At 49.7% G+C, this 113381-nt stretch overlaps 4 protein-coding genes across 7 annotated transcripts; 1 reads left to right on the top strand and 3 right to left on the bottom strand.

The window, feature by feature from the left end:
- The first annotated feature begins 7105 nt into the window (after positions 1 to 7105).
- On the top strand, positions 7106 to 38644 carry Cdk5rap1 (CDK5RAP1 mitochondrial tRNA methylthiotransferase). 4 transcript variants are annotated; one of them, XM_026383261.1, is made up of 15 exons: positions 7111 to 7184; positions 8721 to 8869; positions 10908 to 11231; positions 11949 to 12052; positions 12832 to 12866; positions 14219 to 14319; positions 16927 to 17137; positions 18506 to 18626; positions 22737 to 22967; positions 24739 to 24836; positions 26101 to 26156; positions 27206 to 27336; positions 30034 to 30183; positions 33460 to 33600; positions 38372 to 38644. In XM_026383261.1, the coding sequence occupies exons 3-15, from the start codon at positions 10928 to 10930 to the stop codon at positions 38450 to 38452; spliced, it is 1764 nt and encodes a 587-aa protein (XP_026239046.1). In that variant the 5' UTR covers positions 7111 to 7184; positions 8721 to 8869; positions 10908 to 10927; the 3' UTR covers positions 38453 to 38644. The 4 variants fall into 4 exon arrangements, with proteins under 4 accessions (XP_026239049.1, XP_026239045.1, XP_026239046.1 ...); XM_026383264.2 differs by lacking the exon at positions 8721 to 8869 and having other exon boundaries at positions 7106 to 7159; XM_026383260.1 differs by lacking the exon at positions 8721 to 8869 and having other exon boundaries at positions 7107 to 7184.
- Positions 38645 to 43122: 4478 nt separating this feature from the next.
- LOC113178992 (vomeromodulin-like) lies at positions 43123 to 58730 on the bottom strand. The gene is made up of 14 exons (XM_077800175.1): positions 58457 to 58730; positions 55636 to 56122; positions 55005 to 55106; positions 54072 to 54227; positions 52852 to 52942; positions 52462 to 52519; positions 51667 to 51737; positions 50221 to 50371; positions 49318 to 49436; positions 48976 to 49043; positions 47872 to 47902; positions 46243 to 46303; positions 45490 to 45569; positions 43123 to 43302 (listed from the first exon to the last, which is right to left on the bottom strand). Exons 1-14 carry the CDS (start codon positions 58728 to 58730, stop codon positions 43123 to 43125), a joined length of 1929 nt encoding a protein of 642 aa, XP_077656301.1.
- Positions 58731 to 72259: 13529 nt separating this feature from the next.
- On the bottom strand, positions 72260 to 88828 carry LOC113179002 (uncharacterized). The gene is made up of 15 exons (XM_026383353.2): positions 88720 to 88828; positions 87257 to 87473; positions 85385 to 85489; positions 84444 to 84575; positions 83643 to 83727; positions 83489 to 83552; positions 83034 to 83119; positions 82446 to 82628; positions 80752 to 80805; positions 79814 to 79963; positions 78919 to 78986; positions 78683 to 78728; positions 76854 to 76914; positions 73073 to 73152; positions 72260 to 72289 (listed from the first exon to the last, which is right to left on the bottom strand). The coding sequence occupies exons 1-15, from the start codon at positions 88826 to 88828 to the stop codon at positions 72260 to 72262; spliced, it is 1470 nt and encodes a 489-aa protein (XP_026239138.2).
- A 5071-nt stretch (positions 88829 to 93899) lies between these two features.
- On the bottom strand, positions 93900 to 113014 carry Bpifb1 (BPI fold containing family B member 1). The gene is made up of 15 exons (XM_026383268.2): positions 112900 to 113014; positions 110926 to 111061; positions 110118 to 110225; positions 109490 to 109639; positions 109117 to 109198; positions 105484 to 105547; positions 103828 to 103913; positions 102296 to 102475; positions 101438 to 101491; positions 101101 to 101259; positions 98806 to 98873; positions 98029 to 98074; positions 96991 to 97054; positions 96026 to 96102; positions 93900 to 94015 (listed from the first exon to the last, which is right to left on the bottom strand). The coding sequence occupies exons 1-15, from the start codon at positions 113012 to 113014 to the stop codon at positions 93962 to 93964; spliced, it is 1443 nt and encodes a 480-aa protein (XP_026239053.1). The 3' UTR covers positions 93900 to 93961.
- Positions 113015 to 113381: the final 367 nt, after the last annotated feature.

The raw sequence follows: 113381 nt of genomic DNA, 5'->3' as shown, positions 1-113381 counted from the left end.
CGCCCATGTTGGTGTTGAAGGCAATCCTGCATCAATCTCCTAAGTAGCTGGGACTGTTGCGTTTCCAGTGACTTAAACACTCAGGGGTCACTCCAGGGGAACTGGGCCGCATGAAATAACCACACAAGAGACAGAAATACCTTTTTCTTTGGGGAGTACTGTGATGGCTCCTCTGACCTTAGGATCCACAGAGAGAGAGAGAGAGAGAGAGAGAGAGAGAGAGAGAGAGAGCGCTTGCACGCGCCAGCACGTACTGACCCTTTTTATTGAGTAGAAGCCATTCAAATAAGGCAAGGGGTCAGGTTTCAGGGGACTGAGTCTAGCTTCATGATGTCTGCTGCCAGCAGGTTGACTGACATCTAGGAAGTCCACACCCAAAGGCAGAGTAAGAGAAGGGGACACACAAGGGGTGTTTCCATGGAACATTCTATCCTAAATAGGGCAAGAGGGTAATATTACAAAGGAACAGGTGAGCATAGCTCCACCCAGGGGAATGTGGGAAGGCACGCCCATGCGCGAAGACACAGTCTCTTGACCCTAACATCTGAGTTACCTAGGCAACCAGATCACAGAGTGCCAGAGGATGACACACCAATCAGAAGAGGAGACAAACGCGGTCACATGCTAGTCAGCCTCCCACATGGGACAATGCCCATGTCACGATGCCTAGCTAGATCCACTTCTTTTTTTTTTTGGTACCAGGCATTCAACTCAGGGGCACTCAACCACTGAGCCCCATCCCCAGCCCTATTTTGAATTTTATTTAGAGACAGGGTCTCACTGAGTTGCTTGGTGCCTCGCTTTTGCTGAGACTGGCTCTGAACTCGTGATCCTCCTTCCTCAGCCTCCAGAGCCGCTGGGATTACAGGTGTGTGCCACAGTGCCCAGCCCCCATTCCCTTTTTATTTTTTATTTTGAAACAAGGTCTTGTTAAGTTGCTGAAACTGGCCTCAAACTTGTAATCCTCCTTGCCTCATCCTTCTGAGTCACTGGGATTACAGCTGTGAACCACCACACTGGCTTAACATTTCTTTTTTTATACCTGTTTTGAAAACTCAGGATGTATTTTACACCTCAGCACATCTCTATTAAGATGCCAAATTTCGATTGAAATACTGGATTTGTGTTTACACTTTTAAAAAATATATGTATATATACTTCTGTATGTATATTTATATATGTATTCTAATGAATAGAATACATATATATACACACATATATATTTTTAGTTGTAGTTGGATACAATACCTTTATTTTATTTATTTATTTTTCTGTGGTGCTAAGGATTGAACCCAGGGCCTCACATGCGCTAGGTGATCGCTCTACCTCTGAGCCACAACCCCAGCCCTTGTATTTAGATTTTATAACTTTTACATTTGAAAAACATAGATCCACATACTATGTTATTCTAAATATTCTAAAATCTTCCATAATTGCATTGTGTGTCAGATTTTAAATGAAAATAAAATCCAGTCTCTCATTCACACTAGCTGCATATCAAGTGCTCTGTAGCCACACATGGTTCTTGCTTTGGGCTTAGTGGGTCTAATTGAGCCTCCACAGGAGGCAATGGGCACATGCAGCTACTAACAAGTCAGACCCAGAGCTGGTTCCAGAAGCCAGGTAATAGAAAATGGGGGGATGCAGGTAAACAGAGCCATTCCGACCTTGCTTACCCATCCATCCATTTACTCATTCATCTGTCAACCCGCTGTTCATCTGAGAAGCGTCTTGTTTTCTGCTCTGAACTTGTCCCCAGGGCCAGGAGATGATGTAGCCATGAGTGAGGCAGACAAACAGATCCCCATCCTCAGAGAAAGAAATTCATTAGCAGTTTCCATAATCAAATGGCGTGATTCCAATTGGGCAGAGACATGGGGGTAGCAGGGAGGCCAGTGGGATCTGACCTGAGCAGGGGGGTAGGGAAGGTTTCTCTCAGGAGGAGACACTGACATGGATGTCCACCAGAAGGAGCATGCTCTAATCAGCGCTGTCTCAGCGGCTACAGCAACTAGCATCTATATTCACGCTCTGGGCTGCATGGTGATGAATTTGACTAGTATAAGCTAGGCTGGGCGGGGTGGTTTTGCTCCAGATTGTAGCCTGAGTTTGTGTTCCTTCTAGAGCCCAGGATGAGGGGGCTTCAGCTCCCAGAGCATGCTCTTCCCATGGCAAGTCACTGGAATACAAAGAAAGGTAAACCACACAAGGCATATTCATGGCTGCAGCCTGACATCAGTGGGAAAGGAAATGCACTCCACCCACAGGGGGTGCAGAACGGTGGGAATAATCGCTCAGCATTATTAGGACATTCACAGGCCAGTAGGAGTCGGGGGAAGGTGGGAGGGCATCTCAGGCAAAGCATTCAGGAGAAAGGTCCTGAGGGAGGATGGAACTGGGCTCCCCAATCTGGAGAGTTTGTCACTTTCACTGCCTAAGATACACACCAGTCCAGAGGTCCAATGGCCACAGCCCCCAGATGCTCTCTGACTGGGCTCCCTGCTCCCTCTCCCTCCCTCACTGCTGTGTATTCTCCACACAGCAGCCACCACCTGGGCAAAGACCCTGGAGTCAGCAGGGACTGGATGGCCGTGGTGACCCATGGAAGCAGCGCCTCAGTGGGAAGCTGGCCCGTCTAAGGCTGGATCAGTCACGAGTGGGGAGAGCAGGGCTTCAGGATCAGACTGGCCTGTGGGTAGATCCCAGCACAGTGACCTTAAGGAGCTTCATAGTTAGAGTAGTTGGGTTCATCTCTATAAACTCACGCATGCGTGGAATTCACTTTCTGTTCCTGATCCTCCCACCTTATAGGTTTGCCTGCCTTCCTGCCTTCCTCCCTCCCTCCCTCCCTTCTGTACGTACTGGGGAATGAACCCAGGAGCACTCAACTACTGAGCCACATCCTCAGCCCTTTTTATTTTAAGGCAGGGTCTTGCTAAATTGCTTAGGGCCTCACTAAATTGTGGAGGCTGGTGTTGAACTCTCAGTCCTCCTGTCTCAGCCTCCCCAGCCGCTGGGATTACAGGTGTGTGCCACTTGACCACTGAGCCCAGCCCTATTTTATATTTCATTTAGAGACAAGGTCTCACTGAGCCGCTTAGCACTTCGCTTTTGCTGAGGCTGGCTTTGAATTTGCCATCTTCCTGTCTCAGCCTCCTGAGCTGCTGGGATTACAGGCATGCACCCCCATGCCCAGCTTTTATAGGGTTTTTAATGAGGAGTGAAGAGTTCGGGTATAGCAAGGGTTTTCAGGGTCCTCAGTGCTCAGCTGGTTCAGGGTTCCAGAGAATTTTTGCATCTTATCGCCAGAGGGAATACCTCCATCATCCTCCATCATCGGTCCCTCCACATGGCAAAATAGAGGAATTAGCATACCCAGCAGTGTCCTTCACCCCATGACTATAGTGTATAACTATCCTGACTCCCTCTGCCTTTGGGTGGAATAATTCTGTGGTTTATGAATATATTGGGGGTTCTCCAGAAAAACAGAACTAACAGATTATATCCATATGTCTGTATCTGTTTGGGCTTTATAACAAAAATACCATAAATTACTGGGAGTGTCTACACTCCCAGTTACTTATAAACAACAAAAACTTATTTCTCATAGTCCTGGAGGCTGCAAAGTCCAAAATCATGGGGCCAGCAGATTTACTGTCTAGAGAAGACCCACTTTCTGATTCCTACACATCATCTTCTCACTGTCCTCATATGCAGAAGGGGTGAGGGGTCTTCTGGGGTCCCTTTTATAAGGACACAACTCCTGTTCCTGAGGGCTCTACCTTTACAACCTAATCACCTTCCAAAGACCTCATTTCCTAACACTATTCCCTTGGGGGTTAGAATTTCAATATCTGAATGGAGGGTACACAGACATTGTGACCATAGCAATATCTGTAATTGCTACAGTATATACCTACAATGATATTTATTATGAGGAATTGGCTCACGTGGTTATGGCAGCTATGTCCTACAAATTGCCTCCTGAAATCTGAACAACAAGGGAAAGTGGTAGCATAAATTTCAGTTCTGAGAACCAAGAATGCTAATGGTGTGAGTACTAGTCCTAGGGCAGGAGAAGATGGATGCTCAGTTCAAGCAGCAAGGCAGAGAAAGAATTCAGCCTTTGTCCGCCTTTTTATTCTCTGTGGGCCCTCCAATGTCCACCCATCCACACTGGACAGGGCCATCTGCTTTACTCAGTCCACCAATTCAAATACTATTCTCTTCCTCCAGAAATACCTTCAAGAACACAGTCAGAAATAATGTTTCACTAGATATCTGGGCATCCCATGGCCCAGTCAAGATGATACATAAAGTTAACTATCACAATATTCTACATTACTTCCTAGAGTTCCCAGCAGAATTAAGACCCAGATGCCCACAGGAAACTTGCTTGATACTCCTATTTATTAGCTGTCTGTCATTCCTTATCTCATTCCCTGACTACCCTACCATCATGTCCTGAGATCATCTCCAAAGCCAAGTACCTGCACTCAAATGCTTATCTCTGGGTTGGCATCTGGGGAACGCATAGTAAGATAGAAAGCAAAACAAGCATTTGTTAAACCCCTCAACAAGTCAGGCCCTGGGTAGATGGTGGGAACATAGAGGCAAACAAGACCTAGCTTGTCCCTGCTCTCAGGAAGTTGAGAGTTGGGGAATGGGCGATGGCAGGTAAACAAATAATGCCGTAATTTTTGATAGTGACAAATATTGTGAAGAAAATTATCTGATAAGTGATGGGAATTGTTTTAAGACCTCTCTGAAGATCTGATATTTAATCTGAGTTCTTTAGGATGAAAACCAGGCCAGCCATGGAACAATTTGAGGGAAGAGCATTCCAGAAAGATAATGGTTAAGTACAAAGGCACTGAGATAAAAATGTGCTAGGGATATTGGAGGAGCAAAATTAAATTATGTAGTTGAAGTATACTTAACTAAAGAGAATGTTGTAGGAAAATGAGTAGTAAAAAGTAGAGGGTAGCCAGGTGCACGCCTCTAATCCCAGGGGCAACTTAGTGAGACCCTACCTCAAAATAAAAAATGAATAAATAAATAAAAAGGGCTGAGGATGCAGCTCAGTGGTTAAGCGCCCATGGGTTCAATTCCTGATATCAAGAAAAATAAAAAGTAAGTGGGTTGGTAAAGTAAAACTATAAGTAAGCAGGAGTCAGATCATGCAGGTCTTAGGATGCAGTGGGAAATCAGGATTTTCTTTATTTTTTCTTCGTCTTTTTTTTTTTTTTTGTTGTTGTTGTTGTTATTGTTTGGCTCTTTTGGGGATTGAACCCTTATACATGCTAGGGAAAGTCTGGGTTTTATTGCAATGGCAAAGGGAAGCTGATGGGAATTTTCAGCAAAGGGGTGATAGGAATCTGATTTAATTAAACAAAAAGGTAAACTCTTAGGCTCTGTAGGAGACAATGTCAAGGGCAAATTGAGACTAGTCAGCAGTGGATTGTGATGGTTTCCAGTGAGATGATGGTGGCCTGGGCTTAGAATTACAGAAGTGGAGGAAGGAAAATGGACGGATGGAGGTATCACAGTCAGAGCTGACCTGCTGATGGACTGACTATGGAGATTAAAGGACAGGAAACAAAAATGACTCTTTGGTTCCTAGTGCAACTGGAAGGGTGGTTGATTCCCTGAGATGGGACAGATTGGCAAAACAAGAATGTGTATGTGAAAATGAAGAGTTCTGTATTAGGTTAGAGATGATCATTAGACACCCCAGGGGATGTTCCAAATAGGCAGCTGGGTTACTGGTCTGGAACTTCAGGGAGGTCCTGGCTCAGAGATGCATCAAGAAGTCATTGATCTACACAGCGTCACTGTCCAATGCAAATGGAATGAGAGCTATGTATTTGATTTAAAATTTTCTAGTAGTCACATTAAAAAAGTAAAAAGCAGACTGTTTACCTAGCATGTACAAGACCCTGAGTTTGATACCCTACACTGAAAAGAACTTGAAATAATAAATCATGTTTATCACAGCAATACTCACAATAGCTAAATTATGGAATCAGTCTAGATGCTCAGCAGTGAAAAAATGGATAAAGAAAAATGTAGTACATATACACAGTGGAATATTATTCAGCCATAAAGAAGGATGAAGTTATGTCACTTGCAGGAAAATGGATGGAACTAGAGCTTATCATGTTAAGCAAAATAAGCCAGGTTTAGAAAGAAAAATATCACATGTTTTCTCTCATATTTGGAATCTGGGGAGGGAGAATAACATGAAAATAAAAGGGAGATGTTAGGGAAAGGGAAAAGGGTTGGAGGGAAAGAATGAGAAACAGGAAGGCTGGATACAATCAAAGCACCTTATATGTATTATGTGAAATTGTCACAATGAAATTCCATTATTCTCCAGGGCTGGGGTTGTGGCTCAGTGATAGTGCACTTGCCTAGCATGTGTGAGGCACTGGGTTCAATTCTCAGCTCCGCACATAAATATTTGACAACTAAAAAAAATAAAATAAAAATAAAAAACGAAAAAAAACTATGGTTTTTAACAAATGTTTCTTCTATCCCTCATGAAAGAAGGTGGGGGCTGTGAATATTTCAGTTACTGAAGTCTTAACTCCATAAATTAATAAATTCCATTATTCTGTACAAATAATATGCGCTAATTATAACAAAAAGAAAAAAACAGATGAAATTAATAAATAATATATTTATTTTAACCAATGTATCCCAACTATTAATTCAACACATAATCAATATAAAAATTGTCGATAGCGTATTTTAGGTTTTCTCATCTAAAAAAAGGTGTATCTACTACATTTTGAGATTTTCTTTTTGGTGGTTCTAGATACGAGTCCAGGACCTCGCTTACACCAGGTAAGCATTCTACCTCTGAGCTACACTTCACCCCTAGTTAAAGGTGCATTTAATACGATTCACCACCCTTCAAGAGCTCAATTGCCTCCTACTGGCTAGCGAGTGCCACGCCGCTCCGCGCAGCCCTTGAATTTTTCCGAAGCCAGGAGCTTGGGTCCACGCGGACTACATAGAAGAAGCACTTCCGTTGGGAAGTCTCGGCGGAACGGAAGTCGTGCGCATACACGCGCAGCGGCGGACAGCTGAGTGGAGGACCGCACCGCCTAGCGGAGCTTCCGCTGAAGGACTCTAGATCCGGCGGCTAGTGGAGGTGAGCGGCGGTCTGCGAGGGCTCGGTGAGTCACCTGCCCCTTGGCCGACCCCTGGAAATGCAGGTGGCTTATGGGGAAGTTGTCACAGTGGCTGAGGCGCGGGGCCTGGAGTCTGGGGTTCGTGCCCACCCCCGCTGCGTACTCCCGTGTGACCTTGGGCAAGTCACCCCACTTCTTCTGAGCACTAGCTTCGTCACCTGTGAAATGGGGATGATGAAATGAGCCTCACAGAGTTGCTGTGAGTTCTGTGCAGTAATCCTTGAAAGATGCTTTGCTGCATACTTAACACGTTGTAACCATCTAATCAAAATGTGGGCATGTTATAGGCTGTTGTAGCAGACTTACAAAATTCATCTGAGACCCCCGATAGACGCCTGCATCGCTCTGCAAAGCATTATACCTGTATCATCGCAATTGATTCTCACAACAGACTTAACAGAGATAGGTTCTGTTATTCTCATTTCACGCGAAAATGGAGATTCCCAGAGTTTAAGATACGTGCCCAAGGTTATCTGGTTAGGCAACATTTGGGTCCAATTCTGACTCTAATATCCGTACTTTTTTTTAATATTTATTTTTTAGTTCTAGGTAGACACAATATCTTTATTTTATTTTGATGTGTGCTGAGAATCGAACCCAGTGCCTCACGCATGCTAAGCCAGTGCGCTACCACTTGAGCCACATCCCCAGCCCTATCCATACTTTTAACCACAATGCTCTTATATCCCTCACAAAAGAAGGTGGGGGCTGTGAATATTTCAGTTACTGAAGTCTTAACTCCATGCCAAGTTGGGTTTTTAATATCTTCCTTAATTCTCATAACACCCCTGGAGGGTAGGTATAACATTTATCTTTCATTTATGGATGTGTAATTGGCAGCCCAGAAGGAGGCATTTGACTTGCCAAAGAGACAGAAATGGATGATTTTTTTTTTTTGGCGGGGGAGGCGGGTTCCTAAGAATTGAACCCAGGAGTGCTCAACCTCTGAGCCACATCCCTAGCCCTTTTTTATAAATTATTTAGAGACAGGGTCTTGATGAGTTGCTGAGATTGGTTTTGAACTTGAGATGCCTCCTGAGCCTCTAGGATTACTGGCATGTGTCACGGCACCTGGTTAGAAATGGGTGATTTTTAAAGTTCACACTAAAAGTGCTGATAGTAGATACTGCAGGTGATGAAGTTGGAAAGGTAACAGTGCATTATACACGTGTAGCACTTGCCACAAGCCATTTCCTAAAATTGCTTAAGTGTTCTAGAACTGGGAGATGCTGAGGGCATAGGAACAATGAGATTTGGGGCTGGGGTTGTGGCTCAGTGGTAGAGTGCTTGCCTAGCACGTGTGAGGCCCTGGGTTCGATCCTCAGCACCACATAAAAATAAATAAACAAAATAAAGGTGTTGTATACAACTAAAAAATAAATATTAAAAAAAAAAAAGAAAAAATGAGATTTGTTTATTGCTTTCAGCAAGCTCCCAGCTTACTAGAGATGGCAGAGTGTAAATTGTATTTGACAGAAAAGTGTGAATGTTATGTGTGTGTTTATTTGTTTGTTTTTGCAGCACTGGAAATTGAACCCAGGGCCTCACGCAAGTATTGTCCCACCGAGCTACACTCCCACCCATGTGAATGAGTCTCGTGATGGAGAGTTAGAAGAGAACTTTGGGAACTCAGAAGAGGATCCCAGCCTAAATTGGGGATGGTGGCCAGGGTAGGCTTTAGGAGGAAGCAGGGATCTGAAGTGATACAGAAGTTGGCCAGAGGGAAGATAGGCTAGCTAGAGAGGACAGCAAGTTTTAAAATTGAGAAGCTAGTGGCAATCAATACAGAGGTGCATAATAAATGCAGAAGTGAGGCAGTCAGGCCATAAATATTGGGTTCATTGAGAATGTGTGGTGTGGCCTGAGGGTATATCCCAGGGGTATAATACATGCTCAGCATGTGCAAGGCCTTGGTTTTGACACACTTTCACTCAAAAGTAGTGGAAAGTATATTTTCATCTCCTGTACTTTAGTCACTTAAGTCTTTTTCTGAGAGGCAACTATTGTTTCTTAGGCATGCTAGCAATATTATATATACCTAAAGATACATATGCCTCAATATTTCCTGCCACTCCCCAGATTTAAGTATAGCATACTATAGGTAGTACTGAGCACTTTTCGTCCTTGTTTTTCTTGTGTAAAGATTCAGGCTCATTTTCGTTTTTTCTTTTTTAGTTGTCAATGGACATTTATTTATTTATTTATTTATTTATGGTGCTGAGAATCGAACCCAGAGCCTCACTCATGCTGGGCAAGTGCTCTGCCACTGAGCCACAACCCCAGCCTTCAGCCTCATTTTCTAACAGTTGTATCTTATTCTGTTGTATGGATGTAGCAGGACTTATATAATTAGTTCCCCTATTGATGACATTCCCATATTTTCCATTCCTTTGCCATTAGAATCACTGCTGCACTGAATATCATTTTACAAATGTCCTCTTGAACTTGTATATCTGTAGGATAAATGTCTAGGAATGGAAGTTATTAGGCAAAGAGTTCATGCATTTGTAATTTTGATGGAAAGTAGCAAATTGTCCTTTATGAAAGTTGTGCTGTTTTCCACATGAGAGGGTCTGGGTAGGATGCTTTTGAAAGTAGCAGTTTGAGACTCTTGGAACATGAAAGGAGTCACACAGTAGATGCTGTCCTTTTGAAGGAACTCAAAGGAAGATGCCCTCAGACAGTGAGTGGTTTTTAGCAGGAAGCAGTATAGCAAGGTGGCTCTGGGCATGGGCTTTCGTTGAGTCCTGGCTCTCCTGGCTGGAGGAGCTTAGGTTAAGTTCCTTAAGCCTCTTGTCTCTTTCATCATTTCTGAATGTCAATAATAATGGTGCGTTTTGCCTTTTTTCTGGCACTCCTCTCTGGGTTCTTGGGCATGTTACCTTAGTTTTTTCACCTGTAAAACATGATGATGATGATGATGATGATGATGATGGTATTGTTGTTATTATTATTATTACACTGGGGATGGAACCTAGGGGCACTTTAACACCCCCAGCCTTTTTTTCTGTTTTTTCTGTCTTTTTCTGGGGATTGAACTCAAGGGCACTTAACCGCTGAGCCACATCCCCAGCCCTTTTTTATGTTTTATTTAGAGACAGGGTCTCACTAAGTTGCTTAGGGCCTTGCTAAGTTGCTGAGGCTGGCTTTTAACTTGTAATCTTCTTGTTTTGACTTCCCAAATTGCTGGGATAATAGGCATGCACCACTGTGCTGGCTTATTGTAATTATAATAATAATTATTATTATTTTGGTACTGGGGATTAAACTCAGGGGCACTTGGCCACTGAGCCACATCCCCAGCCATATTTTATATTTTATTTAGAGAGAGGGTCTCCCTAAATTGCTTAATGTCTCGCCGATGCTGAGGCTGGCTTTGAACTCATGATCCTCCTGTCTCAGCTTTCCAAGCAGCTGGGATTACATGTGTACACCACTGTGCCCGGCTTATAATTAGTTTTTAAGAAATGGTATTGCCATATTGGCCAGATTGGCCTTGAGTTCCTGGGCTCAAGTGATCCTCCTTCCTCAGCCTTAAAGTAGTTGGGTCTGTAGACATGTACTACTGTGCTCAGCTTGAAATAATATTATTAACCTCTTCATAGGCTTTTGCGAAGGATAAATGAATCAATATACACATGCTCAGAGCAGTATCTGTACATCAATAAATACATCAATAAATAAATAGTGTGTCTCATTCTTTTGCAGACTTTGGGCTGTTCAGCGCCATGCATCCTTTACAATGCATTCTTCGAGTACAGAGGTCTCTAAGGTGGGAACCGTTGACCTCTGTGTCCTGGCTCTTGTTCAAGACCTGTAAGGCACACAGCACTCTCCCCAGCACTGCATGCCCCAGTCCAGGCCAGCAGGAGGATAGAGTTCACAAGGATTTCAGCTCTAGGTTGGCCACTGGACCGACTTTTCAGCATTTTTTAAGAGCTTCAGCTCCTCAAGAGAAACCATCCTCCCCAGAAGCAGAGGACCCACCCCCCTATCTCACAGTGGATGAACTTCTAGGAAGGCAGAGAAAAGGTTGGTTTTACTTTTCTTTCTCTTTTTTATTTGTGTTTCTTCAGACTGGAGATTGAACTGAGGGGCCCTATACCACTGAGCCATATCCCTAGCCTCTTTTTTTTTCCCCCCCCCTGCAGTGCTGAGGATTGAACCCAGGGCCTTGTATATGCTAGGCAAGCACTCTACCAACTGAGCTATGTTCCCAGCCCCCATCCCTTTTTATATTTTATTTTGAGTCAGTGTCTTGCTAAAGTGCCCAGACAGGCCTGTAACTTGCAATCCTCCTGCCTCAGCCTCTGGAGTGGCTGGGATTACCTGTATACACTGGTGCGCTTGGCTCATTTTGTGTTTTGTTTTGTTTTGTTTTCCCTGTGGCCACCACATTGCTTCCAGGGGCTGGAGAGCCTCTTCATTTCTGGGATGAGTGTAATGTGTGGATTTAAACTTATTTTGCTCTCAGGCTGATAAACCGATCACTGGTCCTTCCTTTTCTGTTTTTATAACCATATTTCCTTATATTTTAAATGACATGGCTTGTAACTGGTGTATGTATATAACATGGCATTTCTTTTGTTAGGAAACGCTGCAATTAATTTGGGGTACATCTGGCAATCGATGGTATTTTAGGATAGAGGCAGTAGGGGACTTAGTGGGTAATCGGTTGCCTCAGGTGTTCCTAAGGCTCTTGACGCCTTTTGAGACATGTGACCCATTGTCATGTTCTTCTCATTGCAGTCTACCTTGAGACCTATGGCTGCCAGATGAATGTGAATGATACAGAGATAGCCTGGTCCATCTTACAGAAGAGTGGCTACCTGCGGACCAGTAACCTCCAGGAGGTACATGCATTTCCTGCTTTCTTGTGTTTTCTGGTCCTGGGGGAGACTGCGTTTATTGCTAATTCTTAAGTGCAGCCTGCTGGGAGAATCTTTTGTGTGGGGTGTACCATGGGACTGAGATGTACTTTTGTTCCAGCTTTTTTTTCCCTCCGTACTGGGGATTAAACTCAGCCACATTCCCAGTCTTTTTTGTATTTTATTTTGAGACAGGGTCTTGCCAAGTTGCTTAGGACCTTGTCAAGTTGCTGAGTCTGGCTTTGAAGTCATGATCCTCTTGCCTCAGCCTCCCCAGCCACTGGGATTACAGGCTTCTTCTTCTTCTTTTTTTTTTTTTTTTTTTTTTTTTAATATTTTTTAGTTGTTGGCAGACCTTTATTATTTACTTATTTGTTTATATGCGGTGCTGAGAATCGAACCCAGGGCCTCACACATGTCAGGCAAGTATTCTACCACTGACCCCAACCCCAACCCCTACAGGCTATTTTTGAGACTCTTATGATGACACTTAACTTTAGGCAAGGACTTAAGTTAACAACTTGCTGTGGGGAGGGGAGGCGGAGAGTTAGTACTTAGTGGGTACAGTTTTAGTTGTGGAGGATGAGGTAGTCCTACAGGTAGACGGTGGTGATGGTTGCATGACAGTGTGAACATTCTTAGTGCTGCAGAACATCATCGTGTTTGAAATGATAAAAGTTTGTGTATTTTTTACTAGGGTGCTGATTCTACAAAGCCAATTTCAAAGATCACAATTTTCCTTTTTCCCCTTGTTTTCTGTTCAGGCTGATGTGATTCTTCTTGTCACTTGTTCTATCAGGTATGAATTTTCTTCCCCAAGTAGGTGAATGTATCTTATGTAATTGTGCCAGAGCTAACAGCATGCAGTGGACTTACCAGTGGAGGCGAGCCCATGGCTGCATGTTAGCTGACTTGCAGTTTTCCTGCAGTGGAACTGGTCTTGAGGCAGCCGACTGCCATAATGCTGAGCACATGCTGTATGTCAGGTTCCCCGTGAACACTGTACATGTGTTAACAAGTTTAATTTTCATAACTGCGATATAAGGTTAGCCCTCTTATCAAACCTATTTTATAGGTGCAGAAACCCCAAAGTGTGTTGAGTCACCCAACCTTTCCTGAGGTCTTCCTTGTTATTAATGGCATATGTGTATAATATAACTGCCTGAGTGAGGGTGTTGTCAGTGGCTGGGGGAGAAAGAATTCTTCACAGAGATGCTTCCTGGCATCCATTAGGCGTGTCCGGGAAGCCCTTGGATGTAGGAAGCCGTTTCCGTGTATAGGCATGTTAGTGTTTCCTTAGCTGGCTGAGCCATCGACTGTGATTCATCATTTTTATTCTGAGGGTCTTTGCTGTATGGCACACAGTGAGGAGCTTTAGGAGATTCAGAAATGAACCCTTTGGGGCTGGGGATATAGCTCAGTCAAAGAGTGGCCCTGGGTTCAATCACCAGTAAGGAAAAAAAAAAGAAAAGAAGCCTTCTGTGGAGCCTAGCTTTAAGGAGCTTATTCTCATATTGGAACTAGTACAGATGTACAGATCACTCTGACATTCCATAGAAAATACTAGGTAAAGACTGAAACAACAAAAACAAATTGCTACAAACAGAGAAAACCGTAAAGTGGAAAGTGAGTTGAAGGGAGGAAAAACTCTTTTGCAGAGGTGGGGAAGGCTTTGAAAAGTAGATTGTTTTCTTTTTTTTTGGGAGGGGAGTACTGGAGATTGAACTCAGGGTACTCAACCACTGAGCTACATCCCCAGCCCTATTTTGTATTTTATTTAGAGACAGGTTCTCATTGAGTTGCTTAGTGCCTTGCCGTTGCTGAGGCTGGCTTTGAACTTGCGGTCCTCCTGCCTCAGCCTCCTTCTGGGATTACAGACATGCACCACTGTGCTTGGCAAAAGTAGACTGTTTTTCAATTTGGCTTATAGTCTTGTCAGGATTTGGGGATGTGTAGGATAGGTGTTATTCTAGGAAAAGTGGATTATAGCAAGCAGTGCTTCTTCAGTTGACCCAGCTAACTTTTCTGAGTATAAAGGTAGATATCATTTAAAAGGTTGAAGGTGGTTTTATTTCCTTTACATTGTTCTACTCTCCTAGATTTCTCTATAGATTATTTTTGGTTCAGTTTTGCCTCTCTTGATCTCTGTAGGGAGAAGGCTGAACAGACCATCTGGAACCGTTTACATCAGCTTAAAGCTTTGAAGACAAAACGATCCCGCTCCCGGGTGCCTCTGAGGATTGGGATTCTAGGTATCCGGTAATTTGCAGATTTTGTCCTTTTTGAGACTTGGATTCCAAAGGGGCTTATATGCTAGAGTTTCCTTTAGAGGCTCGTATCCCAGGGCATGAAGAAACCTTATATGCCCTATGCAATTCTTATTCTTAACATCAAAGGCTACAAGATTAAATGAGATAAAGCCCATAAAAGGGCTTTCCATAGTTCCTGGAAGTATAGGTGCTCAGAAAGTGGTATATCTTTCCTCCAGTCTGATGTAGCTCATGGTGGCATGGGATTATGGATGGGGTAGTGTTTGGAATTTGAAGGAGCAGCATAAAGTTTCAATGTAGGCACCTTTTGTCTGGACCCCTAACACATGCCTGAGTGAAGAGCCAGGCCTGCTTTGATTAGTGTGATAGCCACTAGCCGCAGTTATAAGAAAAAAGTTCACCTCAGTTGCTTTAGCCACATTTCCAACTGCTCAGTGGACACACAAGACAACAGTTACCAGGTTGGACAGCACATTCAATCATTTCCATTCAGCACATTCTATCACTTATTAGAATGTTCTGTTAGACAGTTTTGTCCTAAATGGCTGAGAAGCATATTTTAAAAAAATGCTCCCAGCCAGGCATCGTGGTACACATGCCTGTAATCCCAGCAACTTAGGAGGCTGTGGTAGGAGGATTGTGAGTTCAAAGCCAGCCTCAGCAACTTAGCAAGGCCCTAAGCACCTCAGTGAGACCCTATCTCTAAATAAAATACAAAAATAGGGCTGGGGATGTGGCTCAGTGGTTGAATGCCCCTGAGTACCAATCCTCTGTACCAAAAAAAAAAAAAAAAAACAAAACTCCTCTCCTTATTCTTTCTGTCCCAGAATTTAGTTAACATACTTAACATTATGGATTCTAGTCTGTGTCATTGTGGAATAAATTAATCCCTCATGATGAATCAACACACATTTAGAGTAAATCTGGTTATACTGATGAATGTAGTAAGAGATGCTGGAAGATGAGTTAGTGGAAATGTTTTTTTTTTTTTTTTTTTTTATAATATCTGTTTCTTTTAATTGTACACAATACCTTTATTTTATTTATTTATATTTATGTGGTGCTGAGGATCGAACCCAGGGCCTCGCACGAGCTAGGAGAGTTCTCTACTGCTGAGCCACAACCCCAGCCCAGTGGAAATGTTTTGTTTCACTTCACTTCCTTTGTTAGAGAAGCTCCTGAGCATATATCTATTAGGAATCTCAGAAATTTCAAGAATAATTATTTCTTTTAAATAGTAATGGTGGCAGAATATAAACAAAGTTGCCATTTTAAAATGTATGTTCTACAGTTGGACATGACACATGTCTGTAATCCCAGTGACTCAGGAGGCTGAAACAGGAGCATTGTAAGTTCCGGGCTAGCTTAGGCAACCAGTGAGACTCTGTCTCAAAATAAAAAGTAAAAAGGAAGCACTGGGGGTGTAGTTCAGTGGTAAAGTGCCCCTTGGTTTAATCCCCAGGACCTCCCCTGCCACACCCACACCCCCACATACACAAAAGAAAAAAAAGCATGTTCTATGGTGTTAGTTGGCTTTGTGTTACTGTGACCAAAATGCCTGACAAGAACAACTTTCCTTTCACCATCTATGCTATTCCCCTTCTCCCTCTCTTTCCCTCCCACCCCTATTCCCTGTCTAGAGGTAATCTTCCTCCCTTGCTCTCCCTCCCAACCCCATTTTGAGTCACTCCCTTATATCAGAGAAGACATTTGGCATTTGTTTTTTGGGGATTGGCTAACTTCACTTAGCATAATCTTCTCTAATGCCATCCATTTCCCTGTAAATGCCATGATCTTATCCTTTTTTATTGCTGAGTAATATTCCATTGTGTATAAATACCACATTTTTTTAATCCATTCATCCACTGAAGGCATCTAGGTTGGCTCCACAGTTATTTTACTCCTCACACATCAGATAGAGCTCTAATCTCTAGGGTATATAAAGAGCTCAACAAGACAAGCACCCAAAAAACAAATAATCCAATCAATATATGGGTCAAGGACCTGAACAGACACTTCTCAGAAGAGGAAATACAATCAATCAACAAATATACGAAAAAATTCTCATCATCTCTAGCAATCAGAGAAATGCAAATTAAAACTAAGATACCACTTCACTTCAGTAAGAATGACAGCTATTATGAAGACAAACAACAAGTGCTGGCGAGGATGCGGTACACTCATACACTGCTGGTGGGACTGCAAATTGGTGCAGCCAATTTGGAAAGCAGTATGGAGATTCCTTGGAAAACTGGGAATGGAACCACCATTTGACCCAGCTATTCCTCTTCTCGGACTATATCCAAAGGATTTAAAAAACTGCATATTACAGGGACACAGCCACATCAATGTTTATAGCAGCACAATTCACAAGAGCTAAACTGGGGAGCCAACCTAGATTTCCTTGGTTTTCTTATGTAGGAAGATGCAGGTTCCAGTGCTGCGATTCAAATTTGAAGGATGCAACTAAACTCTTTGAGAATTTTCTGTGCTATGGTCTGTGATTAAAGCTAGGGATGATGGATACTGAGAAGAAGGCATGAAAGCAGATGAGTTTGCAGGTAGATGCGTGTTTCTTTTCCCCGCCAGGCTGCATGGCTGAGAGACTGAAGGAGGAGATCCTCAACAGGGAGAAAATGGTGGATCTCTTGGCTGGTCCGGATGCCTATCGAGACCTTCCCCGACTGCTGGCTGTCGCGGAGTCAGGGCAACAAGCTGCCAATGTGCTGCTGTCTTTGGAGGAGACCTATGCTGATGTCATGCCAGTCCAGACAAGCCCCAGTGCCACCTCTGCCTTCGTGTGAGTTATTGCCCAGGACTTGGGAGATGAGACTCTTTTCCTTTTCACTTTTAAAATAACACATAACTTTCATTATGTTAAAAAAGTATATATATATATGTATATACATGTATACACACACATATATATGTATGTGGAATGGTACAAAACACAAAAAATGACATTGTAAGAGTACTTCACACCCATCATCCCTAGTCTCTAAACTACTTATTCTTTTGTGGTTCAGGGACTTGTGCATGCACGTGCTTAGCCACTGAGCTACATTCCTAGCCCTCTTAATTTTATTTTGCTTAGTTTGCCAGACTGGCCTTGACCTTGCAGTCTTTCTGCTTCAGCCTCTGAGATAGCTGAGATTGCAAGTGTGCACTACCTCCCCTCGCTGAATATTTCTTAAAGTGGCATTAAATTTTCTATGACAGGTTTTATAAATTTTTGCAAATTTTATTGGAATAGGCCCATTTATTTACATATTGCCTATGCTGCTTTCATCACTGCAGTAAGAGTTGTGTAGTTGTGACGCAGAGGAAGGCCTGTTTACCATCTTTTTTTTACAGAACAAGTTTGCTAACCTCTGTTCATTTTAATGGTATCTCATTCTGTTGTTGAAATAAATGTTCAGTAAACACAATAGCTAATATTTATTAAATAGTTCTTCAGTGAACATTTTTGATTCATATCTGTAATTCCTTAACATAAATTAAAAATTTTATACAGAGAATGCAAATTAAAGAGAGTGATTTAATTTGGGTATCTAGCAGTTGGATCAGGATTCTGTGAGAAATTCAGGGTCTTCTCTCTCTTCTCTCTGCGCATGCACACACACTGACCACTCTTTATGACACTTATATTTTTTTGATCTAGATATAAAAAGTTCAAATAGTGTGCCCATAAAAATAGAAGCTGGTAATGGTACACGCCTATATTCCTAGCCAGTTGGAAGGCTGAGGCAGGAGGAGTTTGAAGTCAGCCTTGGCAACTTTTTGAGACCTTGTTTTAAAATAAAAAATGAAAAGAACTGGGACTGTAGTTTAGTGGAGAGCGTACCTGGGTTCATTCCACAGAACTGTGACAAAACAAGTCAAGACAGAAGTTCATGTGTGGTGAGTCTGTAAGCAAATCCCTTCACCACCGAGCTGCCTCAGGCTAACCACTGTCTTCCATTTACAGTTTGGTTTGTGTTGTGTGACTAGACACTAGTTTTTAAAAGCTAAAAAATGTCTGCTTTAGTTCTTTATAGATCTCAGATTGTCCCAGTGTGACTGTGCAAGCTAGAGGATTCAGAGCCAAAAAGTAATCCCATGGGAACTCTTGGGGTCATGCCAAGACACCCTGCTCTGTTAACTAAGATCTGGTAACTTTCTTCCCCAGGTCAATAATGCGGGGCTGTGACAACATGTGCAGCTATTGCATTGTTCCGTTCACACGTGGTAGGGAAAGGAGTCGTCCTGTGGCCTCCATTCTGGAGGAGGTGAGGAAGCTTTCTGAGCAGGTGAGTGCTCCAGGCTCTCTTTCTATGATTGTGTCTTGGGAGGATGAGGACAACCTATTCTAATTTTATAGCCTCTGCTGTCTGTATGTTGTGCAAGTGTAGGACCATACCTGGCCAGAAATACTTGGGTGTATATCTTTGGTTCATCACCCACAAATTATAGGCTTTTTGCTTAGGAGGTAGCACAGTGCAATGGCTAGAGCATGAATTTAAAATCAGGTGACCAAATGTGAATTCTCTCTGTACTATTCTCTAGCCTGGTACCTAGGTATGTCATTTGACCATCTTCTTTGAAACACAGTTTCCCCATCTATGAAAAGAAGATAATACCTTCCTTGTAGAGTCATAAAAAAGATTGAGGAAAAGTTTTGATTTTTTTTTTAATATTTATTTTTTAGTTTTAGGTGGACACAATATCTTTATTTTACATTTATGTGGTGCTGAGGATCGAACCCAGTGCCTCGTGCATGCTAGGCAAGCACTCTACCACTGTGTCACAACCCCAGCTCCAAGATTGAGGAAAAGTTTTAAATTCCCTGGCATATAGTAGGTTTTGGGGGAATGACACATTAGTCTTTCCTTTTTAGGGGAATCTCCCACTTCTGTAGTTCATCTTATCACTGAGTCAGCTTCCTAGATCAGGGACAGAGAACAGATGAGGGGAGTGAGTCAGATTAAGGCCAGAGGAAAGAGATCTGCTTCCCTGCCTCTTTAGAGGAGTTGGTCCCTCAGCCTTTCAGCAGGTCTTTGCCTAGGCAAAGAGGACAGTAAGTGGCACTATGGTTCTTCTCTTCCGGTGGGCTCTCCCTATTTCCTTCCTTGTTTGACTTGGGACCTGTGGGAGCAGGCAGGTTAGCCTCTGCCAGTTCTAAGTCAGTTACTTGCCTCGTGATCACATTCTGGCTCTGTTCTCGAGTCTTTGCCCTCTTGTGCCCATTCCCAGATAATCCTGTCCTGGATTTGGTCTTTCTTGCTAAGTTGCTGAGGCTGGCTTTGAACTTGTCTTTTTCCTGCCTCAGCCTCCTGAACCCCTGGGATTATAGGTGTGCACCACCACACCTAGCTCATTTAGATTTTTATACTACAGTTGCAAAGAGAATAGAATATTGTGTATTTAACAGAATGTTTGTTATTTTTTCAAACAATGATTATTTATTGATTGATTGAAGTCCTCTGAGCTATATCCAGCCCTTTTAAAATTTTGAGACAGTCTCCTAAGTACTGAGACTATTGAGATCATCCTGCCTCAGCCTCCTAATCACTGGGATTATAGGCCTATGTCCCTTTCCTTTTAAGTATGTGCCTAGGCTGGCCTCAAAGTTGAGATCCTTCTGTCTCATATTCCTGAGTAGCTCCTGAGGTGCATCAGCTGGTTTAAAGCAGCTTTTTAAATGTCTTCTTTAATTTTTTTAAGTTTGATTTAAAAGATATGGGGGCTGGTAGTATAGCTCAGTTGGTAGAGTGCCTGAATTAGGTAGTAATATCGTATGAATATATCTGATTTTGACAATTCTCTTGTGATTATATAGGACAATATCCTTGTTTTTAATTTTATACTCAGAAGTATTTAAAATGGAAAAAATTTAAATACACAGAAAAGAGAGACTAGTATAAGGATCCCTCTCTCTGAGCTTACAGTCATCTATTTTTTTTTTTTTTTTAGTTGTTGATTGACCTTTATTTATTTACTTATATGTGGTACTGAGGATCAAACCCAGTGCCTCACACATGCTAGGCAATCGCTTTACCACTGAGCCACAACCCCAGCCCCAGTCATCTAAATTTAACAATGATTACATTGTGCCACATTTGTTTCATATATATATATTTTTGTTATTGATAAAATATTTCAAAATGGAGCCGGGCATTTCACTTGTAAGTAATTATGCATCTCTAAAAATTAGGATAATTTCAATATCATCAGTTCTAGCAAGACTAATAAAAATTGCTAACTACTGTCTCATCTTGGTCAATCCAAATTTATATTTCCCCATTTGTCCCATAAATATTTCTGCATATGTGTACGTGTGTATGTGTGTTTTTAGGTGCTGGGGATAAACCCATTAGTTTTTGTCTTTTTAATATGTGTGCATTTTATCTATCTATCTATTTATTAAAGTTATAGATGGACACAATACCTTTTATTTATTTATTTATTTCATGTAATACTGAGGATTGAACCCAGTGCCTCATACTTAAGAGGCAAACACTCTGCCACTGAGCCACAATCCCAGCCCTTTACCTACTTTTTTCCTACAATAAACTTTTTATTTTAAAATAACTTTACATTTACACAGAAGTTGCAAAGATAGTATAGAGAATTTCCTCTAATGTTAACAACTTAAAGAGATTTGGTACTTCAGTCAAAACTAAGAGACTAATGTTAGCACATTATATTAACAAACTTCAGACTTTATTTCGATTTTGCCATTTTTCCCACTAATTGTCTTTTTTCTTTCCAGGATCCAATCCAGGATCCTCGTTGCATTTAGTATATCCTTTTTTTTATATTATCAGTTTGTCACACTTTTTAAAAAATAGTCTTTGTGGAGACTGGAATCATGTCAGCTAAATGCACTGTTCTGGATTGAGTTTCTGATCAGAAGGGAAAAAAATTCTAAAGGATGTTATTTGGACAATTGAAAAAGTTTGATTTAAAAGATATGGGGGCTAGCAGTATAGCTCAGTTGGTAGAGTGCCTGAATTAGGTAGTAATATCGTATGAATATATCTGATTTTGACAATTCTCTTATGATTATATAGGACAATATCCTTGTTTTTAGTTTTATACTCAGAAGTATTTAGGAGTAAAAGTAGGATGTCTGCAGCATATTCTCAGAAGGCTTAAAGTGTGTGTGTTTGTGAATGGGAATGATACATAAATGGACACAACATTAGTTGATGAATATGGGCAAAGGTTATTTGAGAGTTATTTTATAATTGCAGTTTATGTTTGAAATTATGTCAAAGTTACAAAAATATTTCTGTAGCTACCTTTTTTATGACTTAAAAAAATTTTTTTTATTAGTTATTGATGGATCTTTATTCATTATTTGTTTATATGTGGTGTTGAGAATCGAATCCAGTGCCTCCCACATGCTAGGCAAGCACTCTACCACTGAGCAACAACCCCAGCCCCTTTTTATGACATTTTTCATACAAATTTTTGACACACAAATTGAAGACTAGTGTAATAAACGTGATTGTTCAAATTTGTTTTATCCATCTACTTCCTTCCATTTTTTTTTTCTGAAACGTTTTGAAACTAAGATTTTGGCATTAGCCTGCTTAACACTACATCTTCAGTATGTATCTTCTAAGAATATTTTCCTCTTCATAGCCATAATTCCATCATAATATGTTAAAAAAGATATTATCTAATATGCAGTCCATATTCAAAAGTGTGTTTTTGAGATAAGATTTTACTATGTTGCTGAGGCTAACCTCCAGCTGTTGGGCTCAAGCAATCCTCTTGTCTTGCTTTGGCCTCCTGTATAGCAGGGACTACAGGCAGGTGTCACCAGGCCTGACTTGGTTATTAGTAGTCAGGTATAAAACCTGGAGATTTAGATTATGTATTTTTGGTGAGTATACTTAATAGACTCATGTTATATGACATTCAGTTATCAAAATATGTCATAAATTAGCAATTGTTTTTGAACGTTGAGTTTGTTTCTGGTTTCTTTTGTTACTATTCTAAATAATGTTTTGAAGTTTAATTTTTATTTAAGTTTGTTTAGTTTTTTGGGGGTGGGGGATTGAACCCAGGCCTTAGCACATGCTAGGCAATGCACTACTACTGAGCTACTCCCCTCTTTTTAAACTTTGAGACAGGGTCTTTAAGTTGCCCAGGCGTGCTTCAGACTTGCTACCCTCCTGCCTCAGCCTCTTGAGTAGCTGGGATTATAGGAGTGCACCATCACACCTGGGTTCCTTAGAATTTTATTCTGCAGGTCAGTTCTTTAGATAAGACTCTGAAGCATGAAATTATTGAGTTAAAGATAGAACACATTTATAGTTGTCTCTTGATAGGTACAGCTAATTTTGATTAAGGCATAAAGCTACTCAGAAATTTTTAACTTCCTTCCAACATAGTTTTCCTTTTTTTAGGGGCTAAAAGAAGTGACTCTTCTTGGTCAGAATGTTAATAGTTTTCGGGACAATTCTGAGATCCAGTTCAACAGTGCAGTGTCTACCAACCTCAGCCGAGGCTTCACCACCAACTATAAAACCAAACAAGGGGGGCTTCGTTTTTCTCACCTTCTGGATCAGGTTTCCAGAGTAGATCCTGAAATGAGGATCCGTTTCACTTCTCCCCACCCCAAGGATTTTCCTGATGAGGTGAGTGTTATCAGTCAGTCGTGGGAAATTATGTCAATATCCTGAAGCATTCCAGAAGGCTGGACTCACTAGGGATGTTAGCAGAGACCTTGAGTCCTGCTTGGGGGACCTTGTGGTGTATCAGTATGTCACCCTCTGGATCTAATGCCTCTTTGGAAAAGTTTAATATCCAATAAAGTTGAGATGGAGATAGGACTGATATTGAAGAGGAGGTAAAGACCCCCTGTGGGATAGTGAGGGCTGAGCAGTGTTTTATCACAAGGTGGGCAGCTGCATGGCAGTGGTGGTGGCGGCGGTAACATTAGCATGGGGAAGATAGGAAGTGGGTAATGTGATGTGGTGGCAGATAGCCCAGGCTTTTGCTTTAGACAGACCTGGGTTCAAATCCCTGCTCTTCCACTGCTTTACCAGTAGAATTGTAAAGATACATTTTAACTCCTCAACCTCCTCTATAAAGTGGGGATAATAGTTACTTCTTACTTTGAGTGAGTTGTGACAAGATAAAAACTTCAGATTTAGCAGGGTGCTAGGCATTGCAATAGGTAGCCCACATGTAAAACCTTTCTTCTGATGTTTTTGGTTTTGGTGAAACATCTGTCTTTTGGCCCTACTCCTGCCTTTTCCCTCCTGCATTGTCTTCTTATTGAATTATTTAAGTTCTTAATGTGTGTTGTTGTTGGTGGTGGTTGTTTGTTTTTTAGTACCAGAGATTGAAACTAGGACCTTGCATATGCTAGACAAACATTCTACCTCTGAGCTACATTCCCACCCTTTTTATTCATTTTGAGATAGGTTCTAAGTTGTAGAGGCTGACTTTGAACTTGTGATCCCCTTTCCTCAGCTTCCTGATTATAGGTGTGTGCCACTGTGTTGGCCTTCATGTATTTTTTTTTTTTTTCAAGTACTAGGGATTGAACTGGGGAGCTTTGTCCCTGAGCTACATCCCAGCCCCTTTTTATTTTGAGATGAGGTCTTACTAAATTGCTGAGGTTGGCCTCAAACATGTGATTCTCCTGTCTTGGCCTCCTGCATTGCTGGAATTACATATTTGTGCTGTCACACCCAGCTTCATGAATTTTTTAAAAAATTTTAATATTTTTTAGTTTTCGGCGGACACATCTTTGTTTGTATGTGGTGCTGAGCATCGAACTGGGGCTGCACGCATGCCAGGCGAGCGCGCTACCGCTTGAGCCACATCCCCAGCCCATGTATTTTTTGATACAGATCCCTGGTCAACATGTTTTTCAGATATTTTCTTCTAGTTTTAATTCAATAGTTGATGACTATGCCTCAAAGATATAGATTTAGGTTTATTTAGGAAAATAAATACAAATTTAAGGGAAAATGGGGGAGGGGCGGAAATGGGGCAGGCTGTTGTGGGTAAAGTAAGGAATATGCGTTTTGTGCAGGCCATCTCCAGAGGGAGAAACAGTCTTGTGGTGTTTCTTGAGGTGGTTAATTAGTTTGTGAGGTAGATGGAAAAAATTGCTATTTATTCCTTCCTGGCTGCTGACCCTTGTATCAGTCCTACCTGATAAACTCCCTGGCTTGAATCTCATCTCTCCTTGCTTTCTTCTTCCCACTCTTCGAAATATCTGGGGGAGAGAGAAGATGGCTTGAGTAAAAGTTAGGAGTTTGGGTAATTTGGGTTTAATTTAATCAACCTTTTAATTACTTGAAAACAAACCCTGGAGGAGAAACAAAGTGGTATTATTTTCTGCAAGGTGCTGTGGTGGGATTTGGGGGCTCACAGTGTGTTCTGTTTAATCAGGTTCTGCAGCTGATTCACGAAAGAGGCAACATCTGTAAGCAGATCCACCTGCCTGCCCAGAGTGGAAGCAGTCGTGTGCTGGATGCCATGCGGAGGGGGTCAGACTTACTTGGGCAGGGGACATCCTGTACCTTTCCACTTTTCTTTAATGACCAAACAATATTAACACCTATCACTAGGTGGTGTTAGGAATCTAGCATGGTTTATGGCACATAGTAGGTACTCATAAAATCATTGTGTGAGTAGTGCCTGTGGACATTGGGACTTGATGTTCTTTATAAGCAGAATAAGAATTTAATCATTCATTTCATTTGTTTAGCATTTTTAAAAAAAATTTTATTAGTTTTTGATGGACCTTTATTTATTTATTTTTATATGTGGTGCTGAGGATCGAACCCAGTGCCTCACACTTGCTAGGCAAGTGCTCTACCACTGAGCCACAACCCCAGCCCTAGCATATTTTTTATTGAGCACCTACCATATGATATACTGAGTGATCGTTTTGTTTTTTCAGTACTGGGGATTGAACCCAGGGCTTGTAATCCTAGGCAAGTGCTCTACATCCCAAACTGGTTAATTTTAAGATAGGGTCTTGCTAATAAGTTGTCCAGGCTGACCTCAAACTAATGATCCTTCTCCTGCAGCCTCTTGGGTACCTGGAATTATAGGTGTGCACTGCCACATCTGATTGACTTTGAGGCTTTGGTCCTTTAACTTTTGAGAATAATGAAGTCTTTTAGGTCTTGAAATTTAAATGTAGCTCTGTTCACTTACTTTGGGAATAATAAGTATCACGGAGATAAGATTGCGGGGTGAATGGAACCCAAGGCTAATTGCATAGAGCCAGTACCTTGCCTTGATTTCCATAGTGGCAGAGAGCTTTAGAAATCCTCTTAAATATTTAGTGTGTCTTGATTTGTTAAGTAAAAAGCCTATTTAAAATAAAAATTCATAGTCTAAATTAAATCACGTTTGATCAAAAGGGCTCTTTAACCTACTACTACTGTGCCATGCTTTGTGAATGAGAAGTGATTTATAGTATTATCTTTAAAAATTTTTTTTAGTTGTAGATGGACACAATATCTACCTACCTATCTTTCTTCCTTTTCTTTTTTTTTTTTTTTCGTCACTGAGGGTCGAACCTAGTGCCTCATATGTGCAAGGCAAGTGCTCTACCACTGAGTTACAGCTCAGCCCTACTGTTATCTTTTTATAACATTAATTTAAAAAAGATTGGTGGGCTGGGGGTGTAGCTCAGTGGTAGAGCATTTGCCTAGAGTGCAAGGCCCTGGATTTAGTCCTCAGCTATGGAAAACAAAAAGATTGGTTCATCTAGGTCTTTCTTTTTGTTCTTTATTACAGATATTCAAGAGAAGCTTATGTGGAGTTAGTTCACCATATCAGAGAATCTATCCCAGGTATGTTTAAAAAACTGAGCATATTAGTCTGTTGTAGTTCATAGCCATCTTAGTCAGATATAGGCCACACCAATCCCTGTGACGCCATGTTATACTTTTCTTGCTCCTCTTCATTTTACCCCCTTCCCTCTTTTTGTGCATCTTTCTATTTTTTGATTTCTTGGTCCTTCTAGCAATATTCAGAGGTCTAGAATCAGCTTGTGGTCTCAAGGCTAAAGAGATTATTTTTCCTTAGTGATGTTGGGATCGAACCCAAGGTCTTATGCATGCTAGGCGTGCACTCTACCACTGAGCTACATTCTTAGGCCTGAGAGAGATTTCTGTAGTCTTTGTGTTTGTTTCCGAATATGTGGAAAAGATCTTTACCCTTCTTTCTTTTTCTTTTTTTTTTTAATACTGTTGAATGAACTAGGGATTCTCTACCACTGAGCTATATCTCCAGGTCTTTTTTTAAAATTTTTTAAATTTTTTATTTTGACATAGGGTCTCACAAAGTTGCTTAGGGCCTTGATAAGTTGCTGAGGCTGGCCTTTAACTTGCAATCCTCCTGCCTCAGCTTCCCAAGTCATTGGGATTCCAGGTGTGTGCCACTGCTCACACTGCACTGTTGCTACTGTTTAAAATTAACATGTGTTAAACTAAATTTAAAAGGATATGTTTTGACCCATAAATAGGTACAATTATCATATGTTTATTTAAAAAAAATAGAAGAATATTTTTGTATGAGGTGCTTCAAAATTTTCACTCATAAAAGCAGGACCAATTTGAAAATGTATACTCCTAGTGTGTTTCCTGTCATTTGAACTTAAACTACCTTTTCTAGTGCCGGGAGATGCAGGCTGAGAAGGTAGCTCTGGCATTGATCATGGTGGAGAAGCAGGTCCATCCTCCTTGCTCTGATGGTGTTTCTGTTTTACTTTGGTGTGGCCTGAGTATCCCAGAACGCCTTACACTTACCCTCCTCTCTCTCTAATCCATAATGTCAAAGGCTCCTCTTGAAGGTAAGCAGCATCATCCTCTTGCCCTTTTTCCATTGTTGTGTATCACAGGTGTGAGCCTCAGCAGCGATTTCATTGCTGGCTTTTGCGGGGAGACAGAGGAAGACCACCTGCAGACAGTGTCTTTGCTTCGGGAAGTTCAGTACAACATGGGTTTCCTCTTTGCCTACAGCATGAGACAGGTGAGCCCTAGGATGGGGAAGAGCTGACCAGCTTGGGGCTGTTTATAGACACCTGGGCCGAGAAGAGGGGCAGGAAGGCAGTCCTTGCAAAACCACAGGATCTTACTCTTCTTTTTTATTTTTCAAGTTACCTCTTGTCTACTCTTTGACACAATTCAGCAATTTGAGATGAAAAAAGATTACTGTGCCAATGTTCCTGTTTATTAAATATTTTAAATGATATTTAGGTTGTTTAACATTTTAATTTGGAAGGAAAGAGACTTATTCTGATAAGAAATCTAAAAGATTTCTCAACATAAACTTCTTTTCTGGTCTATGAATGTTTATTTTACAGAACCCTCTTGTCATCTTACCAGCCACCCTTAACTATTTTTAATTGCTATTTTTCTTGGGGTTTCCCCTGTAACATAAATTCCCAGGAAAATAAAGCAGATTAGAAAGGAAAGGAAGAATAATTCCAAGAAAGATAATTCTGGTCTGCCATTTTCTTGGTGGTGGGAATTGATTTGCATGGGTCACTCATCATCCCCCAGTCACCTTAAACCAGCATGCCTGGAGCTCAGGAAAGCTGACTGACAAAGGAACCTCAAGCTCATTAATTTGTTTTAAATCCCACTGCCTAATGTTCTGTAGGCAGTGTAAGTGGGCCAGTGTATTTTCATGTCTTTTGCAGAATTACTTCAAAGAGACAAAGCTTCAGAGGAGCTTTTAGATTCTGTTTTGCTTCTTTTCCATGGACATCACAAATTCTTCTTTTTTTTTTTTTTTTTGGTAGTTGTAGATGGACAGAATGCCTTTATTTTATTTGTTTTTTTATTTTTATGTGTTGCTAAGAATCGAAGCCAGAGCCTCACGCATGCTAGGTGAGCGCTCTGCCACTGAGCCACAGCCACTCCTTTTTTTTCTTTTTTGGTTATCAGGGATTGAACCCAGGGGAGCATAACCACAGAGCCACATCGCCAGCTGTTTAGCCTTTTTATATTTTATTTAGAGACAAGGTCACAGTAAGATGGAAGGGCCTTGCTAAATCGCTGAGGCTGGCCTTGAACTCTTGATCCTCCTGCCTGATATTATAGGTGTGAACCACCATACCTGGCACAAGTTGTTATAGGATGTCTGTGGGCATTGAATATGAGTGTTCATTTGGGGCCCCGATTCCTAGTTAGTGTTAGGATTATAGAAGACTTGAATCAAATAACCTAGTAGATGAGGACAGGTACTCAAATTGTGCCTTTGCCACTTAGTAACTATGTGACATTGGGCAAGGTTCTTGGTTTTCTCATTGGTGAAATGAGGATAACATTAGTTCCAACTTAATAGGGTTGTTTTTGAGTAGTCAGTAAGAACACATATTACTTAAGTAGTATTCTGAGCACAGTAAGTGCATGATAAGGGTAAGTTATTGCTAACAAGACAGAATGGAATAAGACCCAAGTATTTTAGGCTCTGTTTTTCTCTTTGGATTTTCTTATTCTTTCAAAGGGAGATTGGTTTGAATGTTCACATGATAGAGTATAGATTTTTCTTTTATTCCATAGTTTTGTCTAACTCGTTGTTTCTCCAGCTGTTTTGAACATGATTTTTTAAGTACATTAAGAAATATATTTGAACATTTGCACAACTTTGGTTTTGGATGTTTAAAGACTTTTCAAGGGGCTGGGGATGTGGCTCAAGCGGTAGCGCGCTCGCCTAGCGTGCGTGCAGCCCGGGTTCGATCCTCAGCACCACATACAAACGAAGATGTTGTGTCTGCCGAGAACTAAGAAAAAATAAAATAAATGTTAAAATCCTCTCTCTCTCTGTCCCCCTCTCTCTCTCACTCTCTTTAAAAAAAAAAAATAAAGACTTTTCAAGTATAATTCATTTTGTTGACTAGGTAATACATGCTTATGGTGTAAAATTCCAAAGGTTAAAATGACATAAAGTGAGAAGTAGTTCTTTCTTCTTCTCAGGTTGCCTAGTTTTTCAGTTCTTTCCTTGGAGGCAATCGCTCTTAGTAATTTCTTCTATAACCTTCCAGTGTATTTCATGTATTTATAAACACATTTATATGTGTTTATTCTACATCAAAGATCTACATGTTAATCTGTATATATTTCATTTAATAACATTTTGAAGACCTGTTTATTTAGTACATATTGAGCTATTATTCTTATACAGCTGTATAATACTTCATTGGGTAGATAAATTATAATTTGTTTTACTAGTTGCCTATCTATAAGCAATGAGGCTGCTTTGTACCTTTTGTCTTTATAAACAGTGCTGATGAGTAACCTAATACATGAATTATTTAGTATAACCCTTTGTGATAAACATCAAGAGTAATTTTGAGTCTGTTTTTTTTTTTTTAAACTTAACCCAAGAATCTTTATTTATTTATTTATTTGGTGGTGCTAGGGATTGAACCCATGGTCTTGTGCATGGGAGGCAAGCACTCTACCAACTGAGCTATATCCCAGCCCCATGTCTATGATTTTTTATATGCTAAATTTAGAATTTGACCCTTGCAAAAATGCAATTCCACTTCAGAGAGAACCTTTTTCTCTTGGAATGTTCCCAGATCCAGAGAAATCTCTCAGTTCCTTACATGTGTTTCTGTCATGTGTCTGTAACTTGCAGGTAGATTGAACATATTTTCTCCATACCTTACAAATAGATTCTATGTCTTTACTTACCTCCATCTTCTCTTTTTTGTAGAAGACACGGGCTTATCATAGGCTGAAGGATGATGTCCCAGAAGAAGTAAAATTAAGGCGTTTGGAGGAACTTATCACTGTTTTCCGAGAAGAAGCTTCAAAAGCCAATGGGACCTGTGTGGGCAGTACCCAGCTGGTACTGGTAGAAGGGGTAAGGCCATATGTATAAGTATATATTTTATTTTTATTTTTATGGTACTAGGGATTGAAGCCAGGGCTTACCACATGCTAGGCAAGCAGTCTGCCACTGAGCCACACTCAGTACCTTTTTATTTTGAGACAGGGTCTTGCTAAATTTCCCATGCTAACCTTGAACTTGTTGATTTTCTGCCTCAGCCTCCTGGAATTTCAGGCATTTACCACCATGCCTAACATATTATTTTTTAGAACGCAGTATATTTCTCCTTTATTTATATCTTTTTTGATGTTTTTAGTTAAAGTTTTTTTGTAATTTTCAGAATATAAGCCCTGTACATGTTTTATAACATCTACATGTATTTCATTTAAATTATATGTATGTATGTATGTGTGTGTGTGTGTGTGTATATATATATATATATATATATATATATATATATTTTATACATGAAAGAGTCTGTCAGAGCTGACAAATCAAGGCACATCCCTCCATAATGGAGAGAGGCTCATTTAAAATCTTTTTGGAGCTATTGTAAATGGTATTGTGTTTTCAGTTTTGGTATCTGTTCATTGCTATTGTATAGAAATTGAATTTTTTATGTTTATCTTATAGTCTATTAACCTTCCTGAATTCAGTGGTTCTAGCAGGACTTTTTTTCCCCCTCTTGGTAGATTCTTTGGGATTTTCTTGTTTACAAACATGTCATCATGTTTTTTCTTCCTTCTTGATGTAACAAAGTTCCCTCTTTTGTTGTTCCTTCTCTATTTATTGGAGGAACTTATCACTGTCTTTTGAGAAAAAAACATTTAGAGAACCTCCCTTTAGCCAAATTCTCTTGGTTTCTTTCACCTTCGAGGGCCTTCACTTCTGTCTCACTACTGAAGGGTGTTTTTGCTGGATGCTGGGTTCTGGGTTGGTAGTGCTTTTCTTTTAGCTCTTGAAAACTGTGCTACTTCCTTCTAGCCTCCATTGTTTCTGATGGGAAATTGCAGGATTTTCCCCTTGTAAGGGAAGACATTTTTCATTCACTGCCTTTAAGAATTTTGTTTGCTTTGGTGCTAATGATTAAATGATATTCAGTTTAAGTGTCTGGATTTTATTCAGCCAGGCAGTTAACTTGTTTGCAGTTCAGTTAGATCCTTTCAAGGCCTAGTTTTTCTGTTCCTTTTTTTTTTTTTTTTTTGACATTTTTTAGTTGTAGAGGGATACACAATATCTTTGTTTATTAATTTATTTTTTATTTGGTGCTGAGGATGGAACCAGTGCCTCACACATGCTAGGCAAGTGCTCATCCACTGAGCTCCAGCCCAGCCCGTGTGGTTTTCTTTTCTTTCTTTTTTTGCAGTGCAGGGAATGAAACCCATGCCTTATGCATGGTAGGCAAATGCTCTACCACTGAGCTACACCGCCAGCTCTCAAAGCTGTTTTTAATCGTGTTAGAAGCACTTTTTTGTTTTGGGGATAATTCAGCATTACGACTAAGTTATAGCCTTAGTTGGGTGTGGTGGTGCACACCTGTAGTTCCAGCTACCCAGGAGGCTGGGGCTGGAGGGTTTGAGCGTAGCCTGGGCAACACAGACCCTGTCTCAAAAAACAGACTCACCCTTTCAGGAGTTGGCTACTGAATGTTCCAAGGAACCAGTGAAGACTATTTGTTGGCAAATCAAGTGATTTTCAGTCCTGTTTCAGCTCTGGGAATGGTTCAGCTGACAGTTTCCAGGTTGCTCTCTTTGGCTAATTTCGTGGAGTTTGACTCTGTACTTGAGTTTTCAGCAGAGACTCATGGGAATTCCATGAATATTTCTAGAGTTTTTTTTTTTTTTTTTTTTTTTTCCTACTGACCTCCCTTCTTTCTAGTTTGCTACCAATTTTTTAGCTTTCTCAGGATGTTTGAACCTGATCCCTTTCTTTCTCTATTTTTTTTTCTTTCCATACTGGGAATTGAACCCAGGGCCTTGGACATGTTAGGCAAGCACTCTATCAACTGAGATATATCCCCAACTCCCAGGCCCTTTTTTTTTTTTAATATTTTTTTTTTAGTTGTAGATGGACACAATATCTTTATCTTCATTTATTTATTTTTATGTGGTTCTGAGGATCGAACCCAGAGGGCCTCATGCATGCAAAGCAGGCGCTCTACCATTGAGCTACAGCCCCAGCCCCATCCCAGGCCTTTTTAATATTTTATTTAGAGGCAGGGTCTCGTTCAGTTACTTAGGGCCTCACTAAGTGGCTAAGGCTGGCTTGGAACTAGCAATCCTCCTGCCTCAGCCTCCTGAGCTGCTGGGATTACAGGTATTTACCATTGTGCCTGGCAATTTCTGTCACTTAAAATGGGTGGAAGAGAAAGACTTCGGCATTTTCAAGAAGTTAATCCCATCACGGTGGTTCACTTATCCTTTAGCCTCATGTTGTGTAGGAGACTGTCATTTTGAATCTGCCTGTTCAATAGGGGCAGGTAATCCAGGCCAAACAATCCCAGAACACTCTGATTACTATGAGACTGTGTAACATGAATGTTGATTTGCCAAGTGCATAACCTATAAATACCTGGGCTTTAGGCTTGTTAGAAGTTCATTTCTTCAGAAAGCACTTCTGCCTAGACTCATTGATTGAACGATTCATTAAAGTGCAGTTATCAATGGAGTATGGTGGCAGGCCCGTCCCAGCTACTTCAGAAACTGAGGCAGAAGGATCACAATTTTTTTTTTTCCTTAAAATATTTATTTGGGGCCTGGGGTTGTGGCTCAGTGGCAGAGTGCTTGCCTAGCATGTGTGAGGCACTGGGTTTGATTCTCAGCACCACATACAAATAAATGAACAAAATAAAGGTTCATCAGCATCTAAAAATTTAAAAAAAATATATTTTTTTGGTTGTAGATGAAACAATATTTTTATTTATTTATTTTTTTATGTGGTGCTAAGCATTGAACCCAGTGCCTCACACATGTGAGGCAAGTGCTCAACCACTGAGCTCCAACCCCAGCCCTGAGGATCACAAGTTTGAGGCCAGCCTGAGCAACTTAGTGAGACTCTGTCTCAAAATAAAAATAAAAAGGTCTGGGGATGTAGCTCAGTGTAGAGTGCCCCTGGGTTCAATCCCAGTATTGCCAAAACAAACAAACAAACAAAACATTATAGTTTCTTCTTTGTGCCGTGTACCATCCTGGGTTAGTACCTTGAATACTGAGCTTTCTGTGGTCTTGAAGGCTTGAGACAGAGAAGGCACAGTTTCTGCCCTCCTAGAATTGAGAATTGTCACAGATTCATAACCTTTTCTTTCTGTAGCCCAGCAAACGCTCTGCCACTGACCTGTGTGGCCGGAATGATGGAAATCTTAAGGTGATCTTTCCTGATGCAGAGATGGAGGACACTGCTAACCCTGGGCTCAGGGTCAGAGCACAGCCTGGGGACTATGTGTTAGTGAAGGTAAGGTATTCTTTGGACTTTTGGCTTGAAATGAATATTAGTTTGGATACTTCGGTGGAATAAATTTTTTTCCTAGAGAAATTCTTTAATAAAATAAAAATCTCTTCTCAACCAGTACAATGAAAGGGTACCTTGGATTAAATTTTTGACTACTTATAATGAATGCCTTCTTGTTTTTCTGATCTTTTCTCCTGATGAGCTCTTGGGTATATAGTAGCATGCAATTTTCTGCTGCAAGAGAGGCCAGGAAGTGCAGGTGATTTTAAGTGAGTGGAGAGTACCCTCTGCCAGAGGCTGGCATGCCTTTGGAATTCTCAGATATCCAGGCATCCTTGACTCATAGGTGTTCCCATTTCCTGCGTCCCTTCCCTGCACTAGCAGACGGAGCTGTATGATGGAGGGACTTCCTCCTTCCTCTTTCCTCCTTTCACTGGGGATATTTCTCCTTTCCTCCCTCCATCCTCTTACTCTTCTCTCACTGTTGCAGGTCTGCTAGTTTCTTTTTGGTTCTCACATCTGCTTTACCTCATAGCCAGAATTTGGCAGGATGAGCTGGGCAGGAACAAAGATGCTTTTCTAACACTGAGGGAGAAAAGGAGTGAGGTGGTTCGGTTTCTGCTGGTACTGCTCAGTGTCTTGTCTCTTCCCTACACCATAGTGCCTCAGCTTCTATTCTGCTTTGTGTTCTTGCTCTTGTTATCTGTCTTGACTGATGGGGGAGATGCAGCCCGTGGCTTGCATCTGAGGGAGGCGTGTTTCCCTGGCATGCAATTTCTGTGGGTTGGCCTAGAAATTTTACTGCTATTCAAAACTTTTCTGTTTCTATGGGAACTCTGTCCCCCCTAGTTTTGTCCATTTGACAAAAACTGAGAACAGGATCAGCATGCTGGTTGGGGATTTTCTTCCTGTCTTTTGTCCTTGCTCTGACTAGAGATTATCTTTCTTAAATGTTACCTAGGAATTTCTTAAGGGCAGTGATTCCCACTAGTTAGCAATGCGATTGATATGGAAGTATCCCTCACAGGCTTCTCCTTTTTTTTTTCCTTTTAAAATTTCTGACAATTGCTAGGAGTGGTGGCACATGCCTGTAATCCCAGTGACTCCAGAGGCTGATACTGGAGATTGCAAATTCAAAGCCAGCCTCAGCAATTTAGTGAGGCCCTAAGCAACTTAGTGAGACCCCGTCTCAAATTAAAAAAATTAAAAAGGGCTAGGGATATGGCTCAGTGGTTAACTATCCCTGGGTTTAATCCCTGATATAGAAAAATTTTTTTTCTGTGTCTAATTTTCTTGTCGTTTTTTGAGGGTTTGCTTCTTTGACTTTTAGTTGCTTTGCCAAACCACATTTTTTTTAAAGATTTATTTTTTAGTTGTAGTTGGTCAGAATACCTTTATTTTATTTATTTATTTTTATTTGGTGCTGAGGATTGAACCCAGGGCTCCACATGTGCTAGGCGAGTGCTCCACCGCTGAGCCACAACCCCAGCCCCAAACCACATTTTTTTCTGTTGTAATTATGGGTCACTTGACAAAAAGGGATTAGGTTGGTGGCTGGTTGTAGCATTAGTATTTTTTTCAAAATGGAAGAGTTTAATTTGGCAAGAACGTGAAATTGAACTCAACTTTTTCTTTTCTTTCTTTTTTTTTAAGTACTGGGGATTGAACCTAGGGCCTCACACATGCTATGTAAGAAGAGCTCTATCACTGAGCTGTACCTCTACCCCTAAATATTTTGTTCCAAGTGACATAAATCCCACAAGTATGATTTAGAGGGATGATTGAAATGAAGAAGGAGCTGTAGAAAAGGGTTGGTTCTTTGTTCCTCTTTTCTGCTGTTGGCATGTTCTGCCCACTCTGGGCTTCCTAGAACACTCTCATAAATTTCATGCATTTGCCTGCTCTCAGCCTTGGTGGAACTGGTTATGTGTTTACTCTGCATCTGCATCTAATGCAACACTGATGGGGAAGAAACACACAGTTTGATGGTAGATTAGGGTACATGGTGGCCACAGAGAGCTCCAAATTCAGTGGCTTAACTAAGGTAGGAATTCTCTTCCTCCTGAGAATCTGGATATGGAGTGTCGAGGACTGGTGATTGTGATAGCTGTATGAGCAGGGCTCCAGGGTCCAGGGCCCAGAATTCTGTTTTTTGTTCTGCCTGTGCCTTCACTCCCAAGGTCCCCTCATTCAGAAGGCTCTAGCCACCCTGTTCATATTCAGCAGTAACTGGGAAGGAAGAGAAGGGCATGCTCTCCTCCTTTCAGGATACTTTGTAGAAGTTCCCTGTATCACTTCTGCCATAGTAACATATCACACCCGGCTGCAAAAAAACTGAGAAGTTGGATCTTCATTCTGAATGACCATGTGCCCAGCAAAGGATTGAGAATTCAGTTACTAAGGAGGAAGAGAAGAGATGTTGGGGTGTAGGTAGTAGTCTTTGGTGCATGAATTGACTGCACTTTTTCAAATTCATGACCATAAAAATCAAATGAACCTCAGCATGGCCCTGAAATCCTGATCCCACTATGTTTTCCTTGTAAATTGATTTCCCCACTCTCTTTTTTAAAACTTCACTCTCCTGTGCAATCCTTTGTGTTTTGCTGATGTCTTTGCCTCATATTTTAGAGAAAATATGTACAATTAGACAAAACGTCATTGTCTGTTTTCTACAGCCTGTCACTTGTCTACCTTCCTGGGACCGTAGGTGGTGTCTGCATCCTCTGCTGTCTGTGCTGCCCCTTGGGCCTTACGTCCAGCCCTTCCCATTCTCAAGAGATTGGCATTTATCTCCTCCATCTCTTGCATCTTAATGTGGCTAAAATGGAATTACTCTCTCCCACTTTTCAAGCCTTCCCCATTTCAGAGAGTGGCACCACTCAGCTGCTCAAGCCCCCAGCAGGTGCTCTCCTGCATTCCCCTTTGCAGCCAGTTTGCGTCGGCCTCACCTCCGGAGTACGCCTGGGACCCGGCCACTTCATTCTCTCTCCAAGCAGCTTCCCTGATCTTTTGCTTGCATATTTTAAAAATGAATCATACTGAAATACACCACAAGTGTAGACAGTTGCCCACATTATAAGTGAAATTATATGATGAATTATAGTGGCACTACCCATGTAAGTGTCACCCAGATTAAAAAGAAGTATTTTCAGAACCCCAGAATCCTCTTTCATGTTCCTCCCAGTCACTCCCCTTCTCTACATTTTAAAATTAACTGCTTTCCTGATTTCCATATCATAGTTTAGTTTTGGCTGGGTTTGATTGTCATCAAAACGAATCACACAGTATATAGTTTTTGGTGTCTCCCTTCTGTCCCTCAAATTGCGTTCTGTGAATCAACCGTGATTATATTTTTTCATCACCACAATTTATATGGGTATTGTACCATTGGTGGCCGTTTGGTTGTTTCCAGTTTGGAGCAATTTCACATAATATTGCTCTGAATGTTCCTGTACATGTGTTTTGGTGCACATGTATATTTGCCTCTGTTGGATATCTGAGTTGGAATTGCTGGGTCATAGGGTATGTATGATAGAAATAGCCAAAGTGATTGTGTCATTTTATACTCCTGCCAGCAGTGCTTGAGAATTCTAGAAGCTTCTTCCCTGCTTCCACTCTTGCCCTTCTCTAGCCTGTTTACCCCACAGCAGTCAGTGTTATCCATCTAAGTGAGATCACTCTCCTCAGCGTTAGCCTCCAGTGGCTCCTCATTGCAGCCAGCGTGACATGCAGGGTGGCCAAGGCCTTTTGGGAGGGAGCCCAGCTACCTTCCAATTTCATATCTGCTTTTTATTCTGTCTTTCAGCTTTGTGGTCTCCTTTGTTGGCCCTCAGCCTGGTTTTGTTCTCAGGGACTTTGCACATGCTGTCCATGCTTGGGCTCGGATCTTTTAATTTTCCAGTTCTCTCTCAAATGTCACCTTCTCAGGCTGGGACTGGGGCTCAGTGGTAGAATGTTCGCCTAGCATGTGTGAGGTGCTGGGTTCCATCCTTAGCACTGCATAAAAATGAATAAATAAAGATATTGTGTCCAACTACAATTAAAAATAAAAATAAAAAGTCACCTTCTCAGGCCTTCCCTGGACATTGTCTTTTTGAAGCAGCTTTCCCTTGCCTTACTTTCTTTCCTTCTTAACCTGTTATATCTTTGAAGCATTTTCCAATATTTGAAATCATCTTTGTTTACATACTTACTACCTATTTTATCCTGAAAGCTCCGTTGAGGGCAGGGAAATACTGTTTTACTACTTCTGTGTCTGCAACGTCTAGGGAAATTCCTAGTACAGAATAAGTGCTCCATGAATACTTACTAATGTACCAACCTGTTCTGGTCAGAAATGTGACCGTTGGTAATGTTGCAGGTTACAGCCTTTCAGTTCTCAGAGGAAAAAGAGAAACTTTCTTACCAAATTTGTCAATAAATATCCTATGGAAGGATTTAACTAGCTCAGACAGGAGCGCATCTCACCCTGTGACTAGAAGGGCAGTCCTCATGGGCAGCTCCTGTGACCCTCATGGTTGGAGCTGGGGAGGAGCTGTCTCCCAAAAGTCAAGGAGGACGTGACCATGGGGGATGGGCCTGTGTTTGAGATCATGTGCTGCCATTCCATCAGCGAGCACTTCCTCCCAGGTTTCAGGCACGCAGGAACCGTGCAGTCTCTGCCATCCTGTCGCTGCCATCAGATTCCTTTTGGTGGCCTCCGGAGGAGGAGAGCATTAAGTGCCTGTGGTGCAGTCCTGGTTATCTTGCCATCTTCCCACTGGTTTTCTTTCAGATCACCTCTGCCAGCTCTCAGACACTTAAAGGACATGTCCTCTGTAGGACCACTCTGAAGGACTCCTTGGCACATTGCTGACCTGAGGGAATGGGCTCAGCATTGAGTTGGGCCATCCTTCTCTACAGGAAGGGCAACATGACTGGTCACTAATGAAAGTGGTAATGAAGCTTCAGAGACAGGAGCGAGTGGTGAAGTGACTGTGTCTAATGGAAGCCTCATCTCCTTGTGCTGCATGAACCCTTGATAGTCATTAAATTTACCTGAAACGAATGGACATACTTTTACTTCATATTTGCCTCAGTTATTGTCTCTGTGTTTTTCCCTGAAGTCTCTGTATTTCTCAGCCCAGTTTCTGCTGAGAAAGTGGCACTGACAAACTCTGTTTCTTTCCCTGGGAGGACCCTAGCAGGGAGAGCCAAAGTGGGGGATGGTGGGGAGAACCATTTGCTTAGGGGGAAAAAAAACCTCTCCAGAACCTTCTGAAAATATTATTTGATGCCATTGACTCAGCTGCTCATCCCCTCATTTTATGTATTTTGCTTGAGAATTTCCATCACGGACTCTTTAACCTGTCAGTTCATTCTTTCAGGTCTGAGAACACTTGGAGTTTTGGAAACAGGCTCTGAGCAGTGGTTCTCAGTCCATTCAACTCCTGTGTTACTTTGTTCATCGTGAGAAAACCCAAGGTATGGTATCATGGAATGTGTGCAGTCAGAAAGATCTCTAGTTCAAGTCGCTACATCATTGTTTAAGAGTCTGAACCTAGTTTTTCTCACATGTGACCTGAGCGTAATAATACAATTCTTATCTTAGGAATTTAGATAAGGTTGGTTTGGGGGTACAGTCCAGGGGTTGAGCATTTTCTAGCACATTTGAGGTCCTGGGTTTGATCGCCATTGCCAAAAGGGGGAAAAAAATTCCTACAGAATAATGTAAGCTCTTACCAAATGGAAGTGATCTTGAAGACTTTGCTTCTGAAGCACACTGCATATTAGAGTGTGCTGAGGTACCACGTGAGTCTGGCCATGATCTCCTTTAGACCCTCTCTGTTGACTTGCGTGACGGCCCTGGGGAGCCTCTTCTTCAGGGCTGGTTCCTACTGAGGAAGGTTGGTTTCTGCTATCAGGTTCCATGTGCTGCCAAAAACATTTGTTATGGCTCTTTACTCAGTTCTTCATTTAAAAAGCATTTAAAACAAGTTTTAACATTTTACTCATTTAAAATTTTAAAACATACATATGGGAGCTGGGTGTGATGATGTGCCTGTCGTCCCAGCTGGAGAGGCTGAAGTAGGAGATGAGTCCATTGTTTCCAGACCAGCCCCAACAAGATAGCAAGGACTTGATGGGAACAAAAGCAAAAGCATACATGTGATGGATAATCCAAACCATAAATACTATTTAAAATTAGGTTTTTAAATTTCCAAATATTTGGGGGTTTTCTTGAGACCTGTATGTTAATGATTTCTAGTTTAAATCTACCATGATAAAAGAACAAACTTTCTATGACTTTAATCATTTGCATTTATTGGAACTTGTTTAGTGGCTCAGAATATGATATCTTGGTGTTTAGTGTACATTTGAGTTGAGAATATATGTTGCTGGTAAAGAGTTCTATAAACTGCAGGGCACCATGGCGCACACCTGAAATCCTAGCGGTTCGGGAGGCTGAGGTAGGAGGATGGCAAGTTCAAAGCCAGCCTCAGCAATGACGAGGTGCTTAAATCTCAGTGAGCCCCTGTCTCTAAATAAAATACAAAATAGGGCTGGGGATGTGGCTCAGCCCCTGAATTCAATCCTCGGTATGAAAAGAAAAAAAAATTTCTATGAACTGAAATCAAATTCCATGCATGTTTGATTTTGTTGGGATAACCCAACTATAATGTGTGGTTATAATGCTTTAATAAAAGAAAAGTTCTGTAATTGCCAGTCAGTTCAGGTTGTTCAAGTTTAATATCCTTTCTTATATGCCAAATTGTTCTGTTGAGAGAGGGCTATTGAAATTTTCAGAAAATAATTGTACATTTGTCTAATTTTTCCTTGTGGTTGCTGTCACATTTTGCTTCGTATACTTTGAAATTCTGTTACTAGGTAAATAGACATTTAGGATTTCTATCTTCCTTTGATTAATTGACACCTTTATCATTATGATATCACCTTCTTTTTCCCTGGTAATATTTTTTACTTTGAAATCTACATTGTCTATATGCTTAGCTGTCTCCTCTCGCTCTCTCCCTCACCCCCTTCCTTTCTCTCATTTTTGTTTTTTTGGTGCTGGAGATTGGATCCAGGGCCTCATGCATGGTAGGCAAGTGCTGTCCCCAATCTACATCCCCAACCTCTTTTCTCTCTTTTTATTTTATTTAATTAATTAATTAGGTACTGGGGATTGAACCCAGGGGTGCATAGCCACTGAGCCACACCCCCAGCCCTATTTTGTATTTTATCTAGAGACAGAGTCTCATTGAGTTGCTTAGTGCCTGGCTTTTGTTTAGGCTGGCTTTGAACTCGCAGTCCTCCTGCCTCATCCTTGAGAGCTGCTGTGATTATAGGCGTGTGTTACCATGCCCAGCTTCCAGCCCCCAGCCCCCAGCCCCCAGCCCCCAGCCCCCAGCCCCTTTTTAGACTTTTTTATTTTGAGGCAGGTCTCTCTAGTTGCCTATGGCCTTGCTAAATTGCTGAGGCTGACTTTGAATTTGCAATCCTCCTGCCTCAGCCTCCTAAGTCACTGGGATTACAGGTATGCACCACCACACCTGGCTTCTTTCTTTTTATTGAGAAATAATTCACATACTATTAATTTCACTATTTTGAAGTGTTTAAATCAGTATTTCTTTTTTAGTATGTTCACAAGGGGTTGTGACCATCATTACTGTTTCATTCCAGAACATTTTCCTCACTCCAAAAAGAAATCCTGTATCTGTTAGCAGCCATTCCTTCTTTCTTTCTTTCTTTTTTTTTTTTTTTTAGTGCTGGGGATCGAACCCAGGGCCTTGTGCATGCAAGCCAAGCACTCTACCAACTGAGCTATATCCCCAGCTTCTAATTCCTCATTCTCCTTCCCCACATCCCCTGGCAAACATATATATACATACAGGATTGCCTGTTCTGAACATTCCATATAATTGAATCATACAAAATGTGACCTCTGGCTTTTTTTTTTTTCCTTTTTTTTTTTTGAGAGAGATAATTTTTTTTTAATATTTATTTTTTAGTTTTCGGCGGACACAACATCTTTGTTTGTATGTGGTGCTGAGGATCGAACCCGGGCCGCATGCATGCCAGGCGAGCACGCTACTGCTTGAGCCACATCCCCAGCCATGACCTCTGGCTTTGTCTTTTTTCACTTAGACTGTTTTCAAGGTTCATTCCTGTTGTATTTATCAGTACTTTTTTTTTGGACACAATACCTTTACTTTTTATTTATTTATTTTATGTGGTGCTGAGGATCGAACCCAGTGCCTCACATGTGCAAGGCAAGCGCTCTGCCACTGAGTCCCAGCCCCAGCCTAGTACTTTTTATGTCTTAACTGATATTCCATTGCATGCATATACCACATTTGCTTATCCATTCATCCACAAATGAACATTGAGTTGTTTGTTCCTTTTGGCTATTGTGAATGGTGCTGCTGTGAACAGTGTGGACAGGGTGTGAGCACCTGTTTTCAGTTCTTTGAGATCTATACCTAGGAATGGAATTACTAAGCTGTATGCTAATTCTGTGTTTAACTTTTTGAGGAATAGTTTACCTGTTTTCTGTAGTTGCTGAATCATTTTTACACTGCAACTAGCAGTGTATAAATGTTTTGATTTTTCCATATCCTTACCAATGAATAAAAGATTTTTAAGTAGGCAAACATTTTTATAATGGATCAGAGGTGGCAAGAGTAGGAGGAGGGCGTGACTTGGACTAGGTTAGTGAGGGAGAAAAACATAGATGAGACATACTCTTGAGACAGAATCAACAGGACTTAGTGTATTGGTGAGGGAGGAATCAAGAATGATTTCCGGGTGTCTGACTAGAACACCTGGGTGGATTATACTATTTCCCATGGTGGGATTCACTGTAAATGTCTGACCCAGTGGGATATCAGGACCTTAGATCTTTTGACAAATGCAGATATGAGTGTAATTTGGCCTTTTATGGGGTGCTGTCCCTTGCTGTGAGGCAAGGCCAGTCTCTGGCCCCACTTCCCTTATATGGTCTTTGTGGTCACAATTTGAGCTCTTTCTGCTCCAAAGCAGACATGTTATGCAGACACCGGGCACAGAGCAGTGGGTCTCTGTCTGGTACAGAGATGGTGGTTATGTTCCTAGCATCCCTTTTTCTGGGTTCTCTCCATTTATCAGCTGCATTTGTTGGCTTGTTTCTACTCAAGGCCACTTGGCCAGCTGTAGTCACTGATCTGGGACTTAGAGACCTTGCTGCCTGGTTCATGATGTTCCAGACTCTTACCTGCTCTGTTCATCCCACTTTGCATTTGGACTGTGCCCGTTGGTGTTTGCATGGAGCACTTGAACTCTCAGCCCTGTATATTGTGCCAGCATGTAAAGCAAAGCTCTTAGTGTTGTGGAGTGTTTCAGTCAGCTTTCCGTCACTATAACAAACACCTGAGATAATCAATTTGTAAAGAGAAAAGGTTTATTTTGCCCTACAGTTTTAGAGATTCCAGTCTATGATTGGCTCTGTTGCTTCTGGGCCAGTAGCAAGGCAGCACATCTTGGCGGGAAGCGTGTGGGAGAGCAGAACTACTCATCTGGTGGCCAGTTATCAAAAACAGAGACCAGGGTCCCACTATCCTCTTCAAGGGAATAATGGCCTAGGACATCCCCCAGACCCTCCCTCTTAAAGTTTCCTCCACCTCCCAGTAGTGCCAAGCTAGGGCCAGCCATCAACACACCAGCCTTTGGGGGACATTCCAGATCCAACTACAGGGAGAAAGGGGGCAAAAACTCAGGAAGAAAGTCTTACCCATTGTCATGATTGCCCTCGTCCACTAGATAACTGGGTTTTCTTGCCCTATCATTCATATTAATTTTTCTTTGACTAGTCATAAATACAGAGATTCCTAACTATAGGAAGTGACAACAAATGAGTCATTTTTCTGCATGAAAACAGATGTTTATTAAAGAGCTGATTATAACAGTGCTAAAAATCCTTGAATTTTTGCCTGTCTTGCATATGTTAAGGTAGTTGGTATAATTCCATAGGGTACTGGGCATTTTAAGACTAACTCTACTGGATTCCTCAATCACAGGGACACCCTTGGCTTGATACTTCTAGGAAACTTTTACAGAATGTTTTTGCTTTATTCAGGAGCATGGCCTGTTTCGGGCTTGCCGGGTTCAGCTTGCTGCCTGAAGATCATTCTGTGAAGAGATTAAAAGACAACCAGTTATGCATGGGGCTGGGATGTAGCTCAGTGGTAGAACACTTGCCTAGCCTGCAGAGGTCCTGGGTCAGTCCCCAGTACTGCAAACAGAACAAGACAGCCAGTTATGCAGAAACTTAGATGCATAGGCTGACTGCAGGCACAGTCTCAGCTAGCTGGTGTGCTCCTGTCTCTGGCCCAGCGCTTGCTCCAGGAAAGGGGAGGTGAAACAAGTCTGACCCGTGTGAGCCCCAGAAGGTGGAAAAGAAACAGAGGTTGAAGCTGCTGGTAAGTGAGAGCTTCCATGTAGACCCAAAACAGAGCCCATCCGGAAAGAGGGGAGTCAAGAGACTGGTTCCATGTCATTGTTTAGACTCTGAATCAAGCTACTTGTGAAGCAAGCACCCCTGGCTGTTTAAAACCTATAATTTTTTAAATTGTTGCATTTTGGGGCTGGGCTTTCTATTACCTATAGCTGTGACCCTTAAGGCTGACTTGAGGAGATAAGTAGTATTTCCAAGGCTGCTCAGCCATGGAGTGTAAGAGCTGGAGATTGAAAACTAACACCCAGGCAAGTGCTGATTTTACCGTACTATACACTCTGAAGTTGATTTGGACACAGATACAGGGAAATTCAAAGGTTAAGTAAAACCAGGAAGGTGCAACTTGTCAGATTCGTGCCAAAGTGAAAGATACAGATGTTCTACTGGTCAGATTTCATACTCATTAAGCAGATCTATCAACAATGGAATTTATAGCTGGGTGGGTTGGTGCATGTCTGTAATCCCAGATACTTGGGAGACTGAGGCAGGAGAATTGTCAGTTTGAGGCCAGCCTGAGAAACACAGCAAGATCTCATCTCAAACAAAACAACAAAAACCTTTACCAAGCTGAGTATGTCACCAAAAGGGGTAAGGGGAGGAACTTCTAAAGTTGATTTCTTTTCTTTCTTTCTTTCTTTTTTTCTTTTTGGTACCAGGGATTGACCAAGTGTTTAACTACTGAATTTATATCTTATTTAGAGGTAGGACTTTGCTGAATTGCTTAGGGCCTCACTAAGTTGCTGAGGCTAATTTTGAACTTGCAATCCTCCTGCCTCAGCTTCCTGAGTCGCTGGGATTGCAAGGGTGCACCACTGCCCAGCAAGGTTAGGAGATTGTAAACCTCTTAACACATGTACCATCTGCAGTTCCATCTTCATGGTGTGATTTTACTTTGAAAGTATTGAATAAAAATCTCATTCTTTTCAGGAAGAAGATCTCCTTCATTTTTTTTTTTTTTTTCTGGGTTCAGGGTTAGATAGGCAGGAAGAAGGAGAATTTGTGTCAGGACCGAGGGGATGACAGGCTCAGCAGGTGATAGGCTGAGTCATACATAGTGGGGACTTTTCCAAAGGAATCATTGTGATCTATTCAGTAAATGTGGGAGCCCTTTTGGAACAGTAGGACGGATTATCTCATCATTTATGGTCATAGCTTAGGAAGTGTAAGGTGACTGAAAGGACAACAAACAGCATTTCTGCCAGGAGGGAGTGGGGACATTGGATGGAACTGATAGGGAAGCTAGGAACAGACTGATGCCAGGTCCCACTGGTTCCCTTTATTCCTGAGAAAACCCCCAGCCCAGAGCGGCCTCTGGTGCAAAAGGGAAGTGTTTGTGGAATGCTCGCCCAGCATGCGGAAGGCCTTGGGTTCGGTCCCCAGCACTGCAAAATGCAAGAAAGGAAAAAATCTGAATTTCTTACCGATTTAATCACGATAACCTTGGCATCAATTAAGGGCTGTGAGGTTACTCCTACTGGGACATTCCATTGTTTAGACCATTCTGAAATAAACAAGCATCATCTTATGAGTTGAAAGAAACAAATATCTGGCCTGGCTTTTTTTAGCCACAGTATGTGGCTCGAGGAGAAATCACTGCCCTGCTAGATTAGCCGAACACCTGAGTAAAGACCTAGGTCTCTCCCTGTCTGTTGGGTTTGGGATTGAGAGTGGGGTAGCAAGGAAGAGAGACTCCAGAACCATGTAGAGTCCAAATATTGATGCCCAGGGGTACACTGGTATGGCTGACCTCACTGTTAAGACACCATGAGAATTGGCCCATGCAGTTTTGGTGGTAAGTGCACAATTTTGAATTCCTTTAGAATTGACCAAAAATATGTGCAGATGCGAGTTGCAGCATCAGTGTTGGTCATAAGGGCTATAATCGAAGCCCTGAATGTCTGCATGACCCAGTGACCTAGTCCATGTTTCTACTAAGTAGCAAGAGGGTATTGGTCCCAAGTATACTTTGTGGGCTACATTTCATTAAGTACTGTGGAGAAGGCATTTTGGTTTGGTTTTCATTTTTACTGTATAAAATGCTGTTTCCCCTGTTTTAAAAAATGGGCTACCAAGGTGGCGATGGAATGGCCTGTGCTCTGTGGGCACCACCCTGCAGGGGTGACCCACACCCAGGGACCTCTTCTGCAACACTGACTCTTCCAGGTTCCACATACCAATAGCAGCAGACAGGAGCTTCTTCAGAACCCCAGATAGCAGATCTTGCACCTCGTCACTCTGCAAGAGATGGAAAGAGCGTTGTCATCAGTGCCTTCTAGTGGTCCCCCAGTTGGGTGTCGCAGCCAGGGAAAGCAGGCTTACGGCTCTGTGTCTGTTACTGGATAAGGCTGGGTGGGGAGCTGGGTTTCAGTCCATCCCTCAGGCCTCTACATCTCTGAGAGTTTTTGAGGCCCTTTGGTAGGTTCACTGCCCTTGGTGTCTCCTATGTGCCAGACACTGCGGTAGGCACGGCGGTCAGCCCTGTCCCTTCAGGTCAAACACAGTTCCGCAGTGGGAGGACCCTATTGACAAGTGCTTGCTCCCTCCTTTGCAAGGAGGTCAGGTCCTCCCGGATTTGGTCCTCCCTTCTGGTGCTCTCCTCCCTGCCCCCCCCCACCGCCTGGTCCCCCCTGTAGCCCCGAAGTTCAGGCCACTTATATTTTACACATGTGGTTCCCTCTCCCTGGTCCACCTCTCCCTAGTGTGTGCCACCACATCCTGCTCCTTTATAACTGATTCAGGGACTGCCTGTGTGGTCATCTCATTCTCTGCCTCCCAGTTGAGCCCTGTCCACTCTGTCTTCTTCATGCTCAGTTGACAACTATTTGCATAAATGTCGGTGTTGCCTGTCAGGTGAACAGTCTTTCTGAATTGCTCCCCCTGGACACAGAGCCTGCCATATCCTGTAAAGGCCTGGCAAAATTGAGATTAAAGGAACCATAAGCTTGTGATGATTCCAGAGTCGCCACTCTGCTGACCCCCCATTTTCTCAGGGCTAACATGGGGGACCCAGTTCCTCAACCCACAATTGTACTCTTTATCTCTAATTGACCATTATGGGCCTCCATCTAACATGTGGCTAACTGTGGCCTACTTATTGTGTGCTTGTATGAACTCATTTGGCCCCCACACTGGAATGTCAGTTCCTGAGTTAGTTCCTTGTCATGGCTTCATGCTGTCTTTGGGGCCAAGCAAATAGCAGATGCTCTCTAAACATTTCTTGAATTGAGAAATAAACATGCTCAGAATAAATGTCTGAAACAGGAGTAATTGATGAGCCTTTGGTCAGTTCCATCTCTGTTGCCAGAGCCTGGCCCCAGCCCCTGCCTTACTCTGCTCTCCTCTCCTCCCCAGGCTCTTCTTGGTGATCTGTGTGCTTGCCCGGGAACATGCTCACTCCATGGAACCTGGGTGGGAGCCACTGACAGGGAACCGAGGCCATGGGAAACTGCTTATGAGATGCTCTAGTGAGCTGAGTCAGCTTAGCTTCTAGATCATCTTTCCATGCTTCTAGAGGGTCCCAGGCTTGTTGGCACATTGGAACACTCAGGACACTTCAGGAGCACAGACTCCAGGCCCTTTTCAGGTACTGACTGAATGTGGCACGACACAGTGGGCTTGGGCAGCCATGTTCTAGGAACTCCCCAGAAAGCCCTGATTAGGAGCCTGTGTTCATGACACAGTGTATCTGTTATCTAGTGTTCATGACTTCCTCCTTTCCCAGAGTCCCCGTGTCACTCAATGTCTGGAATTAAACTAATTCTCATACACCATAAATAAATATATTTAAAACCACATCAACTCACAGCCTCAGGGGGGTTCACACTGTGGTCAGATCTGTGAGGAAACAAAATACAGAGAAATATTAGGTTCATATAAAAATTACAACTCAGTGGCAGATCACTTGCCTGACATGCATGAGGCACTGTGTTTGATCCTCAGCACCACATAAAAATAAATAAAGGCATTCTGACTCTTTACAACTACAAAAATTTTTTTTAAAAAATTACAACTCAATTTCAGAATTTAAATATTGTCTTAGTTGTTTCTTCTTTTTCTTTTTCTTTTTTTCTATACTGGGGATTGAACACAGGGAGCTCTATTATTGAGATACATCACAAATCTTTTTTATTTTTATTATTTTTTAAAATTTGAAGCCAGGCACAGTGATGCACACCTATAATTCCAACATCTCAGGAGACTGAGGAAGGAGGATTGTGAGTTCAAAGCCAGCCTCAGCAAAAGTGAGGTGCTAAGCAACTCAATGAGACCCTGTCTCCAAATAAAATATGATATAGGACTGGGGATATGGCTCAGTGGAGAACACTTGCCTAGCATGTGTGAGGCACTGAGTTAGATTCTCAGCACCACATATAAATAAATAAAATGTCTATCAAGAACTAAAATTATATATATATAAAATGAATGAAAAATAGGGCTAGGCATGTGGCTTAGTGGTTAAGTGTCCCTTCCAAATGAATGAATGAATAAATAAATAAAAAATAAAAATTTTGAGACAGGGTCTTGTTGCTGAGACTGGCCTCAAACTTGTAATCCTCCTGCTTCAGCCTCCCAGGTTGCTGAAATTACAGAGGTGTGCCACCATACCTGTCTCTCAGTTGCTTTTTGTTTGCAGTGCTGGGGATGGAACGAACCCTGGGCCTTGTGCGTGCTAGGAAAGTGGTCTCCCACTGAGCCACATCCCCAGCCCTCTCAGTTGCTTCTTAATGAAAGTTAAATTAGAAACTACTAATTAGAAAGGGACAATTTAAGATGAGTAAGAGCATGAGTTTAAAACTCCATCTGACTTCCTTGCAATTGTCCAAGTATTTCCCAAGAGCCTGTGAATCATACTGGGTTTCATATTTTCTCTTAAATTTGCAGGAGGAGGATGTAGTCATTGGTAGTACCTTACAAGTTTGATGTTGACTGTCATTTTGTCTTTTGAAATCTTGCACTCATGTGAGATGATGAGGGTCTGAAATAACACAAGACGAGTGTCAGAGTAGCACCCTGACCTGGCTACTCAAAAACATGTCACATTATGAGATGACCAGCAGTCCCAGGCCAGATGCAGAGTGGCACCTGCCCAACCTCCTCTCCCCAGGTTAGACTGGTGTCCCTGCTGTCCACTGGAGAGTCTGGCTGCCTGTCTCTTCATCCTAGAGTTACCAGGCACTCTGCACCTTGGGCTTAGGTAGCAGCTTAGCCCTGGAACATGACCTGGTTCTGATCCGTTTCTTGGCACTCACCGTTTTCCCGGTGGCATAGCTCTCCTCATCTTTCCTTATGTCAGTCCAGTAGGAGGCCTGGATGGTGCTGTCTGGCTGGAAGGTGTAGGTGATTTTGGTGATGCTCGCCTCCAGGTTGTCTGCCTGTGGTCAGGAGCACATGGGTTAGCGTGGGGAGGAGGAGGGACAGCAGACGCCATCTCATGGCCATGCGTGCAGCGCTCACATCATTCATTCCAGCATTTATCAGTCCTCTAGTGTGTGTCACCGGCCACCTATCTGAGGCTGGAGCAGCTGAAGCAACCATGACTGACAAAGTCCCCTTCTAGATGGTTCCCTGCATCTCATTTGCTTCTTCGGAAGATGAAGGGTATATTACAAACTTTTGCCTTCCTCATTATGCCTTGTCAAACTTGAAGACTGTTTCTCTCTATGCCCTTGTGGCATGACAGTTCTCAGATAATCATTTGGGGACATGTGTATTGCTTCAAATCCAGCCTCGCACATGGAGAACCGTCACTAACTCTTGATGTTGTTGCTTCCTTTTGCCATTTTAAGGGCTAAGAGCAAAGGAATGCCTCACGGGTACATAAACTACCATCGCGCCTTCTGTGGCTTGGTAACGTCATTCTCTCCCTTAGGTCTTGTGAAATGGGAATAAGAATACCTCCACCTGGCTGTGTACCTGGCACACACATGGCACATGGAGATTGATTGTTCTCCTGCTGTCCGCTTTCTATTGATGTAAATAGGGACCTGCTTATTTGATCACTAAGGGACGGTGGAATCCCAGGGCATCAGTTGTGCTTACCCCTGGAGGAATATTCTGAACCCATTTGCATCCCCACCTTCTCACTCTCAGAGTTGACAGACTCCACCGATGCACAGAATGGAACTGAGACGGGGGCCACATGTGGATGACGCTTACCTTGACAGAGCTTATCTTGGCTGCATAAGTAACGATTGTCTTGAGCAACGTGTGAGACAGAGTCATGGAAATGTTGGCATTTTTAGCATCAGGAGGGAGGATACTTCCAGCGACAGGGACTGTAGTTTTGCCAAAGATGGCTTCGGCCTAGAGAGAGAAACAGAAAAATCTCCATCAGGCAGAGACTGACGCAGATGTTAAGGCCTTTGCAGGCTGGCTGTGAAGTGGAGGAGGAGGTGGCCCGGCCAGTGTTGTGGGAGTGTGGGTTTGTGGTGACTGCAGAGGGGGATCCCAGGGGAAGGAAGCCCAGAAGCCACAGATCCTTATTTTCCAGGGCCATTCCCCCATTTACACGTGACGTCCAGTAAGGCGTGTCTGTTCAATGGTCAGCATGTCCTCCCAGCCCAGAAGGTCCTGATCTTTCCTTCCTGCCTGCCTTTCAAAGCTCATCTTGTCAAGAAATCACTTCACAGATGTTCTGGCCTACATGTTAACTAACTCCTTTTTTGATATCCATTTTCCTCTCTGCTTATAAAATGTAAACTCCACATGGCAGAAAAGGTGGAAAACTTAGAGAAGTGGGAAGGAAGATTTCTTCAAATGTCACTGGTATTTCCATGCATACCCCATTGGATTTTTAATATACTTTGAAAAAAATTAATATGTATAGCATTTCTGGACACAAACTTTAAATATTTGGATTGCTCTCATCCTTGGCTTAGCTATTTCAGGTTGTTTTTTCTAATCTCATCATGAACATCTTTTTCTCTGTGCTTTGCTATAGCTATACCTGGGGTGATGAATTTCTGAAAGAGAAGCTGAGGTACAAATAAATGTTCAGCACATGTCACACCCAGGCTTTGCCCTCCCTGGGGCTATAGAGGGTGTCTGGGAAGAGACAGCACTTTTTGTTTTGTTGCTATATTCCATTCAGTGTCTAGATCTGTGCTGAGCAGATCCTAAAGGTCAAGGTATGGTTGTCTTTGTTGGAATATCTCTGAGGGCATCGTCCAATGGACTTGAATGGAAGAAAACACAAAGCTGAGCCCTGGGGTGGGTGCCCTGGAGTTGTGGTGGAATTCTAAGACTGAGCCCAGGATAAAGGTGTGAGGATCAGACAAGAGATACAGTGCCTTTGCCCTGTCCTTCTGATGTGTTTTTTTGGTTGGGGGGTACCGGGGATTAAACTCAGGGGCACTTGACCACTGAGCCACATCCCCAGCCCTATTTGGTATTTCATTTAGAGACAGGGTCTCACTGAGTTGCTTAGTGCCTTGCCATTGCTGAGGCTGGCTTTGAACTCATGATCCTCCTGCCTCAGCCTCCCGAGCCTCTGGGATTACAGGCCTGCACCACCGCCTGGCTGTCCTCCTAGTGTGTTTTTGAGCTCAGCTGCACCTCCAGCCTCCACCCACGGCTTTATAAGCACAAGGAACACTTACGCAGTAGAAGATGGAAAGGCCTTGTGGGGAAATCCTGGAGCTTTTAAGTTGGAACTTGAACAAGCCAGTGGCTGCAGGGGAGAGAGGAGACAGCGGTGGAACTACAGCCTTCCCCAGCAGCTGTTGGGCCCTAAGCTCTCTGTTCAGTGCTGTCCTCCCCGTGAGGGACCAGTGTGGACACCTGCTCTCTGGGTCCCAAGCAGGAAGCTGATACCCTCCACTGGCTTCTCCGCAGGTGTCTGGGATGCCATGGGAGGATGCTTCCCCTAACTCCCCTTCCCTGATGGGCCCAAACCTCCCCAAGAGGAGGCACTTCCTGGCCATGAGTTCTGTGTTTTGTCTATTCTGGGACTTAGCAAATGTCACTGATTTCCTACTTCCATTGTCATTTCAGGTGTCCTATGATTCCTTTCTTTCAACATGTGTTGGGGACTTTGGGGATTTTCCTGATTCTTGGCTCCTGGCATGGGGGCAAGGACCACGCCGTGACTAGATGGTGCATGTGTGGACTTTGTAAACCATCTAGGGCCAGGAGCTTCAGAGAGTCTCTGAGGGGCCCTTTGTTCTGTTCCCTTCCTGGGGAACAAGTCTCAGGGGCCTGGAGGAAGGTTAGCTGGCACAGGCCCTCTCCCGGGCCCTGGGGAGAGGAGGAGGGGCGTTGGCAGGTGCTGGCTGTGGTTTCGATTCAGAGCCTCCAGCCCTCTGGTTGGTCACCCCGGGGAATCCCTTAAGAAATCTCGACCATCTCTCTCCACTGATGGTGGCTTCCCCAAGGAGGTGAGCATTTGTACTCACAGTTCTTGCAGTCGTTGAAGTCATTGAGAACAATGTCACAGGAGTCCGTTTCTTGCACCTGTGAAGTCATCCCCAGGATTTTCCCAACCGAGCGCCACCTTAGCCGTCTCCCTCAACCCACCTCCTTTTCTTCCCTGTCCTCCTTCCCTTTCCCGCTCCTATTTTCTTGGCCTCCTTGGCAGAAGTAATCCCTCCCTCCCTCAGGGGTCATCTTCTTGCTGGTGAGCCATTTTGGCCAGAGGTCCTGCTTGTCCCATAGTGAGGGTCTCTGGAGGGCCTGGGCTTCCTGCCTAACTCTTTCTCAGCGTCAGGCCCTCTGAGGCAAGACTTCTCATGTAACCCTAATGGTGCAGGCCTTTGAGGGGGTGCCCTCTCCTCCCCAGCACTTACCTTTTTATTCAGCTCCACTGTCAACAGTTGAAGGACGAGGTCATCCAAGGGCAAAGGTATAGGGATAGGCACAGGCACAACGTCTGTGATCCTGGAAAAGACGTCCATGGAAAACCGAGTGATTCTCATGTTTCTGGATTTGCACAAACATTGGACAAGCCCATCCACTGATGAAAGAGCCACAACGATGTCCTGCTGCTTACTCTGCACACCTGAGCCCTTCCCCTTCAAAATGACCCCAGTCCAGGGCACCTGGCCCACCAATCATCAGGAGGAGCTGACTCTGCAGACCCATGCATGCTGGTGGGCAGCCTCATTTGTGATCTTGTTCATTTGAGTTGGGTGTAAACATTAACAGCTGAAAAGGGACTGGTTAAAGAAATCATAGTGCGGTGGTACACACTTGTAATCCCAGTAGCTCGGGAGGCTGAGGCAGGAGGATCAGCCTCAGCAATGGTGAAGTGCTAATCAACTCAACCTGTTTCTGAATAAAATATAAAATAGGGCTGGGGATGGGGCTCAGTGGTCAAGTGCCCCTGAGTTCAATCCCAGCATCCCTCACTACCAAAAAAAAAAAAGAAAGAAAGAAATCAGTACGTCTTCCTGAGGTAATTCTAGGGAGTCAAAGAATGAAGAAGCTGGTATTTTTTGTTGTTGTTTTTTGCTGATGAAATACATTCCCAGCTATTTTTAAAAATGTGAATCAAAGTCCAGAAAGGTTTGTAAGATAGCTGCCCTTTTCTTTTCTTTTTTGTTTTTGTGGTACTGGTGCCTGAAGCCAGGGCCTTGTGCATGTTGGGTAAGAGCTCCACCACTGAGCTATGTGCTTAGTCCGGCATCTACTCCTTTCTGCATGTGAACACACAGATGGAAAATTACATGTATGTTCAAAACGCATCTGTGAAAGCAAACAGAGGAGCCTAGATCCATTGGTTGCTTCTAGGAAGATGCCTAGCAGGGAGGGAGGCTTCACTCTATGGCCTTTTGTATTTTTTTCGATTTTGACTGAGATGAACGTAATGACTATGGAAAAACTAGAATGAATTATGAAAGAAGTTAGCAGCCAGAGTGCAGGGTGGGCAGAGAGACCTCTCTCTGGGCCTTTGTTTACTGGTCATTCACACCATTTATTTGGACCAGCTCATCTCTGGGGGTGGTACCAGTGGGGACATGTTTGGCCCATAGGCCTCTCAGAAAATGAGAAAAATTGTCTTACGTACGTCTCTAACATCTGAAGGGTCACTTTGTTGACATTGATATGTGTTTCCTGGACCTCGAGGTTGACACATTGGGTGTTGTTGGCAGAAATAGCAATTGTCAGAGTCGTGTCCGATTTCACTTGAAATCCCAGTAGGCTGACTACAGGTCCAGCTATGCTGTGGGGAGCAAGACACAGGGGACTTTGAGCCAGGTTTGAAATTGCTTTTGCCAGTCTGAACTGATTTCTGGTTGGGAGACACAGCTGCTTCTCTGGTAAGGTTGCAGGGAGGCTGCTGTGAAGTCCTGTAGGTGTTGGGACAGTGAGAGATGCCTAGCTCTATGCCCTGGTCCGTGGTTCATTCTTTCCCCAGTGGGGTTGCCCTGTCCCTGCTGTCTTCTGGGTGCCCAGAGACTACCCTGTAACATGCTCCTCCGTCACATTTGTTGCTCATTGAAGATGGGGACTGTCTTTAGTCCTTTCTTTGTGTCCATTGTGGCATCTTAACTGTGTATCAGGTAGATGAATGAATGAATGCATGCAGGGATGTGAAATCTGTAAGTCATTTCTGTTTCCCCAACTGATTAGAACAGTGTTGGAGCACAGCAGGCTGATCCTAATGGAGCCTCGAGTATTTGGAAGGTATGTTTCATATGAGACCAATGGAGATGTCACAATGAGGTCTGTTCTCTGTGGCTTCTGCCCGGGTATGAACTGGGGCAGATTTCCCATGAATGTCTTTGCTTACACCAGTGAAGGCTGAAACTCCCCTGGGGCCCATCTCCAGCCTCGCGCCTCTGGGCTGGGGGTGAAGGGGAGCTGTATGTGGTGGCCTGCTTGCACCTTCCTCCCCCACTTTGTGGCATTCTGTATCCTCTGAGTCTGGGCTTTGGACCCTGGAACTTAAAGCTCTGGTCTTGAGTGACCCAGTTGGCTTTTGTGAAAACAGTCTCACCCTTTTCCACCTATGGTGGCAGTAGTGGCAGCACGAACGTGGATCTCATTGCCTGCCACAGACGACTCCATGCTATCCACAGTCACTTCTTGGACCTCTAATCTGCAAAGTGACAGCATCAAGTATCAGTTCTTCAGGAGAACTACCAACCAGCTCACACCCTACAAGTCACTGTTCCTTCTCTTGGCCCCTCAGCCCCCACACTTGCTCATGTGTTTGAACTCAAGAAATCTGGCCTGTGCAGGGGTGCACACCTGTCATCCCAGCGGCTCAGGAGCCTGAGAAGGAGGATCACAAGTTCAAAGGCAGCCTCAGAACTTAGCGAGGCCCTAAGCAACACAGCGAGACCCTGTCTCTAAATAAAGTATAAAAAATGTCTGGGGATGTGGCTCAGTGGTTAGGTGTCCTGGTCCAGTCCCTAGTACCAAGACAGACAAACAACAAACAAACAAAATCAAGAAATCTGTATTACAGTTTCCCCTGGAAGGGCATAATTTCAGCTGGAGCTAGTATAGTGCTTTGTGAAAAGGTAACTGTGGCTTTCATTTGGGATCGTTGGAAGTTGAACTTGAACATCCCAAATAAGCAGCTTTTGAGATGCCAGAAGCCTAGAGGTCAAGGAAGCACTTACCCCAACAAGAGCTCTTCCAGGTTAATGTTTCCCAGCAGGCCTGAGACTGCATCTTTGACGCCTGGCGGCAGGGCACCCTTCACCACGTCCTGCGTGGATTCCTTGAGGCCGTTAGCTTTTTCCACCACGTCGCTCAGGGGCTCCTGGAGGCCAGACACACCAGTGCTGTCGAGGAGTCCTTTTACGGGGTTCTTGTCTGGACCGCCAGGGACTATGCCACCCAGAATATCCTGATTCAGTGGTAGCAGGTTGCTGACGGCACCGGTGGCTTGAGAGAGTGAATCCAGGGGTTTGCCGCTGCTGCCTCCTTTGCCTAGGATCCCTCCAAGGCCACCACCTCCTATATCTAGCACTGAAGTGACATCTAACAGTGAGAGCAGGTTGGAATCGCCCAGCACGGACAGCGCTGACCCGACAATGCCAGCTATGTTCACGTCCTCACACTTCAGCAGCTTCTCGATCTGCGGGGGCAGGGTGGCATTCAAATCTGAAAGACATCAAGAGACACGGTCCTGCTGCGGGTGCCTGATCAGTGCCCTGCTGCCCAGGGCTCAGCGTTGGCTCTGTCCCTTACAGGCTGAGTAGCCTGGGGCAGGGTCTTTTCTATTCTGGGTCCTGGTCTCTGCACCTGGCCAGGGACCCATGACAGGAACTGCCACCTGGTGGGGGCAACGGGTGACTGAGGTGATGGTGAAGTGGGGGCGGCTGGGGCGGTGGGCCTGGATCTGAGCTCTTCAAGTCCCTCTCCCTTCTCCTTTTCTCCTTGGGGGCCATTGGGAGGTGCTGTCCCCTGGAAGGGCTGCCTCTGGTAGAGAGCCCCCTGTGAGCTGGCCTTCTGCGACAATGTTTTCTGCATACTGGGGCAGGTGCTAGCCTCGGGTTTCCCTCCCTCAGGATTGTCTGGGCAGGGGGAGCTAGAAGCCTGATGCCTATGGGAAGGGACTGAGGCCAGCCCTGGGGCTTGGAGAGCTCTCTGTCACCAGGGTCCTATCCCATTGTGGGGCTCTTGGTGGTCTTAGTAGGAACTGAAGTAAAAAGCTATAAATCTGGATGTCAGTCCCCCCTGCTGGCCTCAGGGCTGAAGTTAATTGGTTAACTTCAAGTGAATGTCCAAGGATGACATTTCTGACCCAGCAGAGCAGCTGTGGGAGGAAGTCCCCTAGGAGCAACCCCCGTGGGACTAGTGGCTTGACCTCTGGAGCCTTGCTGCTTCCTTTGCCCAGAGCTCTCATTCTGAGATCGTGCCTTGTGGGGTAACAAGAACACATCTCCACCCCTGACTTATGCCCTAGGGGGTCTCTGGCGCATGCACACCAGGACACCTTCATTAGAATGCATGTTGGGTTTGGAGTCACAGAAAGGTAGGAAAAAACCAAAATAGAATATATGCATAAATTATGGCTGGTTCATCAGTAGGACAGAGCATGAAGACAAGCAGGCGAGACTTTCTCATCGCATACATCACCCCCATGTGTGGTCAGGGACACAGCAAGCAGGTCGCCTATTCTGGAAACCATAACATGTAGTGCAAACTCTTCTGTCGGTAAGGAATATCCACATGTCATAAGATTTAAAAAAAAAATGCTAGGGAAAAATAATCCGGTTAGAGGCCTTCTCTGGGTCGGGTAGAGGGACAGGGAGGAAGGATGAGGTGGCATGTGCATGGCCGAGGGCCTCCAGTCCCAAGGCTGGCTTTATTCCTTAATCTAGGTGGTAGCACATGGATATTTGCCCTATTTATTCTTTTTTTATATTTATTTTTTAGTTGTAGTTAGATACAGTATGTTTATTTTACCTATTGTTATGTGGTGCTGAGGATCGAGCCCAGGGCCTCGCATGTGCTAGGCGAGCGCTCTACCACTGAGCCACGACCCTGCCCCCCCCCGCCCTGTTTATTCTTTAGCATTTTTTTTTAATCTGAAAAGGAAATGGACGACACTACCACCAAATTATTGCTTAAAGGGAACCCACCTGTTTTTCTTACGATTGTCTGACCTTGTCTTACTTTGAAATATGTGTAACAGGGAAGGGTGCCGGGCAGAGGTGAGCACCTCAAGGTTATTTTGCTCCTCAAGGCAAAGCAGTGGAGCGTTGGCCTGCCTAGTGTGGCCCCGGTCAGGTTCTGTGTCCCCTCTGTCACCCTGTGTGCTATCTTAGAAGGCCATGGCTGCCCTGCTGAGCTATGAGGGGTTTTCTGCTTTGTCTTCACTTGCCAATGAGTCCTGCCCCCTTACAGCTTCCCACGTGGAAGCCACTTCTTGGTCAAGCCTCAAACTCCGAGTTCCTGTGCTCTCAGCCTGTGTGGGAAGCTGGAGTGGCAGAGGTCCTTACCTCATGGAAGACGTGCTGCCAGACTCAGGGAGGGAGTGAAGTGGGAGTTTGGAGAGGGCAGGTCGGGGCTCAAGGGGTTTGGAGGTGGAACCTGGTTTCCCATTTTCTAGCTCCCGGTCAAGCAGGCCGAGGGGGTCTCGTGGGCACTGGGGCCAGCAGTGAGATCTGGCCCCTTCTCTAGGCAATGAGTCACGTCAAAGGTAACAAGGCAGCATGTGGGACCCAGGATTCCCTTGTCCTGGGCAGCCTGGCCCTGTCCACCCCCGTGTGTCCAGTTAGCCTTCTCATCGTGGAGCCGTTGCATAGCCACGCTCTGCCGCCAAGTGTCTGGGGGCAGGGCTCGGCCATGCCGGCTCTCTATGAGCTCCCGAGGCCCCAGGGCTCCTCGCTTGTTCAGAGGGTGGAACCCGGCCTCCTGGCTTGGAGAGCTGTGACTGCCTGTGCCTGGGTGGACAGGACCAGAGGTGCAGGGGCAACAGTTCCTACTCACAGTCATCGAGTTTGCTGCTGGACACGAAGTACTTGACCGCGGATTTGCACTTGCCCTTGGTGTTTCCCACTCGGGACTTTCTGGGAGGAGAGTTCCTCTGGACCGTGGGACTTCTGAAGACCTGCGGCTGTGACACACTGACAGGGACAGGTTTCAAACTGGAAGTGGAGTCTTGTCCCACAGGAAGGCTTTCCAGTACTGTGCTTACTTGCGGCACATCAAGGGCTCCTGCTTTGATGGCCAACACGACGGCCAAGGCCCAGAGAGTCCACATTTTGGTGGGTGACACCTGTAAAGGAGGACTTCGTCAGACACTACATTCCCAGTGGGCCACAGGCCTGTCACAGATGTTTGTGTAAAATGGCTTTCTGACTCTTAAGAGGTTGCCACTCAAGAGGCAGATGTTCTGCTGGGCACAGTGGTGCACGCCTATAGTCCCGGTGGCTTGGGAGGCTGAGGCAGGAGGATCTTGAGTTGAAAGCCAGCCTCAGCATGTGAGGCCCTCAGCAACTCAGTGAGACCCTGTCTCTAAATAAAATATATATATAAAAAAAATAGGGCTGGGGATGTGGCTCAGTGGCTCAGTGCCCCTGAGTTCAATCCCGGGACCAAAAAAAAAGGGGGGGGGCAGGGCACACATTCTAGTCTGCACACTGTATTCCCAGGAAAAAGTTTCGACACAGTGGGCACTGTCTTGAGGAAGCAGCCCTTTTCTACCTCTAATTGGGCTTTTCATAAATGTTCTCTAAGGACTGGTTGCAGCATTGGAGAAAGTCCACCTCTGCCCAGTGGCCTGACCTCTCGGGTCACATATTCCCTTGCCGTCTTCCTCAGTCAAACATCCTTGGCTCTATCTTAATCGGCAACTGGGGAACTGGAGAGTTTTGAATTACGCAGTTACGATCTCAGACCTATCCCTTTCCACTGGAATGTGTCCATTGATATCTGTTCAGTGAGCCAATGAGCAGTTCCTGTCCAGTGTGCTCAGCACCTTCTCCACAGCTATGTCTTAGTCATTCTATCCGCTCATCCAGGCTGCAGGTCCCCCATGTCTGCCTGAGGATCTTAGTAGGGAAGCAGAGAGCTGGGTGCAGCCCACTAAGACCCTGCTGTTTGGGTCTAAGCTGTTCTAGGTGACTTCTGGGGATCACCTCCTACCCTTCACTCTCAGATTCCTCTCACTTGATTTTCCCAATGTTTTACCCTCTAACGTTTAGGGTCATGTGGAAGCTTATGTCTCTAACAGCATTTTCCTGAGAACGTAGACTCTGGAGTTCCTATTTGCCTTTCATAGCCCATCGAGTTTTGTAAAATCAGGGTTGTGGGTCTTTGTTCTTGAAATATGAAAATTGTCAGAATCAACCTGGAGTTGCTTTGGTCAAGCCCTAACCCCCAAGATAAGTAAATGAAGCTCAGGGGATTATGAAGGAGGGGATCCTGCGTGTGTGCCCGATAACAACCACTATTACCAGAAGACTTGACCAGAACCTTGCACAAAAGTAACTCGCAGGAATATCTGCCCAGCAAATGTCAGTTCAACCTTGGACTGGCATCACCCCTGTTATTAGTCTATTATTATTATTATTTTGGTACTGGGGATTGAACTCGGGGGCACTTCACCACTGAGCCACATCCCCAGCCCTATTCTGTATTTTGTTCAGAGATAGGGTCTCACTTAGTTGCTTAGGGCCTCACTAAGTTGCTGAAGCTGGTTTTGAACTTGCAATCCTCCTCCCTCAGCCTCCTGAGCTGCTGGGATGACAGGCATGTGCCACCACTCCTGGATAATCCATTATTTTTTTCAAAATATTTCATGTAATCCTCATCTTACCTTAAAAAACTTCTCCTTGCCCCAGCCTGCTTGAATACACTCCCAGTTCACTGTGGTGTAGTTATTTCCATTGTTGTTATTCTATCCCCCCCCCCAAATTAATTCATCTCTAGAGACTTATGATTCTTATTAGGTTGAGCTTGCAACCAAAAGGCTGAGCCTCCTTGAAGACAGGAAGCCCAGCCCAGCACCCAGGGAGATGAAGCAGGTAGTCAAAATTAGTCTCTCACTCAGACTCTTGCTTTGACAGCTGTGATTGCCCCAAACAGCACGACAGCATGTTACAGGAGAAAATTACAGATCTTCAAGCGGAAGGAATCTAGTAGTTGATGAGCAAAAAAAGCAAGCCTTCTGCCATTTGCCAACACGGTGAAAAGAGCAGTTATGGCATAATCTGAAACCAGCTACAGTTCTTCATTTTGAATCAATGACCTTTTCGAAAACAAAACCAATCACAAAACTTGGTATATTTTCCCAGCTTTCACACTTGACTCATCTGGGAGACTGGAACTGTATCTCACACAATAGCTAAGCATTCTTTCAGGGGAAAAAAAATCCTGTGCCAGAGTCACTGTGTTCACAGCAATGTTGTTAGACTGTGACCCAGTGGAATACTTCAAGAATCCCAGGAATAGCTGGGTGCGGTGGTACACACCTGTAATTCCAGCGACTTGGGAGTTTAAAGCCAGCCTCAGCAAAAGCAAGGCCCTAAGCAACTCAGTGAGACCCTGTCTCTAAATAAAATACAGAATAAGGCTGGGGATGGGGCTCAGTGGTCAAGTGCCCCTGAGTTCAATCCTTGGTACCAAAAAAAAATCGCAGGAATACCCCCCCACTCTCTTAAAAGCACCTCCATAGCAGGCGCTCAGCCCCCTCCCCTTGCTGGGCGGACTGCACTTCATTTCAGCGTGGAGGCCGCTGCTAGATCTGAACCTTAAACCCTAGATATGGGTCCTTAGATGGCTGTCCCCTGCTTGCTGCCACTGCAGAGTTGTGACCTTCTCCTCTCTGCGTTTGATGCGCAAGTCCTTACCTGGCCCGGTGTTGGTGGGTCTCAGTTTTCAGCAGCTGCCTCTCCTGCTCTTGCCCCTGAAGTACCAATGGCGAAGCTGCATCCTATTTTTATAGACCGATGTCTCTTGAAAAAGTCATCAGAGAAGATGGGACATGATTCAAGCGTGCTGATAAGGGTGGCGTGACCCCGGCTGTCTTCCAAGATCAGCACCTGCTCATTGCTGGGCCATTGTTCTGAGACTTCCTGGAAGGTGTTTGGAGTGGCTGGAGTTTCTCGGGAAGGGGCAGTCAGCCACGGGTCTGTCCCCTTCTTATTTACACCTTCATAGGTCTGCTTGGAGCTGTGAGGACATTGGGCGAGGCAGAGCAGAAGGGCCTGTAGAGGGGGCAGGTACCCGTCCTGTGGGGCCCATTATGGTGCCCTCGCGGTGCCCTGGGTGGAGGCAGCCCTCAGCACTGAGTGAACAAGCCCAGGGCAGGAATCTGTGATGGAGGTCTGAGGTCCTTCGCACAGGGTGCCCAGGGACGGTCTCCTGACAAGGACATTGACCTCAGGCTGGAGTGTGTGAATGACCTAGTTAAGGACAAGCAGCAGGTGCAAGGAGACCAGAAGGTACACACAGCCTGAAATGGCAGGGCAAGAATGAGGCCTAGAGGTTGTTCAGCAGGGCAGTGAGTAGCCTGCTGTGGTCTCATTTATATTGGGGAGAGAGAAGGGAAATTGCATGGAAATGGAAGGAGACCCTCAGGGTTATACAAAATTACACACAAGAGGAAGTGAGGGGAAAGGGAAAAACAGTACAAGGGGGAGGAATGAATGGGGGTAGAGAGAGAAGAGGGGAGGGGAGGGGAGGGGAGGGGGGATAGTAGAGGATAGGAAAGGCAGCAGAATACAACAGACATGAGTTTATAAATATGTAAAGCAATGAAGTGTAACTGATGTGATTCTGCAAGCTGTATACGGGGTAAAATGGGAGTTCATAACCCGCTTGAATCAAAATGTGAAATATGATATATCAAGAACTATGTAATGTTTTGAACAACCAACATTAAAAAAAAATAAAATAATAATAAAAAAAAAAAAGAAAGAAAAGAAATTCTAGTCTCTAGGCCACATTGTCTCTCACTGTGATTTAACAAAGACAAATTCCTGGAGCCTATTTTCTGGGCCTTGGGCTTTCCCTTCATCTCCAGAGAAAGGCCACGAGGCTCCCACCATTCGAACTTTTGTGGTTTTTTCCTGAACCTGCTGTCATGCTTTGTAGGACAATCACAGTTTCCAAAACAGGACTCTGGGCAAGGGCTCATTTTGACTAAGGAGGTCAGTGCCTGCTCCCGCTTGCTGCACGCCGGGCATGGACTGGGTCATGGCCTTCAAGAGGCTCCGCATGTCGGTCGCAGGGCCTCTCCTGTCCTCTCCAGTTCTCATACCATCAACCTCCACTACAGTCGCATTTGCCAAAGGTCCCATTTGGGCCATAGCTGAAATGTCAGATGCAAAGAACAAATAACAGTTGACCTTTTCTCACAGGGTAGAATTGAGAGTTTTGCACATGATGATAAGTAGAAGACAAAATCCGACTGTCCTGTGTCTTATTTTTCTTGGACACTTGAGGGAAATTGAGTCATCTTTGAGGTGAAGTTTGTGCCACCCATTTGGTGGGTGTGCCCTTGATTTTGGTACCTATAATGGTTCTCTGGAGCCAAAGAATAACCCCAACTCCAGCAGTGGGGAGGGGCACATCCGGGAGGCGGCTTTGATGGCTCCTGGGGCCTCTTGGTTCTTTGTGTTTCTCCCCTTCTTTGAACTCAGGGCAGCCAGTGAATCTGCTAATCCAGGCTCCGCCAAGAGAGGGAGAACATTTCTTATCAGGTGGGAGGAGGCTGACTTGTTCCAAGCACTAAGTGATTTAACCTGCTGACCCATGAAGGGAGGGTTCCTTTCAAGATGGGCCAAGGCCTGGCTGGAATCACAATTGCCAGTGATAAGGCAGGTGCCAACTCTTAATGGCTTCTGTGTGAAGAGATCACAAAGGCTAGGCTGTGTGAGGGTGTCCCTTGATAGAGGATTTTGACCTTTCTTAGGTGTTATCTTTAGACACACACACAATACCCATACCTTTGGACACAGTTATCCCTTTATCCTTTTGCATCCTTGTCTCCAGCCCCCTGGAACTCCGAGTCTTGTCAGCATCCCTGTCTCAGTCCTGGGGTCTACTTCATCTTGGATCATGGGCAGTCACGACTCACAGGGGCCTCTCAAAGGGACTTTGTGTCCCTGGATCCTTTGACATTGCATGTAAAATTTAGAACTAACATTCACTTCTGGAGATATACCTTTAACGCAATTCTTGATGGATCTTATGATTTTTAAAAGGTTAAGAGCCACTGGTTTAGAAATAGGCAGTTTATGTTCACATTCAGAGCTTGGTGTAAATTTTCTTTTTTCCTTGTACTGGGGATTGAACTCAAGGGGAGCTTTACCACTGAGTTATATCCTCAGCCCTTTTTATTTTATTTTTTAATTTTGAGACAGGGTTTCTCTAAGTTAATAAGAGTGGCCTTGAACTTGTGATCCTCCTGCCTCAGCCTTCTGAGTTGCTGGGATTAGGCTTTTTCTCAGATTTTATACCATTAGTCAAGTATGGTGGCTTATGCCTGTAATCCCAGTGGCTTGGGAGGCTGAGGCAGGAGAATTGCAAGTTCAAAGCCAGCCTCAACAACTTAGTGAGGCCCTAAGCAACTTAATGAAACCCTGTCTCAAAATAAAAAATAAAAAAAAAAATGGGCTGGGGATGTGACTCAGTGTTAAAGCACCCCTGGTGCTTTAAAATTAAAAAAAAAAAAAAAAACTATATCGTTTACCTGTGAATTCAATATGGGCACCATTCACCTGAATCCAATATGGACAACTTGCTTGCAACAATTCAATATGGATTTTTGGTTTTCTTTCTTTGCAGAAAACAAAATGGATCCTTTACAATACTTTTAACAGAATGAAGGCAGATACAGAACTGTCTTTAACCTCACACTGAAGGTTACATTTTCAGTGACAGGATAGAGTTTTCTTGACATATTCTACCAAAATATTTACATGAACCAACCTTGTCACAAGTACACTAAAAATTTCCAAAAGCTAAGTATTTGCCTTAAGACATATTTGTTGCATTTTTGGAGACAAGGATCACTGTGTTGCCCAAGCAGGTATTGAACTTTTTTTTTTTTTTTGGTGCTTGGGATTGAACCCGAGGCCTTGTGCATGCAAGGCAAGCACTCTTATCAACTGAGCTATGTCCCCAGTCCTAGGTCTTGAACTCAAGTGATCCCCCGACCTTAGCCTGTCAGGTAGCTGGGACAACAGGTGCATGCCACTGTGCCTGGCCAGTGTCTGTTTGCCTGCTTCTTCTATCCAGATACCCCATAGATGTCAATGTCCAGCGTTGGCCTTGTGGTTTCTTTTTCTTTCTTTTTTGGGGAGGTGTGGGGGTTACTGGGGATTGAACTCAGGGGCACTCAACTACTGAGCTGCATCCTCAGCTCTTTTGATATTTTATTTAGAGACAGGGTCTCACTGATTTGCTTAGGGCCTCACCATTGCTGAGGCTGGCTTTAAACTCATGATCCTCCTGTCTCAGCCTCCTGAGCTGCTGGGATTACAGGCAGGCACTCCTTTCACTCCTTTCCTGCTGAACACCTTCTGCCTCTTTTCCTTTGACTGGGTGCCTGTGGCCTCTTCGAGGTGCAGTGGTTGACCCCTAATAGCCGCAAGTATCTCTGGGCTGCCATTTGCCTGTGGACTCAGCCAGCCTGGGTTCCACATGGAGAACTAACACTGCCCAGGATGGAGTGGGGGTGTGTGTGTCAAGGAAATCACACTGAAACTTTGGCTAGAAAACTTCTTCCAAGCCACCAAACCCTCCCTACTGAGCTCTTGGAAAATGCTGCCCACCCTTACAGCAAGCAGCCAGTTGTCCTGAGCAGCCGCAGCATTACTCCCGTCATCTGCATCATCCCACCAAGAAACTGCAACTCGAAAAGTGAAGTTCCTCAAGACTGGCTCTCAAACCCCAGTGAGCCTGCTAACAAAGCCTGGACCTGGGGTACGCTCTTTATCTTCTCGTCTCAGATTCTTGAGGCTGGGGCACGCGCCCTCACGGCATCCCTCTCTTCATGGTGTGCAGTGAAGAGTGAGCCAGCCTCTTTGGGCCTCAGCTTCTGTCCATCAAATAGGCTAACACCTCCCGCCTGCTTCTCCTTCATGGGGCTCGTGGGAATCAGAGAAGCCGCAGCTCTGAGTGTGGAAGGTGGCAGCCTGCTCGAGGCTGGGGACTTCCGCCCTCTTCATCCCTATCACCGTCTGTCCCACTTCAGAATGGCACTAGACAGAAATAAGGGCTCCCTGGGCCGCCAGTTTGGATGGATCAGAGCTGAGTCTCCTAACGCTTCACAATAAAACAGGTGCTAAACCAAGTGTGACGGTGCACGCCTATAATCCCAGCTACTCGGGAGGCTGAGGCAGGAGGATGGCAAGCTCTAAGCCAGCCTCAGCAATTTAGCAAGACCTGGTATCAAAAAAGTGAAAGGGGTTGGGGATATAGCTTGGAAGTGGAGTGCCCTGGGTTCAATCTCCAATACCCCAAAATAAAACAAAACCAGATACTCCCCACTCCCTTGCACTGTTGCCAAAGTTCTGGGAATCTATCCATGGCTCCATCTCTTTTTTTCTCTTAAAAATGTCTGACAAAATTCATATTCAGCCCACTACAGGGCTGGGCCTGTAGCTCTTTAAACAGTGGCTGACCACTGCACACAGAACACTATCCACATTTTTTGGCATTGGCCTGTGAGCTCTGTGTGGTTGGAACCCTGCCGGCCTCTCCAATCTTGTTCCCACTTCTTCTTGCTAACCATTTTAGCTTTGTATTGGTTTAGTTTTAGTTTCTCAGACATATCTAGCTCGTTCCCACCTCAGGACCTTTGTACATTCTGTTCCCACTGCCTGAAACTCTTTTATCCACCCACATTTTGCCTGACTCACTCATCCTCAATATCTTCTCCTCTGAGAGGCCTTTCCTGGCCACCTCACCTTGAAAGCGCTGCTCCCTCCACTAATCTCCTCCTGGTACCTTGGAGATTTCATCTCAGCCCTCATTGGAATTCATGGTCATGTGTCTTTTGCTCACTGAGTTGTCTAGTGTCATCCATGAGGGCACAAGAGGGCCACTCTTGCTTTGCTTGCTTGTATGGTACAGAAGAGGTGCTTGATATACATTTGTTGAGTAAATGAGAAATTCTTTTTTTTTCCTCTAATGATAAAAGCAACCACATTCATGACAAAAAGTTTGGAAAAGATTTTAAGAAACAAAAATCATCTGCAATCCTATTGCTCAAGCTGACTGATAATTACGGCCAACATTTTGAGTGGATGTATTTTAATTTTTTTTGTAGTTGTAGATGGACAGCATGCTTTTATTTTATTTGTTTATTTTTGTATGGTGCTGAGGATCAAACCCAGTGCCTTACATGTGCTAGGCAAGTGCTTGGCCACTGAGCTACAGCCCCAGCCCGAGTGGAGGTGTTTTATATATATTCAAACTTGGGATCACAGTCTCAATAGATGTGTATCCTGATCTTGTGACCATATTTTTATGACATCAAATACTTTTTTAAAGCATTATTTTATTTTATTTTATTTGTTCTAACTAGTTATACATGACAGTAGAGTGAATTTTGACACATCATACATAAATGGAGTATAACTTCTCATTCTTCTAGTTGTATATGATGTAGAGCTACAGGGTCATGTAATCATATATGCACACAGGGTAATAATGTCTGATTCATTCTACTATCATTCCTACCTCCATTCCCCCTCCCTTCCCTTCGCTTCCCTCTGTCTAGTCCAAAGTACCTCTGTTCTTCCCTAGCCACCCCACTTATTGTGAATCAGCATCCGCATATCAGAGAAAACATTTGGCCTTTGTTTTTTTTTTAGATTGGCTTATTTTGCTTGGCATGATATTATCCAGCTCCATCCATTTACCTGCCAATACCATAATTTCATTCTTCTTTAAGGCTGAGTAATATTGCAATATATATATATATATATATTTTACAATTTCTTTATCCATTCATCTGTTGAAGGGCACCTAGGTTGGTTCCATAGTTTAGCTATTACTGTTAATGCATTATTTTAATGGCTGTATAATATCTCTCATTAAGAAATTATCATAAAAAGCAATCCTTTAAGGTTGGACAATTAGGTTATTTCCAAATTTTCACCATAAAACCAATGCTGTGTCAACAGTCTTGCCCTTTGTTTTTGCATGTCCAATTTTTTTTTCCTCTAGGAAGTTTCCAGAAGTGGGGACAATAGATGTAGCTCAGTAATAGAACACTTGCTTAGCATACATGAGGCCCTGGGTTCAATTTCCAGTCTCTCTCTCTCTCTCTCTCTCTCTCTCTCTCTCTCTCTCTCTCTCACACACACACACACACACACACCAAAAAATAAAAAATAAAAAAGAAATCCCTAGAAGTGAGATTTTATCATATGCATTTCAAATAACATGAATAGTTTCAAGATTCCTGGGTTCCTCATACCAACCTTAAATATGTGGAGGTGCTCTGGCCCTGAGCTACATCCCACTTCCCAGCCCTTTTCTTTCTCATTTGGAGACAGGGGCTCCCGAAGTTGCCCAGACTGCTCCAAATTTGTGATTCTCCTGCCTCACCTCCTAAATAGTTGGGATTGCAGGCATGTACCTCTGAGCCCAACAAGTATTTGGATTTCTTGTGGGAGAAAGTGAGAGTCAATTAGTGAAGTATAGGAATTACAGATTTATTTTGGAAAGAAAAATGGTTCAGCATAGCCTTTTAAACTGGGTTGCATTTGTTTTAAAATGTCATTACAGGGCTGGGGCTGTAGCTCAGTGGTAGAGTGCTTGCCTAGCATGTGTGAGGCACTGGGTTTGATCCTCAGCACCACATAAAAATAAATGAACCAAATAAAGGTATTGTGTCCATCTACAACTAAAAAGAAAAAAAAAAAAAAGTCACTACTGAGCTGGGTGCAGTGGTGCATGCCCCTAATCTCAGCACCTTGGAGGCTGAGACAGGAGGATTGCAAGTTCAAAGCCAGCCTCAGCAAAAGCCAGGTGCTAAGCAACTCAGTGAGACCCTGTCTCTAAATAAAACACAAAAAGGGCTGGGGATGTGGGGCTCAGTGGCTAAGCACCCCTGGGTTCAATCCCTACTAGGGGCTCTTAATTCGAATAGAGAAGAATGATTTATCACTGGATTATATTTTTATGCAAATAGAGACTTTGAAGTCCTCAGCCCCCTGGGGGCGAGCAGTGGTGTCTCCGATGCTGGCAGGGCCTGGGTTGGTGGTGGTTAAGTTTGCCCAGGCCTGGCTCCAGCTCTCCCTAGATGACTCCTTAGCGAGACGCGCATGGGACGAGAAAACAGGCCAGCAGTCCCAGAGTGCGGGAGAAACCAAGTTAGAGACTGGGGTCGCGGAGGGGGCCCCGAGGAGGGGGCTTCTCATTCCTCTTTTTCTTTTCTTTCTTTTTTTTTTTTTTTTGAAAACACATTATGAAGGTACATTTTTGAAAGTAATAGAAAGTTGGCAATATTAATATATAAGACAACATAATAGAGTTTTTTAAATGCGTCAAGGACATTTTTAAAAAGCACACTCCCATAAAATATCACCTTTTTGCTTTTCACTCTGTCACTAAGTAAGGATGTATTAAAGTGTTGAAGTAAAAATAAAAGTATTAACCAGGTGCAGTGGGGTACGCCTTTAATCCCAGGACCTGGGAGGCGGGAGGATTGTAAATTAGTGCCAGCCTGGGCAGCTTAGTGATGCCCAGTCCCCAAATGAAAAACAGAAAGGGCTGGTGTTGCCCAGGCTGGTTGATCCTCCCACCGCAGCCTCAGCTTCTGGGACCCTAGGTGCACGCCACCAGGTGCATTTCCCATGTCATCATTTACATCTGGATAAAGCAAAGATTTTTCCAAGCATAAATTTCACTGGATGGTAGTAAAAAGGGGAAAAATGTCCCTAAGAAATTTTAAATACTTTCAAATTGTAATTGACACATAATAACTGGGCATATTTGCGGGGACAGCGTGGTTTTCCCACACAGGCACCCCATATATAATGAGCCGAGTCCGTGGCACATCGTTGCCTCAAACATTTATCATTGTTGGGAACATTAGGACCTCAGAGAGGGTGACGTGCAAGTTGACCTCAAGGAGGGAAGGTAGGACCCTGCGGCTGTGGGAGGAGGGAGGGGAGCAGCTCTGGGCTCCTGGGCAGAGCAGAGAGAGGGGTGAAGGGCCCAGTGGGCTGGGGCCAGGACCAGGCCAGGCCGGGCCGGGTGGGCCTCCAGGAAGCCTGCGGATGTTCTTCTGAGTGGCACAGGAGCAACAGGGAGTCTTCACCAGGGGGTGGTGTGATTTATTTACGTTCTGAAAACTCACTCTGGTGGGGTGTGGGCCTGGTGGGAGCAGAGAGATGGGGAGAAGGCGTGTAGAGTCACCTGTGAGAGGCGGGGAGCCCTGTCCAGTGTGACATTGTGGCAGCTGGTGGGCTGCTGGCCAAGGTGTGGAGGAGTGATGGCCTTTGGGATTTGGGGCCGGGGAGGAGCGTGGCTCTGTGCTCTCTGCTCGAGGCCCCATTTCCCAGCCCCCCACACTCTTAGTTATCACCCCTGGCTGTCAATGCACCTGTCCCATGTGCCTTTGGCCCTGGGGGTTCTTGAAGGCTCCGGCCTAGGCCTGATCTCCACTCAGAGCGAGCGCGGAGGCTCCCCAGAGGGGCCGTGGAAGGTGGGCCTTGGCCGGGCAGCCTCCCCAGCCTCACTGAGGCCACAGGAGCGCTCCTGTGGTCGGCTGTACGCGTTGCTTTGCTGTGTAAGGTTTTAAGTGAAGAAATGGATCATGAGCCTTGAAAAGTTTGAAAGCTGCTTCTTTCTTTTTTTTTTTTTTTAATATTTTTTAGTACCTTTATTTTTTTATTTATTTATGGTTGGTGCTGAGGGTCGAACCGGGTGCCTCACACATGTTAGGTAAGTGCTCTGCCACCGAGCCCCAGCCCCAGCCCTGAAAGCCACTTCTTCAGAGGTGATTTCCTTAAGACGCCCTTCACGGGTGAGGGCAGGAGAGATGCTGGGCCACCAGAGTGCAAGAGGGAGAGGCGTCTGGGGCAGGGGCACAGATTGGCCCTTTGCTCCCTGCTGAGTAGCGAGGCTGGGCTGGGAGAGGACGTGGGGGCTCGTCCCCTGGGTGTGGAAATGGCCTTGGTTATGGAGGGGTCTGGCCCTATAGGATGCAGTTAGGCTGCTTTCCTCCTTGGCACTCGTGGGACACCCGGGCTGGTTGTGTAGGTCAGAACTTCAACTCCGAGGGCAGCTGCGAAAGGTGGGAGTGGGAGCCCGGTTTATTCCCCTCCTCCCGGCCATGTCCACTATGGCTGTGTGTCCGTTTAGCACTAATTTGCGATGGGGCAAGGCCAAAGCCCAGCGCCTAACATTCAGTACCTGCCTCCTGCCTTCAGGGCCCACGGTTCCTGGAAACATTGGATTCACTGCCGCATTGTTTTGGAGGAATATTATTTTCCAGAACTCTCAAGGTGGGCCTGCCCGCCTGGGAGTGGCGACCAGCCCCCATGCCCCCTGGCACCTCAGTGCTCTCTGAAGATGGAAGAGGCTGCCTGCAAGCTGTGAAGGGAGGGGCCTGATAAAGTCACTGAGGCCTTCAAGGCCATGAGGCCACCTCCATGGGCCATTTTGTGACCCTGACTGAACTAGGCCTGCAGCAAGCTGGGTGCTGAAACTTCGAGTTTTGCAAAAAGTGTATCATCCTTGAGGCGGGCAAATAGATGAGCTGGAAGACCAAGTCTCAAATCTGCCCCCTGGCCTGGGCTCTCGGCGTTTACGGGGGAACAGGCAGATGGTCAGAGGGTGGGAAGGGCCGTTGGAGGTGAGGAAAAGTGGAGAAGCCGGGTCCACGCTTGGGGGTCCACACACAGGCAGTCGTACTTCGTGGCTCTTCAAAGGCACACTTTCAGCTAGTGGCCCTTCATGTCAAAACGTCAGCCATCGGACACTTAGGACCCCAAACACACAGGCAACCACTGTGACCCTTGTGCCCAAGGTGTCACCTGAAGCAAAGCTGATGGGGACACACACGTTGCTAGCAAGCTGACCCTTAACACTGGCGAAGGGGGACACAGGGTCTCCAGTAGCCCTCTGGTGTAGTGGGCATCCCCAGGTGCTGGGCGGATGCTGGGTGTGACCTGGGTGGGTGGGGCTTCCCTGGGGAGGGGCTCCCAGGCTCCCTTGGGCGCACCATGGCTGCAGAGTCACCTCGAACCCAAGACCTTCAGGGAGCTGTGTGGGGGCTGTGTCCTTACTGTGGGTGGGACAGGTGGCAGGTGTGAGGACCTGTGCTGTGTCTGCTCTGCCCTGCGGGCCCCAGGCTTCCCGCTGCACCAGCCCCTGCCCTGCCTTTCCCTGCCCGCCACCTTCTGCCGGGGCCACTTGGCGTCTCTGGGACCCTCCCGACGATGGCACATGGTCATGGCACACCCGTCCTGCACCACGGTCACCCCATCCGCTCAGGGCCTGGGCTTTGGAAACTCACAGGCTTTTCTTCGTTTTGGGAGGAAACTCCCTTTTCTTGAAGAGCTGAGAACAGAGCTCAGACCCCCCCCCCCCCCCCCCGTCCCCGCCAGGCCCCAGGAGCCAGGACCACGGGCTTCATTTAAATAGCTGGACACAGCCCCCGCCTCCCAGAACCCCGTAGGTCAGCGACTACGGAGCAGACTCCTCCTCCAGCAGGAAGCATCTTTATTGTACAGAGAAGTCCACGGTGATTCAGCCGTTCTTGACCTGGAGGTCCTGAGCATGCGTGGTTGAGGGCAGGGACTGGTCCTGGGTCAGAACTGGCTACTCTGGAATGGTCAACAGCAGGTAGTCCTGTGAACAGAAACAGAGTTGCACTCCCCATTCATCCTCGATGCCCATAAAACCCACTCTCCCTGAGGCTATTCTAGAGAGGGACTGTACCCTGTCCCAAGGACACTCCAAGAAGAAAGAGTCAGAGACCAGGTGGACAAAGAGGATTGAGCAGAGGAGAAGGAGTCTCAGAGATGCTTGCGAGCAAGGAACAGACCAGACTTGGGGGCTTTTCCTGAGATACATTGACTGAATGAGTGAATGGCAATGAAGGAATGAGGGGTGGTCAGGCCTGCCATGCAAGGATGTGAGGTTGTGCACTGCTCAACTCCTGGTGGCACTTGTCATGTAAACTATAGCCCTGTTCTGGGGACACCTGAGTTCTAGGGAGGTGGGTAGTCCAGGCTAAGGTAACAATAGGTGAGTTCAGATGAGCCCCTTGGACTCCAGCTCTGCTGTGCTGGGCAAGTTTTCTCATTTTCTCTGCCTCTCTGAGCCTTTAGTTCCCTCCGTGATAAAAATGACTTTGTGGAGCTGATTGTGAGAGTCCTGCATGTGTGGAAGGCGCTGAGCTCTTCAGCCCTGTGGTCTGGCTTCCTGAAGGACTCTGCAGGCCTGAGGAACCTCGGTCTCCTCATCTGTAATGGGGCCTAGCGTCCAGGACAGCTGTGACAGGTGGTTAAGGAGAGGGAGGCAAAGGGCTGGGCCCACGCAGGCGCCTCCTCCAACTGCGCCTCCGCCTCTGCGGGCGAGCAGGAGCCTCTGACCCCCACCTCCCCTGCAAAGGGCTCCCTCTGCACCTACCTCGGAGAGGTCCATGTGGGCCTGGTTGAAGGAGAGGCCCTTGACATTGGGCAGCGGGAGGCTGTGTCCTCTGAGCTGCGCTACAAGAGGGGAGCGGGGAGCGGCGCTGGGGGGTGAGCGGGGCCAGGCCAGAGAACCCTGCTGCTCCCCTGGGAAGGCTCTGGAAAATGACCTTCCACAAGACCGCTCCCTGGGAAACCGTTGCCCAACCTTAACGCCGGCCCTGAGGGGAGAGCCGACCTCCTCCCTCCCGCCTAGTCCCCAGCCTCTCCACCCAACGGGGCCTGAAGAGGGGGGCAGTACTGAACCCCGGGCCTTGACCTTCCCCACGGCAAATGGTCCCTGGAAGGAGAGGAGCACAGAGTGGGGTTCCAGGTCGCAGAGGAAGGAAGGTAAGCAGTGGGTTCCGAGTTGTGAGCTCTTCCCGTGACTTCCTACCACTGCCTTCCGAGTTCAAATTTCAACCAGCACAACTAGGTCCCCGTGTGTCCCAACAGCTCTGCGCGCAGTCTCCAGTGAGTGATTCGCCCTCATTGTAAACTGTGAAACCCAGCCTCCTTCTGCAACCTGGGGCCATCTCCATTCCAGAAAAACGAGGCTCCCCTGCAGGATGGAGAGACTTGCTGCTCCAGGGTGGCCTCCGGCCTCTGTCATTGTGAGCCATGCCCCCACCCCCCAACCTTCTGGGGATTGAACCCAGGGTCCTGGGGCACTTGGCAGGCACTGCCTGGGTGCCACTGCCCAGCCCAAGGTCTTCTGTTTAGCAGCAGCTAGTTAAGGAACGATCAGTTTGTTGAGGCTTCTCAGGGCCCTTCAGGGAGGCGCGGTTGTTCTTCAGCTGCGGGAAAACTGTGCTGAGAATACTGAGCTCCTAAAAAATGCTGAAATGTCAGTAGAAACAGAACGGCTCAAAAACAGGATTAGAAAAAAGTTGGAATAAACCAAAAAATTCACCTGAAAATGTTAAAAATTGGATTCTGCTAATAGGATGATATCCATCAAATATATAAGTGTATTCACGAATATACTTATCTACCCAGAGTCCTGAAAGCAAGTTTTTGGTAAACGTGGAGAACTGGTCATTTTTCAATTTCAGTTTCTGTGAATTAGCTACTCGGCCAGTTGGTTTTTGCAAACTTCCTTAGACTTGACCTTGAGGCCTGGCTTGAGCTCCCCGACTCCTCTTCAGGGCTGAGCAGCCCTTAGCCAGCCCCACCCACACTGTCACCTGGCCCCAGAGAAGGAGAGTGTAACCCCTCCCCCCCAGCTGTGTCCTTCTGGCACCTACAGGTGGGGGTGGGATGGAGGAAGAGTGACAGGTGCGTGTCTTCCTTCTGTCCTCACCATGCAGAGGCCTCTCCACAGTCCCTTGGCCCCAGCCTCCAGACTGCCCAGCTTGGTCCTTTCCCTGTGTGGAGGCCAGATGGCCCTCCTGCCGATTCTCCTATTTGGGCTGCTTCTTGCAGGCAGCCCTCCGGATTCCTCAGTGGCCTTGGCCCTGGCCTCCCCTTGCAGGGAGGCTGCAGTACGAAGAGCACCCCTTTCCCCAGCAGGCTGCGCCCCTGTTCACCTGGCACCTGGCTGCCTCTCTGGGTCTTCCCTTGCCACCCTCTTCTGCCTTCAATTAGTCCCCTTCTCAGAGACCAATTGAATCACTTCATGCCCAGCTTCCCTGGCCCCGTAGGTCTCAGTCTGGCTGGCATTGGAGCCCACCTGCTTCTTTACCCTGTGTCCTAACAGGAGTCACAGCACAAGGACTCTGTCGGGGAAGCCAGAAACCAGGGTTCTGGAATCAACTCTGTCAGAGACTTGCTATGTAACCTTGGGTCAGTCACTTAACCTCTCTGGACCTGGTGGGATGGTTGCATCCGAAAGATGAAGAGCCAAGGGGTGAGTAGATTGGTCTGTGTATCCTACATGAGTGTCTTCGGGCGTGAGGCTGCGGGCAGAGTGCTGGGCTGCGTGGGAGACCTGGGGGCTCTGCTCTCAGGCAGCTCACCCTCTGGTTGGGACACAGACACTTAGGTAATCACATGGCGAATGGTGACTGTCCCGCTCACTGCAGGGGAGGTTGAGGCCAGGAGGCCGAGTGCATCTCTGTAGGACGGACTCCCAGCTGCACTCAGTCTTCCCCGCTCACTTCCCCAGGATACCGCTGGTGACGGTGGTGAGTGCTGCTGCCCATGGGCGGAAGTTTGAACGCTGGAGAGGGACGCGGAGGCAGGCGGCACAGAGACCATGTCACAGATTGTTCCTGCCTTCTGTCCAGGAACGGGACTGACCTACGGGAACGGACCCACTTTCTGGTGGAAAATGAGCCACTGAACCAAGGAGGGGACTGGGCTTGTATGGGCTGAGGGTGGCTTAGTGAACATGTCACTCGGGAACTTGAGTCCTGGGGCTGGGGGTGGGGGGCCGGCACTTGGAGAGGGGTCAGTGTTTTCTAGAGACTGTCACTGTGAGACTCGATGAGGCGCCTTCTCCGGCCGCAGCAGCACCGGGAGGGCTCCTCCTGGGAGAGGGGAAGGCCGTCAAGGTGGCCTCCCCACCTCCTCCCCCGGGTCTCACTGTCTCGGGTTTTTATTTTTACTTTTCACATCCCACAGGGTGGATTTACAAAGTAGTGACACAGACTTCTCCCGGGAGGGAGAGGGGGGCTACGGCTGCTGTTCTGGTGGCCCTAGGAGTGGGGTGCCCTGCCCCTCCTAGGCTTCCTGGTCCTTCTTGGTTCTCCCGCCTCCTCCTCTTACCTCTTTCCTTCCTGTGACCAGGCCCAGGAGGCGCCGGTGGGTGGCTAAAAGGTGAGGAGCAAATGGACTGGGGCAGGTTCCAGAGGAGACATCAATGAACAGACCTGTCAACTCCCAGAGGGAGGGACAATCCCTGGGACAGGTCACCTTGGCGACAGTTGGAGCAGGGCCAGGTGGGGGAGGGCTCTGAGGCTCTGACAGTTCAGTCTCCCGGGCCCCACGCGGCCTTCCGCACTGCTCCTGGCCGGGCTTTCCCGCTTCACCCAGACCAGCCTTCCTCCCCGGGCCTGCTCTGGGGGAGCCCCAGGGAGACCGCGGTGCTCTGGCAGAGCTTGCATTTCTTGCCAGACAAGCCCCCAGTGGCGAGGCCTGGGAGAAGGGAGTGAGAAGGAGCCAGACGCCGCCTGCTCTCACCTCTCCCCAAACAACCCCCTCCAGGGGCTGAGCACAGACCCCGCCCCAAGTTCAAATTCCCTGTGTCCAACTGACCCGCGGACCCAGTCGGCTCAGGACAGCCCCGACAGCCCGGCCCCTCCTGAGAGCAGGGAAGTGGCCCTTTGGAGGTGCAGTCTCTTCCCTGAGTAAAAGGCCGAGATGGCCCCTGACCCCTGGCCCCTGGCCCCTGGCCTGTCTTTTCGTGCTAACAAGTGTCCTGCGTTGGGGTGAAGGTGAAGTGCAGCCTCCGCATCTCTCGGGTCAGGATCCCTGCCCTGTGCGCGGCCACTGACGAGCCGCCCCTTCCTGTGGCCTCCCCGAGGCCCACCTGGTGCTCTGCGGGCTGCTCCCCTCCAGGCCCTTCCGCCGGCCTCCCGTCCCGAGCAGCAGTGCCCCTCTCCACCCCCAGCTGCCCTCACACGGCCACCAGGCAGGACAAGAGGGCACTTGCCGTCACACCAGGTCCAGTGTCTGCCCTGCCGCCTGCCTTCCCTGAGACAGTTCTCAGCCCACTGGGGACAAGGCCCTTTGGACTTGTTTGGAGCTGCTCCAAGCCACGTGACATGTGGCATGGCGGAGAGTCGCGTGGGGCTTACCGTTGTGATGGGGCAGGAACCTCCTCTTCAGGAACCGAGAGAGAGAAGCCCGCAGCTCCTCCTGCAGCAGAGCAAGGGGGACAGGAAGGGCACCTCCAGGAACGTCCCCTCGGCTGGGCTGGCAGATTCTGCCCACAGGGACAGTGCACAGATGCCCATGGGGACAACATGGAGATAGCACTTTTGAAGGACCTTGGGGCTAGCCGGCAGACTGGTGAAGGGACTGGGGGACACGGAGGGCCTCGGGAAGAGACACCCTCGCCCTGTGCACTCTCGGGGGAGACACGGTTGGTCCGTGGAGCCCAGGGCCACAGCCTCACAGGTGTCACTGGGGACAGTCGAGGGAGCTCTCTAAGGCTGAGAGGTGCCAGTAACGTCACACGTGGAGCTGCCACCTCCTGTCACTGGGGACGTGCTGGGGGGCCATGACCAGGATGGTCCCAACCCAGCGGACAGGTTGGGGAAGGCCCTCCTCTTCATCGCCCTCCTCCTGTCCCCCGGGAGGTGGTCCCAGGAGGGAGGTGGTGTCTGTGACGCGGGTGGCAGGGACAGCGCGTGGCTTGCCTGACCAGATGCAGGGCAGCCTGGTCTGAGGACTGCCCCTGGGGTGTCACAGAAGTCCCTGACCCGGGCACATGACCCTCAGGACCTCCAGCCCTGGGCCTCTGTGAGGTAGAGATGGAGGGAGGAAGGCCCAAGGTGGCGCGGGTGGTGACATTTGTCGTGTTGGCCGGGTCGCGCTCTGGCCTGGCTGGAGTTAAGGACGACGTGCCGAGAACTGTTTTCTCCTCCCACATTTCCTCTCACTCAAAGCCAAGACTGAAGGGCTGTCCCCGCTGGCCCGGGGACACGGAGGAGGCTGAGAACGGAGCGTGCCCCTGGCCCTGCACAGGCACCGGGCCCTGGGCCCTGAAGAGGCCTCCCCTCCTCCTCCCTTGTGAGCAGGGGACTCAGGCCAGCGGGGAGCCCTGCGCGGCTGTCCTCAACATGCAGGGGATGAGGTGCCCGTGGAGAACCTGGCTCTGGACACCGCTCTTCCCCTACGTCGACTCCACCGAGAGGTCCCTTTAGTGCCACCTTCAAACACACCCATAACTGACTGCTGCCCTCCACGCCACCACCTCCTCACTCAGGGCCTCTCCAGTGCTGGGCTGCTCCTCCTGCCAGCCTTCTTCCTGGCCTCCAGCCTCGACCTGGCCCTCCAGTCTGAGCCTCCTCTGCTTGGACACTCCCTTCCATAGCTCTTGGCTCACTCAGAGGACCGGCCACCCCTGCTGTGAGCCTGACCCTGCCCCCTCTCTGACCTCCTTCACTGTCCCTGCAACAGCCACCTGTCCATCAGGCACGCTTGGCCGGGGGCCTGGGTCCACTTCTTCCCAACAGCCCCAGTCTCCCCACTTCTCCTCTGGTGCTCAGCTTGTCAACGAGGCCTTCGCAGACCCTCCTTTTCAGTCTGACCCCAACCCACATGCCTGATCCCCTGTCCCCTCCCCCTGGGCCTGTATAATCTGCTCTCTAATGTGCCCTACTGCGGCTCCTGGGGAGTGTGGCCTTCCACAGGGCAGGGACCTCCTTGCTGCTCCCCAACATATCCCTGAGCAGGGCCGGGCAGAGTCGGTGCTCGGTTAGTGTTGGCTCAGTGTGAGGAGGAGGGTAAGGGGCAAGCTGAAGCCCGGAGGCTTCTCCCTGCCACCCAGTGGGAGAGGAGATGGGACAGGAAGCGAATGAGCCTTTCCACCCCGAGGCACCAGTGCCTTGGGACCTTGGGTTTGTCCAGCGCTGGGTCCTTTGAGACCACGGGGAGGCCAAGGCTATGGGAAGGGACTCACCTGCTTCTTGAGAACAGCCGGGTAAGGGCCCAGGGTGACCACGGCACTACCAGGGAAAAGAGATGGGTCTCTCAGGTCAGGGCGGCTGGCGGGGCTGTCGGGGTGGACACAGTGCCCCTCCCTCCCCCATGCTGACAGCAGGTGGGACTGTGCCCACAACCACACCCTCCCCCTCCACTCTTGTTGTGGGCTGTCTTTTTTTTTTTTTCCAGAACATTCCAAACAAAAAACATTACCTGTTTGGAGAGAACTGGAGTTTTAATTTCTGGTTTGTGGAGGAAAATGCAGCTGTTGACAGGAGTTTCTAGGAGGAATTGAAAGAATGAGGTTGGGAGGGGAGTGGGATTTGTGTTCCAGGCGGGGGAACCGTCCGCCCCCCGCCCTGGGGCTGGTGTGCAGTGTGGGCCCCGCTCCTGTGCCCGCTCAGGCCGTGCCCGCGTGGGCCCCGCCAGGGGAGAGGCCGGGGCTGGCTGCGGTGGGGGAGGTGGGGGAGCCTTTGCAGTGACGTCACTGGCTCCAGCACCCGGCTCTGGAAGCAGAGAGCCCTGGGCTGTGAGGAGGCCCCTCCAGATTCATCTTTCAAAAATGGACTTTTTGCACCTGCCAGACGTGGCCAGCTTCTGGGCCACGGAATCGTACAACAGGCTCCAGGGACCCCGAGGACTCACAGACCCCTGGCCCCTTATCTGAGGCACCAGGTCTGTTAAATGGGAAGTGGTCACCTCAGGGGAACAGAACTAAGAGACAACCAGGGGCTGTCTGTCCCCCGGGCCCCCGGGCTGCCCTCTCCAGCCTGGCTGGCCCTGGGGCATGGAGGACCCGGCCTCCTCCTGGGCTCCTAATGCCTTGACGTCCAGGGAGAGGGTGCAGGGACCTTGGTCACCCAGCAGGAGTGCAGAGCCGAGGGATGGGGACACGATCCTTCCGTTCTGAGGACACCATGGGCAGCCCTGGGGGTGGGCTCCGGGAGCAGGTGCTAGTGGGCTTCAGTCCTGGCAGTGGGCACGGTGGCCTGAGTGTGACTGACGTCAGCTGATGACACGGTGGTGAGCTCTGCCCTGCCCTCCTGTTACCCTGCCCACGGTCAGTGGGCCCAGGACCCCCGAACAACCACCTTCGAGCCTCACTCACCCAGGAAATGGAGCTGGAGGTGTTGTTGGGCCCCAGCAGTACCAGGGAGCCCGGCTGGGTGACCGTAGCTGTGTGGCCGATCAGGTAGACAGTGGGAGGATCCGGAGTGTTGATGGTCAGTCCCACGCTCCCTCTGGACCCATCAGAAGCCTGAAGGAAGTTAGAGCAGAGATGGTGAAGCTGTGGCGGGGAGATGGTCCCTAGGCTCAGCTCAGAGAATGGGAACAAGACCACCCAGGAGGCAGCGCGTCTGGGTTTTCATTCTAGCTCTGCAGCAGCTTGCTGTGAGACCTTGGAGAGGTTGCTTACCCTCTCTGAACTTTTCAGAGGTGGGATTTCATCCTCTTTGTCCTGTTCATACTTAAGGTAAGAACATAAGTTTTGGCACCAGAGTTCCAGTCCCAACACTTGCAAGCTGTGTGACCTGAGGCAAGTTTCTTAATCTCTCTGTACACCTATCCCATAAAGCCGGGAGGGATTAAAGGAGCGTTCTCAGTTCCCTCCCCTAAGTGCCCTCCCCTAAGTGCCTCGATGCCACATTCCAAAAGCCTTTGAAGAGGGCACTGAGCTTGGACTTGGGGGCCAGAGGCTGGTTTCAAATCCCAGTTCTGCCATCTGCTTCGCAATGTGAGGTGACAAGTGACTTCCCTGGTTGAGCCTCTGGAGGGGGGACCTGACCCGGTGGAGGGCAGCACCCAGCCCTGCCCAGCGGGTGGGGCTCCTCAAGGTCACGGTCCCCTGTGCTGGCAGCACCCTCAGGTGTGCATTTGCTGTCCCTCATTTCCTCCCCAGGCCTGGGGAGGCAGGTCAGGGAGGTCTGGGGTCCCGGGGGGTGGGGGGGGGAGCCCTGGCCAGATGGAGCCTGCCCAGCCCTGCCCTGTTCCAGAACCTTCCCTGACACCAGCCAGGGCGCTGGGGGAGCTGGCAAGTGCCCTTACCGTGGGCCCGGGCTCCAGCTCTCCCGGGGACAGCAGCTGGACCAGGTCAGCAGCCTGGAAAAAGGACAGAGTGTGTGCGCGTGTCCTGCAGCCCCGTGGACGGGACGCCGCCTGCGCTGTGGCCGGTCTCCGCAGGACAGGGGCCCCGCGCCCAGTGTCTCCGCAGGCTCCGTCTGGAAACTTCACGTTTCCTTGTTTCCACCGTCTCTCTCTCTCAGCTGATTCTGAGAACTCCTACCCGGCGACATGGAGAGACCGTCACGGGGACCACGTCACTCAGCACGGGTTCCAGGACGACCTCCTGGGTCGCTTTGCCTCGTACAAGCCATAAATGGGGACACCCCCACCCCAGGGGACTTTCTAATCAGGCCACGTGGGAACACGGCGCTAATCAGGAGAACGTCCGAGTCACATGGGAACCTGCTGGCCACATGCACTGCCTCCTGGTCCCACCTGAGGTCACAGGTCCTCCTTAGCACACTCCTTTCTGCCACACCCACCCAGACCTGCTGTACGAGGCCACGACATCCACGTCAACGGCACTTTCCCCCCATCACAAGTGGGGCTGCAAAGAACCACGGGCACAAGAACTTCTGCAGACAAGGGATCACGGGCTTCCACCTAATGCCTCAGGGCTCCACACCTCTGTGGGACAGAGGGGAGGGGACAGCAGGGCGAGGCAGGAGGCCTGGCTGTAGTCCAGATGTGACCTGCTGGACGACCTTAAACATATAACTTGCCCTATCTGGGTCTTGGTTTGTACACACTATTTTACATATATATGTAAAATATATATATAATAAATAAATAAATAAATAAATATTTATTTATTTTTGCATGAACCAGATTCATGGTGTGAAATTTTCCACTTTGCGTATATATAACCTTATATACACATGTACATATATAAAGTTAGAATATGACTAGTGTTTTGGTGGGAATGGAAGAGGTCAAGAAGGTGCTCTCTGAGCAGATGACGTTTGAACTGAGACCAACAGTGGAGAGAGAGTGTTCCAGGCAGAGACCAGTAGGTGCAAAGGCCCTGAGGTAGGAACCAGTTCAGCCTGTGTGTCTGGAATGGTGGGGGGTGAGAAGACCAGGCTAGAGAGAGGGACAGGGGTCAGATGGCACAGTACCCTGGAGCTGCAGGAAGGAGACTTTATTCTGGGTGTAATGAGCTGCTTCTGGGTGGATCCATCTGTATTTCTTGCTCATTTGATCCCCATTCACCCTGGGAACTGGCTTTTCTTGGGGACCTTTGAGTATGTGCTTCCTTGCTCTCTCTAGGTCACTTCTCGGAGATATCGTCACACACTGCGCTGTCCACGGTGGCCCTTTGGCTATCACTAGCCACTGACTACCCCAGTGCCCTGCTTATTTTAAATAAAATAAGCTGTTTGTGTACCACGAGGCCCTGAGCTCTGTAGGGGCAGGGACGCCTTGCGCATGGGACGCGGGACACGGTGGGCCTTCAACAAACATTTGCTGAGTGCTGTGGATGAAGAGGGGCAGTAAGGGCTGTGAACAGTGACGTCTCCGGCGAGGGGCTTCCCTGCGGGGTTCTGAGGCTGAGATAGGAGTCCCCAGGTGAGGCCCAGGGCACGGGTGACTTATGTGGGCCCAGGACAGCACTTCGCCATTGGGCCTTAGTTTCTTCCGGTGAAGGCCCTTCCGCCCCACCCTGGAGCACTCACTGCGGGGTCCTGGGGGGCCACGAGGACTTCCCTGCTGGCGTGGAGGCAGGACAGGATGTCGTTGTAGAGCTCCGTCTGAAAGACCAGGTCCCCCATGCTGCCTGGGGCTAATGGTGGGAGGGGTCTCGGGGCCAGGTGGTCAGGCCTTGGGGCCCTCTGGGCTGGGCCACAGGGGGTCACAAGCTTCAGAGAGAAGAAGGAAGGGGACATTGAGCTGGCTGCCAAGGACCTGCCGGGCTCGCCGGGCGCTGGGCTCTGATCCAGGGGCCTGGCTCCTCGCATCCCCCGGTTTGATCCCACCTTTTCTCTGTGCCTTTGTCAGAAGGGCCCTGTGGGACCCAGGCAGATTCCGCACCCTGCCACCTCTTGTGTCCCAAGGAGCAGGGGACAGAGCGGGGCAGACACCGCGGTTCCCCAGGTGGAGGGACCCCCCGGGTGGCAGTGCTGGGACAGAGCTGAGCCCCCCTCGCTGGCCAGGCCCCTGGGTGAGCTCCGGGCCTCGGGCCTCCTCCTCCCTTCCCCCTCCTCGTCCCTCTCCCCTGGACCAGCGGACGTCCCCAGAGGGTCTGCTGGCCGAGGGCCGCTCACCTGGACTCTCATCAGGATGGCCTCCTCCCTGAACTCCGTGGTGGTGACGTAGTATTGGACGTCCTCTGGGCCCGAGATGGCCGGGGCTAGGTGGACACAGAACCAGGGCTCAGCCCACGGCAGGGGAGGGGTGGGGGGCAGGAGAAAGGTCCCCCCGACCCCCAGCCCTGAGACGGCTGCGCTTGTGCATCTTAGAACAAAGCGAGAGACAGCTTCGTGCAGGATTTGGGGTCACCCAGCGGCCCTGCTCTGTGGGCCCCTTGAATCAGACAGGGAAACGGGCTCAGAGGGTCAAGGACTGTCAAGGTCACAAGTGACATGGCCCCTTCCCCCCACTAGAAAGCAAGGTCCCTGCGGGAGGTCTGCCTTGTCCCAGTCGCATTCCCAGAGCCTAGAACAGTGCCTGGCGCCGGGCGGGGGAGTGGACGCCTCTGCCCTGAGCAGCAGTGACCTACGGAGGACGATGGTCAGTAGGTCTTCCAGCAGGGAGCTGAGCAGGGCTGTGGCCAGGGGGCACACCTGGGGGACGACACGGTCCTCCTTAGCATGGGGTCACGGTCGGCCTGCTCCCTTGGTGCGGGCGGGAGGCAGGGCGGGAGGGCCACTCACCATCTTCTGCAGCAGGAAGGGCAGGGAGTGGTCCAGGACGCCGGCCACCAACTCCAGAGGTTTGTCCACCAGGAGGGCGTCCGTCCTAGGGGAAGGGGACAGCTGTGGGACCCGACACATTGTACAAGGGCAGGCGTGGGTCAGAGAGGGGAGGCCCGGGCTGGGCTGAGGGGCCCCTGCTGGCCTGGGTGGCTTGGCCTCTCCCTTCCCGGGTGCTGTCCCCCCTCCCCTCCTGTCCTCTCTCCCCTCTTTGCGGTCTGCTCGTCCCCCCCTTCTCTCCTGCCGACTCTACTTTCCCCTGATTCTCTTCCCTTCTCTCTTTGGTAGGACCCATGGCCACTTTGGGCACAGAGCTCTAGCTGGCCGAAGAGGCCACAGAAGGCCTCCCGGAGGACTCTGCACGGGTGCGTCCCCATGAGATCGACAGGCAGCGTCACCTCCCGCGGCAGCTCCTGCCCTGGGTGGGCCCCTCCCCACGCCGCCCCGCTGGCGGGTGCCGGGGTCACCTCATTTTCTGGTGGGGAACCCGAGGCCGGGAGCGGGGCAGCCTGGGCAGGTCCTCCCTGTAGGAAGGGACCAGGCGGAGGTCTGAGCCTGCCCGAGGGGCGGCTCTCAGCCATGACATCCGGTGTGGAGGCAGGAGATGGGGACAGGTGGCCCGTCAGCCTGGGGCCTTGGAGATGACCCTGTCCCCGGTGCCCTGGGCTCTCTAGACCCTAGGGAGAGGCAGCAGGCCCAGCCCCGGGTCTCTGAGGTGGGTCAGCTCGGGGGGGAGGAGTGGGCCCGGGCCCTGCCACTCACTGCCCCAGGATCTCCACGCTCAGGCTCCCGGGAGGGGTGTGGCACTCCTCCAAGGCCACCGTGGTCCTGGTCCCCGTCTGCTCCAGCCGCACCCCCATGCGAATGTTCTTGATGACTTTGAGCCGCAGGATCCTGGAGGGACAGCATGTGGGACAGGCTCGAACCCGGCCCCAGGTTGAGGCAGGACGTCACAGCCGGCCCCACGGTTGCCCGGAGGACTCAGATTGAAAATCAGGAGAGCTCCTTAAAACAGGGACAACCGGGGGACCTGGCGGCACCCTCACGGGGGACCCACACCTGGAGCTGAGGGTGGCCTTGGGGTGGGCCTCAGGCTCCCCTGCTTGCTACAGCCCCCACCAGGATGATGGTCACTCAGCACGTTGACGGCGCCACCCGACAAGGGGAAGGAAGATATTTTACAAGGAAAAGTGGGGGTGGACGTGTAGCTGAAGGGCATCGATGAGTTTTCCCGCTTCCTGGGCAAACAGCGGTCCACGGGCTGCTCTGTGGCATTTCTGAGTTTTGCAGATGAACACTCAGTACCGCTTAGTGCAGGGAGCCCGGTGCCCATTTCACAGATGAGGAAACCGAGGCCAGGGAGCAGACCTGCCAGGTCAGTTGCCCAGCCCAGGAGTGCCAGCCTCCAGGTGAGCGCATATTAGACCCTCCTCAGGCCACGCTGTTAGTGCCCTGAGCTGCCCAGGTGCCCAGAGTGGGTGTGTGTCCCCCAGCATGGAGTCAGAAGGCTGGATGACTCGCTGTGTGATCCAGGCAAGTCCCTTTCCCACTCTGTGCTTCATTTTTCCCACCAGCAAAATGGCTTTCAAACATGCACGGATAGAAAGGACTATCAGGGTCCTTGTGGTGACACGTGGCCCGTGGCTTTGGCTGGCGTCCTGGCAATGCAGGTCTGGGTGGTGAGGAAGCCCACGTGTACTTACTCCTGGAGCGAGAGGTACAGTTTGCAGCGCAGCGTGACCTGCAGCAGGCTGTCGCTTAGGATTTGCAGGGTGACCTCGGGTCCTTTGGCATCTTCTATGACCAACCTGGAGAGGCACGGGGTGCTGGTGAGGCTTGTGGGGTGTGTGTATCTGAATGGGTGGGAACAGGGGCAGACCCCAGGAGAAGCTGGGGCGACAGTTGGGACAAACCCTCCTGGTGACCCCAGCCTGGCTGTGGAACACGGGGCTCTAATCACAGTCTCTAAGCCCTGAAGACGGGACAAGCCCCTTCCCTTGTCTGGGCCTCAGTGTCCACCTCTGTGAAATGGGGGGAGACGTGGAGGGGCCGTCTTGTCATGTTTCACCTGTCTGAACTCAAATACGGGCCTCTGGGGTTGGGGACAAGGCTTGGGGTAGAGCACTTGCCTGGCACATGCAAGGCCCAGGGTTTGGTCCCCAGCCTCGATAAAACAAAAAACAAACAGCCACACCAAATCAGAAAACAAGACCACGAAGGCAGGCTGTGGAAAAGAAGAGCAAAGAGAGTCCGGCAGCTGCAAGTCCAAACGGGAGGAAACCCTGGCCTCCAGCAGGGAACTTTCTGGAAGGTTCCAGAATGCCTTGGAACCCGCGCAGCTTTCCTGCCGCTCTCCGAAGCCATGCCCTGGTGGGGCGGGCAGGAGAGGCACTGTGAATGCACAGGCCAGGGTGACTGCAGCCGACCGGGCCTTGGCCAGGCTGGGGCCCCGTGGGCCGCACCTCCTCCCGCCAGCAGTGCCCTGGCCTTTCACCTCACCCCACCCCCGAAAACGTCCTCTGAGTCGTCTGCTGCCTTAGGGTGTGGCCTGCTGTCCGAGGCGCTCATGCTGGGGACGGATGTGGGGGGAGCCCTGCCCTGCGCGCAGGCACTTGTCTCACGGGTCCCCATGTCCGTCCTTAATTCTCTGCCTCATTTGTTTTCAGAGCCCAGCAAGGGACATAGTGAGTGGTGGGGCGGCTGGGGACGGACTCGGGGCCATGGACCTTACCACCCGTGGTTATCCTGGAGGGGCCAACCAGTGGCCCAGAGTTCTGCTTTAAGGAGAATCAGTGTCCAGGGCTGAATTACGTCCCTGGCTCCCAAATTCATATGTTGAAGTCCTAATCCCTAGAGCCTCAGAATGTGACCTTATTGGGAAACAAGGTCATTGCAGACGTCATCCGTCATCCCAGGCTGTCCTGGGGTCGTATAGGCCCCTAATCCACATGACGTGTCCTGGGGTAGGGGGATTCTGGACACACAGACGGCACCCCCGGCGTGCAGAGCAGGGATGGATGGAGTTCCTACACCCAGCACCAGAGGGCGCCCTAGGTGACAGCAGCCGGGGAGCCAGCCCAAGGGGCGGTGACCCCACACTGTACCTGGGCCTGATTGCTAGGCAGACAGTGAGGCTGTTTAGGCGACTCAGCTTGGGGCACTTTGACAAACAGACACAATTGGAAAAGCCAGATTTTTAGAAAAATCCTCTATTTTTTTCCCCTTTTCTCTTGGCGGGGTGGGTCTCATGGCCCAGAGAGTCTCGACTGCTAGATGGGGTCAATTTATTTAAAATGTCTTTCAAGACACCACACAGGTTTGTAGAGAAAGGGGACAGGGCGGCCGCACTGCGGGGCTCAGAGCCTGGCTCAGACCCCACTCCTGCCTTCCCAGGGGGGTTCAGTGGCTTGGAGGGACGGAAGGACACCCTTGCCTTGTGCTCGATCCTGCAGAGGCCACAGAGACACCTGGCTGCCCACCTTGTCACCGCTGGATAGGCGAGAACGTGGGCTGGGGACGGGACGCAGGCCCTGTCCCCGGGGCAGGAAAGGCCACAGCAGCCGCAGGCCACTCACCCGCCGGCCTGGAGCAGGTCCGACAGCAGAGGGAGGCTCTTCCCCGAGAGCAGGTCCCCGACCAGCGACAGGTCCAGCCCGCTGCTCTTCTTGGACAGGCTTTTGCTGACAAAGGGCAGGTGGTCCAGGACAGTCGCGCCTTCCCCCGGGGTCCCCGTCACAGGCACCCTGACTACGCGGCTCAGGATCTGCTGCTCTGCAAACAGGTCTGAAATATCTGTAGACACGGCCTCCTCAGCCTGGGCCTTCCCCCCACTCGTTCACCAGTGCCCCCCGTGTCACCCAGGCTGCGCCTGAAAGCCTGGGCCCCAGCCATCCTCCTGCCTCTGCCTCCCGAGGAGGCGGGACTCCAGGTGCGTCCCCACTGCCGGTGGCTGACAGGCCCTTATGAAGCACTTCTCAGCAGGGCTCTAGGGACAGCAGCACCCTGGTTCCGACCCCACGGAGTTTACACTCTAGTCAGGGAGACGACAACAACCCAGCGCTCAGAGCAGTGAGCAAAGTAATTTTTAGCATCAATTAAGTGCTACAGACTAAAAGGGAGCAGATGAAGCCTGACAGGCTGAGGGCCTGTTTGGGGCAGAGGGATTAGGAAGGGCCTCGCTGAGGAGGTGACCTTTGAACCGAGGCCTGAGGAAGTGGGGAGCCCACTGTTGACCATCTGGGGAAGAATGACATAGGCAACGGTGTGTGCAAAGGCCCTGCGGTGGTTATGAGCCTGGTGGGTTTGTGAAATAGAAAGATGGGTGAGGCTGGAGCGGGGGGGGGGGGGGGAGTGGGGGAGACAAGTGGCTCACAGCCAACGGGGAGGGAGGCACACAGAGGGACAGGGCAACAGGTGCAATGTTACACTTGGATAGGGCCATAGAAGAGGCTCCACCAAAGGACTGGGAGCCCAAAGGAGGGAGAGTCCTGCTGGGAGGATCAGGAGGGATTTCCAGAGGAGGCGCAGGAAGAGCTTTGCCTTCTCAGAGGGTCAGAGTTCTCCAGTTTTGGCAGAAGGGCTGAATAAGAAAGGAAGGAGACGGAGGTCTTGGAGAGGAGGGAGAGCTGGGAGATGCGGGACTTTTCGAGGACCAGGAGCTTAGAAATGCTTTCGAAAAGCCAGGCGCCGGGCGCACACCTGTAATCCCAGCAGCTCGGGAGGCTGAGGCTGGAGGATCAGAGTTCAAAGCAGCCTCAGAAAAAGCAAGGCGCTAAGCCACTCAGTGAGCCCCTGGCTCTAAATAAAGTACAAACTAGGGCTGGGGCTGGGGCTCAGGGGTCGAGGGCCCCCAGGTTCAATCAGGTACCAAAAACAAACAAAAAGTGCTCTTTAGGGCCACACCAAGTGACGGAGCCGGAGAGAGACAGGTCAGCCCCCGGGACCGGCCAGTGAGTCCCGTGGCTGGTGGGGAGAAGCTGGGGGGGGTGCGGCCCCCTCTCCTGACCCCCGCCTCCCGCCACGCACCCTCCACATTCACCTGTCTGCAGCTGATCCTTGCTGACCCGCAGGTAGAGCGGGCTGTGGGCCCTGCCCTGGGCGGGGGGCGGCAGTGCCCAGCACAGCAGGGACGCCCAGAGCAGCCACATCCTCCTGTCGGACCTGTGGGCGCAGAGCGTGAGGACGTCCAGGTCCCAGCCGGGGACTGGCAGCCCTTTACCCGGCTCTGCCTCCCCCACCCCGTCCTCCCAGCCCCCTGCCTGCCCAGCTCCCACCCTCGGGTCCTGGAACACAGCCTGCGCCTCCTGCCACCATAGCTCTGGCCCGGGCACCCCCCAACTGCAGGCCCTTCCCCTCCTGCAGGCCGGCTTCAAAGTCCGGCTCTGCCATTCCCATCTGTCTGGCCTGCCCAGGTCCCTTGACTCCTCTCTGCCTCAGTTTTCTCATCTGAAAAATGGGGACGATCACAGGTTGTTGACGATGTGTGGAAGCACACAGTGAGCGCCCGCAGCTGCCAACGTGGCGGCCCGTGGTGAGAGGTCCAAGGGCCCAGGGCTCCCTTCACAGCTGGATGCTTCTGGATTGTGAGGAAACCAGGGCTGGGGTCCTGATGGAGGTGCCCCGGAGGCTGATGGGGCAGGAGTAGGCACCGGGGCCTTGGAGCCAAGTAGCAGGGAAATCATTCAGGTTTGTGAATCAGCATTTGTACCAGGGCCAACCAGCAGGACTCAGCCCTCCCCAGTTGGCCAAAAGGAGCAGCCGGGCCCCCGGAGGCCGCAGGCAGGGCGTTCTGGGGGCAGGAGGACACCACCAGGAAGCCAAGCTCTGGAGCGACACGCAGCCCAGGGAATGCGGCATCTCCAGGCAGGTGTCACGGTGAGCAGGGACCTTGAGGAGGCGCACGGAGGGGCCCCAGATGGCTGAGCCACTCCCAGGTGCCTGAGAGAGCTCCAGGACCCAGCCGGCTGCTCCTTGGGGGACCTCGCTCAGCGGAGAGCTCTGCCAGTGTGTGCGTGGCCCGGGTTCAGTCTCCAGGACCCCAACAAACACAAGCAAACCCACAACAGGGTGATGAAATTGGGTAGTAGAAATCAATATGCAATATGCAAATCTTGGTCTGTGGAGTGTGTGGCTGTGGCATTGACTCTCCCTATTTGGTTTCCAGGATGATTTTTTTTTTTTTTTTTTTTGTGGTGCTGGGGATTGGACCCAGCGTCTCTCACATGCTGGGCAAGTGCTCTACCATTGAGCCACACCGTGACACCTGCAGCCCTTTTAAAAATGTTTATTTTGAGGCAGGCCCTTGCTAAGATGCCAAGGCTGGGCTCAAACTTGCAATCCTCCTGCCTCAGCCTCCCGAGTCGCTGGGATAGAAGGCATGAGCCACTGCACAGGCTTCCGGGCTGACCTTAAACTCAGCCACTGTTCATTCTGCCAGCCAGCGTTGAGTGGGTCTCCGTCAGGCCCTTTGCTCTGTCCGTTCACCACTCCCTGGCCTTGGCCCTGCGCACCCCACGCCCAGCGCCCCCCAGCTCTCCTCCGGAGGCGTCCACACCTGCCCTGACCTCTGGAGTCCTCACTGGGTGCCAAGAACTCTACAGGCCTCATCAAATCACTACGTCCTCATCAAGATGGGATCACTGACGTCTAGACCTATTTTACAGATGAGGAAACTGAGGCTGAGAAAGGAGAAATGGCTTGCTCCTGGGGACAGAGTAAGAGGCAGAGCTGGGACTGAACCCGGCTCTCCTGGCACTAAGAAGCCATGCACCACTTCACCAGGTCTCAGCCAGTGTTGGGGAGACACCCGCGCTGGCCTCCTCCTCCTTACCTCTCCCCGAATGCAGCCTCCCAGGATCCAGGTCTCGGCCTCTGCCTCCAGCTTCCCGGACAACTTTTATAACTGAGCTCTGAAGTGGGGGGTGGGCATGTGGACAGGAAGTCCAGCCCCTGGCCAGGCCCTGCCCTTCAGAGGAGCTGTTGAGGGGAGGGATGGTCCTCCTGGCACTGGGTGACAAGGGGCTTCTTGCCAAAACTGATAGGACCCAGCATTGAGGACAGGGGCAGGCTCTGGGCCCCGGGGCCAGCAGCCCCCAGGAGGAAGTGGGTAGGCCGTGTGGTTTGGGACGTGGGCCACTTCCCTTTGGATCAACATCAGAGAAACAGGGCCAGGGCTGCAGCCCTCCCAGGACAGTCATGGAACCCGAGGAGTGAGGAAGCGGGGTGCAGCAGGGATAGGAGAGTAGGTGGGGCGCAGAGGTGGGGCTGAGGGGCGCCGGTGACCAGCGGCGGGCATCCCCAAGCCTTTTCCGCGTCTGTTGTTCAAGCTACAATTTTCACTCTGATTCCCAAGGACACGTCTCTGGGTTCAGTCTGCCTCTGATGTCCAGGGGTGTGTGACTGTGGGCAGGCGACCTTCCTTCCGAGACCCTCTTCTCCTGCCGGGTAATGCACATAGTGAATCTACCTGTGTCCCCTGGGGACGGCGAGGTTCCTGGAGGGAGGTCACGAGGCTATCCCTACGGGGCCTGGCACATGGGAATGGTTAAAAAATGGCTTCACTCCCACTTTACAGATGAGGAAACTGAGACATGTTCCAGGTCGTGCAGCATGTCTGAGGTCAAGCTGGGGTTTGTGACCGGGGATTTGGTGTCACTACGCCTGACAGCCCCTGGACTCGGCTGGAGCCTCTGACGTGGGGACACTGGCGCCCCCTGCTGACCATCACGTCTGGTGGTGCAGTCCTCAAGGGCAGAGGTGTGTAGGCGGCTTATAGGTGTCCCCTGGGGTTAATTCCTTGTTCTTTCTCAACCCAGGGATGCAGCCAGGGCAGGTGTGGGACTCCTGGAGACACCGGGGACAGAAGGGCTGAGGTGGAAGGCCGGGTCCTGGGGGACAGCGCCGGCCACACGAGGCCCACGTTAGCAATGGCTAAGCTTAGTGTGACTCAGCGCGTCTGCTGGATGGAATCTTGTTCTAGAATCTCAGAGGCCTAAAGTCACGGGCTTTTGGGTTGGAGGATGCTCTCAGAGTTGATGAGTCCCCTGATTTCTGTCGACTGGGTCTCAACATCACCGTCAGGAGGCGTCTTGCTGCCTGAGAAGGGCCCCCAGGGGACCTGCCTCCTCTGAGTCCCTGGGGAGCGCTCCCGGGATGCTCAGGGAAGCGCCTCCTTCAAATCTCACTGTAAAGAAAAGGGGAGGGAAGGATTCCTTGGAGCCCCAAAGGGTTCTCTGCGTCCCCAATGTCTTGAGAGAGAGGGAGGTCTCCCGGGAGTCTCTTCCATGCGGAGAACCCCTGGGAAGGACGCAGAAGGTACAGGGCCCCGCTGCTGATTCCCTCTGAACCTCAGTTTGTTGATGTGTAAGATGGGAATGTGAACCCCAGGAGGCTGCCGACCCAAGAGCCCTCGTTACTTGTGATACCAGTTATTACCGTCCAATGTCCTGCTGTGGGTGAGGCCTGGGCTGGCCCGCCCCACCTCGTCACCTGGGGTCTTGTCTGAGACAGGACGACCGTGGTCTCTGTGACGCAGGAGGATGTGCGAGCGTCACTTGGTGTTTGCTCTTTGCTCCGGCTGCTGAGACTCAGAAGTGGGGGCGTTCTCTCTCCCCAGGCCCAGGAAGGTGACGGGGCCTGGGAGTCCCCATCTGGAGACTCCTGCCTCGAGGTTCATGGTGGCTGGTGTGTTCCTTGACCAGACAGAAAAACGGTCCCTCTCCTGGAGATGCCAGGGTCATTTATCCACCAGCCCCTGGCAAGTCCCAGAGGTCGTGGGTGGTCAGACCCGGGGTCCTTGGCCATGGCTGCTTGGAGAAGGACCCCCACGTCCTGGCTCAGCTGTGGGGTGGAGCTGCTCTCCTCTGGGCTGGAATAGAGGCCCCTTCACGGGACCAGACGGGGCCAAAGACAAGAACCCTGTCCCTTCCTCCAGGCCCTTGGCAGCCTGGGTGGACGGATCTGCTAGGACCCCAGGGAGCCAACCAGACCTGTCCAGACCAGGAGACAGACCTCTGCCTCCTTGAGGTTCCAACCCAGATTTAAAAGGATTTAGAAAACAAAAACCCCAAACCAGGACGTGATGGGTCTGAGCAAGGTCCTCCGGGTCCTCCAAGGTGGCAGGGCTGGGGGACCTGGGTCTGGGCACAGGCCTGGTGCTCAGGGACTGCTCAGGGCCGGCCCACACTGGGGGCTGGCATGGGACCGGCCCTGACCGTCCGTGTGCCTGTCGGCCTGGCCCATGGTGGAGACTGGACAGAGCCTCGCCGGCTGCCCTGGGCTGAGCGGTCCTCTCGTGTGTGTGTCCTGGGATTGAGTAACAGGTTCCCCAAGGCCACGCCATGCCACTCTTCCTGTCAGGCCCCCCATGGAACTGAAGCGCTCTGGGTACCCTACTGTCTGTCCTGAACCTCCTGGGGCCTCGGGGGGCCAGGGAGACAATGGCAGTCACCACTGCCTGAGTGGGAAGGTGCTTGGTGATAAGGCCCCGTACCCCAAGGCCAGTAACAACAGTGACGATGGCGTCACCCACAGATGACACTGTCTGGTGCCTACCGTGGGCCTGGCACTATTTGCTCTCATTCATTTTATTTAAGGTACTGGGAGTTGAGCCACACCCCAGCGCCACCTCCCCTTTTATAATATTTTACTTAGAGACAGGGTGTCGCTAAGTTGCTGGGGCTGGCCTCCTACTTGTGATCCTCCTGCCTCAGCCTCCTGAGTCCCTGGGATTACAGGCAAGTGCCACCGTGCCTGGTGCAACTGTTTTCTCTCATTTAAATCTGAACCACAACCCTCCAAGGCCAGAACTATGATTGTCCCCATTTTACAGAGAAGGAAACTGAGGCTCACAGAGGGGAAGCCACATTTCAGGATCAAAGAGGGGCCAGAACAGAACTCGAAGCCTGGTTCGCTTGCCTCTGGGGCCTCGTGACACACCACGCCACCAAGATCAACAGAATGTGTGTCCCCACCAGACAAGCCCACCATAGATGTGTTGAGGGCAGGTGGGGAGACGGGGCCTTCTAGCGCCTGAACCCGGGGAGTGGTCAAGACGGCTGGCCCATCATCCCGGGGACTGATGTCACCCAGACACAGCTAAGGCGCTGCCCAGACTGGCAGATGTGCCTGACCGTGACCCCGGTGTAGCTCGGACGGCTGACTCCTGTGCTGGGACAGTCACACTCCAGACAGCAGGGGTCACAGAGAAGTGTTTATTGATCATGGAGAGGGACACTCCCAGCTGGGGACCAGCCCACGCTGGACGACCGCCATCCACGTCTTCACTGGGAGACAGGGAGGGCCCAGGAGGTGGCCGGGGCGAGCACCAGGGCGTCCTGGGATTGGAGAGGAAGAGTCAAGGCGTTGATTTACTTTTACCTCCTGCCCTCCCCAGGTTGGGGCTGGTTTTGTCTCCATGAGGTGACTGCTGGTCCCGGGGGGAGGGGACAGGACCCTAACTCCCTCCTGCAGAATTCTTGGAAGGGCCAGAGGGGAACAGTTGTGTCGCACAGCGTCTCCGCACAGGGGATGTGTCCACGTGCAGTGAGTCTTGTAGGACCGCTGTCCCCAAGCCCTGCCTGCCACCAAAACTCTCCAAGAAGTTTCATAAAGTGTAGATTCCTGTCTGTGAACCCACTGGGGTCAGGCAGCTCGATTTATTTTTTATCTTTTGGTACCAGGGATTGAACCCAGGGACACTTAGCCACTGAGCCACATCCCTGCCTTTTATTTATTTATTTATAAATATTTTTTTAGTTGTAGTTGGACACGACATCTTTATTCATTTTTATGTGGTGCTGAGGATCGAACCCAGTGCCTCACACCTGCCAGGTGAGCACTGTTCCCCTGAGCCCCAGCCCAGCCCCATCCCCAGCCCTTTTTATGTTTTATTTTGAGACAGGATCTTGCTAGGTTGCTTAGGGCCTCACTAAGTTGCCCGGGTTGGCCTCAAACTTGTGATCCTCCTGCCTCAGCCTCCTGAGTTGCTGGGATTACAGGCGTGCACCACCACGCCTGGCATCCAAGATTTTATCCTAACCATTTTAAACATCCAGTGAAGCAGAATTGTAGAGTGAACACCGTCCACTCATCACCTGGATTCTTACCCAGACCGACATGCCTGTCCTTTTATTCATTCTTCTTACTAGATTTTAAGATACATGACATTGTGAAACTATAGAGAGGAAATCGAGGTACTGCTGGCTGGGAACGGTCGGGCAGAGCAAGACAGGAAATGTGGACACTAATGTGAATAAGGAACTGAACTCTGTGGCTTCTCCAGGGTTAAAGGACTCCGGAATTCAGTGGTCCTGGTCAACGGCTTTGGGCAAAGCAGGGCCAATGAGAGTCAGAGTTTGGTGCAAAGCACCTCTGAAGCCCTACGATGGCACTTTGTCACTAAGGGGTGGGGACAAGGCCTCTCTGGATTTTCTTAAGTGCTAATGATTCTGTTTTCAACATTTTTCCCTCAAGAGTGGAATCAAATCTCAGAGAAGCCAAGGTTTCTGACTGTTTTGTCCACTGTTGTGATCAGTGCATACATGCAGCTGGTGCTTAATAAATGCCTGCTAGCTGGCTGGCCAACAGAAAGGGTCAGCTCACTGATAGTGGCTCATACAGAGGTTGGGGTCCAAGGCAGGGGTTATGAGGAGAGGTGCCGAAGGGTGACGTTTGGGGTAAGGGCTGTGACAGCCCATCTCCCAGATGATGCCAGGGAGAGTCACTTGCTCACAGGTATTTCTGGAACAACTAGTGTGTACCAGGCCTTGCTGACAGCACTGGGGACAGAGGCATGGACAGGACAGACGTCATCCTGATGCTCATGGGCTAAGCCCATTTGGCCACAGGAGCTGTGTGTGGTCTACACACCCTGGATGCTGCCTCACATCTGGGCCTCCTTCCTTACCTTTCTGCCTCAGGGCCTTTGCACACACTGTCCACTCTGACAGGATGCTCCTCCTGGCTTCCCAGAGGGCTCACTGTCCCACTTTCTCTTGACCCTCCCATCAAAAACAGCCTCTTTCCTTGGCCTCACGCTCTCCTCTGAGCCTGCTCTACTTTCCTTCTTGGCCCTTCCCTACTTGGCCTGATGTGAGATATTTATGGGTTTACGTATCTACAAACGGGGGTGGGCGGGTTCATTTCTGGGGCCTTCGGCCCTCACAGGCAGCTGTGCCGTGGGGTGGGCCTTCGGAAATGACTGACGGCTGAGCAGTGGATGAATAATGACAATCTGTAGATGAGGAGGGGGGACCCTGGGAGGGGCAGGGACTTGCCCAGGTCGCCCCACAGGGGACCAGCAGGGCGGGGACTGGAGGGCAGCCCCTCAGTCCCGTGTCACTCACCTTGATCACACACGGCGTCACTGACCCGTATCCCAAGGCCTTCGGTATCAACATGGGGATCCCAGTTCTTAATTTGCCTGGAACGATAAACGTGGTCAGAGGCTGGGGCACGGGTGGGCCTGGCAGTGCCAAGCAGGCTCTGGCACCAGCTTCCGGTTGCCCCAAAGTGAGCCCCTCACATCCTCCATCCTCCTGCTCAAGAACCCTCATGGGCTCCCTCATCCACGGCTAATAAAGTGAAGTTAAAGCTGGTGCGCTGGTGCACGCCTGTAACCCCAGAGGCCTGGAGGTTGAGGCAGGAGGATCAAAAGCTGGGGGCCAGCCTTAGCAACTTAGTGAGGCCCTATGCAACTTAGCAAGACCCTGTCTCAAAATAAAAATAAAAAGGGCCGGGGGTGTGGCTCAGAGAGTGGTCAGGCACCCTTGGGTTCAATCCCTGGTGCAAAAAAAAAAAAAAGAGTGACATTAAAATGGTGACGCTGGTTTAGGTCACATCCTCTCCCACCCACTCAACGTGGGGCTTGGGGTCATTTTCTCCCGCTACCCCTGCTGGTGACGTAGCTATGGCCCCAGCAGCAGCGATGCTAGGAAAGGCCGAGCGTGAACCGGCCCCGCTGCCCGAGGCGCATGGTCCTGTTGGTGCCTCGGGAGCTGCTCTGACTCTCCCATTGCACTGGTGCAGGGACTGAGGCCCAGGAGAACCGGGCAGCCTGTCCGAGACCAGGCAGCCGGCACGAGGGGCTAGGACTTGACCCAGGCCTGCTGCCCCTCGAGTCTGCTCCAGGACCTGGGTGCGCCGCCCGCCCTGCGAGGCCCGTCCCTGCGCCCGGGTACTGGCTCCAGTGAAGGGCGGGGCTGGGCGGCTGAGGTGGGATTTGAACTGGGACCTGAAGGTGGTGGGAGATGGAGGAAAGGGACCCCGGGTGAGGACACAGGAGAGGGGAGCAGGCGGCAGAGGGACGCACCGTTCTCGGTTATCAGCAGCGCAGAGTTGAGGATCTTGGTGACGATGTGTTTGAGAAGCTCAGGCTGCGAGAGAGAAGGGACCCGTCACCCCAGCTGAGCCCCAGGTCCTCCTGGCCATTCCGGTGGGTGCAGGTCAGCCCCAGGGTGAGGGCAGAGCCAGAGACCCTGGAATCTCAGGTCCCCTGCGAGTCTGAGCTGCAGAGGATGCCGCAGCCGCACAGAAGGGATGAGGAAGGACTCGGCCGCCCAGGGTCCCCGCAGGTGAAGGGTCAGGTGCACCCCACCCGGGGCTCCATCCACCGCTCTATCAGAGGCTCCAAGGGAACCTGGCCCTGCCTTGCCTGCGTTCCCAACTTCCAGGGAATTCAGAGCCCCACGGGCACATAGAAATGTCCTTGTTTTAAAATATTGATTAAAAAACAAAACAGCCAGGGGCGGTGGCCCAGGCTGTAATCCCAGGGGCTCAGGAGGCTGAGACAGGAGGATGGTGAGTTCAAAGCCAGCCTCAGCAACAGTGAGGTGCTGAGCAACTCAGTGAGACCCTGTCTCTAAATAAAACACAAAATAGGGCTGGGGATGGGGCTCAGTGGCCGAGTGCCCCTGAGCTTGATCCCTGGTACCAAAAAACAAAAACAAACAAACAAACAACAAAAAAACATAAAGATCAGAGAAAACATCAGAGAAGATTCAGCGAGTGAGATCGCTGGTGTAGCTGGACCCGACGGCAAACGGGGTCCGAGAGAAGGGGCTGCCCGGGTTCCTGGGGTGGGTCCGGCAGGGTTTGAGGCCGGGAGTGGAGGGGTTTGTTTCCTGACACAGGGTCAAACTTCTGCTGCAGAAAGCGCGAGGGGCTGTCCCCAGGGCCGACACAGCAGATGCCCAGCCAGTGCCCACAGAGCTGGGGGCTTGGGTAGGTGACCCGTAGGTACTGAGCTGTTGGGGTCTCATCTGAAGCTAGTCCTGGGCGATGTCTCTTTGCAGAATGGGCCATTCTGGCGGGAGCCCCTGTGGCCTTGGGGACGACTGTGGATACTTACGTTGAATAGTTTAATGTCCGAGTTCATCAGTTGCATCCGCTCGATGCTGCAACAAAAGATGCCCGTGAGGTGACCCCGGGAACCCCAGCCGTGCGGCCACCGGCTGCTTACTGAGCACCTGCTGTGTACCAGGCACGGCGCAGGCCTCAGTGGCAGGTGCCACTCCAGGATACACACAAGAGCCCCACAGGGAACCCCCGGTGGCTTGGGGAGCCCAGGCCGTCCTAGAAGGTCCCCTTGCTCCCGGTTCAGGATTGTGGCTGTGGAGGGAGGCCAAGCCCAGCGCAGCCAAGTGGTCTGATGTCTATGTTGCAGCAAATTTATAAACTCCAGCCTCGTGGGGACTGATCAACCTCGCCCCGAGCCTGGTTTATCCTGCCAGGCTCCAGTGCACGACCCTGAACTTGCTCGAGGGCAGAGGAGGGTGGTGGGACAGGGGACAACTGCAGGGGCACAGAGGCACTTCTGTGCTGGGCTCCAAGGGCTGTCACTGCTGCTGTCTTGGAGGTGTCCAGTCTGGGCTGCCCGAGGCCTGGGGACGGTGCCCCGCAGGCCGATCCTGAGCAGGGCTGGCTCACCCCGAGGCTGCTGGGAGGCCCTTCCCTGTCCTTCCCTGTCCCCTGCATTCCGTGGTCGGTGGCAGGAGATCCAGCAAGGCACTCGCCGCCCAGCCTGGGCAGCACCCACTGAGCTCCACCTCTGGGCACTCAGGCCCACGGTCGGGGTGGGGGGAAGCACTCATTTCGGCCGTGGGAGCTCCGTGTCGATGCACCTCACCTGATGTCATTAAAGCTGAGCACAAGTTGGTCACCTTCGGTGTAAAACTGAGCTTCTGATTTCGCTTCCTGCAACAAGAGAAGCCACACTCTGTCCCTCTGAAGAGGGTGTGGGGTGGGGGGACCCGAGGGGGCTCTGGGGTCCAGCACACCTGGTCTGGACCTCAGCGGCTGGCCTCTCGGGAGAGGGTTTGCCCTCTCTGGGCCTCACTTTCCACATCTGTGAAATGGGACAGTACTTGTCTCTGCTGTCCCCACCCAATAGACGACAACACAGCGCGTCCCAGGGATGACGGCGAAGATGAGCACGGGCCCTCGCTCAGTGTCAGCAAAGCGTGAGGGTCTTGGTTTCTCTCTCCTCTGATCCTGTCACCCTGCCTGGGCCTGCTGTTCCCTACGGCACAGGCAAGGAAACTGGGGACAGACAGGACCAGGAAGGCCCTGCTGCCTGTTAGCCAGGGTTAGTGTCACTGGACTGTCCAGAAGCCACGCTAGCCCCAGTACGGGGCCCAGGCCTACATCCACTTGAGCCCGGGGCCCAGGAAGGAGCTGGTCCACAGGTCGGGCATGGCGGCCTAGGGGCACGCATCCTGGACCTTCACAAAGACCAGGGCTACCCCTTGCCTTCAGGCCACCCCAGGCCAGGGGTCAAGTTGATGCCCATCTCTCTATTTTTTGTACCAGGGGCTGAACCCAGGGACGTGTAACCACTGAGCCCCATCCCAGCCCTTTTCATTTTTTATTTTGAGACAGGGTCTTGCCAAGTTGCTGAGGGCCTCACTAAAGGGCTGAGGCTGGCTTTGAGATCCTCCTGCCTCAGCCTCCAGAGCCACTGGGATCACAGGTGTGCGCCATGGCGCCCGGCAGATGCACATCTTAGGCCCCGTATCTGGGACTGGCCTCGCTTCTGGACTTTCCAATGACACTGACACGGGCTAACTGCAGGCTGTGCCGGAGACCCAGCTGTAAGGACAGTGTCACCCGAGCCTCCTTTAACAACCAGGCGCTGGCCGGCTCCTTGTGAAGCTGGGCACAGGTCTCCGCTGCCCAGCGCCAGCCATGAGTTCTGCCTCATCTCCGACCTTCGCTGCCCCCGGGTGTTGGCCACTAGAGGTCACAGCTGTCCCTTCCCTTGCTTGAATGGAGCTGCCTTGCTGGGAGGCTCTGTGACCCCTGGCCCTGGGCTGGTGGCCAATGGTGACTGATGACGGCTGGGAAAGGCTGCCTTCTGGCCTCAGTGGGACTCAGCGTGCTGCCATCCACCCCCTTCTGGGGTCAAGCCGTGGACTCTCCAGCTGAGACGCATCTTTGCTCAGACCCTCCCCTGCCCTGATCTGCTTCTTTCAATAAATCACCTGCTCCTGGGGCCTCCTGCTAGGCTTGTCCTTCCATGATCCCCACCCCCACGTCCCCCCAGCGCCCCCCACGTGCCAATATGAGGTGTCTGAGATCTGAACTGCTGGGGCTGCTGACGACATCACTTAAGAACTTCCTTGGAGCCGGGCCCAGTGTGCACACCTGTCATCCCAGCGGCTCAGGAGGCTGAGGCAGGAGGGTCACGAGTTCAAAGCCGGCCTCAGCAACAGCAAGGCACTAAGCTACTCAGTGAGACCCTGTCTCTAAATAAAATACAAGATAGGGCTGGGGATGGGGCTCAGTGGGTGAGTGCCCTGAGTTCAATCCCCGGTACCCCCCCCCCCAAAAAAAAGAACTTCCTTGGAGATCATTTACTCCCGTTTAGACATCGGGAGAGGACTTATCCTTCCCTCTCTCCATGCGGTGTAGATGGAGTCAACTTCCAATCCCCAGCAGGTGTGCGCTCCACGTCAGAAAATTTCCATATTTCATTTTCCAGACTCCACAGGCACATGACCTATGCTCAGCCAATGAGACTCATCCCTGAGACATTTGCTGGAGCTACTGGGAAAGAGAAGTTCCTCCTGCTGGGACTGGGAAGTTGATAGGGGCCTGAGGCAGCTGGGGGTGCTTCCAGGAGCAGACAGTCTGCCTGAGGCTGGAGGCAGCACAGATGAAGATGAAATTGTTTGAGCACCTGGATCCAGCTATTCCTGAAGCCAATCCCTTCTGGACCTTTCAGTTATATGAGTGAATACAACTCTTTTTTGTGCATGTGAGTCGAGTTTCTGTCCAAAGATCCCTGACTCATAAAGTCACAAGGTCAGAGTTGGGTCCCCAAAGCTCCTGACTCTTGGTTCAGAGCTGCCCCTCCGGGTGACAAGAGTGGTGAACAGGAGAGCCCCAGGTTGCCACCCGTGCCACACACAACCACACTCACGATGCCCAGGGTGAAGAGCGGCCGTTGGGCTTTATTGGTGGGAAACAGGTCCAACACGATCAGCTGGGCTGCCTGGGCGCCGTCCTGGCTCAGCAGCAGCTGGGGGGTCTTGCGAGTCTGGAACTTCACCAGCTGGGTGCGGTCCAGCGTCTCTGCGGCCTGGAAGGACAGCGGACAGCGTGGGACCTCCGAGGGCCTCTCGAGGCCCCAGCCCCCGCCCTTCAGGTGCACAGGGATGAAACTCTGTGATCATTTGACCCCAACGGCCTGACTAGATAGAACTCTCTGGAAGCCTCTGGCAGCGAGACCCACGGGGCTGCAGGTGTGAGGGACCCACCTGTTCACTGATCTCCTTGATGCTCGACTTCAGCTCCTTGGCCAGGTCAGGGAGCTGTGGGCGAGAGGAAGCCAGGGGGTGGGCTGCACCCCACTGCTGGGAGGAAGGTGTCCCAGAACCCCTCAGAAGCTGGGTGGGCCCTGGGCCCAGGCCACGTGTCTGTCAGTGGTGCAAAAATATCCTCTGGGTCAGCCGCCCTGGGGCCTGGGGTCCCTGGTGACCTTCCGGCCGTGGTTGGTGGTGGCTGGGCTCTGCCGGCCACTCCTCGCTCCCAGAAGACGCACAAAAGTGACTCCAGTGCTTGCTGCAGCCACAAATGTGATCGCTAGTGACCACTGACCCTCTGTTCACTGTCCCAGCCCCGAATCCTGAGCGTGGACCCTGAGGACTTGGTATGTGTCCTCTGTCCGCAGAGCAGGACCTGCCCCCTCCAGAACTCAGCCCAGCCTTTCCCTCTGGACCTCGGCTTCCCCAGCAGCTCCACCGAGGAGGTGGCCGCGGCCGGGCTCCAGCCTTCTGTGCTGATCCCAAGGTGGCATCTGGGCTCGGTGGCCAGGAGGGCCAGATCCGTCAGGGAAGTCCGCCACAGGTCACGTAGTGGGGAACAGCGGCAGAACCGCCGTCCCTGGACCACTCAGAGCTACAGAGCCCTTCGCCCCCCCAGGACTCTTTGGTTGAGGAAATACGTGCTTCAGACTCCAGGCCAGAGCCCCATGTCACAGAGGTTTCCCGCTCGGAGCTGGAGGTCAGAGGGAGGGATACCACCACACCTGTCGGGGCCAGGGAGCCTCGCGTCCCCTGAGGTCCAGCAGACGCTGCCGCAGCAGGGGCCCCAGCTCCATCCCCACCCAGGCTTACCACATAGTCCAACAGGACCGTGAGTTTATCCGGAGGGAGCAGAACAGCCACCACCGCATTCAGGACATCCTGCCTCAGGACGAAGCTGAACGGGGCACAGTCCAGGGGGGGCATCGCCAGGGACACCGAAGAGTCGTTGAGCCACTTGGTCACCTTGCTCTGGGAGTCCAGCAGCTTGGCCTGAGAAGACACGGAGCAGGAGGGAGTTGGGAACCTGAACTGCACAGCTCGCCCAATGACAACCTGGCAGGAAATGACACTGCTGTGACTCAAATGTGTCCCCCAAAGTTCATGTGTCGGAAACAATCTCCAGGGCAACAGAATTGAGAGGCAGGGCCCTACAAGGCGATTAGGTCACGACTGATGGGTTACTGATGTTTTCGCCAGCGCGAGCTGTGATGGAAGTGAACTTGGCCCTCTGTTGCTTTTGCTGTCTTGCCCTTCTGCCTTCCGCCATGGAGTGATGCAAGCTTGAAAGCCCTTGCCGGATGCTGACACCATGCCCTAGGACTTCCCAGTTTCCAGACCATGTGTAAAAATAAACTTAAAGTGTTTATAAATTATTCAGTCTCAGGTGCTTGTTATCACAACACAAAATGGACTCAGACACCAATCAGCCTGTTTCCCTTTTTGCATCTGTTGTCAGGAATCTTAGCTTGGAATTCAGTGCCTTGCTGTAGACATTGAATTATGCCAGGGGTCTGGCAATATCTATGCCACCTGAATGACCTCTGGATTTTGTTTTAATTTAAGAGTTGGGGTCTTGTTCTATGCCTAGGCTGGCCCTGAAGTACGGGGTTCAAGTGATCCTCCTGCTCAAAGTACCAAGTAGCTGGGACTTTAAGCATGTAGTGCCATGCCTTTCAATTGGAATATCTTATTTTTCACATATTTCAACTTCTCAGACACCTCAAATCCTTTCAATGAGGGGATAACTCAAAATTGCAACAAAATGGGTGGAAATATTGGATGCTGCAATTCTCCTCAGAACTATTACCCCAGTTAGCCTTACCCTTCAGGGAGTCCACCCCCAGATGGGTGTGCAGCTCCATTTTTTTAGAGGACAGTTACTGTGAACTTCCTGTCAGGTCCTCTGTGGTCTCATTTTATTCTCTCCTCAGTGACTATTAGTACTTACCTTTACAGCTAAGGAAACTGAGGTTCAGAGAGGTGAAGAAACTTGCCCAATATCACACAGCCAGGAAGTCACGGAGCTGGGAAACTTAGGTCTGTGTGATCTTCCAGGATGCCTCTCTACTCTGAGCTCTGGTTTCAATGTTGTCAGAGGTCCCGAGATGGGCAGGACTGTTCAGGGTCAGGTTTGGGAGTGCTCCTGGGTGCATATTCTGTGTCTGGTCCTTAGGTTCCCCTCCTGGTCCTCTCCCTCAGAATCCTGTTCAGGCTGCTGTGACTTCTAAACCAGGCCGTGTGCCCTGAGAGTGAGCAGGGTCTTCTCCCCCAGCGGTCTGACCCTGGGTGGTCAGGGTAGAGCAGTAAGGTCCCGGTTTACTCTGAGGTTCCGTGACGCTCACCTGCAGGTTGAGCTGGATGACATTGCCCTTGATGTCGGAAGACAGAAGGTCAAACAGCAGGCCTCCCGGGCTCAGGGGGATGGGCACTGCTCGGGGAGAAGAGAGATCTGTGAGGGGGAGCACTGGGCGGGGTGCGGTGCCAGTGCTAACCCTATAAACCTGTCAACTGTCATCCCCATGGTCACCTGAGGAGGTGGGTCCTGTTACTACCGCCGTTTACAGAAGGGGAAACAAGGTCGTCCTGGGAGCAGCTTTGGATCTTATGTCAAACCTGAACTGCTGCTTAGAACTCTCCGCTCTCCCACCAGACTGTACCCAGCACCGTCCAGGGCGCAGCTGGACACCAGGTCACCGGCGTTCGCCTCGGGATGCCCCACATGGCCACTAGGTGGCGATGGCGTCCCATCTGCCCCCTGGGATCCCTGACCTTGACTCTGACCATGGGAGCCAGGAGCCACACAGACTTGGGTCTGAGCTCGGGTGAAACGGTCTCTTCCCGCCTCTGAAGGGCCCTCTGTCTGTCCTCCCGTTTTCTTTCCCGTGGCGCCAGGCCTCGCGCCTGCACAGAGCCCCGCCCCCGCCGCGCCCCCGCCGCGCCCCCGCCCCGCCCCGGCCCCGCCACCGGCCCCGCCCCAGCCCCGCCCCCAGCCCCGCCCCAGCCCCGCCCCCAGCCCCGCCCCAGCCCCGCCCCCAGCCCCGCCCCCAGCCCCGCCCCAGCCCCGCCCCAGCCCGGCCCCGCCCCCGGCCCCGCCCCAGCCCCGCCCCGTGTCCTCCTGGTAAAGCGGGATCTAATGAGTAACCACCAAAACTGAATCACACCCGCTGGCAATGGGAAGAATCGGGTTCCAGCTCCCCCCTGTCGCCGGTTTCCCTTGGGGGCAGGACAAACGACCTCATGGCTCTGAGCCTCGGTTTCCTCGTGTGCGAAGTGGGGCGACTCCGGGCCGAGGGAGAGCAGCCGCCCTCGGCCGGTCCCTCAGCCGATGGCCTCCGGCGTCAAAGCGCCTCCGGTCCATCTCCTCGCCCAGGGCTCCCTGCCGCTCTTTGAATGGGCCTCTTTAGATCCCAGGTGCTAGAATTTTCTTCTTGCCTGTCAATTCCCGCTCCGCGGGGACTGAGCGGGGCCGACTTCGGGATGGGGGTAGGCAGAAGCCCCGTCCCCGCAACTTTGCTCTCGGGCAGGAGGGGTGACCGCCCTCCCTGGTGCCTGTCTTGGCTCCTCCCTGTTCCCCTTCTCTAGTAGCACACGGTGGTCGCTGTGTTGTCCACCCGCCCCCCCCCCCCGCCCTGTCCATCTGTCACTCAGCCAGCACTTGTGAGTCCCTCTGGGTGCCAAGCCGGGCACCTGCTATGTTCCTGGAACCTTCAGTAAACTTTTAATTCTCACCTACAGTCCTGTGAAGTAGGGAATGTAAGCTCCATTTTACAGATGGAGGACTGAGGATAAGTAGGTGGACGTCCCCAAGGTCATGGAAGAGCAGAGATTTGAACTTGGGTTCATCAGGGGTCCCGCAGGCCTCCCTAGAACCTTGCCGAGTCATGGATTCCTCCCTGCTGGTCCTCTACCTGTCGGCCTGGGGAGGCCTGGTGAAGGCAGAGCCTGGAGGCCACCCACCTAGGTCAGCGAAAAGTTAGGGGAGGGAGCCGGGCACCTACCCCTCACCAGCTTCAGGAAGTCTTGGAACATGTCCTTGAAGGCTGCCTGGATCACAGGACACAGCTGTAAGAGCAAAACGGGCTCCTTCAGCCGGGAGGCAGAACCCAGCCCCATAGCCACCTGGTTCTCCACTCCCCGGCCTTCCCTGCTGCTCAGAATCCACTGCAGGGCCCTGAGCCACCTGGGACTCTTGGCAGTGTTGTGACCTTTGCCCTGTGTCTTGGTGTGCCTGGCAGTCCAGCTCCCCTCCCAGAGCGCCTTGTCTCATTCACAGGTTTTCCTTAAAGGAAGTAAACAATTTGGTTATTCACAGAATAGATCCTTGCCAAGTCCCTTCTGGAACAGCTCAGCCCCCATGACAGTGTGACCCAGCACGAGTGTTGGTGGGACCAAGTTGAGGCCCCTGCCTCTCCTATTCTGCTTAAGGGGGCTGGATATTTGACTTGCCAGCTTGTGGGACCCAAAGGCCTGTTTCCTGCCCCGAGGCATCCTGTTTTCTGGATGGTGCTCCAAGATTGTTGAGGTCATTTTATTTTAGGTACCATTGTCCTAGTTAATCATTTCTTAATACTTTCCAGGAATGAGTGTATTTTGACTGAGGGCTTTCTTGCTTTTATTTTTGGTACTGGGGATTAACCCAGCGGTGCTTTACCACTGAGCTACATCTCAGTCTTTTTTATTTTGAGACAGTGAGATTCTTGCTTACTTGTTGAGGCTGGACTCCACCTTGTAATCCTCCTGCCTCAGCCTCCTGAGTTGCTGGGAGTATAGTCATGTGCACCACTCCCAGCCCACAGTGCACTTGGGGAAATGGTAACTTTTTCTGTGCATCACTATTCCCTGTTCCTGTCTGCTTTTACCAACCCAGAACCTAGGAGGAAATCGGCTGAGAGACTCCCAGCATGTAATCTGGGGATACCTTTCCGTGAAGAGCAGGGGATCCGCTGTCTCTGGCCTCCCCTGCATTTTCTCCTATTTCATGTCACGAGTCTGTCTCAACCCTGGCTGCACAGTAGAGTCCTCTAGGACACAGGGTCCCACCAAGCCAATTGCATCTGAATAGGGGCGGGGCCAGTCACCCCCCCAAATTTAACCCTTCAGATGGCTCTGAGGTGCAGGCAAGGCTGAGAGCCTCCAGTCTACATGGAAAAGGGCTTCTGCATTTTCCAGATGAGCCCCTCCACGCACTCACCCGCTGACTGCGAGCCTCTCCCTTCACGCCAAAGAGAATCTTGACGGGACCCTCATGGCAGAGCCAGCTAAGTACGTGGGAAACCACGGTGATGAACGGGAGGTTTCCCACACCTGGCTTTTCCCTGAGCCACAGACAGGTCCCATGCAAAGAGCATTTTATAATTCCAAGTTCTTGCCATCTTTTCTATGTTTTTAGGTATTAAATAGGAAATTTGAGGAAAATATTCTTGGATTTTAAAATATAATGCTGGATTAGTTACATTTCCCCCCCTCCCCCGAGGCTGGGAGAAAATTTGCACCCGGGCCCCACTTGAAGACTTTCCTGCCCCTGGAACCACCCTAGGCCCCAGCTACACCACTCCTTGGCATTCATCGAAAGAATCAAAGTCGCCTGCTCTGGTGGTCCACGCCACCTGCGGTTACAGCAGCGGGTTCACAGTAGCCAACTGCGACCAGCCTAGGTGTCCCTCAGTGGGGGAAGGGTCAAGCAGATGTGGTCTACGTGCGCAGTGGGGTTCTGTTCAGCCAAAAAGCAAAATGAAATTAGGTCATTTACAGGAACATGGATGGAACTTGAAACCACTGTGTTAAGTGAAATAAGCCAAATTCAGAAGGTCAAGGGTCGCATGTTTTTCTCCCATATGTGGAAGCTCAAGAGGAGAAAGGAAAAAAGTGGGGGTCGGAGGATCTCCTAAAAATCTACGGGAGATCAGTGGAAGAGAGGAAAGGGACCAGGGTGTGGGAGGAGGGGAGAGATGGGGACCTGCTGGGGACTGATACTGGGCAGATTACATTGTTGTACTGTGGGCAGGTACAAATACCTCCCATCAAACCCCACCAGTATGTACAGCTATAAGTAAATAGGTAAATGAGTGTGGGGAAAGGAATTCCTGCCTTTGCATAGAAAAATAAAGGGCTTAAAAAAATCCTCACATAAGAAAAGACAATCATATGAAATTATTCACTTTCACGTTCCCTTTAAAACCCTCCCTGGGTACGTACCTTTGCTAACAAATAGGAGCCTCAAAATTCTAACAACAACAGACCTTGGCCTTGACTTTGATGCTGCACATTTATATTAACTCGCGTTCAAAACCTCCCATCTCCTGCCTCTTTCCCTCCTCACCCTCTTCCAATAAGGTACTGCAGAAAGTAGCTTGCATTCACAGAACCAGGGTTGTTTCTTTCTTTCTTTGGTACCAGGGATTGAACCCAGGGACACTTAACCACTGAGCCACATCCCCAGCCCTTTTAAATTTTTTATTATAAGACAGGGTCTTGCCAAGTTGCTTAGGGTCTCACTAAATTGCTGAGGCTGGCGAGAGTGGGAGGATTATGGGTATTTCTCTCCCCAAATCGCCTTAGCTATTATACCATCTTTTCAATTAAAAAGGTCTTATAAAAAAAAATCAACTGGTTGTCAAGGTGTTTGGCCCCCTGAGGGTGACCCACCATCATGACCGAATCTAGGCGTTCACAGCAGAAATCACTGGAATGTGATGAATCCAATTTACAAAGTTTCATTTTAACTGTGACATATCAGGGGCATGGCGAATGAAAGTCCCCTATGCTCACTGACTCAGAAAAAGAAATCCAACAGGACCTGGTTGACCCACCCAGATTGGTGCATGACAGTGGCATGCTAGAGCCGGCAAGGACATTTAAGGACAAATTGTTAAATTTTCAGGAATTTTTGAGGTGGGTGCTGAACCCAGGCATTCTTTAAAATTCAATTATATAAACTTAAAATAAAAATTTATGTTAAAATGAATTGAGCCGGGTGCGGTGCATACCTGTAAGCCCAGCGGCTCGGGAGGCTGAGGCAGGAGGTTCTCGAGTTCCAAGCCAGCCTCAGCAACTTAGCAAGGCCCTAAGCAACTCAGCAAGACCCTGTCTCTAAATAAATACAAAGGGCTTGGGGATGTGGCTTGGGTTTAGTCTCCAGTGGTTGAGTGCCCTAGTTTAATCTTCAGTACACTCTCCCCCCCAAAAAAAGAACAGAATACAGTTTTAAATCTCACGATTCCCTAGGAGTTCTGCTATCTTTTTCAATTATTTGTGCCCTTGAGGCTGCCTCTGTTTTAGCTCTCTGGAGGAAATGTGCCACTGTGCATCTCTGCCCAGCTCTGCTCAGTGACGTCACATTGGTAGTTTAAAAGGAGGGAGGATTTACACCAGCAGATAAATCAGGAAGATCAGGGTGCCCCTCAACTCCTCCAGGGAAAATCGTTAAACAATTTATCAGCACCACACTGATGAAGGCCTCCCCGCTGCTCCATTTCCTTGACTGCCCTGGGCCAGCTGGGCCAGTGTCCAATCCATTGCCCTTGAGCTTTACTGAAGGAATTATTCAACCCCTTGGCACCAGCTTGCAGTTCCACCCTAGTCCCACAGGGGGGCGCAGCCTTCATAGTCCAGAGAGGCCAGATGCCACTCACCTGGGTCTTCACCAGTTTGGGCAGGGCTGGCATCAGGAGGCTGGTGACTTTATCCACTAAGGGGCTGATCCAGAAGGAGATCCTTGGGGAGAGGAGAGTGGGGAGATCAGGAAGGGTCAGGGAGGTTCACCTCTCTCCTGCTAGAAAGCACCTCCCTAGAGTCCAGGGAGGAAGGAAGAGCCTCGTGCATGCCAGGAGAGCGCTCTACTGCCGAGCCCCAGCCCAGGTTCCCTGGGAGGAGCCCCAGGTCAGGAACCAGGAGGGACCCGTCCCCTTCTTTCTCTAAGCCTCGTGTTCCCCATCTTAAAATGGAAGCAGGCCACGGCCTGGCCTCCCTCAGGGTCTAGGGGAGCCGGCGTGGCTAGAGACTCACTTGCGGAGCAGGCTGATGCGCAGGCTGCCCTGTCTGCTGAAGCAGTCGCTGAGGACGAGGGACGAGGGGCCCTCCTGCTCGCTGTCCACTCTGATGCTGGCTTCCACCTCAGACTGCATGTGCATCTCCACAATGGTCTTGACCAGGGGCCTGGGGGCAGCACCGAGGCCTGAGTGCCATCCTGACTGGGCCTGGGCTAAGCCACCACCATCCCCTCCTGAGCTGTTGTGGTATCTTCTAGGTGGCCTCCCTGCCTCCACTTTTGCCCCCACACAGTCTGCTTTCCCCATAGTCTGCAGAAGGATGCGTGAGGAATGTTCGGCCATGTCCTGCCCCTCCTGGGCTGAGACCCTCCATGGCTCCTATGCATCTCAGTGAAAGCCAAGGCCTTACCTGGGCCCCTGAATCTTGGCATAATCTGGCCTCAGTTGCCCGTCGACCTCATCTCTGGCCCCTCTCCCTGCTGCAACCCTTCTCTTTGCCATTCTTTGGACAAGATGAGTATATCCCTGCCTCAGGACCTTTGCAGTTGCTCTTCTAGGGACTATCTTTTTTAGATACTGGCATGGGGGAGGAGACTGAGTGGACCAACCAGTCAAGCCCACTGCCTGACTGAGGGGTCACTCACGTGTTGAATCCGGCTACCATGTCCAGGGGGATCTTGATTATTAGCTCCTGGTCCTGGTCTGAGGGTTGGATCTGCAGCTGGGTGATGGCAGCGGAAGTCACCTTCAGCCTGGATGGGATTCGCGAGAAGTAAGAATCGTGCTCAGCTGAGTGCCGTCCCCAAGCCTGCTCCCTCTCCGTCTGTCCTGTCTTCCCGGGTGCATGGCCAGTGACCGGATCCCAGGCCCTGTTCAGTGGCTCCTCTCCAGCCTGGCCTTGCCCCTCACGGTCCTCCACCCGTGTTGGCCGCACTCTGCAATGGCTCCTCGCCCTTTAGGAGGTGACTCTCCGCTTCTTGGCGGACCCTTAAGCCTCCCTGGGACCTGGCCCTGTGGACTCTTGCTCCTTGCTGTGACCTCAGCCCTTCTGCTCTGCTGTCCCCACTCATGCCTTTGCCCAGGCTGGTCCCCCTTCCTGGAAGGCCATTTTCTTCAGGTCTTTGGCTCAGCTGTCCCCTCCACTGGGAGGCGTCCCCTCGTCCCTTCATTCTCCCCTCCCAGGCCCCCTTCTTCTGGAGTCGCCCTCTCAGGGTTCCTGCGTCCCTCTCTGTGCCACCTCTGGCTGCTCTGGGAGCCCCTGGAGGGAGGGACTGGTCCCATCCGCTCTCTGAAGTGGGGGACGCAGGGTCAGTGTGGCCTGAGGGCTGTGGACCCTCAGCTGAGCGGGCCCCCTCTAGGCTCTCTCTTCTTAGCCTGTCCCCTTTCCTCGACCCCCTGCTAGTCCTGCGGGCAGGGGCGTGGGAGGAGTGGCCGGCGTCCGGCTCCACTTACCAGACGACATGCTTCATGATGGTGTCCATGAGGCCGCTCAGCAGGCCCCGCGAGGACTCCTCCCGCATGGCGCTGAGCAGCGGCAGCTGCTGGAGTATGGTGGTGGCCTCGTGATACTTCAGCTTCTGAGTCAGCCCTGGGGGCACATCCAGACTCAGGGGCCAGGAGGAGGGGCAAGAAACCGGTGGCTGGGGGGGCTCCAGGCCAGGGAGGGCTGTCACTCGGGCCTCCTCTGATCCTGACGTCGGGTGAGGGTGTGACCACCCCCACTCTGACCTGGGCAGCTGTGGCCTTGAGGATGGGGACCCACCATGAGGAGTGAGGCGAGGGGAGGTGGGCCACTCAGACCCCAGGCTCTGCCGGGGGCCTTGGCCAGGGCATCCAGCACGAGAGGCAGGGGGACCGGAGGCCCCGCTGGGGCAGTTTGGCCGCCCACAGGTGCTTACGATACTGGCATCTGTGTCCCAGGGCCTGTGGGCCAAAGCCCCTCAGGGGCTGAGCAGCGGGAGGGAGAACCAGGAGCAGGGGCCGCCGTTCAGGGCCCCGGTTCTGGTCCCTCCAGGCTCTCTCGCTGGCAGCCCCAGGACATTTGGTTGGGGCATAACCTCCCCCCCCTGTGGTGGCACTGCCTAGTGGCACTGGGCCATGGTCAGCCCTGCTGAGGGTTGGGGGTGAGTTCTGTGGGCTCCTGGGGAGCGTGTCCCAGAGATGGCCTCCCAGGGGTTCCCTGTGACCCGTTGCCTCCAGCCGCAGCTTCCAGAGAATGTCGTGGGGCCCTGGGTGGCTCTGTGCCCGTTAGCCTCCCGTGGCCGGCTGTGAGCAGCACTGGTTGGGGACAGTCCAGTGTGCCTCAACTATACCGTTCCAGCGAGGTCTGGGGGCGCCCTGCTCTGCCTTTGTTCTGTCCTTGGGTCCCCTTGGTCCCTGGGTACCCTCTAGGCTCTCTCTCTCTCAGCCTGTCCCCATCCCTCCGACCCCTGGTAGTCCTGCTCTCATCCGCCTGTTGGGGTGTGGGCATGGCTCTGTCCGCTGCTTGGCCCCGACTAACAGTTGCCCGGCAGGACCGAGTTCTAGGCCCCGCAGTGGCCACGGGCGGCCGTCCTGGGCCGTGTCCTCCTCCCTAGCTTCCTCCCTCTTGTCCTGCAGAGATCCCGGGGTCTCCTCTCAGACCCTCCAGGCGCAGTCAGCTCCTGGGCTCTGGCGGTGGCCTCCCACTCCAGGCTCCTCCTGGTCAGGGCTGTGCCTGGGCCTCCGCAGCCCGGCCCAGGCGTCCCCTCCCCACGCCAGTCCCCTGCTCTCTGCTCCCCATGCCCCTCGGATCCAGCCACCGGCCCTGGCTCAGCTCCATGGACTGCTCTGGTCCCCGAGAGCTTCAGGTGGCCCTCCAGAGCTGACGACACCCCTCTCTGGGGCCACACTGTGGGGCTGTGGCCTCACTTTGTCCCTGTGTGGAGGGTTTTGCCAAAGGACCCCCGTGTGCAGGACAGATTCATGGCGTGGGAAGAGTGCTCTCGGGTGTCCGAGACACCCGCGACGGCGGCCTCCTATCTGTTTCCAGAGAGGAAGTCAAGGCTCAGGGACATGCCCAGGTCACAGAGCTGGAGAGTGACAAGGCCATGGGCAGACCCCAGGCCTCCAGGTTCCCTGTTGGGGCCGTTGGTAGAGGGCTGGGGTGCTGGGCCTGCCAGGGAGGGTACCCTGAGGTCAGGGGTCCCAGGCCAGGGCAGGGCGGGAGCGGGATCACAGCACACAGTGGCCACATGTCCCTTATGCAGGTCACAGGGCCCCAGCACAGTGGGCTTTGAGAAGGGGACCTGGCACAGGGGGCTCTCGAGACAGGAGGCAGCGGGGACCTCCAGTGCTGGCCCTCTCACACCCCTGGTCCTGCTCCCTCGGGGAGGCCAGGCCCCTCCTGGAGTCTGCTCCACCTGTCCCCACCTCCTGGTGGCCGCAAGAGGCTCGGCTGAGACTTACTTTCTTTGATGACGTCTGGGCCCAGGTTGAGGACTGCGGGGGCGCTGAAGGTGGCTTGAGCCAAGGTGGCAGCCAGCAAGCCACAGAGAAGGGTGGCGGTCCACCGCACGGCCATCTTCCCAGGTGCAGTTGTGGCAGGTGGCAGGTGGCAGAGCCTGGGGGGACAGAGAGCCCTCAAGTAGGGCAGGAGGCCCAGGGCAGGTCTGCGATGCCCACCAACCTGGGGAGCGTGGCCAGGAGCGGCCCCTCGCTGGGCAGTGTCGTGTGGCCGTGGAGAGTCCACCTGCCCGCAGTGGGCACCGTCCCCAGCCCGCAGGACGGAGGGAGGGAGGCCAAGGCGAGCGCGTGGGGATGTGCGTTATTTCCCTACAGAAACCCCCCAGCGACCGTCCGGGCGAAGCCTCTGGCCACCCCCGGCCCGGCCCGTCAGTCGGGCACTCAGAGCCCTCCGCGGTCAGCCCCGAGGCCCCGCACCCTGCTTG

This window comes from Urocitellus parryii, chromosome 6 (genome assembly GCF_045843805.1).
Source record: "Urocitellus parryii isolate mUroPar1 chromosome 6, mUroPar1.hap1, whole genome shotgun sequence".
NCBI classification, from domain to species: Eukaryota; Metazoa; Chordata; class Mammalia; order Rodentia; family Sciuridae; genus Urocitellus; species Urocitellus parryii.
The sequence above is the reverse complement of the archived record's forward strand: the minus strand, read 5'-3'. Positions and strand labels throughout refer to the sequence as shown.

What these genes read in the sequence shown, in the direction of transcription:
- Cdk5rap1 (XM_026383264.2), top strand. Translation starts at nt 10,928, where the DNA reads ATGCATCCTTTACAATGCATTCTTCGAGTACAGAGGTCTCTAAGGTGG. An exon ending in TCTAGGAAGGCAGAGAAAAG is followed by an intron (nt 11,232 to 11,948) that starts GTTGGTTTTACT and finishes TTCTCATTGCAG; the next exon opens with TCTACCTTGAGACCTATGGC. An exon ending in TTGCCTACAGCATGAGACAG is followed by an intron (nt 27,337 to 30,033) that starts GTGAGCCCTAGG and finishes TCTTTTTTGTAG; the next exon opens with AAGACACGGGCTTATCATAG.
- LOC113178992 (XM_077800175.1), bottom strand. Translation starts at nt 58,730, where the DNA reads ATGTGGACTCTCTGGGCCTTGGCCGTCGTGTTGGCCATCAAAGCAGGA. An exon ending in CTGGAAGAGCTCTTGTTGGG is followed by an intron (nt 55,107 to 55,635) that starts GTAAGTGCTTCC and finishes GTCACTTTGCAG; the next exon opens with ATTAGAGGTCCAAGAAGTGA. An exon ending in GATAAGCTCTGTCAAGGTAA is followed by an intron (nt 49,437 to 50,220) that starts GCGTCATCCACA and finishes GACCACAGGCAG; the next exon opens with ACAACCTGGAGGCGAGCATC.
- LOC113179002 (XM_026383353.2), bottom strand. Translation starts at nt 88,828, where the DNA reads ATGTGGCTGCTCTGGGCGTCCCTGCTGTGCTGGGCACTGCCGCCCCCC. An exon ending in AGCGTGGAGATCCTGGGGCA is followed by an intron (nt 83,728 to 84,443) that starts GTGAGTGGCAGG and finishes CCCTTCCCCTAG; the next exon opens with GACGGACGCCCTCCTGGTGG. An exon ending in CTCCAGTTCTCTCCAAACAG is followed by an intron (nt 78,729 to 78,918) that starts GTAATGTTTTTT and finishes TTTCCCTGGTAG; the next exon opens with TGCCGTGGTCACCCTGGGCC.
- Bpifb1 (XM_026383268.2), bottom strand. Translation starts at nt 113,014, where the DNA reads ATGGCCGTGCGGTGGACCGCCACCCTTCTCTGTGGCTTGCTGGCTGCC. An exon ending in CCCAGACGTCATCAAAGAAA is followed by an intron (nt 111,062 to 112,899) that starts GTAAGTCTCAGC and finishes ATGTGCCCCCAG; the next exon opens with GGCTGACTCAGAAGCTGAAG. An exon ending in ATCATGAAGCATGTCGTCTG is followed by an intron (nt 110,226 to 110,925) that starts GTAAGTGGAGCC and finishes AATCCCATCCAG; the next exon opens with GCTGAAGGTGACTTCCGCTG.